The following is a 123,067-nucleotide window of genomic DNA, read 5'->3' on the forward strand; positions in this document are numbered from 1 at the left end:
TTGGTATTTATTGCCCCTAATAAAATCTCAACTCTCGATGAAGCCCAGCAAAGAGTAAATTTGTGTTTCTGTAAACTTTAGAAATTCAGTTCAGTTAAGATACAGTGGCGTATCCTAGGGGGGGGGGGGGTTAAGGGGGATATATACCCCCCAGAAGGAATATCCATTATATGTAACAACCTTATATATCACAATCTTATTATGAGTAAGCAAAATTCTTTGGAAAACTTCTTCAAAAGAAGGAAAATTTGTTATATTTGTTTAGTTATATATTACTAAATAAGATAATTACTGTAAATATTGTGAATACAGAAATGACAATGAACCACTGTCATGGACGTATATCGAATATGGATAATAGAAAAAAATATATGATTATCTCTGAGTGTATGATTTCACAGAGAAAATCATAAATAGTGCATATTGAGATTTCTAGAATGAAAAATTCGAGAAGCTTTTGAGTTCTCATTTTATGCGCCTTTGGAGACCACAAAAGTGGGTATAGGAATATAAGACATGTGATTTATTAGGTTATTGTTGTCGGTTTGTTTATTTGGATGAAAATTTCTGATATTCTACTGAAATTCAAAATGATTATTTGACATTTGACACGTAAAAAAATTAGTGAAGGCAATAAGAAAAGAGTAACAGAATAGAAAAAAAAGATTGTATTTTGTTCTGTCTATCGGAACACTTGGGGTTTTTACAGATATATTCAGCTCATCTAAGTTCAATATTTAATAATTTTTTCAAATCGGATAAACTCGCTCGGCCATGTATAAGTATTGATCTTTTAATTTTTTTTGTAGTGATAAATTGAAATGAAATTTCAAACAAATTGCAATTGTTCGTATGGTTGGTTGTCATGGAAATGTATATGTCCATAATAATTGTAGTTTGAAATTTTTTTTTCCCATTAATCATTTCTGATGATGCCTAAGCATGAAAGTACTTACTTTGCTGCGTAGGCAGGAAAAGTAATACTTTACTGATTAATATGTGTCTGCAAAATTGAAATTTGTTGTCAATCGGACAAAAAATATTTTATAAGTGTATTTAAATTTCAAGAACTTTTTTTGGTAAGCGAGGGAAAGCCCTACGCGTTGAAGCATAAGTTCAAGATTCTGGCTCGCGAACTTGCATTCCTCTTGGAATTCTCCCATCTATTATCTCCGGGAGAATATTCGAGTTCAAGATGTCAGAGAATACAGACGTCGTGATTAACGAGTTGAATAAACTTCGTAAAAATGATTTGATTGATTTGTTGGTCAGTGCTACTTTGCCGGACCATGTTACAAATGATGCGTTGTTGTCTTTTCGTAAAAAATTCAGCGAAAAAAGTAATCATAGTGATCTCATTTGTTTGGGTTCGGAGGGAATCCGTGATGTAAATATTGAAAATGGAAAAAACTCTACAGAGAAAGTTGAATTCTTCCTTTTTCGCTATAAATAAAATAAAAAATTTGTTTCCACTGACGTTTATTCTAGATGTATATTACTCTCTAAGTTATCCTCACATAGCATATAATATTTTGACATGGGGAAGCTCATCAGATTTAAACAGAGTTCTAATATGTCAGAAGAGAATAATAAGGATGATCTTCAATATACATCCTCGATCCTCCTGTCGACCATATTTCATTGAGAATAAAATCATGACAGTGACTTGTATATACATATTCAAATGCTTACTTCATATGAAGAAAAATTTTAATTCTGCTACAAAATTATCTGATTTTCATTGTTATTCCACAAGGAACACAAATGTTTTAACTCTACCTAGTCATAGAACCTCCCGGTTTGAACGTTCAACGTCTTATCAGAGCATAAAGCTCTTTAATCATTTACCAGACTCTTTCAAGAATGAAAATCAAATAAAATTCAAAATTTTAATGAAAAAATTATTGTTGAATAAATGTTATTACTCGACTGCTGATTATCTTAGCGATGGATCGTTGGAATTGTGGTCTTGTAAAGTTGAGTGATATATACCTTTGTTTTAGTCAATTGTTATATACCTATGTATTAGAAATTGTATTAATTATGACCTGTCCTATACTGTAACAGTCACAAAGGATCAATAAACTTTATTATTATTATTATTATTAAAAAAATACAATTTTCATAGAATTCTCTCAATTTTCTTAATCAAGAATTGCCTATTTTCAGGGTTAAATTTAAGTGGTAAATATTGTAGATAGAGTTTCGGGAATAGGGAGTTTTTCAAAAGAAATTTTTTTTTTTGAGAATTTTTTGTCAGATTTCAGAAATATTAATAATTTTCCATATTTCGGCAAAAATCCAGATACCTTTTTTTCATCTTAATTTCTTTATGACTTTTGAAATTTTCTTTATGATACTAAGCGCTCAAAATGTACTTCTCCAGACATCATTACGAATAAAATCAGCTAGCATATATATTTTAGGAACAGTATCGTTTCTAATTCTAACAATGATTTCATAACAAGTTTTCTACCTTTCCCTATTCTTCAGTGCAATATTGTCATAAACTAGTAATGTACACAATTTTAGCCAATCAGAGAAACCCTACCCTCGTAAATCATAAAAGTGTCATTCATCTCGAGCCATAAAATACAGTCCAAGATTCTATTGGCATTCATGTTGCAAAAAGGCGTAAACCTTTGGGAGGCGTTCCAAAAAGCATAATTCCATATGAAAAACATCTACAATTAGAGCAAATCAAGCAATTTTAAAAAAATTTTTGCACCAATTCAAAACACATAATATCACTGAACATTTGTGGATGAGTTACTTGAAATGAGAAGTCTCTCTGAAGCTGAATAGTCATTTAAAGAAAGTGTTCAATTTCAAAGTTCGATTTGCGGAATACTATCGATTTTTTTTTGGAAATCGAGACGGGATCTTCAAGTTCACTATATCACGTCATTGTTCACTCAAAAAATGAAATGAATCCGACCTGTACTTTGGAATTGGAATGCACTGAAATTAGCACTGAAATAGCAGTGGTATGAACAAGGTATTGAACACCCTTAAAGAATCTACATCTATATCTAGTTCCAAATATCTTAATTTTTGTTTTTGCAAAATTTAGATTAAGTTTTTTAAATTACAACCATTCATTCAAAATACACAATTCTTCATTCATAGTTCGGACAACTTCTTCTTTATTTTCACTAGATATGGATTATTGAATTATTTATTATTGAAGAGATGTGTTTGTATCTCTGGAGCTATTAGAACGTGCCCAACTAGGGTAGGGAAGTAAATATCTCTTCACACACACTCTTCATCTTGTGATAGACAGATTAGCCCATGAGGCCATTCTAATCGGTATCGACTACCGGTAGTGTAAGCATTTTTAGAATTAGAGAACCTAAAGTAAAGTAAAGTAGAAAAGAATATTGGAAAAGGGAGTCCAGCTCCACAACCCCAGTTCTTGAAAAGAATAACATCAAATGGTATCCAGATGGTTCCGAAACCACGACGGAAACTGGCACCAAATGCTAACTATAGTCAGGCCACTTTTCAAGTGTATTTCAGGCAAAGGCAAAGATACGTGCAATCAATGATGTGTGAAATGAACTAAGTAAGAAACTAATTTAAATATTAAGCAATCCAAAGTATTGATCTCACACATCATCCATTCTTATGAAACAGAAGAAGTGCCGAAGGAAACTTAATATGCAAATATAAAAAGGTCTGTTTAGTCTAGGATCCTGGTTACTCCGGAATTCAAGGAAATCAAAAGACCAACACACTTGCCAGGAAAGGATCACGAACTCGTTTTTTTGGTCCAGAACCTTTTTGTGGTTTAGGTAAGTGTACCTACAAGAAAGAGTTTTAGGAGAAGGAGAATAATGAAAGAGAAACAATCTGGCGAAATCTTCCAAGGTTGGATCCTTCCAAAATGTATCTACTTAATACTGAGAGATCTAAGGAATATCGGAATCTCATCAAGATTCTACTGCACCTCCTCATTGGATTACTTATTACAGGGCATCACCCCTCAGAAAGCACCTCATGAGAATAATGGCGGGTTTCATAAAACATCAATCGTGGTGATTTGCTCAATCAAATCATTTATGTGTTAAATTAAATAATAATAATGAATAAAAGTGACTTGTGAAAATCAGGAAGTAACCACCTTGAAGTCATCCCAGATACTCGAGTTCTGATGTGACTTGTAAAAATCAGGAAGTAACATCCTTGAAGTCATCCCAGATACTCGAGTTCTGATCTGGAATAAGGCGCACTGTAGACTATGAAGTTTAATGGTGAGAACAGCTCTCTCTGATGAGGGGCATAATAGACCATAAAGTCTAAGGTCGCAGTGGAATGAAACCCTGAATCTTATCTTATCTAATTGTGGATTATTCAGATGTAACTGTTGAACTTATTTTTATTCAATAGTATTACATACAGATTTATTTATTTTCACTACAGCAATCTGTTCAAAAAATTCAATTTGGTTCTAAATGTTTTCAATTAAGTCATCAAACTCTCAAAGTGGGAAGTTTATCATTTTATTGTAGAAAATGTGGAAATTCACAGCAATATATAGCAAAGGAAACTGAAATGTAAACAACACATCTGCACACCGAAAATTAACGACATATTTGAGTTTTCAGAGCCTTTATTCACTACATTTTAAAATTTAACCAAAATTTCTGAATCTCGCAATTGATATAATATGTAAAGATTAAACTGGTGACCATTGAAGGCAACTGGCTTCTTGTATTTGGAGGATATTTTCGGAACACCCCTTGATTTCCGCATTGTTTCCTATAGATACCAGTACTTGTAGTTAATAGATATCTTAGTATTATCTAACTGTATTTATAGTCCTATATCGTCTATGAGAATAAGAATTTTTCGTACATAAGTTTATAAATAAAGTTATTTAGAGAAATATGGATTCTCGAAAGTTGTTGTAGCTTCTTTATATAACGGATTCTGCCCTCGATGCCATTGAGAAGCTGTCTGTTCTCGCATGAATTTAGCATATTCTCTTCTGTCATGTAGAATAGTGGCTATCTTCCATATCAACAACGTTAAAATTCCTATCATGATTACAAAACCAGCAACGGCTATCATCCACACTAAAAAAAAAATAAAGAGTATTCAATAATTTGAAATATATAAATATAGTGATATTAAATGGTCAGTTGAATATAAAATATCAATAATCATCGATTTCTACAAGTATTTATAAAAATACATCAATCCTTCTTGTCAGGTTTGACCATTTTCATAAATATGCAGAAAATTATTTGAAAATACGATTCCTAGAATTAATAATTAATTTTTTTTTAAGTTGACATAAAAAATGCTCTTTCTCAAGCGAAATATACTTAACAAGGTAACATTAAAGTTTGCAGATGAAACCAAAACTACTTAATTTATATCCCGATTTGACACAATTATGCGAAAGTAACAGTTGTGCAGTAGGGAAGCAGCTCATAGTAGGTAATTCCCTGCCAATCCCATCAATACACACAGCAAAATCTTCCTGGCCGTCAATCCTAGCTTGACCACCGTTTCCGCTGGCTCACCTCATTTCGAGCACGACCGTTTTTGCTTGACGTTGTCGTAAGTGATCCACTTTTCATCACCAGTCACCAATCGCTTCAAAATTGGGTCGATTTTGTAGCGATTCAGCAGCAATTTCCGGATGGAAATTAGATTCATGAGGTTTTTTGGTGTTAACTCGTCTGGAACCCATACATCGAGCTACTTCTTGAAGACAGCCTTATTCAAATAGTTCCAAATGGTGTTTTCGCTCAATCTTTAACTCTTGAATTTGAAAATGTCCATGATTTTATCGACATTTTCGACAATTGGCCTTCCAGTGCGTGGTACGTCTTAGACATCGAAATTACCGGAACAGAATCGACCAAACCAGAATTGCGCGTGATTGGCTGTTGCATTACCAGGACCATTAATACTTTTTACATTTTTCGCCTTCATCGAAAAAGAACTGTAAAATATAGCATATATATTCTCTTTACTAGTGTCCATATTTCACGCCCGCTCAAACTAAACTGAGTTAACAAATCACAAAACGGTCAAAAAAGTTTTTATAGCACAAATCTCATTTTTCTAACGCAATCTAGGGTAACCCGATCGGACTTATAGAACGCGTGATGCAGATAACTAAAGCTATCTATTGAAAAAATAATGAATTTTTTCTACTACACCTAATTTTTCTTCAATTTTTGAAAAAATAAAATTTCATACGACTATGTGAAAAACATCTGGCTCACCTAAGATATTTGGTGGACAATTCCTGTGTTTTTGCACAGTGACATGCAATACTTGTGAATCGTCGTACATATACTTGAAAGTGATCTCGCACTTTTCCTGATCAAGTTCTCTGCAAATCTTCTCTTTCTTTCCGTTTTTCTCGACAGTTTGACTCGTGCTTGTTATTATATGGCCAGCGCATTCATCTATGCATCTTGCGTTGTCTTGAATTCCTAACCCGAAGATCTTGCACTCGACGCAAGTCTTCAACTTGCTGCACCTATAATAATAATAGTGAATGAAAGAAACAATAGTTTTATTCAATTCTTTCTACAACATAAATATGTATAATCCCTCCAAAGGCGATTATCTTTGTTGAAGTGAAATAATAAATAAGATCACTAGCGCAGCTAGGGGAGCTTTGGTGCTGCAGCAAAACCCTCCTCCTCCCCCAAATACCAATAATTCAGAGAAAGTCAATGGAAAGTACATTATATCATTCATCTTCGAGGGTTCTTCACTTTCGAAGTTGAGCCATTTCGAGTAATATACCCGGTGTTATTATCACATTGAACAATTTAATCAAGATATGAATATTATTTTCATCTATTTATGTAATCATTTCTGTATGTATGTTATCTGGTCTTAGTGAATTATTCATTAACACAATAATTCGATACATTATATATAAACAAGCTAGATTCCAACTCTGCAATTAGCTGTAGCCAAGCGTGCAAGAAATAGTGTGTTTGAGCCTGACATCTGTCAGATATCAGCTGAGAAATAGGCCAGAAAAGGCATAATGTAATACAGGCTCAATGCAAATTAATAATCACGAGATACCTCTGTCCTTCATACTTACTCATTATTGCAGTCCGGGCATACTTCACAAAAAGTACCAGAATAATCGTCAGAGCAGATGCACGCGCCACATTTGCAAGAGCCTTTTCCGGAGCATATATTTTTATCTCCACTTTTTATACAAAGTTCATCTTTTTTTTCGCATGCACAACTAGGACCTTCCCAACCAGCGTCGCAATCACAAATGGGCATACTCGAATTTGATAAACATATGCATTTGCCCTTTCCGTTACAAATCTCTCCCTTCTCCTTTAGGCAAGACGCTTCATCGCATTCACAGAACTTTCCACTAAAACAGATTACCATAAATATTAATTTATATTCATTGATTGTAATTAATATTCCTAAATGCATGTAATACTCTGTACCGAATGATGAGTTGTATGAGTATCAACGAAAGTCCGAAACTACAGTAGCAAAATATAAATCTTATACGGGTAGAATGTGAATATTAAAAAATTGGTTGATACTAAAACAAGAACTAATTCCAATAATTATTATTAACTAGTTCATGTGAAATATATGTTTCACTACCACCAAATTGAATTGTAATATGACAATGTAGTCGATTAAATGATCATTGAAACATAATACACTAGGGGGATAAATTAAGGGATCAAAATAAAATTTAAAATTTTTAGCGGTTTTTCAAATGGATATCAATTTGAAAATAGTATATTGTGCAACAAGTGGGGAATGTCCAACTTTTTTCGCGAGCGAGAAAAGGACTTTTTCCATATGTTGCACACTTTACTTTTCCTACAACTGCACAAATTTCAATAATTCAAGTAATGGACTTGATTCAAATCAAAATGGCCTTCGTTGACAGTATGTGCTAATTTATTGCGTTTCATTGGTCTACCAAGCGAGGTGTGGGCAAAGTGCCGTGAGAAAAAATATTTCCCACAGTATGAGCAATACATAGTTTTGAAATTGAGTAAGCTATGAAGAATACGCTACTTTTCATAGCACTTGTAGGAAAAAGCTTTTTGAAGCTTGAAGTTTATAGTTTAAAGGTCTTATGATGAAAAAATTTTTCAAGCAACGTGTACTGCTCAATCCTAATGAATACAGTATCTAAAATTTCTGCGAAATTTTTTCAGTTTTTATTTTTGGCCTACAGACTTGGAAATTTTTTTTTCAACTTAACCACCATATGAAAGAGATAACTTGTTCATTCAGCTTCAATATTCTTTTTTCAAAATTTCGATGCCAGCACTTCTCGCTGAAATATCGAACTTTAAATAGAAAAAGACCTTTTTGTCTTTAACCATCAATATCTCACCAATCAATGATTGCTCAGAAAATTCAAGGGATATTTTAAAATCTTGAATGAATTCTCTACAAGAAGTAGCTATTGGATTTTCGGAAAAAAATATGTTTTCGTTCTCTACATTAATTTGAAAAGTGGATAAAAAAGGTCTTTCGGTGGCTGTAAAACGCATACCGAACATTGATGTTTTTTCGATATTTTCAATTCAGCGCTTGATTATCCAAAAAGCTTCGAAAAACCCTCTTTTTATCAACTTTTCAAATTGATGTAGAGAACGAAAAAATTTTTTCCAAAAATATCATAGCTACTTCTTGTAGAGAATTCATTCAAGATTTCAAAACATCCCCTAAATTTTCTGTGCAATCATGGATTGGTGAGATATTGATGGTTAAAAACAAAAGGGTACTAAGAAATGTTCATGAATTCATTAAAAATCCAAACCCAGAATAATACAATATCCAAATAACTCATAATACCCAGTTCTAATTCACAATTAATACCTGTAGGGTCTTCCCAATTCCGGGTTGGTGTTACAGTCGCACATGCCACAGTTACACCGACCTCTTCCAGTACAAATCTTAGATTCAGGACCTTCACGGCAATCTTTCTCTTTGGTTTCTTCATCACTTGTTCCGGTACACTCACATTTTGATCCATAGTGACCTTCTTTGCACTTGCATAATCCACATGCCAAGTCCCCGTCACCTGCAGTTTTTTTTTACTATTCAACTATCTTATTCACTCATTTACCATATACAGTGTGTTTTTAGAAAGGGTGGACAACTAACTCAAAGAACCAATAAACATAGAAAGAGGTATACGTCAAGGTGACTCATTGAGTCCGCTACTCTTTAACATTGGTATGGATATGATCATAGGGAAAGAACAAGGCTATCAACGCCATGCTGATGATGCAGTCTTGGTGGCAGAAAATGAGGATGATCTGCAAAGGACCCTCTAAATGTTTAACATACTAGAAAAAACGATGAGATTATCAATATCAGTGTCTAAGACGAAGTGCATCACTATTTCAAGAACATCTCTAAGATATAAATTGGCAGTTGATGACTAGATGATACACCAGGAAATGAAATTCCGTTACTTGGGCATAAGAATTCAGAGCTTTGGACTTATAATGAAAGCAGCAAGAACAACATAATATATTGTTGAATATTGAACAGGCTGTTCTTGATGCTGTGAAAGCTTGCCGTCTCATTTCAGATTCTAAGTCGTCAAAGCTCAAAATCTATAACGGAATTTCATCTCCTATCTACTGCCAATTTACATCTTAGATATATTTTATCTGAGAATGGAAGCAAAAGTATCTATTTACAAGCGACAGAGATGAGAATAATTTGATGAATATCCGGAAGAACATTGTGAGACTGGGAAAGAATGAAGACATCAGACGGTCTTGCCAGATGCAGAATATTAACGAGTAGGTGCTGGTTAGAAAAATTGAATGAAATGGCGATATCACCCGAATGACAGAGGTCCGAATGGTGAAGGTAGCCAGAGACAGATCACCGTTAGGAAGGTTAAGCAAAGGAAGCTCTCAAAAGCGCTGGAACGACAGTTTAGCTGCATTGGACGAGTTATGATGAGGAATAGGTACTCAGCCTATTCGAAGATAGAAGAAGTTTAAATGATATCTAAAGATGTGTAATAATCTTATCAATTTCTTTCAGAGCTTGAATCGACAGATTTACAAGAAAGAATTTCAGACTCAGATATACCTTAAGAATAATAAACATAGATAAAGTGAGCATACCTATGCAGGGCAATTTTGGAGCCTGAAGCAAAGAATTTTTTGGCGCTCCCGCTGAAAAAGTATCAATAAATACCACCCACCCAACAAAAAGAAAACACCTGCCCCGATGATTATTCGCAATTTTTGATTTATCTAGGTTTTTTGCTAATCTTTTCTAAAGTCGTGTCCACAGGGTTTCATTTTTTGCCAGAGATTTTTACCTACAATAAATTTCTGGATTTTTTATTATATTACTTACTCAGTAATATCGGCGTCGACGCCGATGAACAATTCGTAAGTAATATATCTGATTCTCACATTCACAAGACACTGCGTACGATCAATGAATGATTACCTATCACACCACAAGATACAAAGGGCAGTAAGGCATGCAAAGCTTCGAAAACTAAATGGGAAATGGGATTGAAATCATATATTCCGCTGAAAGCATTTATCAGTAACTAGTTTCGAATGCAGAATCGTAGGAATTTTCCATATGTTGAATGTGTAAACAACTTCCACGTTATTCAAAGTGTGGTTTTTCGTCTTTGTGAAATACATTCCATCCCTCATACAATTAGGGTAAAAGGCAATGCTCCTTATATTGGTTGGGTTGCCATGTATTGTTTATTGAACAGGCGGCTTAGTAAAGACGGTTTGGAGATTTTTATTGAAGGGAATGTTGATAAAGACAGCAAAGCGGACAAACCTCATGTTGTTTTTAAGAATCAAGACTATATTTTTTCAGAAATATAAAAGGGCGGCCACAAACTGTGCTAAAGTAAGCGAATATTGTGCTAACAAAGACAGACGGAGCAGAACATATTTCAGAGAACAACCTGTGATACCATATTTGAGTCAATTCACCCTTCTTACTTTCCACGTGGATAAAATTTTTGTAATTAATCCAAAAAATCTTGAAATTAATAACAAGAAATATCTGAAACCATCAAAAGGTCTCGAAACAACCATGACAGATCCTATAGAAGCCAAAGTTCATTTTTAAGCAGGTATATACAAAAAAAATCGAATAATTCTTCTCATCACAAATTCATAAATCAAGGAAAATATCAAAGATATAGTATTCAAATAATCACATTTTCCCGAAAATCTTTCGAAGTAATAGATTTAACTGATAATAATTCAGCTGCATACATCGTCCAGATAACCATCTTAAGAAATCCGTATACTCGCCCTATCTATGTTTATTGATCTAAAGGTTTTGAGAACAAATAATTCTGAAATTTACCTCCACACTCAGGAGAATTCTTCTGGTAAGTTTTGTCAGTCTTTGATTCGCATTCACATCCACAAATGGTGTTAACTTCAAGTATCAAACTCTCATCGATGCCACTGGGTTTTATGGATATAGCAGTGGGTGTTGAAGTGTTATCTGCACAATTTAAAAGTGTTATGGAAGCAGTGAAATTCACCACTTCACCTAACTTCACTCCATCACACCCATTTCCTTTCTGTTTCTTACAATGAGGTATTATGTCCACTTTTATATTTCTGGAGTAATTTGTCTCTATATTAACTGATCCGACGATTTCCTAAAAAAATACTTTTCTTTTAATGTGGTCATCGTTTTTCGATTTCAGTCAACGCCCAACAATTATTTGTAAGTGTTTTTTATTTAATCTTCAAAGGAAAAGGAACGAAGAAGTAACATTTTCAGATCCGTCCAGTTGTTTTTTAGAGGACCTAACTTATTAGTTTAGGTCTTCCAACTTGGCGCATCAAAATCAATCAGAAGTACCAGTGATGTTGACAGTTTTTCCCGGCTTTAACAAAAAAAAGCTCATATTGCAGTAAAAGAAACATAAAGAAGAAATGCTTCACATAAAACTGAGGTCATTTTCTAAAAGTGTTATTATGATTCATTGGATCATTCATTGGAACATTTCGGAAGGAATACGTTTTAAACTTCTCTGAGCTGAACTATCAACTCACCTTATAATTATCAACAACCAATTTGACAACATTCTGTGATTTCTTGTCCAAAACGCCGAACTTTGAATTTACAATATTTTCAGATAGCATCTTATAAATCTTCTGCAACTTTCTTACAACCGCAAATATAATGTTCACATCGTTTTCCTTGGCAATATTGCTTAGATGAGAGATGGACGGATAGTCATTTTTCAATCCATCATATTTATTATTGACCATAAGACATTTGGCATCATTGGGTTCTAAAATACCCAGCAACCTACCATCTCCTGAAATAGGGAAATAGAAAAAGATGAGTCAAAATTGAAGTAGCTTGCAATTTGGGTTTATCACTACTTATAAATTATAAGCTGCCATTCACTCATTGAATAGTATTCAAATCCTAAATTCTTGAACAGAATGTCGAAATCACCATAACCCCAATATCTCGCGTTATATTATATCTTCCAATCAAAATCGATATAGCGATTTGGATTGGGTAATAAGTGGGTTTATACAAATTTCACGGCTAATTTGGCCCTTGAAGACCACTTAACTATATGTACTGAATTGGACTTCAAGAGTGAAATTGATACAACAATGAGCGAGATCTAAAAAGCTCACAACTTCACGTAAGTGTTGTAAATAATGCGAAGAAATAATTGCTTTTGGGTGGAACACTTCTAATTTTATTGAGGGTGTAGTCAATTTATTTAAACAAAGGCGTGACTTTGGTTATCGAAGGAAGTTGTCGTTGCCTGACTGTCAAAACAATCTTTCTACTGCTACAACTTTTGAAATTCTGTTTCGAACGTTTCCTCATATACTTGACGATTTATTATGATTTATTCACCTAAACTGAGGATCTTTAAAGCCCTGGGAAGTGAGCCCTCGGTTCTACAGACCGAGATAATGGCTGTTTATGTATGCGCCCAGGAGTGTCTCAAAATGAACCTCAAGGGGGCGCATGTCTACATCACCACGGACAGCCAAACCACGCTGAGATCCCTGGAATCGTGTTGTCAGGGGTCTCTACTGACTTGGAAGTGCCGTAACACCATAAAGCAACTGGCCGGAGGAAATAAGGTGATTCTACTATGGGTACCAGGGCACTGTGGGGTTGAAGGAAATGAAAAAGCTGATGAACTTGCAAAAAGTGCATCAAGGTTAACACCTGCTAGACCTGAGCCTTTCTGTGGAATAAGAAAAGGCCAATATAAAGCTGCGGTCCAGCTATGGGAGTTGAACAGCAGGACAATCCACTGGACTAACACTCCTAAACTTGTTCAGGCAAAGAAATTCGTGAAGATTTCACCTACCTACGCCAAAAAGCTCCTGAAGCTGTCGCGAGCCGAGCTTCGGGTGATGGTGGGACTGCTGACGGGGCACTGTCGGTACAAACATCATTTGTACCGTATGGGAAAATCAGCAGACGAGATTTGCAGGCTCTGTGGATCGGAAGCAGAAACAGCTGGATACCAGAGAGGTAACGGCCAAGGCCCCTAAGGAGGTTGTCAATTTTATTAACGTCATTGACGACCTCCCTGGTTTTCTATGAATGTGTAGGGTAGAGAACAAAAGATCTGCATGGTCGCAGTTCCCAGAAGGCTTACCGAACCAAAACGACCCCAGTTCAAATAATAATAATAATAATAATATGATTTATTCAAATTGATATGCAATCAATATTTCATATTAATGCTGATCAACATGAGTATAACAGATGAAAATTAAATCGAAAATAACACGACGGTTATTGAATTATCACTTTTTAATTCCATACCTAAATCAAAATTGATTCGCTACACAGTAGCTTCTTCAGATTTCACATTCTTAATTACTCAAAATCTGAAAAAGGGACCAGATGATAATGAAAACTAGTATCGACCAAAATAGAAAAGATGGTTGGGCAAAGGAGTCCACAATCCCAGCTCTCGAAGAGAATATCATCAAATGGTACATAGATGGTTCTAAAACCACGATGGGGACTGGCACTGGTGTATTCGGGGCTGGCACCAATGCTCATTATCGTTAGGCCGCTGGTCAAATGTTTTTCACAGAGAGAAAATTTCAATTGGAAGATTAGTGGAAATGAATCCATTAAGAAATGTGAAATAGCGATATACAATTTGTCTGATATACAGTGCCGAAGAAAATACAATGGAATGGGAAAATAACGAGGTCCTTTTAGTCAAGGTTACCGGTATTCGGCAATTGAAAGCAACACACTTTCAAAAAAGGAGCACAAGCTCCTTTCATTGGCCCAGAACCTTTTTGTGGTATAATAAATATAACTACGAAAAAGAGTTCAGGAGAAAGAAAAAACCCGAAAGAGAAACACTCTGGCGGAATCTTGCTGCGTTGGATAATTCCAAAAAGTATTTATGGAACTTTGATTTTGTGTGATCTAAGAAGTATCTGGATCTTAGCAATAATATGCCAAACCTTCTCACTGCATTGCTTACAGAACATGACCGCCTCAGGAATTACTTCATGAGAATGAGTCTAGCAGGAAACTACCAGTGCAGATTCTGTGGGAAAGGAGGAAAAAATTGAGGATCGCGTGGTGACGGAATGCTTCGTCACCCCTAGCTAATTCAAAAAATGCTGTGGACAAGAGACTTGTTGAAGTGAGGAAGAAACCTCCTTGAAGCCATCACAGATAGTAGAGTTCATTAGAACTCTGGAACTGGACGACGAGCTGTAGACTACGACAACTAATGGCAAGAACACCTCTGATGGAGCACAATAGATCATAAATTAGCGGTGCATTGAAACCCCCCTTCAATCTTGAATGTACAAGTTGAAGAGAATGAAATTAAATTGATTGAGCTTTCTAGGTAGGTACCACAAATGTTCAATACCTGCTATGTGGAAATTGGCATCAGAAGAGAAGATTAAAAGGTGTCTAGCCTTGGGTCTCCATCCAATGTCTTTTTTACATACAATAGCTTGCATTATTGCATCAAAACCTCCTTCTGGTGAATCCATATTACCAGACGAAATGGCCTCTTTAACTCCTTTAGAAAATGATTCAAAATGTTCAGTCAGTGGAAGATGGTTCTTGAATCCATAAGCGGGGACACATTTAACTATCCCACAAGGGTTCTTCAGTCTAAAATCAGAGCAATAATAATAAGTAATACTTACTGACAGTATCACTATCCAGTTTGGGGCGTAGATGGTCCCAGACAAAATTTGGCTCTTCCAGATGAAAAAAATGCGTTAAGTTATATCACGGATTAGGATTAAGAACTATCAGAAAAAAATTAACTCACAAATCTGGCTGCTGAGAAACAAAGGGACCTGATTGTTTATCTATGAAACTTCCAAATCCTATTTTGAAATCATTAGTGATATTGCTCATTGTTTCAAAGAGTTCTTTTCCTAAGGCAGCTAGTTTGTCCTTGTGTTCTCTCATTGAATATGAATTGTCAATTATATAATATAAGTCTACCGGATAATCCTTGGCTAGGGAAAACTGGAAAGTGATATTAACTGTCTTTTTCACCCTCATAGATAATTTTATCCTTTGAGGTTTTATCTGGACCACTCTGCTGGCAGTACTCGACAGTGGCAAGTTCTGGATTATATCGACTTTTGTCTTTGGGTCTATTCGATCCTTTTCTGGACATGTTATGTTTCTTGAGTCGCTCGAGATACAATGGTTCAATACTTTTTTCTTATTCTGTAATTGGGAATTATTTTTATAGTGAAAAAAATGAAATACAATGTTGTGTCGAATTTATTTAAATATTCATAAAATGAGGGAATCACTGACCTCTGAGCTCATCATTCATTCGTCAATTGCACCCTTGAAGGCCATATTCATACGTCATACCAGTTATGTGCTCTCCAAGGGTGCAATGAATGACGAATGCTCAAAAGTTTCTGACTTCTCGTCAGTTCTGTCCGCTGGACGGACAGAACCACATTTGAGAACGGCTTCGTCGTCAGTGAATCGAGCATTATAATTTGAGACCTTTCCTGGCACAATTTTTCAAAAATACAGACACTGTGATGGAATTATAGAACGTCATTTTGAGAGAACGAGATCTCCAAAAGATTTGAGAATTTTCTAGAGGGCGAGCTCTTCTGTTTTTGTTTTGTACATTAGGGTGCAATTAGTGCATGAGTGGATGAGCGCTCAAAAGCTGTATTCATTTTCGACATTCTGCTTGAATGATCTATGGTTCTGACAATGCTTTTATTACGGAATTCTGCACGAAGCTTGATACTACTATTCTCTTTATACCCGCAAAATTTTGAATCGGACCTAGAGTCACTGAAATAGTGAAATATAATATTTTTTTTCGATATTCTGCTTGACTTTTCTATTGCTGTAACTCTTTTCTAATATTCTAAATATTCACTCACTTCATATCGGATCTGTTGTCACTGAAATTTTTTTTCGATGTTATGCTTGAATTTGCTACGGTTCGGATGAAGCTTTCTACACGAAAGTTTTCAAGAAGCTTGAAATAGCTATTCTGTATACAGGGTGTTTCATTGGGAAACGGAAATACTTCACAGGTGCATAGGTGGCACCAAGGCGGTTCTGGAGATACCCCATTTATTGGGTCTTACTGTCTTCGTAGCCGAGATGCAGGGTGTTTTATGAATTTTGCCCGTTTCTTTCTGAGATCATATCAAACTAACCACCCTGTATATTTTCTTCATATTTGGCAAATATGTTCCTAATTGAGAGCCCAAACGCTTCATGCAATAACCGCCTTGAAAACCCAGGTCCGGGTTAACAAAAAATTATGAATCGTTTGAATCCTCGAAACAACACCCTGTACATCGGAATTTTGACAATCTGTTTTAATATTAAAACAGATTTTTAAAATTCCGACTACACAGGCTATTCTCAATGAAAGCTTACTTATTTTTTTTGTTCACTTCTGTGAATAACAAAAACCAAAGTAACTGGAAGCTGCGTTTGAACTGTTATGTTCACGAGGAATCAAGCTACAATTCAAAATAATAATTATTAAACTCAGTTAAAGGTTTCAAGAGAAAATTATTTCTCTATTTCAGTGTTGTAATGAGTTCATTACAGTTCTAAAAGTAGTGCTGTAATGAACGCATTAGAGCATCGTTTTCAGTTATATTTTTCGTTTTGTGGTTGTCTATGCTGACTTTCAATCCTATCAAATTTCAACAAACGTCAGTAATAGTCAATATAATATAATTTGGATATAGTGAAATGATTTGCAACATTATTTGCAATTTCTACCAATTCTGGTGATGTTAAATCGATTTCGTCAGACATAATTAACGAATTTAATGCGTAATTGTAAATTATTTCAAAATTCGAAACGTATGATTCATATTCAAATTCCGTCATCTGTCAATTTTTGTAACAGTCACACCAACTGCCAAGATACAATAAAAAAATCACAATATTTCACAAACCTTGACTGAAATAGAGAAAATATCGTCTAATACTCGTTGCAGAAAGCAATTCCAACACTCAAGCGTTCAAAAACTCGCTCCTTCGTCGCTCGTTTTCGAATTTCTCATTCGTGTTGGAATAGAAGCCCATTCTGCAACTTGTTTTAGAATATACTATTAAAAACTTCGTTTAATTTTGCCATTTTCCTTAATTTTGCCGGTGTGTTTATTTGGTGACCAAGGATGTAATTGACACATAATTGAACAAGCGTTCAAAAATTCCTAACACCAAGTCAGAGTTTACCTCTTTTTTTATACAGAGTGGCCACTGTTTCAATGGGATTGTATTGGTAACTTTTCAACCATAAGAGTTAGAAGGTCGGTCAAATGGAGAAAAAGTTGCATGCATAGAAGCATTATCAAGCAGTTCAAACAAATCGAGATTATCAGGGCCGGTTATTGAGATATCATAAAAAAAGTAAATTCTGTCATTTTGATTTTTCTTTATTTCCCACTTTATTCCGAATATTATCAAAAAATGTTAAAGGAATTTTTTAGTCGACAATAAATTGTTCTCAATTTGACGTAATCAGATTTCGTATCCAACGTTTCGTGCTCTCTGGGCCACCCTCAACCTCATTTTTTTCAATACGGACCTGTATATTTTATAACACTTTTCGAAATAACTTTTAACGCTGAATTCAACGATATATCATACAATGTCATTCAAAGTTGATTTTCAGGTGATTTTGACCCTTATCCAAATTGTCTTTGGGTGGGATCTGTAGTGAATGCAATTTATCAAAAACTGCTGTTAATAAAATAGTCAAGAGACACGAATACAATGATTTTAGATTTGAATACCAAGCCTTGCAAAACTTATATCGTAATGATATCAAAATAAAGTTCGATTCTGGAACAAATGACAAATCCAACAATAGTGATTTTTCGCGAGAAGATTGAGAATGTATTGGAAGGTATTCAAGAAGACGAAATAAGCAAATGTATAAGAAGTATGGGTTCCAGAACCCTTAAGTGCATTTTACAAAATGGTGGACATTTCGAACACTTACTTCATTCATTTTCATTTACTTTCGAATAATCATTCGATTTTTCTTTCATTAAATGATAATTCGTTCAATTATTATGAATTGAAATATGTAAATAATTATTACTTGTTTCTTGATTTGATTCTGATATGTTTCATTTAGTTCAAGATGAGTAAGAGTATTTTCTCATCGAAATGTATTGCTTGTTGTTAATTAAACTAAAGGTACCGAAATGTAATATAGATCCGACTAAAAGAAATTTGGATAAGGGTCAAAATCACCTGAAAATCAACTTTGAATGACATTGTACGATATATCGTTGAATTCAGCATTGAAAGTTATTTCGAAAAGTGTCATAAAATATACAGGTCCGTATTGAAAAAAATGAGATTGAGTGTGGCCCAGAGAGCACGAAACGTTGGATACGAAATCTGATTAAGTCAAATTGAGAACAATTTACTGTCGAATAAAAAATTCCTGTAACATTTTTTGATAATATTTGAAATAAAGTGGGAAAAAAAGAAAAATCAAAATGACAGAATTTACTTTTCTTATGATATCTCAATAACCGGCCCTGATAATCTCGATTTGTTTGAACTGCTTGATAATGCTTCTATGCATGCAACTTTTTCTCCGTTTGACCGACCTTCTAACTCTTATGGTTTAAAAGTTACCAATACAATCCCATTGAAAAAGTGACCACCCTGTATAACTAATAGTATCAAAATAACGCTCACCAGTTGTGGTTGTATACACCAATAGCATCCAGACTGCTGTAAACAAGAACCACAATCATATTTGGAATCGCACACGGAAATATCTTGTGAAAATACTCCTATTGATGAAACTAACACAGCAAAAACTATTATTCGATGGACATCAATGACGAATGACATATTTTCAGAAGACATTTACCCAATTTCGCGTATCAGAGAGTTGTGATATAATTAGAGGAAGTCGAGGTTGATTCACTCAAATCATATTTAAGAAACTGCGGTCAATATTTCCTAGTTGGGAAATTCAGGAAAGAATTCTAACAGATTAGTCGCGTTAATTTCATTCTTCCATTAAAAGTTGTATTTTTATTCGTGAATTTCGGCACGACTATTAGAGTTTTACTTCACAAAAATGATCAATGTAGATTTTCATGTTGATAGTGAAATAACGATTATATTTTAACATTCATGTATGTTTATTACATTGTAAAGAGAAAGATATGCAATTAACGATAAAAAAAGGGCTAATGGTAGCCAGAAATCCGGTTGTAACACCGTATGTTTTTCATGAAATTTTCCATGAACAATTCGCACATTTCCGGCTGTACGTCCTCGATAATCAGGATTTTTGAGGGTGCAGCTGAAACTGCCTTCTTCAACTCCATCGTTAATTATAACCAGTGCCGTATCTAGGGCGTGGCAAAGGTGGCACTTGCCACGGACGCAAGACCCATAGGGGCGCCCAAAAATATCAAAAGAAAAAAATATTGGAGCTCCAGGTGAAATAATTCGAAAGATCACAATGTACTAGTTTTCATTTTTTTGCTAAGGATTAATTCTAAAAATTTAAGTAAAATGAAACAAAAATGTGGAAGAATCATTGAAATATCTCTAGAAATGAAAAAGTTATGGGACTTTGAATTTGCGCTTGGAAGAATAATTTCATAGTACGTGTAAGTGTCGTGACGTCACACACTAGACGACTGGTATTCGCAGAGTACTTACGAATTCATTGGTGTACAATCACTTGTGCCGTTCGTGTCGTGTTTTGTTCGTTACACGATGGCTGAAATAACTTACTATATACATACATATAAATTACTTTTTTCTCTTTTTACTTTTTACTCCTCACATAAATATGTTTTGCCATTGATAGACTTCAACAACCAGTACTCAACTACAAACTGTTTATGAAACGTTTTTTAAATAAATCATCATTATAAGTTGAACCATGATGAAGCAAACTCAAAAGTAGATACTTACTTGAAAGGTTTAACTCCTTTTATTTCTGCACTGACATAAGATGGATTTGAAGAAAAAAACTCCATCACTGCGAATATATCTATTTTAGGCAAATTGTCACTTTGTCCTTTCACGAAGCCTTCTTCTATTATGGTGACATAAAAACAAAACTCGAGTTAAAACTACACTGTACAACTACAAACGGCGCCAGAGCCTTGGCGCGGCTAAGTATTTAAACGTAAGTTATGGTGTAGCGATCACAGGTAAGAGCCGTGACGTCACAGACCAAAGACGTTCCGCGCTAAAATACGTAAATTTAAATAATATATTTCTCAGTCATTTATTGATGGATTTTCAAAATTTTTTCACTGATTTATCAGTTTTGCTCTATATTTTAATTCTATCGTGTCAAATATAGTATTATCAACATCACTAAACTAGTCCATTCGGATTTCATGTTATACCTATATACGCCTCGCAACGAGCGATGCCGAGAAATCTGGAAACATTTAAAATATTGCTAGCCTTCCATAGAATTTGCGTACTAAGCCCAAAATGATCTCAAGATCAACATAACTTTGATATGCCCCGGTGCACACATCCGACATTTGCAGTTGCGACATCGTTGCGGTGTCGTACGCTAGTGTGCATGCTCCCATTTGATTCTTTGTACCACAGCCCGTATGATGGCAGTTACGATGTCGCAACGGCACGGCGGGTAGTGTGCATGCTCCCATTTGATTCTTTGTACCACAGCCCGCAAGTACGACACAGCAACGGTGTCGTAACTACAAAAGTCGGATGTGTGCACCGGGCCTATAAGGGAAGAAATAATATAAGGCCCGGTGCACACATCCGACTTTTGCAGTTACGACACCGTTGCTGTGTCGTACTTGCGGCCTGTGGTACAAAGAATCAAATGGGAGCATGCACAATACCCGCCGTGCCGTTGCGACGTCGTAACTGCCAGCATACGGTCGTTTTTTGGTAGCATGTCCCTCTAGGCCGCAACTGTGCCGCAGTCGTACATGCGATCTCTCAGTACTCTATTCCAAATTGGCCTGCGCACACATACGACGTTTGTCGTGAGTTCGCACAATGGCCGAGAGGGAATTGGATATTGAGCTCTTCTTTGAAGTGAATTGATCCGGCTCCGCAACCATGACGGTGTCGTATGTAGTGTGCATTGAATAGGTACCTACGACACCGCAACGGGTGTCGTAACTGCAAAAGTCGGATGTGTGCACCGGGCCTTAATGTGGCTATGTCCAAGCGTGGCGTAATCTAGTCATAAATATATCTCTGTTGAACGTCGGCATGTTCAAAGGTGCCGCATTCAGATCATAAATATTACGGTCGAGCTTCGGCATGTGTTATTACCCCTATTTTCACGAGTTTTTTGCGCTTCATCAAACTTTTTCGTCGATAAACGGTACCATCTATTTTTGAGTGAAGTGTGGATGCTTCTTTTTCTTTGATACAATTTTATAAGGATCGGTCTTTTAGATCTTCAGGAGTTATCTCTTTATATGTATATTATGTACCTATATGAATATCAATGGTTTCAATAAAAATAAGTAAATATACAGGATTAGGTGCGAAAAAATTAGGGGGAGATTCGTTCTCAAATAATAGGGTTGGTCTTCCATATAAACTTTTTTTGAGCTCCCTTCCGCTCAGTAACGGCGCCCGAAAAGGAGTTTTTAATTTGTGAAAAGTTAATAATTGTTTTTTTTTGTTACATTCATTTTATATTTGTACCAGTTCTCAATAAAAATATCGTTTTGACTTCATTTTTCCCTTGAAAACCAACAAATTCACAAAAATAAAGTTAAGGTGACATTTCATGTGAGCGAGAAGGCATTCAAAAAAATTGTTGGTGGTGTTCCTCTATGATTCCTCTTGATGAAATTTGTCACCGAATGAAAGTCGACAACCTTGCCAAAAAAGTGCCACATGACCCACTTTCCATATTCAAAAAATTCAGAGGGTTGGTAGGGATAGCACAGGATGCAACACAAATATTTCAAAAATACATAAATATTTGTTAAAAGTGAAACAAAAATTGACCTGTTTCAGGATTTTGTTGCCAAATATTTTTCTTCTGAGAAAATGAATTTGTTCCATAATTTTGACGCGTACTGTATATCACAAATTCAGAAAACAAACTTCAAGCGCTCCAAACGACGTGAAATAACGGATGACACTAGGAGAGCAATAGTTGCCAAACCTTGGATTTCAGCAGGTAGATATAGAAAAAAATTAATATTTTGCATACTATAAATTTGAAAATTAGGAAAAATATCGGATTCCAAATATTCAAATTTGCATATTTATCTTATGATTTTTGAGAATGGCCCATGCCGAAACATGTCAAACCTAGATGAATAAAATAAGGCTCCACATTTCAGAAGATTTTTTCTCCTTGGTTCAATTTGGTTTTAAGTGCACTAAGTTTTCAATAAAATTGAATCATCAAACTCTCAAAATGAGAAGTATATTATTTTATTGTAGAAAATGTCGAAATTCACAGCAATATATAGCAAATGAAACTAAAATGTACTCACACGTATTTTAATTCAATTGTATTTTCAAGAATTCGTGGGCTAATATCGGAAGTTCAATTCATAGTTAGCTTCCACCACTTGGACTTCTATATTCTACCCGGATAGTACTATATTGTATCAAAACTGCAGATATTTTCACGGATTCGTTTGTCTGTGAGATGCTATCATCAATTTCGAGACATTCTGAGGAAAATGTCTTGGCACCCCATTGTCAGATTATCGAGATTTGTGAGAAACAAATCACATATTATATGTGAATGACATCAATAGTGATCACAATTGTTATCCCTGAGGATATATGATTATGATTTTCCCATTTTCCCCCATTACTACAGCTCGCGGTGCCTGGTTATGAACATTTTGGCTAACATATTTGATATTATTGGACATCAGATATATGAGGATTCAGTTATTATGGTCTCTCTTGAAAAAATTTCCTAATATGCCGTTTCTCGGTCATGTGAATTATTCTGGCGTTATCTTGTGGCATGAAAAGATGTATGGAAGATCTTGGATTTTGTATCTCATTTCATAGCCAATGTGGAGCAGTGTATAAAAAATTATCGATGGCGATGCCTGATATAACCAAGGAAAATCATTTCTCAGTCGGGTTCTGGCCGCAGAATATCCAAATTCTATCCCAACCAGAAATGAGAGCTCCCTGATTGATGAGCAAAAACCCCGAAAATTACAAAAAATCCATTTTCAAAGCACCATATCTCGAAAACTGTCCATTTTTGAGCTTTGTGGCTATGGACACTTCTGATCAGTTTATCAAGAACTACAACATATCAAAAATTCTGCCAAATTCACGGAAAGCCATTTCCCATAAGAAACGTGCGGGTCCTTTGAGTACCTACCTATATCGTTGTTGAAAGTCTAATTTATAGATATGTCAATAATAGGACAATATTTTTATTTTATCGACTAACTTATTTCACAATACGATAATTCGTTATGGGTTTTTTTGTGTTCAATTTCATTCACAAGATTTCAAAATTTTGAATTTTCGGAATTTCGAAATTCATATAATATGTGTTTTCTTAGACTGACAAAGAAAGTTCAGTAGGTATTATCTGAGATGACTAGAAATACTGGTATGTTGCGCCCACTTACTCCAAATAAAACTGGCGACCATTGAAGGCAATCACATGATTTCCATATTGTTTCCGAATGCTCACATCAAACTCAGCTCTCCATGGAAATATCAACATTTCGACTCTACTCAAAGAAATGTTAGTTTTTCGGTGTCGTTTTCATGAAAATGTGGTAATTCTATTAAATATCGCCATCTATAATAATTATAATAATAAGCCTTCATTTCCAACAGGTAATGGTACCCAATTACAGGAAATCAAAAACAACAATCAATATAAAATCAATACTAATTTATAGAAAAAAATCAATGCTATATCATGAACGTAATCCAATAAAACCATTAAAATTAAGAGTTAAACAGCCCATATACACCCCAACATTTCCCCAAATTCTATGGAAGAAAAGAGAAGTTCCAGGAATTCTGTGGTCAATTTTAATCATTCAAAATACTTTCAGACATCTTAGTGTTATCTAACTGTTATAATAACAGTTAGATAACACTAAGATGTCTGAAAGTATTTTGAATGATATATGTGTCTGAAATACTTTCAGACATCTTAGTGTTATCTAACTGTTATAATAACAGTTAGATAACACTAAGATGTCTGAAAGTATTTTGAATGATTAAAATTGACCACAGAATTCCTGGAACTTCTCTTTTCTTCCATAGAATTTGGGGAAATGTTGGGGTGTATATGGGCTGTTTAACTCTTAATTTTAATGGTTTTATTGGATTACGTTCATGATATAGCATTGATTTTTTTCTATAAATTAGTATTGATTTTATATTGATTGTTGTTTTTGATTTCCTGTAATTGGGTACCATTACCTGTTGGAAATGAAGGCTTATTATTATAATTATTATAGATGGCGATATTTAATAGAATTACCACATTTTCATGAAAACGACACCGAAAAACTAACATTTCTTTGAGTAGAGCCGAAATGTTGATATTTCCATGGACAGCTGAGTTTGATGTGAGCATTCGGAAACAATATGGAAATCATGTGATTGCCTTCAATGGTCGCCAGTTTTATTTGGAGTAAGTGGGCGCAACATACCAGTATTTCTAGTCATCTCAGATAATACCTACTGAACTTTCTTTGTCAGTCTAAGAAAACACATATTATATCAATTTCGAAATTCCGAAAATTTAAAATTTTGAAATCTAGTGAATGAAATTGAACACAAAAAAAACCCATAACGAATTATCGTATTGTGAAATAAGTTAGTCGATAAAATAAAAATATTGTCCTATTATTGACATATCTATAAATTAGACTTTCAAAAACGATATAGGTAGGTACTCAAAGGACCCGCACGTTTCTTATGGGAAATGGCTTTCCGTGAATTTGGCAGAATTTTTGATATGTTGTAGTTCTTGATAAACTGATCAGAAGTGTCCATAGCCACAAAGCTCAAAAATGGACAGTTCTCGAGATATGGTGCTTTGAAAATGGATTTTTTGCAATTTTCGGGGTTTTTGCTCATCAATCAGGGAGCTCTCATTTCTGGTTGGGATAGAATTTGGATATTCTGCGGCCAGAACCCGACTGAGAAATGATTTTCCTTGGTTATATTAGGCATCGCCATCGATAATTTTTTATACACTGCTCCACATTGGCTATGAAATGAGATACAAAATCCAAGATCTTCCATACATCTTTTCATGCCACAAGATAACGCCAGAATAATTCACATGACCGAGAAACGACATATTGTGAGATTTTTTCAAGAGAGACCATAATAACTGAATCCTCATATATCTGATGTCCAATAATATCAAATATGTTAGCCAAAATGTTCATAACCAGGCACCGCGAGCTGTAGTAATGGGGGAAAATGGGAAAATCATAATCATATATCCTCAGGGATAACAATTGTGATCACTATTGATGTCATTCACATATAATATGTGATTTGTTTCTCACAAATCTCGATGATCTGACAATGGGGTGCCAAGACATTTTCCTCAGAATGTCTCGAAATTGATGATAGCATCTCACAGACAAACGAATCCGTGAAAATATCTGCAGTTTTGATACAATATAGTACTATCCGGGTAGAATATAGAAGTCCAAGTGGTGGAAGCTAACTATGAATGGAACTTCCGATATTAGCCCACGAATTCTTGAAAATACAATTGAATTAAAATACGTGTGAGTACATTTTAGTTTTATTTGCTATATATTGCTGTGAATTTCGACATTTTCTACAATAAAATAATATACTTCTCATTTTGAGAGTTTGATGATTCAATTTTATTGAAAACTTAGTGCACTTAAAACCAAATTGAACCAAGGAGAAAAACTCTTCTGAAATGTGGAGCCTTATTTTATTCATCTAGGCTTGATATGTTTCGGCATTCGCCATTCTCAAAAACCATAAGATAAATATGCAAATTTGAATATTTGGAATCCGATATTTTTCCTAATTTTCAAATTTATAGTATGCAAAATATTAATTTTTTTCTATATCTACCTGCTGAAATCCAAGGTTTGGCAACTATTGCTCTCCTAGTGTCATCCGTTATTTCACGTCGTTTGGAGCGCTTGAAGTTTGTTTTCTGAATTTGTGATATACAGTACGCGTCAAAATTATGGAACAAATTCATTTTCTCAGAAGAAAAATATTTGGCAACAAAATCCTGAGACAGGTCAATTTTTGTTTCACTTTTAACAAATATTTATGTATTTTTGAAATATTTGTGTTGCATCCTGTGCTATCCCTACCAACCCTCTGAATTTTTTGAATAGGGCAAGTGGGTCATTTGTTTGTTTATAAACTGATGTACGAAAAATTCTTATTCTAATGAATGATATAGAACTATAGTTCTATATAATTCATTAGAATAAGAATTTTTCGTACATCAGTTTATAAATAAAGTTATTGAGAGAAATATGGATTCTCGAAAGTTGTTGTAGCTTCCTTATATAAAGGATTCTGCCCTCGAGCCCATTTAGAAGCTTTCTGTTCTCGCATGAATTTAGCATATTCTCTTCTGTCATGTAGAGTAGTGGCTATTTTCCATATCAACAACGTTATAATTCCTATAACGATTACAAACGTAGCAACGGCTATCACCCAAACTAGAAAAAATAACAAGTATTCAATAATATAAAATATATAAACATATAAATATAGTGATATAAAATGGTCAATTGAATATAAAAACTTCAATAATCATCAATTTCCACAAGTTTACATAAAAAAATTTTTCTTGTCAGGTTGTAACCATTATCAACTAAATATGGAGAAAATACATTCCGTTAAGAAATCAATACGATTCCTAAAATTAATAATTTATTTCTTTATTTCAGTATCGTAATGAGTTCATTACAGTACTAAAAACAAAATTGGAAAAATAAAATTTCATATGACTAGGTGAAAATCATCTTGCTCACCTAAGGTATTTGGTGGACAATTCCTGTGTTTTTGCAAAGTGACATTCAATACTTGTGAATCGTCGTACATATACTTGAAAGTGAACTCGCACTTTTCTTGGTCAAGCATTCTGCAAATCTTCTCTTTCTTTCCCTTCATCTCAACAGTATGACTCGTGCTTGTTATTATATGGCCAGCGCATTCATCTATGCATCTTGCGTTATCCTGAATTCCTAACCCGAAAATCTTGCACTCGACGCAAGTCTTCAACTTGCTACACCTATGATATCCATAGTTAATGATAGAAACAATAGTTTCATTCGAATCTTTAACCAACATAAATATCTACGGGTATAATCCGTGAAATTATAAACCAGTTCACTAGCGCAGGTAGGGAGGGGGGGTGTGGTTTTGGTGCTGCAGCAGAGAAATAGACCAGTATAGAGATGAGCGATACCGTGATTCCTAGATCACGTTGTGAAACGTGAACGTTACTTTATGATATCAGTGGAATTAAAGCGTGACTTGATCACTGTTTAGGTTGCTTGTTATTAATATTTGTATTAATCACCCAAACCTTAGTTCGTATATCTTTGCAACTCGAATTGGTCGCTCTTATCATTCGAAGCAATAATAATGAAAAATTATTATGAAAACATCTATTTTTCTTACATTTTCAACTCTTTTCCTTATTTCAGATCTCGTTAGTAACGTAACAGAAGGATATCGATTTTTCAAATGTTTCCTCAAATTTGAAGAGGTGGTTTTGAAAGATAATTTCAACTTGCATAAATTACAAGTAGCATAATTTACATCAACTTTTGTGAAGAAAGCCCAATGATTGCTGGTCTTTCGCCTGTTGTTATTCTTTCGCCTATTATTATTATGTCCCTGACGTGTTTTCGTTAATTTTTTATAGAGAGTACTATTTATTGCTTCGGTCGGCAACTTCAATATAGAAAGAATTTCTTTGGGGTTGTTTATCAAAGATAAGCATAAAATTAGAATTTTATTGCCACCACCAATTATGCAGTAATTCAGTAGTTATTATTTGTTTGTAGCAAGTATTTATTGTTTAACTAGTCCTACAAAAATACTTCCTTAAGCAGGCGAAGTTGCCTACGATGCTGGGATTGTCATAAAAATATGCAATTAAGTTAGTCGAAAAAGGTTCCGAAGCAATGAAAACATCAGGCTGCCTTCATAATTCACGATTGCAACGGACGATGATATGCCCTGAAAAGATCTGTGAAATGTTCAAACTGTGATCCCGTCACGCTCTGTATTCGTTTTTCGGAACCGTGACTACCTGTGACATTCTGATATCAGTGTTTAAATCACAGTTCGTGAAATATCGCTCTTCTCTAGACCAGTAGAGGCTTCATGTAATACGGGGTTAATAAAAAGTATTCACGAGATACCACTATAAAAATCTTTGTACTTACTCACTAATGCAGTCATGGCATACTTCACAGAAAGTACCAGAATAATCTTCAGAGCATATGCACGCGCCACATTTGCAAGTGCCTTTTCCGGAGCATATCTTTTTATCTCCACTTTTTATACAAAGTTCATCTTTTTTTTCGCATGCACAACTAGGGCCTTCCCAACCAGCGTCACAATCACAAAGAGGCATACTCGAAGTTGATAAACACATGCATTTGCCCTTTCCATTACAAATCTCTCCCTTCTCCTTTAGGCAAGACGCTTCATCGCATTCACAGAACTTTCCACTAAAAACAGTTCACCATAAATATTAATGACTATTCATCCAATCATATTAATTTATATGATAGAAATCACTTAGCAACGAACCAATATTCTTGAATATCAAAATATCGTCAAAATATTCGAGTTTTTGCTGAGTGTGCTTTAGGTGAATATTTCTTGAAGTTTTGAATCATCGAAAACATTCGAGATGCTTATCAAAGGGATTTTATTATGTCAAATTCCAGTTAGTATTTAAACATTTAAAATTGAATTAACATTTTTTCGGGAAATAGTCCTTCATATACCCCTCGTGCTTGACAAATTATCGAATATTTTCTCTCCTGCATTTCGTGCAGTCGGGAAAATATTCGAGTACATATTTGGCAAGCACTCAGGATATCACTATTGAATATTCATTGCTAGAAATCAATATTCATAAGTGTATAAAATACTCTGTACTTCTGTACCAAATGTTGAGTTGTCTGAAGATCAACGAAAGTTCGAAACTAGCAGTAACAAAATGTAAATCTTATAGAATGTGAATATTAAAAAATTGATTGATAGTAAAACAAGAACAAACAAAATCAATTGTATTGTAATATGACTATATGTTCTATGTATTAAATGATCATTCAAAAATATATTCGTTACTTTGTTTTTTTCACTATACATCACTAGGCATGAATAGTAATGAATATTCATGGATAGTAAGAAATATTCATTAATAGTAATGAATATTCATGAATAGGAACAAATTTTCATGATTAGTAATGAATATTCATGAAAAATGTTTATTCATGAATAGTAAGGAATGTTCATGAATTCAACAATCCAAACCCTGAATAATACAATATCCAAATAACTCATCAATAATACCCAGCCCTAATTCACAAATAATACCTGTAGGGTTTTCCCAATTCCGGGTTGGTTTCACAGTAGCACAAGCCACAGATACACCGACCTCGTCCAGTACAAATATTTGATTCAGGCCCTTCACGACAATCTTTCTCTTTGGTTTTTTCATCACTTGTTCCGGTACACTCACATTTTGATCCATAGTGACCTTCTTTGCACTTGCATAATCCACATGCCAAGTCCCCGTTACCTGAAGTTGTTTTTTACTATCATATTTATCTTATCTATTCATTCACCATATACAGAGTGTTTTTAGCAAGAGAGGACATAGAACCCAAAGACTCATTAAACGTAGAAAGAGGTACTCATCAAGATGACTCTTTGAGTTCACTGCCCTTCAACACTATTATGGATAGGAAAAAAGGTTATCAAAAGAGAGGTTAAGATTTGCAGTCTTGGTGTCAGAAAATAAGGATGATCGACAAAGGCTTCTCCACATATTTAACTTTGTCGCAAAAACGCTAGGATTATCAATATCAATGTCTAAGTGCATGGCTACATCAAAAGCACCTCTAAAATATAAATTGGCAGCTGATGACAAGACACTAGGAGATGAAATTCCGTGACTTGATAGGTATAGAAATTTCGAGCTTTGGTGAATTAGCATTCCGAAGTGAGAGGGCAAGCTATCAAAGCACCAAAGCAAATTTCCACTATTCTTTTCGGTTTTTAACTATTCACGTCTGCTTTCCGAGCTAAATCACATTCAATTCTTCACCACCATCAAAGAAGCGAAGACATCAGACAGGCTTGCAAGATGCATAATACTTATCTATTTAATGATGGATATTCCACTTATGATCTTATCAATTTCTATCATAGCTTGAATCGACCGATCAAAAGGGCGAATTTGTAACTCAGAAATACCTTCTGTCATTTTCAGTAAGCGAAAATTGTGATAACAAAGGACCCCGCACGTTTAGTATGGGAAATGGCTTTCCGTGAATTTGGCTGAATTTTTGATATGTTGTAGTTTCTTGATGAACTAATCAAAAGTGTCTATAGCCACAAAGCTCAAAAATGGACAGTTTTCGAGATATGGTGCTTTGAAAATGGATTTTTTGTAATTTTCGGGGTTTTTGCACATCAATCAGGGAGCTCTCATTTCTGGTTGGGATAGAATTTGGATATTCTGCGGCCAGAACCCGACTGAGAAATGATTTTCCTTGGTTATATTAGGCATCGCCATCGATAATTTTTTAGACACTGCTCCACATTGGCTATGAAATGAGATACAAAATCCAAGATCTTCCATACATCTTTTCATGCCACAAGATAACGCCAGAATGATTCACATGACCGAGAAACGACATATTGTGAGATTTTTTCAAGAGAGACCATAATAACTGAATCCTCATATATCTGATGTCCAATAATATCAAATATGTTAGCCAAAATGTTCATAACCAGGCACCGCGAGCTGTAGTAATGGGGGAAAATGGGAAAATCATAATCATATATCCTCAGGGGTAACAATTGTGATCACTATTGATGTCATTTACTTATGATATGTGATTTGTTTCTCACAAATCTCGATAATCTGACAATGGGGTGCCAAGACATTTTCCTCAGAATGTCTCGAAATTGATGATAGGATCTCACAGACAAACGATTCCGTGAAAATGTCTGCAGTTTTGATACAATATAGTACTATCCGGGTAGAATATAGAAGTCCAAGTGTTGGAAGCTAACTATGAATGGAACTTCCGAAATTAACCCACGGTGCCTGGTTATGAACATTTTGGCTAACATATTTGATATTATTGGACATCAGATATATGAGGATTCAGTTATTATGGTCTCTCTTAAAAAAATCTCACAATATGTCGTTTCTCGGTCATGTGAATCATTCTGGCGTCATCTTGTGGCATGAAAAGTTGTATGGAAGATCTTGGATTTTGTATCTCATTTCATAGCCAATGTGGAGCAGTGTATAAAAAATTATCGATGGCGGTGCCTAATATAACCAAGAAAGATCATTTCTCAGTCGGGTTCTGGCCGCCGAACATCCAAATTCCAACCCAACCAGAAATGAGAGCTCCCCGATTGATGAGCAAAAACCCCGAAAATTGCAAAAAATCCATTTTCAGAGCTCCATATCTCGAAAACTGTCCATTTTTGAGCTTTGTGGCTATAGACACTTTTGATTAGTTCATCAAGAAACTACAACATATCAAAAATTCAGCCAAATTCACGGAAAGCCATTTCCCATACTAAACGTGCGGGGTCCTTTGTCAGATGAAACGGATCACATTTCAGAGACCTACCTATTTTACCATATTAGACTCAATTCATCCTTCTTACTTTCCACGTGGATAAAGTTTTCGTAAAAACAGAAACAACTGTCAAAACAACCGTGACAGATCGCGGGGAAGACAGAAATAGATGGCAAAGCTCATTTTTAAGCAGGTAGATACAGGAAAAAGCGAATATTCTTCTTGTCACCAATTTTTGAATCAAGGAAAATATCAAAGATATAGTATTCAAATTATCATATTCAACCGGAAATCTTTCAAATGAACATATTTAAGTGATAATAATATAGATGCATACAACCTCCAGATCTTGTGGACACTTTAAAATTATATATACTCCCCCTATTTATCTTTATTGCTATAAGGATCTTGAGATCAAATGATTTTAAAATTTACCTCCACACTTAGGAGAATTCTTCTGGTAAGTTTTGTCAGTCTCTGATTCACATTTACATCCACAATTCACTTCAAGTATCAGACTCTCATCGATGCCACTGGGTTTTATGGATATGGCAGTGGTTGTTGAATATTTATCTGGGCAATTTAAAAGTGTTATGGAAGCAGTGAAATTCACCACTTCGCCTAACTTCAGTCCTTCACACCCAATTCCTTTCTGTTTCTTACAATGAGGTATTATGTCCACTTTTATATTCCTGGAGTAGTTTGTCTCTATATTAACTGATCCGACGATTTCCTAGAAAATGATTTTTTTTGTAATTAAATCTCAACAGTTATATGTACCTGTTTTTTTTTGATCCTCAAAGAAAAAGCAACGAAGAAGTAAAATTTTCAGATTCGTTCATTTGTATTTTTGAGGACATAACTTATTAGTTTCGATCTTCCAACTTAGTACATAAAAATCGATCAAAAGAGCGATGTTGGCATTTTTTTTCAATTAACTAGATATTGTGTGTTCAAAATTCTTGCCAAAAAAAAAGTGAATTAAAAGTTTATGAAAAAAAAACTGTTGGATTTTGAACCTTGATCACGAACCACAAATGAGTTTCTTTTCAGAAACTCAACAATTATCACCTGATTTTTGGAACCGATCGACGACTTTTTCTTTCCATAACTCTAATTATCATTCAACCAAGAATGGTGCAGTAAATAGCTAATCAAAGTGAACCCAGAAAAGAGCGCTGCTCTTCTCTTGTCAGGGAGATTGGTCGAACCGTTTTACCACGCCCAAATGTATGGACGTAACATCCCCTAGGAATCCTAAGTAAAATACTTGGGAGTCATCCTGGATAAGAAACTCTCATGCGACCAGCTCTTTGACTCAGCCGTCCAAAAGGGTAAAATGGTGCTTGTCAAATTTATTATTATTATTATTACATAGCTGATAAGTCTTGTCCTTGTTGTTAATTTGGAGGAATAGTTTCTTGACTTCAGGACTGTGGGGTACATTATAGGTACACCTCGAGGTACACACATATTTGAAAACATGGGCGCCCGCAGGGGGGGGCCATGGCCCCCCCTGAGACTTTGGATGCCTCATTTGTCCGCACAACACCCTCAATATTACTTTCTCAATCCAAAGGGCAAGGAAAAAAGGAAAGTAATAGATTCACAACTATTTTCCGGTTTTCAATGGAATTACATACTATACATATAATCCATAATCGGCAGAGGTATTTTTTGAATTAAAAACTTTTTTAGGCGCGTTGATCACTTCTTGGGTGAAGAAAAATCATGGAACCGAAAGCACTCCATGCGTGTCAATTTGTTTATAAATTCATCTTATACACTGCGTCCGTAACCGTTAAGTATGGAACAAAATTCATTTTCAGCTAAACAGACCATTTTAAGAAATAATCCTGAAACATGTCGATTTTTTATTTTAATTTACCGTATTTTAAAATAATAATCTAATATACAGGGTGAATTACTTTCGAGTAATGACGTCAGCGTCATTTTTTTTTAATGGAATACCCCCATTTTGACTCAATTTTCCGATTACTCTGGCTGAGCAGATTCCAAAAATGTATCACATGTTGATTCCAATTGGTACAGGGTGGACAAAAATACAATAGTTTTGTGTGTGCTCATAAAGTGACGCGTAACATTCTTTATTAGTTAAATTAACAATATTATCAAAAATACGGCAATTGGTTTGAATATAACACCCTGTAGTTTGTTACATTTTCAGATTGATAAAAATGTATAAAAATAAGAAATAATTTCTTTCATATTCTGTCTGCTAGACCAAAAGTACCAAACATGTTTGGAAACAGCTCATTTTTATTAATCTAAAAATGTAACAAACTACAGGGTGTTACATTCAAACCAATTAGCGCTAGACAATAAGTATTTTTGATAATATTGTTAATTTAACTAATAAAGAATATTATGCGTCATTTTATGAGCACACACGAAACTATTGTATTTTTGTCCACCCTGTACCACTTTTAGTGATCTTTTGAAATTCAGAGTAGACGCTGGTGATAAATATAAATACAGAAATAGAAAGAAACCGAATACTGATGTCGCCTACGACAATCATGGATGCCTTATTGTTTTTCAATTATTTTCATTTTGCCCCCCCTGAGAAAAATTTCTGCGGGCGCCCATGTTTGTAAAAGTGTGTATAATGTACCCCACACTCCTGAAGCCAAGAGAATATTGCCCCAGTTATTATTATCAATTGTCTTCGCTGCTCTCTCGTCACAGCAACATTCAGAACAAGTTGTACTTAATTTTCACAGGATTTTAGGAAAGTGGGTTATCCAAAACTAAATCCAACTAATGCCAACGTTCCGCGGATATATTTCCACTTCTTCAGGGCTACAAGAGAGAAATTTACGAGGATTAAATAATGTACAATAATTTCTTCAGTTAACATTAAATTATCAATTTCTTAAACTGCTTCGAAACAAATTCTAAACACACATATACAATAAAATATGATAAAAATATATTGATCTAAATACATATTAAAATTCATAGATTCGTTTTTTTTTTATTTATCTTATTATCGAATTGACTAAAATACTACCAATTAACTCGTAAAACCCTACCAAAGTTGAAACTTATGTTTTCCACATAAAAGATCTTAATATGAGCTTGTTGAGCAAATTGAAACAGAAATAAACGTCAATTAGAAGAATTGTAGAGAATCGATCATTCTCTACAATACAAAATATCACCATCAATGAGAGTGTCAAACTGATGTGTTATTCTTAAACCTGTTCAACTACAGGTCGAGTCTGCAATATGTTGTTAGAATGTAGGAATCCTGATTCACGGTGTTCACGGTGTTAAATATCTGTTTTTGAAAAGATTCGAAATGTTGTTGTATATTAAGCTCAAATTTTGTGTGTCCGTTCGGCAATTAACATTTTCGAACGGACACACAAAATTTATGAGTTAATTGGTAGTGTTTTAATCAATTCCATATTAAGTTAAATAAAAAAAAAATCGAATCTATGAATTTTAATATGTATTTAGATCAATATATTTTGTGTGTTCAGATTTTGTTTCGAAGCAGTTTAAGAAATTGATAATTTAATGTTAACTGAAGAAATGATTGTACATTATTTAATCCTCGTAAATTTCTCTCTTGTAGCCCTGAAGAAGTGGAAATATATCCGCGAAACGTTGGCATTAGTTGGATTTAGTTTTGGATGACCCACTCTCCTAAAATTCTGTGAGAATCAAGTATAATATGACCTCACAAGGAAATGAATCTTCAGACCATATTCAGAACAAGCTTATCTTCTACAAAACAATTGTTCTTCCCACTGTAACTTTTGCTGAAACTTGTTGGGCTTTCGCGCCTTCCGCAACGAAGTTCAACATGTCACAAATCTTTCAGAATAAATTTCTCAGGACTGCCTTCAACGAGCCCTTATATTCGAGCCAACCATCATTGAAGAAATTTTTATATGAAATCACTATCAAAACTCTTGGGCAAGCGATATAACACAGCCACCAATTAGTAACAGATCCCTAGACTACGATGAATCTTTCATCAGATAAAAGCGTCCAAAACGTGTACTCCAAATCGAATCTTTCGTCAGTAAGGCCCAGTTTCACCAAATGCTTTAATCTTGACTTGTCTCCTAAGTGAGGCCTTAGATCACGATTAATGTAATGTAGCGTTTCACCACACTCCAAAGCGCCATTTAATCGACCAATCGCGATTTAGCACTAATCGGCCATTTTTGGAGGATTATAACCTTTCAAGTTCAGATTAATAATTATTTATCAGTATGGAATTCTTGTCTATGTAATTATTTTTCCGGAAATTTCTAATTTTTGGGTCAATTTATCAAAATATGACTATATGTATAAGCTCAATATTTATCATTTAAAATACACTTAAACTTTGTTTTTGTGTTTTATGAAATCTATTGCAAAGAATAATTTATTGATATGTTTGATTGAAATATTATTTAAGAAGCAGTTAAACTTGTTAATAAAAATAAATAAGTTTATAAAATTACTTATATGGTTTTTTTTCCAGAATGTGTGGTTTTGTAAATGGGATAATTTCTTTTTAACTTCTGCAAGTTTCCGACATTTCGAAGCACATCACTCGACATTTTCGGCTAAAATTAAGTTTGTTTTTTGTTTACAAGATGACAAATGATTTGAAATGTTATGAGTTATGAATGAATGACACCTGACACCTAGCGCCAATGGTGGTCATCACTGCTAATACGATACAGAACACAATATAACTTTTTGTTCACAACGTTGCCAAATGATTTGACTATTTAATAGCAATTTGGTTAATCGCGATCATCTTCGGACGGGTTGATGCATGGTGAAACAGAAAACACTGTTAAGCCTGCTTTAGTAACAAGCGGAGTTCAATCAATCTGGGATCAAGTGCTGTTTGGTGAAACTGGGCCTAAGCTATTTTTCTACGTAATCGCCATTTACTTCGATGAGCTTCCTCATTCGTACGACAAACTTTTGTATCCCCTCCTCGAACCACGATCCCGCCGCCACGCGGAAGAACGAAATGACCGCTTCATGAACTTCTTCATCGTTCGCAAATTTCATTCCTCCTAGATGTTTTTCAAGAGCAGGAGACATGTGGAAGTCACTAGAGGCAACGTCGGGGGTGTAAGGAGGGTGGTCCAACACATCCCAACCAAATTCCGTAATGAGTGACGTTGTTTAGTTGGCCACATGAGGACGCGCGTTGTCGTGATGAAGTCGTACTCCTTTTGTCAGGATCCCTCTACGTTTATTTTGGATTGCTCTTCGAAGTTTCTTCAAGGTCTCACAGTACCGATCAGCGTTTATTGTTGTTCCATGAGGCATGAAATCGATCAGCAATAAACCCTTTCTGTCCCAAAAGACGGTGGCCATAACCTTGCCTGCCGATTTTTCTTGCTTAAATTTTTTGACTTTCGACGAATGCGTGTGTCTCCATTGCTTCGACTGCTCCTTCGTCTCCGGTGTGTAATAATGAGCCCATGTTTCATCTCCTGTGACGATTGAATCAAGAAATTCTTCCCCTTCTTCTTCAAAACTGGCGAGAAAGTCTTGGGCACATTGGACACGTTTGACTTTGTGCTTCGGGGAAAGCATTTTCGGGACCCACAATTTTCGGTATTGCAGGTTATTCATCAAAATTGAATGAATATAGTCTCTACTGCACACATCTTGGAGTTTCTCGGCCAACTCATTGAGAGTCAACCTTCGATCTTTCAGCACAAGCGCCTCAACTTTCCGCACTGTTTCGTCCTAGTGTGATGGCCTGCCGCTGCGCTCCTCGTCGTGAACGTTTAGTCGGCCAGCAGAAAATTCTCTACACCATTTTCGAACGTTTTTCACGTCCATACATTTCTCACCTTACACTTCTTCCAATTGACGATGAATTTCTATAGGTGGAGTTTTTTTTAGTGCAAAAACTTAATGACTGAACGTAACTCGCACCTGGCGGGAGCGACAACCGGCACTTCCATTGCAAATGGCTGCTACGTCAAGACTGAGCGTCCTAATGAGCTCCAGCAGGTGTCGATTGGTGGAGGGGGGCCTAACGTATACAACAGTGTTGCCGGATTTCATCTAGCGCTACTTGCGGTGATACAATAGCCTTGGAGACCTTACTTTAAATACACGCCTCGTATATTGATGGGCTTCTTCTTCATTCAAAAAGAATCCTTTCATCCCTAAGTAATTAACTCTAACACTGTTCGACTTTTCATAAAGTAGTGCGTCCATGTGGATTAACACAAAAAAAGGCTCCTGATTCAGTCAAAGAAAACATGGAGAAGAAATGCTCCACCTAAAACTGAGGTCGTTTTCTAAATGTGTTTTGACTTATTTGATCATTAATAATTGCGGAATGCGCTCTAAAATTATGTGAGCTGAACTATCAACTCACCTTATAGTTATCAACAACCAATTGGACAACATTCTGTGATTTGTTTTTCAAAACGCCGAACTTCGAATTTACAATATTTTCAGATAGCAACTTATAAATCTTCTGCACCTTTTCTACAACCGCAAATATAATGTTCACATCGTTTTCCTTGGCAATTTTGCTGAGATGAGAGATAGACGGATAGTCATTTTTCAATCCATCGTATTGATTATTGACCATATGACATTTGGCATCATTGGGTTCTAAAATACCCAGCAACCTACCATCTCCTGAAATAGAAAAAGATGAGTCAAAATTGAAGTAGCTTACAATTTGGGTTTATCACTACTTATAAATAATAAGCTTTCATTTACTTATCGAATATTATTCAAATCCTCAACTCTTGGACAGAATGACGAAATTACCATGGCCCCAATATCTCGCGTTATATTATATCTTCCAATCAAACTTGATATAACGATTAGAATTGGGTTATAAGTGGGTCTATACAAATTTCACGGCAAATGTTGCTCTTGAATCAGTACCGTATCTAGAGCGTTGCAAAGGTCGCACTAGCCACAGGTGCAAGGTCTGCAAGGGCGCCCAAAAATATCGAAAGAAAAAAATATTAGAGCACCAGGCGAAATAATTCGAAATATCACAACTCGGTTTTCATGTATACATACTAGGGCTGGGACTTTTTGGCCTTTTTGTATTCGAATATTCATTCTTAAATTCATTCGATTATTCGAATAATTCATTCAAACAAACATTCATGCTTGATTATTCATGAGTAGTCATGAATATTCAACGAGTATTCATTGATTATTCAGTGATTATTCAATGAATATTCAATGATTAATCAATGATTACTCAATGAATATTCAGTGATTAAACTCATGTTTCAATGAACCAATAAAATACGAGCGTATACATAAAAATTGTTGGCAATGTCATGCGACCCCTTTTCAATCACGCCACTGAATGAATTATCGTATTATTTCTGCGCCATCTATAGCTCATGATTCAGTGCCATCTATTATCGAGTTACTTCTCCAAATCCAACTACAGTAGCGACCCCTGGTGACTATTTTCTTGCCGTCAAACGGCGGTTGGCTAACTATCCTTTCCTTATACTATGATATTGCCACAGGCGCAATAGAACCTAGATACAGCTCTGCCTTGTATACCACTTATATAAACTAAATTTAACAGAGCCGTATCTAGGGCATGGCAAAGGTGGCACTTGCCACAGGTGCAAGGTCTGCAAGGGCGCCCAAAAATATAAAAAGAAAAAAATATTGGAGCACCAGGCGGAATAATTCGAAAGATCACAACTCGATTTTCATGTATTATATACGCCTCGCAACGAGCGATGCCGAGGAATTTGGAAACATTCAATATATTGGAAGCCTTTCCTAGAATTTGCGTACTTAGCCTAAAATAATTAACAGATCAACAAAACTTCAATTTAGGTAAGAAATAATATAAATATGGCTAGATGCCGTAGTCGCGCCCCTAAGCAGGGGGAAGCTCAAAAATAAGTTTAGATGAATAAGAGCCACCCTATTTTTTGACAAGAAACTCCTGAATTCTTGATTTTTTCGCTACTGTTCATATACGCCGTTTATGAAATTGTGTGTTATTTCGAAACTTTAACGAAAATATATCACTTAAATTATGAATGATGAAAAAAAATCTTCGAAAATGGTGGGCGCTGTCTAATATATTTCCATAGGCGCAATAGTACCTAGATAAGGCTCTGAAATTTGACTCCAAGAGCGCAATTGATGCAACAATGATCGAGTGCTCAAAAGATTATGACTTCACGTGAGTGCTGTGAGTAAATTCGAAAAAAATAATTGCTTTTGGTTGAAACACTTCTAATCTTATTGAGTGTAAAGTTCATTTATTTAGGCGAAGGCATGACTTCAGTTATTGAAGGAAGTTTTCGTTGCCGAACAGTCAAAACAATCTGTCTACCACTACAAATTTTGAAATTCTGTTCCGAACGTTTTTTTTAATAGATTAATTTTTCAAATTGTTTAGGAATCAATATTTTATATAAATGCTGATAAATATGTGCATTGCAGATGAAAATGAAATGACAGCTATTTAATTTTCACTTTTGAATTCTATAAATGACAATTGTTTCTTCTTCAGATTTTACATTCTTAATAACTCAAAATCTGAAAAAAATGATAATATAATAAAGAAAACTAGCATCGAGAAAACCTTCACTACGATACTAAGTAGAAAATATGATTGAGAAAGGGAGTACACAATCCCAGCTCTCAAGAAGAATACCAACATCATCAATGGTACATAGATGGTTCTAAATCCATGATATCAGCACGTTCTTTCACTAATAGCGGCCTCATCATAGGTATATGAGAGCATTCGTTGAGCCTCAGCCGCAGATTTATTCATATTAAATCAGAAAACTAAAACCTCCCACAAACGACGAGAATTTGGCTCGTAAGCTGACATGTTCAATCGAGAATATCTTAATGATGCAAACACAAATCGACGTATATTTGAATGGCCTTTTGTTTACAAATACTTAAGCTTATTGTATGACATCTACGATCTATTAATTTCGACTACCACTTACCGCTTCAGCTATCTATTGCAAAACGGCGGAAGCAAAGTTGTACAGCAATAGTATTTCTAATTTTCCAAAAAGTCTTATTTATACAGGGTGTTTCCTAAACATGCGGCAAAAATTCAGGGGGTTGTTCCTTGGACTATTTTAAGCATGTTTTGTCCTTGGATGATTTTTGAAAAACCTCTTTGTTTCGAAGATACAGGGCGAACAACATTTTTCATATTTTTAAAATTAATAATAGTTTAAATAAAAATGCGGACATACGGAGATCGCTGGATTGGAAGAGGTGGACCTCATTTATGGCCTGCTCGTTCCCCGGACTTAAACCCCTTAGATTATTTCCTATGGGGCCATCTAAAATCATTAGTTTATACCACTCCAGTAGAAAATGTGGAAGACTTGCGAAATCGGATCATTGCTGGGTGTAACTTAATAAGAAATGATCCTGGTGTTTTTGAAAGGGTTCGGCAGTCAATGAGGAGAAGATTGGATGCTTGTATGCTGGCTAGAGGTGGTCATTTTCAACAGTTTTTGTAGGTTGAGTTGAATTTTCATGTAATTTTTCATAATAAAATGTTATTATCTGAAATGTTGTTTCCCCTATATCTTCGAAACAAATAGGTTTTTCAAAAATCATCAAAGGACAAAATATTCTTAGAATAGTCCAAGGAACAACCCCCCGAATTTTTGCCGCATGTTTAGGAAACACCCTGTATAATACATATATTATGACTTCTCCAATACATGACTTGAGGGATTAATATATTATTTATATTATTATTATTATTCAATATTCTTGGGTACTGGCTCAGCTTTTAATTACATGTACCACAAATATTTAATACCTGCTATGTGGAAATCGGCATCAGAAGAGAAGATTAAAAGGTGTCTAGCCTTGGGTCTCCATCCAATCTCTTTCTTACATACAATAGCTTGCATGATTGCATCTAAACCTCCTTCTGGTGAATCCACATTACCAGACGAATTGGCCCCTTCAACTCCTTTAGAAAATGATTCAAAACGTTCAGTCAGTGAAAGATGATTCTTAAATCCATAAGCGGGGACACATTCAGCCGTAGCCCCACAAGGGTTCTTCAGTCTAAAATCAGAGCAATAATAATAAGTAATACTTATTATACTAACAGTATCACTATCCAGTTTGGGGCGTAGATGGTCCCAGACAAAATTTGGCTCTTCCAGATGAAAAAAACGCGTTAAGTTATATCACGGATTAGGATTAAGAACTATCAGAAAAAAATTAACTCACAAATTTGGCTCCTGAGAAACAAAGGGACCTGATTGTTTATCTATGAAACTTCCAAAGCCTATTTTGAAATCATTTGTGATATTGCTCATTGTTTCAAAGAGTTCTTTCCCTAAAGAAGCTAGTGTGTCCTTGTGTTTTATCATTGTATATGAATTGTCCATTATATAATATAAGTCGACAGCATAATCCTTGGCTAGGGAAAACTGGAAAGTGATATTGACTGTCTTTTTCACCCTCATGGATAATTTTATCCTTTGAGGTTTTATCTGGACCACTCTGCTGGCAGTACTCGACAGTGGCAAGTTCTGGATTTTATCGACTTTTGTCTTTGGGTCTATTCGATCCTTTTCTGGACATGTTATGTTTCTTGAGTTGGTCGGGATACAATGGTTCAATCCTTTATTTTCATTCTGGAATTGGGAATTATTTTTATAGTGAATAAATTCATGAAATACAATGTTGTGTCAAGGTTATTTAAACATTTATAAATTGAGGAAAGTACGGACGTGGTTCAAGAGCTTTTGAGTTTTGGTCATACGTCAATTGCACCTTTGAAGACCATATTCATACTTTATACCAGTTATGTGGTCTCCAAGGTTGCAATGGGGATGAATGACGAATGCTCCAAAGTTTCTGACTTCACGTTAATTCTGTTCGCCGGACGGACAGAATCACATTTGAGGATTGTTTCGTCATCTGTGAATCGAACATTATCGTTCGAGACCATTACCGGCAAAAAATTTGAAAATTGCAGACATTGTTGAGCTTTCAGATTCAGGATGACTCCGAACTAATAGCTCTATATCTGTCATTTTTTACCTGATGTTTTTTTTCATTCACTTATTCGTTTTTTCAAATCTAGATATTTGTCGATTATCTAGCATATGCTTACTAATTTTTTAGTGATACCACCACGGTTAAGTTCGTTAATGGGAAAAATGCGACTATGGGTAAATATTTGCGTTTGATATTTTGTTTACCTGTTGATTGCTGAAGATGTAGATGAAGATGTAAATTTGCATTTGGATAAAAAATGACAATTTCAAGCTTCGTGTAGAATTTCATATAGATCGCATAACTATAACCATAAAAATATAAGAAATTACCTATACCCAATATTTCCGTGAACACAAAATCGACTCCTTTCAACCTCCATGGAGGTTGATAGGAAATAACAATTTTAATCTCATCATATCACCAAAACCATATAAATTTCAAGAAGAATATTGGAAAAAAAATGCACAATATTTCAGTGATTACATGATCCGATTGGGTTGATATTTTGCATGTATACAGGGTGAGACTTTGACCTGTACATACAGGGTGTCCCGCAAAGACCACGTCAAACCGAGGGAGAATGTAGATCAAAGGATACCCCACCTGCTATGACAAAATTCCCATAATAAATTCTTACCGTTTTCGAAATATTTTTTTTTTGAAAAATAATGAATTTTTGCCCCTTTCAATAGTTTTGTCCTTACGGTTGGTACAATTTTACATCTTTTTGGTTAATTTTTTCAGTTAAATATTGCTGAAAAATGAATTTAACGTTTACACTAAAAATATCCTCCGAAAATTTTAAAGGGGGGCTAACTCTGGCAACATGAAATCGGGCTTTATCTTGCTGAAATATTGGATTTTCGAGCCAGTTATGGTAAGAGAGAACATATGGCATGGCTCCGCTATTTCTTGAAGATAACGAAGCGCTGTCATATTACCTCGAATAAAGACTGAAGGTACTTGCATATACAATAGCACCCCATACTACAACGCCTACTGTCCGGTGTACATGACGCTTAACATCAACAAACTGAGGTTCACGTCTTTCTCCCCGACGTCATCTAAGCCTTCTTCGGTCACCATGTGCACCCAAGGAGAATCGAGATTCATCAGGAAAGACGATCTGATGCCATTCCAATGTTCACGTTCTCTGCATGGGCGCCCGCAGGGGGGGGCCAGGGGGGGCCATGGCCCCCCCTGAGACTTTGGATGCCTCATTTGTCCGCACAACACCCTCAATATTACTTTCTCAATCCAAAGGGCAAGGAAAAAAGGAAAGTAATAGATTCACAACTATTTTCCGGTTTTCAATGGAATTACATACTATACATATAATCCATAATCGGCAGAGGTATTTTTTGAATTAAAAACTTTCTTAGGCGCGTTGTGCACTTCTTGGGTGAAGAAAAATCATGGAACCGAAAGCACTCCATGCGTGTCAATTTGTTTATAAATTCATCTTATACACTGCGTCCGTAACCGTTAAGTATGGAACAAAATTCATTTTCAGCTAAACAGACCATTTTAAGAAATAATCCTGAAACATGTCGATTTTTTATTTTAATTTACCGTATTTTAAAATAATAATCTAATATACAGGGTGAATTACTTTCGAGTAATGACGTCAGCGTCATTTTTTTTTAATGGAATACCCCCATTTTGACTCAATTTTCCGATTACTCTGGCTGAGCAGATTCCAAAAATGTATCACATGTTGATTCCAATTGGTACAGGGTGGACAAAAATACAATAGTTTTGTGTGTGCTCATAAAGTGACGCGTAACATTCTTTATTAGTTAAATTAACAATATTATCAAAAATACGGCAATTGGTTTGAATATAACACCCTGTAGTTTGTTACATTTTCAGATTGATAAAAATGTATAAAAATAAGAAATAATTTCTTTCATATTCTGTCTGCTAGACCAAAAGTACCAAACATGTTTGGAAACAGCTCATTTTCATTAATCTAAAAATGTAACAAACTACAGGGTGTTACATTCAAACCAATTAGCGTAGACAATAAGTATTTTTGATAATATTGTTAATTTAACTAATAAAGAATATTATGCGTCATTTTATGAGCACACACGAAACTATTGTATTTTTGTCCACCATGTACCACTTTTAGTGATCTTTTGAAATTCAGAGTAGACGCTGGTGATAAATATAAATACAGAAATAGAAAGAAACCGAATACTGATGTCGCCTACGACAATCATGGATGCCTTATTGTTTTTCAATTATTTTCATTTTGCCCCCCCTGAGAAAAATTTCTGCGGGCGCCCATGGTTCTCTGCACCACTGTAATCGGTGCCGGCGATGCTAATCCGTCAGAGTTAACACAAGATGGGGTCGTTAATGCTGCAGTCCAAAAGACCTTAGGCCCGGTGCACACATCCGACTTTTGTAGTTACGACACCGTTGCTGTGTCGTACTTGCGGCCTGTGGTACAAAGAATCAAATGGGAGCATGCACAATACCCGCCGTGCCGTTGCGACGTCGTAACTGCCATCATGCGGTCGTTTTTTGGTAGCATGAAAACTAATATTTAGTACTCCTTTCTGCTTCTTTTCTTTTTGTTTTAGGATCCAATTGGAAATTATACAGTCGTCAACCGAAAAGAGAGGATAAAGGAAATTTTGTTTTGGTTGAAGAGGAAGTCCTTCAATATAAATTATGTCAGCTTATTCTGTAAACGTTTACACAAACCAGTCACTACACCGATACGGGGAGACAGAGTTTTTGCTGAGGTTTTTATCTGTTCTCTTGTATCATACGTTGAAATGTATGATGCCCCGTTACATTTCCTCTGCTAATACTGAGATTCATCGACACATATGCTTGATTGTTTGAAATTAATATTTTGTATTTGCTCTTTCTCAAAAGAATATATATATATATATATATGTCCCTCTAGGCCGCAACTGGGCCGCAGTCGTAAATACGATCTCTCAGTACTCTTTTCTATATTGACCTGTGCACACATACGACTTTTGTCGTGAGTTCGCACAATGGTAGAGAGGGAATTGGATATCGAGTTCTTCATTGAAGAAACTGAAATGAGATGATGTCATCAGAAAAATTTATTGGGTAGTAGTATGTTGTTCTCATCAATTCTTCGAACAACAGGATTTTCAACAATTCATCTCTATTTCTCATGATCGGTGAGTCCGCTGGTAGCCTATATATTTTCTTCCGAACGATTTTATCATTGTCTATAGTTATTGCGAAAGTAATAAAGTGTCTCATTCAAACTCTTATTGATAAAAATTTAAATTCAATTTTTGAAACAGCTAGAGATTTCAAGATCATATGAGTGACAGTTTCGTAGAAATCATGAAAAACTGAAAAAGTTTTAAATTTTTATGATCCAACAAATACTATAATCAAATAAGTCCAGAAAGTATTACATTCACGAAGCTGAATGGGAAACTAGTGAGCATTGAATTGATCCGGCACCGCAACCACGCCGGTGTAGTATGTAGTGTGCATTGAATAGGTACGACACCGCAACGGGTGTCGTAACTGCAAAAGTCGGATGTGTGCACCGGGCCTTATCCGGCGGTAAAGCGTTCGAACAGATACAGGATGGCTTTGTTCTCCTAACCACTCATCAGCCAAATCACTGATGGCCATAAGTCTTACACGTCGAGCTTGGACTTCATTTGTTCCCCTTCGACGTCCGGTGCCTACTCTTCTTCGATTTCGGGCATTATCAAATCTCGCTTGACAACATCTCATAACAGTAATTGGATTTCTGTTCGTACGGTTAGCTATTTCTAGAAATGACAGCCCCACCTCCCGTAAACCAATAATTCGACCTCTTTCAAATTAACTTAGCGATAAATTCCGCGTACACCTGTCCTAGACATTTTAACAACAACTAAACATCGAATTTGGATCTCCTCGAACAGCTTGTTTGTTGTAAAATTTAAAAAACTTGCAGAAAACGACTACAATATTTAAGTACCTCCGTTGAGATTTTGTCCGGTATGTATATTCAGTCACCAAGCGAGCATTGGATTAGTTTAGTGATGTTGATAATACTATATTTGACACGATAGAATTAAAATATAGAGCAAAACTGACAAATCAGTGAAAAAATTTTCAAAATCCATCAATAAATGACTGAGAAATATATTATTTAAATTTACGTATTTTAGCGCGGAACGTCTTTGGTCTGTGACGTCACGGCTCTTACCTGTGATCGCTACACCATAAATTACGTTTAAATACTTAGCCGCGCCAAGGCTCTCGCGCCGTTTGTAGTTATACAGTGTAGTTTTAACTCGAGTTTTGTTTTTATGTCACCATAATGGAAGAAGGCTTCTTGAAAGGACAAAGTGACAATTTGCCTAAAATAGATATATTCGCAGTGATGGAGTTCTTTTCTTCAAATCCATCTTATGTCAGTGCGAAATAAAAGGAGTTAAACTTTTCAAGTACCTATCTACTTTTGAGTTTGCTTCATCATGGTTCAACTTATATCGATGATTTATTTAAGAAACGTTTCATAAACAGTGTGTAGTTGAGTACTGGTTGTTGAAGTCTATCAATGGCAAAACATATTTATGTGAGGAGTAAAAAGTAAAAAGAGAAAAAAGTAATTTATATGTATGTATATAGTAAATTATTTCAGCCATCGTGTAACGAACAAAACACGACACGAACGGCACAAGTGATTGTACACCAATGAATTCGTAAGCACTCTGCGAATACCAGTCGTCTAGTGTGTGACGTCACGACACTTACACGTACTATGAAATTATTCTTCCAAGCGCAACTTCAAAGTCCCATAACTTTTTCATTTCTTGAGATATTTCAATGATTCTTCCACATTTTTGTTTCATTTTACTTATTATTAAACAAGCGTTCAAAAATTCATAATTTAAGTCAGAGCTTCCCTTTTTTTTGTATGATAATATCAAAATAACGCTCACCGGTTGTGGTTGTATACACCAATAGCATCCAGACTGCTGTAAACAAGAACCACAATCATATTTGGAATCGCACACGGAAATTTCTTGTGAAAATACTCCTATTGATGAAACTAACACAGCAAAAAATATTATTCGATGGAAATCAGTGAAGAATGACATATTTTCAGAAGACATTCAACCGATTTCACGTATCAGACAGTAGTGATATAATAAAAGGAAGACGAGGTTGATTTTCTCAATTATTACTCAAATCATATTTGAGAAATTGCGGTCAATATTTCCTTGTTGAGAAATTCAGGAAAGAAATCCAACAGCATAATTGCGTTATGTTTTTTTTTTAGTTTTTTTCTTGAATTGCGGCACGACTATTAGGCCCGGTGTACACATAAAAATTTTCAAATTGCGGGGCCGCACTTGCGGTCCAAAGAATCAGATGGGAGAATGTACACTTGGGATGTTACGAAAAGAACCGAACAGGTTCTTCGCAACAGGTTAGCTCAACCTGTTCCAGGTACCTGTTCTTTTTAAATAACCGAACCTGTTCTTTTCGAACGATTCAGTGCTTCTGCGTAATGATCAATTGAATCTTCTCTCGGAATGAATCTTCTCTCGGAAGTCGGAGCTGCTATCGTTCTTCAAAAGACCAGGTTCTTTTCTTGCTGCTCAATACTCCTGTTCTTCAAAAGAACAGGTTGTTGGTTGTTCCGTAAAAAGCGAAGCTACTCCTGTTCTTTCAAAGAACAGACTGTACCGCAAAGAGCAGTTACTAAACTGAATCTGCCTGTTGTCAGATATGATGAAGAAAACTAAATGAATCGTTTTGTCAAGGTGTTATCGAATTTTTTTCGTCTGATCCGTAGGAACGAAATTCAGAATGAGAAATTAGAAAATATATTCTTAGTTCGAAAAGTAGATGATGATTTTTGTATTCCATTTTGAATGTTTTAATGGGAATCATGGAATTGAAAATTGGTAGTTAATTGAGAATTTTTTCGAATATAAACAATTTCCAAATATAGGTATTGTTTGTGTGTTCGTTTTCTGTTGAAATTTCAATTGATTATTTTTCGTTAATCTCAATATTTTCTTCAGAATTCTTGAAATTCATGATTTTAGGATAATCATTGGGATTCATGAAAAAAATGATAATTAGAGAATTTGATTGGAGTAAATATTTCAATAAAGATAAAATTAAATTATGTTATTCTGAATAGCGGCTTCGGAAGAAATATGCACTGATAAAATCAGATAAATAATTTGAATATATCGGATATAAAAAAATCAGAAAAAAAACTATGTAGTTTATTCACACGATCATAGGCGTACTCAAGGGGTTATTGATTAAAATAAATGAAAAAATTGTAAGTAAGATTGGATCTGCTCTAGGAAGTCGGAGCTGCTATCGTTCTTCAAAAGAACAGGTTCTTTTCTTGCCTGTTTCATAAAGAGCAGATGAGCTGTTCACTGCTCTTGTTCTTTAAAAGAACAGGTTGTTGGTTGTTACGTAAAAAGCTAAGCTGCTCCAGTTCTTCCAAAGACCAGGCTGTTCCAAATCGAGCAGTTACTGAACTGAACCTGCCGGTTGTCACTTGTCAGATATAATCAGATTATTCAAATAAATATTCAATGAATATTGAAAAAAAATATATTAATATTGAAATCATTCATTCATGATTCCCAGCCCTAATTTACAACCATAGATTACCCTCCACCATACATCTATAAAAAGCAATGACCCCGATGGGGTTTGAACCCACTACTATTGGCAACCTGGTCGACTTTCATAAAAAAACAATTTACCAAAAGAACCGAACAGTTCTGAACTTTTCTTTAATTTAACCTGTTTTTTAACAACTCTAATCTCTAATGTACACTACCCGCTGTCCCGTTGCGGCGTCCCATCTGCCATCTAATGCCCGCCACTCACGAGGCGTTTTCTCGAGACTTTGGGAGCCAGGCAACCAAGAGATTCCTGTCGGGCAGTCAAGTTCATTCTCTGATTTATGGTGGATTTATGCACCATACTTAAGAACTATGAACTAAGAACTAAACCTAAGAAATAAGAATTCAGTGGCGTTTATGCACTCTCTTGTTAGTTCTTAGTTAAGGCATGCGCACGTGCTCGAACTCCTCTCTATTTGTTCAATACTTTGATGTTTGACATTGATATTCATTGTGGAAAAATTAAATTTAATTTTTTCAAATACACCTAATACTTTTCATCGATAAACACGAATAAAGAACATAAAATGATAGAAACTGGTACTCGTTAATATTGAAATTCTATGCGGCGCACGCACACTTCTATATTTTACCTGAGCCCTTAGTTCTTAGTCAACAGTTGGCCTGCTACCTGCTAGTGTTAGTTCTTAGGAAACGTGCATAAATGCCCTCATTGATTTGTTAGCGTTCAATTCTTAGTTCTAAGTTCTTAGGTTTAGTCTTAGTTCTTAGGACTGGTGCATAAATCCACCATTACAGTCATGCGGACGTGTCCTGAGCTGCCCGACTGTAAAATGATTCGAACGCTCGAACATGGGTGCCTCGTGAGTGGCCGCCTTACCAGGCCAATTGAAAAGTCCCGGTCTACCATAGTAAAACACATATTTTTGGCAAAATTCGATTTTATTTATTATTCAACATAGATGCCTTCGAGAGCGATAAACCGATTATAGCGACCTTACAACTTTTCGATACCATTTTTGTAGTATGATTTGTCTTTCGCTTCAAAACAGGTCTCAGTCTCGGCGATCACTTCTTCATTGGTGCTAAATTTCTTTCCAGCGAGCATTCTTTTGAGGTCTGAAAACAGGAAAAAGTCGCTTGGGGCCTTATTCTGGCGAATACGGTGGATGCAGAAGCAACCCGAAGCCCAATTTATGCAATTTTGCCATTGTTTTCATTGATTTGTGACACGGCGCATTGTCTTGACGAAACAGCTCCTATTTTTTTCTTCGAATTGGGGCGTTTTTTAACGATTTCATACTTTAAACGATCGAATGGTCTGTTGATGGTCTAGCTCTTTTGGAGGTAATCAATGAATATTATACCTTGCGCATCCCAGAATACTGATGCCATAACTTTGTCAGCTGATTGTTGTGTTTTTCCTCGCTTTGGATTCGGTTCATCGTGTGCAGTCCACTCAGCTGACTGTCGATTGGTCATCGGAGTGAAATGATGGAGCCATGTTTCATCCATTGTCACTTATCGAGGCAAAAATAACATGTAACAATAATGTTGCTCAAGGGCAGATTTAGCTCTTTTTCATGGGGGAGGGGGAGGGTAGTAACGATTCAAAACCAATAATTTGCAAAATTTGGGAAATTACCAATTTGAGATTATTGCATGAAATTTTTTATGTGCACCACGTTGAGTAACTTTTTTCAGGGTTTCGATATTCATGGGGGGGGGATAATTACCCCCAATAATCCCCCCCGTAAATCCGCCCTTGATGTTGCTTTTGCTCGATTGTGAGCTCGCGCGGCACCCATTTTGCACACAGCATTCCCATGTACAAATATTCGTGAATGATATGATGTACACGTTCAGATGATATCTTCACAATGTCTGCTATCTCGATCAAATTCACTTTACTGTCATTTAAAATTATTTTGTGAACTTTTTTGATTTTTTCGTCGGTGACAGCCTCTTTTGAGCGTCCACTGCGTTCACCGTCTTCGGTGCTACTTTCATCACGTTTAAACTTAGCATACCAATCAATGATGGTTGATTTTTCTGGTGCAGACTCCGGAAACTCTTCATCAATCCAAGATTGTGCTTCAACTGTTTTTTTCCCTTCAAAAAGTTCAAAAAGCAATATTTTATCAGCACACGAAAAATTTTTTTATTTCCCGATTAAATATGCAAATTTGAATATTTGGGATCCGATATTTTTCCTAATTGTCGAATTTATGGTACGCAGAATATTTATTTTTTGTATCTACCTGCTGAAAGACAAGTATAGGAACTATATCCTATACTGTGGTATTACCTACTAAGGGCGAAACACTGTCCTATAGAATAAACTATATGTTCTATAGTTCAGTGCGGTGAATTCTTGTTGGTCTATGGCATAGAGATAAATAAAATAATAAATATTGATATTAGGCCTATGGTCTGAGGTTGTGTCATAGACATAAGACAAAGTTTCATTTCTCTATGGGTTTTATATTCTGTGGTAAACTTCATTTCAATTCACAAAGAGGTTAATTTGTTTATGTGGCATTTAATTTCCAGTTATAGTGGATTTATTCCTTACATTCCGTTAAATGATATGTTTGTATATTTGAAGGAGCTATCAATTTGTAAAGGAACAAATACTATACCGAATATGATTCGATAATAAATCCTTACAAAATAAATGATATTGAAGGTTTCTTTCTATTCACATTGATAAATATTCACAGACATGCAGTTTATAAAAATTCTGATATTCATCTTGTTTATTTTTTCGTACACATCCAGTTGTTTCGGTTTTTTAGATAGTGTTGTATTATTAGGATCATGGGCATATCAAAAATTATCTAACAATTACTGCAGTAAAAAGGATATACCTAGTGATTTTAAAGGTGAGTCTTCAATTAGATTCAATGAGTTTTTCATTTTTTTTTGTATTTTAGCACTTCGTAGTCTAATTAAAGGTAAAATCTTTGGACAACCATTAATTGAAAGCACAGTCGTTAATGCTTTGAGGTCACACTGGGATGAAAGGAGTGAACCTGAAAAAGCATTAACTATAAGTTTCCATGGAGGTCCAGGTGTTGGAAAAAATTATGTTGCAAAATTCATAGAACAAGCTTTATATTCCCAGGGTATACGAAGTCCCAACGTTCATAATTTTAATGCTCGATTAGATTTTCCTAAAATCAGTGAAGTTGACCAATATAAGGTGAATAAACTGTACTTTAATCTACTCTGAACTAATGGAATAATGTGATGAAAAAGAATATCTTATTGCATTATGATGGAATATTTTGATAACTATGCCCTGTTGATTTCTTTTGTAGAAAAATCTAGAAAATTGGATAAGTGGAAATGTTTCTAGATGTCCTAAGCAACTATTTTTATTTGATGAGGTTAACCAGATGCCTCCAGGAATTCTTGATGCTCTGAAGCCTTTCATTGATCATTTTGATGATGTCAAAGGCATAAGCTATAAGCGGGCAATTTTCCTTTTCCTCTCAAATACCGGTTCTGAAATTATAAATGAAAACTCTTATTATTTGTGGAGTAAAGGTATCAAAAGAAATGAAATCAAGTTACATTTCTTTGAAAAATTAATTTCACAAGGTTCCTTCAATGAAAAGGGTAAGTTTAAATTTGCTTAAAAGAAAAAAAAATTATGGAATATTAGAAGTTTCCAGTTTTTAGCAGTAATTTTTTAGGTATTTATATAGAATAATATCAAATTGAGCTAACCCTGATAGTACAAAAATTTGGGATGTACCATAGATACTTAACTGAGATTCAGGATTGAAGTAAGTCATTCATTGTGTTTTGCCTTATAAACATTCTGCAATCTTGTGGTGTTATCTACTACTACTATCCCTTGGATATTGTGTACAGTACTCATGAAATTTGCTGCTTTAGTTATTTTGTATATTATTTTCTGGCTAATGCTTTATAGAATGTTTTCTCATTTTTTCCTTTATATATATTTTTTTTCAACCAAGTGATATAATAATAATAGACTAAAATACCTTGGAAATACCTTCATAGAATAAAAAATCTGGAAACTTCTAATGTCAAATGGTTAAGTCTTTCATTAAATAGTTTCCATTTTTTTTTAAATGCAAATTGCTGAATGAACCATTCTACTAATTTCAATAATTAAAATAATAGATTTCATTACTGTTACCCCAATTCTTGCTAGGCATTGTTAAGTTATTGCCCTAAAGTATAAAAAACATATTTTCCTGAAGTTTAGCTTTTTTCAATAAGTTTCTATCATGTACAGCAAGATTAAATTATTATTATTATTATTATATCCTTAATCAATTCATTTAATGAATCAGTAGAAACCCATGTCTTTACATTCCATAATTTCATTAAAAAAACCCACAAGGGCGATGAAGAAAGAGAAAACAAAAAATATATTCTTGAAATTTTTGTCTTTATGTATGTTCGTCTGTCTGTACATGATAATCTCCTAAACTAATGCTTGATTAACTTCATTCTGGTTTTTTTAGTTAGATCAACAAAAATTTATAGCAATATATAAATATATGTAAATGCACTGGTTCTCAACCAGTTAACAAAAACATCGATTTTAAGCACCACTTTTTCACATATACTTATCAAATTTTAATGGTGTTGGTGTTCATCGATTCTTTGGGCAGTTTCAAATGATTTGTCATATAATTTTAAACGTTCTTTTCGCATTTAACCTTTGAAATGTGAAAACATATAGAAAATCTGACAAACCTTTGGTTCACGACCACGCCGCAGAGTTCTCGACCATTTTTGTGTTAGTTTTCGACCATTAATAATAGTGGCCGCTCGTCTCCACTTAAAAATTTTATACAAAACTTTAGAGCAAGATGAGTGATAAGTACTTACTTTCGTACCGTACCATCGACATCACTACCTATCAATCAGATGGGTTTCAGATGAGGTAATTGAGTAATAAACACTCAAAAAGTAAAAAAAAATTATTTTGCGGAAGTTTCCAATTTCTATAAATATTTCAAAATATGAACCAATATTAAACCACATTCTTTGGTTATTTTGCTCTTAATATCTATTTAGAAACTAATGAGTAAATAAAATATAAAACACCGACCACCTCGAACGCGAATAAATAAAAGAAGAAATAAGTATGTTTCAACGTTAATTCGGTGGTCGCAAACTAACATTGAGAAAGTAGATATATACAGTAAAACCTCGATTATCCGTTCTCCTATTATCCGTTTTACTCTGTAATCCGTGCTCGTCGACATTTTCACTCATCCGTTTCCACGAGCAGACATCCACTCGATTATCCGGGATTCAATTTATTACGCATGCGCCATAGTAATAATTTGGTATTATTCGAAAATGTTTTAGTCGATGATGTTGAGGAATGGCTAAATTCGGATTTAAATGAACCCGGTTATCAGATACTGGATGATTCAGAAATCGCATCAAAATTTTCCCAACCTAACCACTGTATGGATACAGACGATTAAAGTGTTGAAGAATTTTCCACGCAGGAAATAGTTATTCATAATACAAGTGCAGAAGGCATCGATATTGTTCCACGAGTTCAAAATTCAAAAACGAGCCACGAAGTGGCGAGTTTTTGAATGGACGAGTGGTAGAACGAGCCTTCTGTACGAGTATTATACATTATTTTCTCTAATTCATTGCATTTTTATTGGAATTAATGAAATATTTCCATAAATATCTTTTAGTGATTTTTGCATTGAAAAATGTCGGTTGGGTGAACTGATTTCTTTAAGGCAAATTGATGAATCGATAGATAAAGCCGTGGCGGAAAGTTCGGAGTACCAACATATAATAATAAAATATAACCATGAAAACTGTGCGTTTCAGATATATTCCCGCACGATTTTCTTCTACAAGATGTGGAAGAATAAACGGAATAATCACAGAATTAGAGAAACATTGTTTCTGCCGAAGACGCGTTGAGATTTGCAAATGGTCTGATGTACTATTTAGAGCAGGAAAATGATACGGATTATATTGATGTCCTCCACTTGAGGAAAATTCGGGCTCACATTTGTCTCAAGATGAATAATAAAAAAAGACAGACAAAAATTACATACTTTTTCAACTAAAATATATACATTCGATGTATTATTATAGGTACCAATGCAATGATTTGTTTTTCATTTGTATATTTTTATATGATATTATGATTCTATTGATTTTGTTGCTTAATAAATAATTGTACCCCATACATTTCTCTAATTTTCATAGTTGTGCGTATTTTGAGGAATTTCGATTGTCCGTGTTTTTCGATTATCCGGGAACCGTTTCCCCTCCATTAGGCCGGATGATCGAGGTTCTACTGTAAATGAATCAGGATATCGAAAAAAAACGAAAATGATCCATCAGAAATATATCGGTTGACACATACTATTATTGAAGTAACATATTGGTCCTCGACCACTTTGGTCGAGAAATAAAAGATACAAATTTTTCAATACCAGTTCGCGACCGCCGAATATTAAACAAAAAATATATATTTATTTGCTTCTTCGTTGAAATACACTTCAAAGTATGTTTTATAGTTCACATGGAACAAAATATACACACATAATTCATTTACAATAAGAAATACTTACTCTTTTCTGGTCATATATCACAAAGCACTCTTCTAAGACAGGACGAGAAAGAACCCTTTTCTATGATAGACGATTATGAACTCATTTTTAGCGCGAAAACTTTGATACCCTACTATGAAACCTATCTTGGAAGGGTAGCAATGGTCGAGAACACGTACAGCGGAAATATTTTGCACTACATGATATATTTTCATTATTATTTTATCTCAAATCACAGAATGGTCGAGAGCCAGTGCTGGTCGGCTAACCAGTGCATTTACCCCATTTAGGCATTGTTTCCCTTTAAAAGTTTCCAATTAGGCCCATCCTGCACATTACTGAAAATATAAACTTTTTATAGTTAGGTTTTATGGTATAAGGGCTGATTAAACCTTTTTATTTCAGGTGGATTCCAATACTCTGCAACAATCAAGAGTAATTTAATTGATCACTATATTCCCTTTCTACCATTAATGAAATCTCATGTTCGAATGTGCATAGAAGAGGAATTTAGAAAAAACTTTATACCTAATCCTACTGAAGAACAGATACAGTAAGACTCAATAATATTCATCAATTCATCATTGTGTTCAGTAGAGCAAACATTGATTTTATAATTTTAGGGCTGTATTGGACTTCATAGATTGGGGACCTGAGGCAGATAATGGTGTATTTGCTAAGACGGGATGCAAAAGAATAAGTCAGAAAGTTAGACTATTAGCTGTTGACGACGAAGAATATTAGTAGTTCTCAATGAATATAATGAAAAGTAACCAATGTAAAAAATTATCTTTTTCCATATAATTTTTAAGGTCTTCTGAACTAGAAGCCCTTGCAGCCATAATTTTATATTTAACTATAAGTGATCAGTATAGAAGATTACATCGGCTATTTTTGATGTATTAATTTGAGATATACAACGTTATACATTATATTTTTCCACCATACACTTTTGTACTTATTTCCAAAGAAAAGTAATTTTAATGAACAGTCCAAGCTTAACATTGTGGTTCATTATCTTTTTTATCTCAGAAAATCTCGATTCCTGAACAAAAACTATAGAATTTTGGTACCCTACTCAGGTTAGATTATTTTTTAATCGAAATTTAAATATTCTATAACTTTGATCATACCATTAAGACTCCTACAAACCAACGTGGCAAATGCGAATATTTGTAACGGATTTGAGTCTGGATCCTAATTTTTTATTTAATAATTTATTATCGATTTACAGTTTGATAATCGGCACTAACGATTGATAATTACAAGATTTAGATGCGGTACGAATATTCGTATTGACCGCGTTTGTTTGTGGGAGCCGTAATACTTATACTTTATAGTTGATGCATATATCTGAATATTTAAAATTTGTTGAATTTTCAAGCTAGAAACTTAATGTAGCACTTCAGCAAATTATTGTTATATTTCATCTTTCAAAAGAAACATGTAATTCTCAAAGAGCAAGGTATTTTCAAACATAGATCATCCTACTAACCAGATTAACATTTAGTGATGCACCCTGATTAATCTCTGTAGTTGATATTCTCAAACAAATAAAAACCTATTGTTAATCATAAAAACAAAAAAAAAACCACATTCAATAAAGCAAAATCAATGCGTTTTTTAAGAAACTTTATTAATGTCCTTATAAACTAATTCTCCTTAGACACCATATGTCTCATTAAGTTATTCAAAAATTTGTCTATTTTTCTTACATCCTGGGCAATTTCAGTCTTGAATTGTAAACACTAAAAATATAAGTATTAGGATTGAATAAACAGAACATCAGAGCTATTACTTACGACTACATTATCGGTCATTTTCAAAATTAGATGATTCTTGGAATGAACATATTTCATGGTATATCTAACTTTGGAAGGTTCTTGCATATACAATTTTTCTGCAGCTTTTTCGAACTCTTCCCAAGATTTTAAAAATGTCATTTTGAATACTCAGACCTATAATCATCAGATAAAATACTGCATTAACTAATTGATCGATTCTTCTCAATTTTCTTGGTGATAAAAACAGAAAAAGAGGTTATAAAATTATAACCAGTCCACAGACTTGACAACTCGACATTATTACAGTTTTCTTCTGTAAAAAAATAATGGAAGTATGTTCAATGTCCACGCATAGATGACGCTGTCAATCATGTAGTATTCATAGACCTATAATAACATGGACTAACCCTCACGTGGCTTCTACTCTGCGCTCTGCGGACTATCGAAGAGAGAGAGGTGTTGTGAAGGAAAGAAGTAGAAAGGCAGAAAACGCGAATTTACTAAGGGAATAGCGCGTTTTTAATTTTTTTTTGGAGAAATATTGAGTTTTTCGCATTAGTTGATTATTGACATAGCTAAATGGCTATGGGAATAAAGCGTTCTTAATTTTTTCAATGAGAAATATTGAGTTATTCGGATGGAATTAGAATTGAAAGAGCTTGATATGGCTATTGGAATATGTCGTTTTTAATTTTTTTTTGGAGAAATATTGAGTTTTTCGCATGAGTTGATTATTGAAATAGCTAAATGAAACACATTTAAGAATTGTTTGGTACAGATTTTCATGTTATCTAAAATTTCTTTCAGAAAAAGGTGAATTTTATTGAGTGCTACCTAAAAGAAAATATTTTTTAATTTCTATTCCAGAGTTTTTAGATAGTTCAGTATATCAATAATATTATAGACAATTAAATTTATATTCGATATAATATAGCTACAAGTGTAACTGAGCTTTAGGAAATTCAAAATTTGTGATAAGTAAAAACACAACAGAAAATTTATGAAATTTTTAAAATTTTATATATTTTATCTTCTGAAAAAATAGCCCAAATATTTTTGGAAATAGAATGAGGAAATTGAATAGTGAGTGTTATTGGGAATGAAAGTGCCATATTTTTCCTATCAAAGGACAAATTCAGCCTTACGTTCCAAAAGTATACATCTTCTTCTACTCTAACGGTTTAAAAAAGTACTGCAAATTTTATACATGGGTTTATTATATTACCTTTTATCATCAAATATGCAAGCACATATGAAAAAAAAAACATATAATAAATATCAATATAAAAAAAATTGTGATTAACATCCGGCGAAGAGATTCGAATCAGGGCTTCGAAACTGGAATAACATGGTCAAAAATTCATAACTCCGTATCTATGAAGGGCAGGAATTTGCTGTATAGTATTCATTATTATTATAGTAACACATGTTCTCAATATCAAAATTGTTTGACTCCTTCCTTCAAAACTTTGGTTCCATATAGAGATTGACATAATAGTCCTCTGTTTTGAAGTGATTACTACATATTACGGTTGAGGCAGAAGGTTTTTTGTCTTAACTCCATATTTCCATCACCCATTCAATTCAATTTCTCGGAAACCTGTGAATATATTCAATAAAATAAACGATAAATCCCTTCTTGTTTTCTTACCTATGAAATGTCACGTCCAACCCTTTTTTGGATATAACAACACAATTATAAGCTACACACGAAGCAGAGATACTTAAATAAGCACCAGAACACCAACAAACACTCAGTAAATTGTTTAAAAATTAGTAATCACCACAAGAAAACACATACAATCAGTTCAGAAAACCAATGTTATGCCTTTAAACTTTCATCCTTGTCACAATACACCGATATCAATGGTCTCTCTCTAACGCTCAGTCCATGTTATTATAAGTCTATGGTAGTATTACAGTGACTATATATTATATGTATATACAGTCACTGTATGTAGTATCATAGTATAAGGAATGAAATTTAGAAAATTTAGATTACAATTGTTTTTTTGAAGTAGGAGGATTAAGACCTAATAACATAACAAATCCTTTTTAAACAGATAATTTAATTTAATTTTGGATGTTGATAAGAAAAATAACAATTTCAAGATCCGTGCGAAATTTCATGCTGATCACATCGTTAAAATCATGGAAAATTCGAGAGGAATATTGGAAAAAACACCTAATATTTCTGTAATAATTGATCCAATCAGTGTTGAGATTTCGCGTGTATATAGAATAACCAAATAAATCTTTCTCGCAAAATTTCGTTTGGATAGTGTCGTCTGAAGTCTGAACCATAAGAAAATCAATCAACAGGGCCCCCGCAAGGGACATCAACGCCCGCGTGCGGAACATATTTTGGCGCTCCTTAAAGGGGGGAGGTGGAGAAAAGCACTGCTGGATAATCGGAAAAATTTTTTTAAAGTTTTATTGAGAATTCAGTGTAGAATGGTTGAAAATCTATCAGCAACCTTCATTGCCTCAAGAACTTTATGGTGTTAGTTGTAACATAATACATTCCAAATGTCATTCAAAATTCAAGCTGTATTCTTCTATAAATTATTCATAAAGGCATAAACATTTAATTAGGATCAATCCAGAAATTGAATGGATGTTTTTCTAGATTTGGCTGCTGAAAATTCTTTTATATTATCAATCAATCAATTTTATCGAGTATCTCTTGCTCTATATCTAAGATTGCCAATCCAGAAAATCTTGCTCATGACATGGTAGCCTTCAAATAGTTTTTAATTATTTTTAATTTAGTGAATGATCTCTCACCAGAAGCAACAGACACAGGTAAAGTGAGAAGGATTCTTGAGGCAATACTAAGATTCGGTAGAGAAGAAGTTATTATTTTCAAAAATATATTGTAGAATTTTAAGAGGATTTTCGCTTCAGATAATGAAAAATTCTTAGGGCTTTTATCTCGTTGAATAAATCATTTTCTTTCACGTCAGCCTCTTTTTTTCCTGATAAGTTAGCTTTTGTTGAAGAGCATGACAGCATTTAAATAGATATTTGTCATTTAATTCAAGAATAATAAAAAAATAAAACAAAAAACGTTATCGTAATCACATATCATATCAAACCTACTAATTAAGGAACTTAGTGTTTGATCAATTATTTTCAAAAAGAAATTTATTTTAAAAGCGATTTTTGGATCTTGAGGTGCCTCATCCGTCTGTTCATAATCGAACAATTTTGGTTTATACTTTCGTCTTACAGTATATCATGGAGGAAAACCTTGATCTATCTCAAGAGCAGCCGCTAGTTTTCCAGCTTCCGCAAGTTTTTCCTCGAGAACATTATCATCCCTATAATTTTTGAAATGATCAACTTAATTCTTCAAATAGTTCACACTTTAATGTCAATCGCTACACTTTGCATCATTTTGCTAACAATATTAATCTGGAGTGAAACATCATAAGAAATTATTATACTTCAAATAAATTTAAAAGAATGAATATTTAATAAAAGAGAACTTGCTTCATGTCTATTTTCTATGTTAAAAGTATCATTTTCTGCTATTTCTAAAAGGCTATCACATATTTGAATAAAATGAAACTTTAGCATCAATTCTACTTGACCATCTAGTATCACTCAGGGGTTTTAGATGTAACTGAGGATCATGCTTTTTTATAACATAACAATCTTTTTGTGGATGAAGAGAAATATATATAAAGTTCTTGTACAATATCAAAAGAGTCCAGTGTTTCATTTGAAACCTTAGTAGCATCATTTTCAGTTAAATTCAAGCTGTGTGCAGCACATGGCGCAATAAATGACCTAGGATTAGCATCGAGTATGCGTTTTTGTAAACCAATATCTGGCTATTTCGTACCTATTGCGACGTTCGGAAACTTGTATAAATTGCAAGAAAGAAGTATTATTTCTTTTGTTTTATTACGGTTTATTTGTTTTCGTTATCATGTAAAATGGTTGTACCGTTGAAATAAATAAATAAATGAAATTTGAAAGAATCTTTTTCGAAAATCTTTGGTCCATCGGTTCTACATGCGGTCTATAAGAGATTTTGGCGCCCGTTTAAGGCGGCCACTCACGATGCGCCCAGCTTCGAGCGTTTCGATAATTTTACAGTCGGGCAGTTCAGGACACAACCGCATGACTGTAAATCAGAGAATGAACTGCCCGACTGGAATCTCTTGAACGCCTGCTACCAAACGCTCGAAAAAACGCTTCGTGAGTGGCGGGCATTAGAGTGGCGCCCGCGTGCGGTGCATGCGTTGCACGAAATATCACACGAACAAGATTCGACAAGAATGGACAAATGAACGCCTATTGTACTATTGTAGGCATTCTGCTTAGTGCAGCGTCTTTGCGAGTACCACACTGCTTATTATGAATGTGCCAGATATGAACCGCTCTATGCAGTTACGAAAAGATACAGCTGAATTGAAAAAAAAGTTAATTTTTGGAATGGTAATTTTCAGCTCTAACGAAATATGAAGGAATGAACGGGGTGTCCCATTCAAAAAAATTTTTTCATTGCGATATTTTATGAAATATCAGTTTGCAGAAAATACAATTAACGTAATTGAATTCTACGTGAAAAGTTGCTCTGGTTTTTATACAGAAATGAAAAATTGTCAACAGCAAAAAAGTTACCTTGTAACTATGTAACGGCGATAGCTATTGAGTTGCGGTTTTCACCTGTATACCTATTATCATCGAGGAAGTTTTGCACGAGCAATTTTTCACGAATTGTCACAGATGGCTCTGTATTCGAGTTTGAATTTTCCGTCTGAACGACCTTAACGTACCCCTTCCATTAATCATTCACATGAAATTCTGACGTTTTCTACTGAACTGTTTGTGTTCAGTACATGTACTGTCATTTGAAAATGGCGAAATTATTTGTTTTGTTTCAAAATACGTCCCATTACGTAATCAAAAAAGTAAAAATCTCAAGTCAAGCCGTCTATCTTTATGCGCAGAACGTTTTCCATTGTTTCAACGAATAGTTTTACAATTTACGACTTAATTTTCATTTAAATGATCAATGAAACGGATACATAAAGGTCGTTCAGACGGAAAATACAAATTCGATTACAGAGTCATCTGTGACGTTTGGTGAAATTTATTAATTAATTATTTATTATTATTATTAGGTATCAAAATTTGGATTATACCTTAATAAAGATGAAAATTACTTATAAAAAATACTAATATTCAAAATGGGATTGAATTTATTTCTTGTATTGGATATGTTTGTCTTGGCGGTGGACGATGAACAAAAAAAAATTTTTTTCGATGGGTTAATTTCAAAATATTATGTCCACTATTCTCAAAATATTCCAAATATTAGTAAATGTTACTCAATTATATTTTATATTCATAAATTATACCATGAAGTCATCTAATTTTTTTCGAAAAAAATCGAAAAAACACTGCTAAATGCTAAGTAATAATTTAACAAAAATCATGGGTGCTCGTGGCAACAAAAATCCGAGTCGAAGACGAGGATTTTTGCACCTGCACGAATGCTTTTTGTTAAAGAAATATTACTCTGCTTTGTATTTTTTCCGATTTTTTTCACAAGAAAAATTAAATTCTCGATTGGTATTTGACAAGACTATTTCATGAGAACATAATAACTTGTTTTCAAAGATTATTGTAATCTTTCATGACAATATAGCTAAGTTTTGCCACTGGTTAACTCGAAAAAACTGCTAAAGGGTGCTGTCATACAGTTTTCCCATTTTTGAATCGAAATTGAGCGTTTGTGATAGGTGGAATTTAAGACGAGAGAAAAAGTCACATAAAATTAAAAAAAAATTTGATTTTTGAATAATAAATGAACACTGTAATTCCTAAATGAAGATTTTTTTTTATTTCAGTTCATATAGTGAACTAAGCTTAGAATTTGTGGTAAGAGTCTTTGAAATCCAAGCATCTCATATACAGCTACTTTGGAGATTCGAGATACAAGGTGTTAAAGTTTAATTTTCTCTCATAGCACTTTCCAAGATATTCAACTTAAATTTGGCTTAGATATTCCCGAGGAAATTTCAAATTAAAATTTTTCATCACGCGATATTCTAATTCCGAATGCCAATCTATAGGGTGATAATTTTTCTGGAACAATACCCGCTTCTCTCCTCCAAACGTTATTTTTCGATGGACCACTGGTAGTTGTTTACAAACATGTAAAAAGTACCTTTGATTCAGTACTAAACTTTTCGGTTTCTTGAAGTTTTGTCGAATCTGCTACCGATTCTCAAGAAATTCTCAGGAAAATTAGAATTATCTATTATGAAGATTCAGTTAGTACAATTATGATGAATGAATTTATTATAAGTTTTGGTACTTATTTACCAAATCTGTAGCGAAGAAAAATAAAGATTCGATAAACTGATAGGTACAATCAGCACAAAAAGTAGGCCTACACGAAAACCCTTGTTAACAAAGTGTTGGCGGGCCCATGTTTATAAAATTTTTATTTCTTAAAATTATCCAGAAATCCCTTCATCGTCTCTTAATAAAATCATCTTTTCATCCCGACAAACAATGACGGAACAACGTAATATTTCAAGTAGGCTAACACCTATGCTATCATAGTTATTGAATATTCCTTTTTTTTCCTTTTTGCTGTGGGTATATTTCATTTTCATTATTATCCTTGCATTCAAATTTATTCAGAATTATCTGAAAAATCTTGATCAGTGGGGCCCCAGATTTGTCTTCGCTTCGGACCCCCATCAGTTGTCAAACAAAGCGTTTGGGAAGCCATGTTTATAAGATTTTTTTTTCTTAAAATTATCCAATTCAGGAACACCCCGTATTCAAATCAGAAATCCCTTCATCGTCTCTGAATAAAACCTTCTTTTCATTCCGACAAACAATTGAGGAACAACGTAATATTTCGTGAATCAAGTAGGCCGACACCTATCATAATTTTTGAATATTTATTTTTTTTCACTTTTTACTGTACGTATATTTCATTTTCATTATTATCTTTGCATTCGAATTCATTCTGAATTATCTGAAAAATATTGATCAGGGGGGCCCCAGATTCGTCTTTGATTTGGGCCCCCAGTTTTCAAACAAAGCGTTTACAAATTCCCGTTTATAAGATTTTGTTTTTCTTGAAATTATCCAATTCAGAAACATCCCGTATTTCAAACAGGAATCCCTTCATCGTCTCTAAAGAAAATCATCTTTTCATCTCGACAAACAATAACGGAACAACGTAATATTTCGTAAATCAAGTAGGCCGACACCTATGCTATCGTTTTCGGAATCATCCGCCAAAAGTAACAGGTTGGTCGGAGAAGTGCCATAATCTCTGCCCGAAAAAAAGGACGGACCGGCCGCATTGATAGAAAACGGCACGCATCTTCCTCGCCCTTGTCGGCCCGAAAATTATAATGGCATGAAATACCTAACAATGGTCGTTTCGTCGAATGAATGGCAAGGAAACCGAGGAGAGAACAGAGACACGTTGTCTGGCCAAGCAGGCTTGGCGACAGCCTGTCTGGCGGGTCTCGGGCGGTGTTGCCAAACCGCCGCATTCCATTCTCGAAAAATCGTCTCCGAGCTTCAATTTTCCACTGGAACGGCTTGAAATCAAAAGAAAAACGTCGAATTTCATTCGTTTCGATGAATTTCAAGCTAATCTTGTAAGATTTGGGGAAAATTGTAATGTTTTATTTGACAGCGACAATCCGGCAACGTCGCCGGCAAACTCGTTTCAAACGGATGTCGGGGCCTCTCGCGTTGCCGAACTAGCTACGACATTCGCTCCAGTGTCTCCGACAGAGTTGGAAGCAACGCTTCTCAGGTGACAGTGAGTGAAGCATACGTCGGAGTGTCGTTGATAGGTACGTCGAATATGTTCCAAGCCCCTTTGATGGTGAACGTGAGAATAGAGTTTAGTCAGTGGGAGTGGGGAATTCTCTGAATTGTGACGAGAATGTTGTTACATAGATGAAGCGCAGTGTGTTATCCAGTTCGTTTTAAATGTTTTCGTAAGTTATCCAGTGGAAAAGTGCTAGTAAAATCGTTGAAAACAATGGCCCACGGACTGACAACCGTGTTGAAACGGAACCAGGCCTCGGTTACGTGCAAAACAGAGGGCAAAAGCGGGGCTGGATCTCGGAGGATCTTCGCCCCACATTTCAAGTTACAAGTGTTGGATTCATACAGAAACGATGCCGATTGTAAAGGTAATCAACGGGCAACCGCAAGAAAATACGGAATCCACAGGAGGCAAATACAAAAGTGGCTGCAGGCTGAAAATAACCTGAGAAATACGGTGTGCAAGACGAAAAGTGAGTGCGGAAACATTACGGACACTCGTAATATCAATAATAATAATCACGAAGTGAAAAGGTACGGGATCGAGATGGCCTTGAGGATCGGTAGACTGCAGGACGCCTCGAGTTCCCAGCAGCTCGGAGATGGCGTCAAGCTTATTCCGGCGCCAAGTCAACTCGAGGTCAAAGCGACCTCCGTCCCTGCCCCGGCCCCCCTCGATTTCACAACGCATTCTCGCGCTGCTTGCTGTGCCAGCCCGATCGTCGCCACAGAGGTGACCGCCGTCTCCCCGCACCTCACCGATTCGCCCATGGACTTGTCGCTGAAGAAGATCGCCTCGGGCTCGCCAAGCCCCGGTGCACCTGTGCCTTACCCCCCTTCGCCGATCGCGACGCCACTGGGTCTCGCAGCTCAACCTCACCCAGATGTGTGGGACCTTTCGTTAAAGCGTAAGCTCGACGTTACGTGCTTGTCACCCGCTGAATCGCCAAAGCCCGTCAAGCTGTTCAAGCCTTATCTGGACGATTTCAACAAAGACACCACGTCTTCTTCGTCTTCGTTCTCCTCGTCCTCGTCCTCCACCTCAAGTTGTGAGGAGTGCCTGCCCCCTTGTTGCTCGCAAGCTATAACGCCTCCAACATTCCCTTCTGACTACTATTTCTACAACCACAACAATAATGTCTGCGATATCAAAGCTGAATATACCATTCACGAATTACAGCCCAAATCTTCCCTTAGTTGCTGCTATCCATACCCTTACAACGTACCAGAATACGATCGACCATACTATTGCCAAAATTATGACGATTCCTATTCACCAACCTTAGCTCCCTTGAAACAGAGACAAAGCTACAGCTTGGACTTCAAATTAAGTGCAATAGATTGTTATTACGAAGACTCCACATGTCGAGGAAATCAGAGAGCAGTTGCCAACAAGTATAACATCCATAGGAGACAGGTCCAGAAATGGTTGAAGCAAGAGGATGAATTACGACAAAGAAATCAAATCGTTAAACATACCCAGCTCGTTAGGTGAGATCAAGTTGATCGGTTTGTTTTTTGTTTAAGCCACAGAGTCTAAAACTTATATATAGTTATATATATTGTATATTAACAAATCCCAGTGAAATATTTTATCTAGTTTGTATATTCTTTATCTATAAAAAAAATAAGATTTATCTATATAACATGTTTCTTTGACATGAGCAATAAGAAAGACGTATTACATATCCATTCGAAGCCTTTATTGTGTAGATGCCTTACTTTTGTCTGTAAATAATGTATAATCCTAATATTTGGGTGCTAGAGAAAGACTTTACACCTTATATTCTTATATATCTGAACGAGTGCCTTCTAGAATTATAGAAAACAGTGCCAAATGAAATGATCTATAAATAGTTCTGATTCAATAAGCCATTACTAATCAATATATTAAAGACGAGGTCAATATTCGTTGAACCCGTTTACATGAACTCTCAATATTCAACTGTGACATTAAAAATTATATTACGTTGTACAGATTTTGTCAAGTTATATTGACAAATATGTCTTGACTATAGAATGGAAATTGATGGTGCTATACGATCGTATGTTGGATCTATAAATCCATGGAAATGAGATTGTAGGTGTCAAATTTTATACATAGAATATATTTTAATTTATCTGTTTTTGTAATTTCATTTCTCGTATGGATTTTTTTTTAGAAATATCAGTTTCTTTTCAGTAGGCAGCTTTCCAGAAAATTTTTTTTTTTCATTGTTCACAATCAGTATTAGATATTGATATTAGTATCGTATTCGTTGAATATTGATGTTCAAACGAGGCCATTAGTGAATTAATTATTATATATATTCAATGTAGTCTGATAAGGTTTATCGTTTTGAATCAATTCAACTAGTCTTCCATTGCGTTACTTAGCATGGGCAGTTATTTAACTGTATTAACATTTTAATTATAATATTTACTTGATGATGCAATACATTTGAAAACATATTTTCATTCAATGAAATGATTTGTAACATAACTTTTCAAACTACTCTATGTGATATTCGAAAATTCTGTCGATAATATTTGTCCAATATATGAAATTTTTGATTATACAAATGTACATACTTTTGAATTATCAAATGAAATTTGTACCTAATGTTAAAATGATTAAGCTCAAAATTTTTGCTCAAAAATGGCCTCGGACAAGAAATTACCATATCAGACCGGTTTGTTAATTTGTATGTTAAGGGGTCTGTTGTACATTCAAGAAGATAACGATATTTTGTATGAAATGTGTATATATTCAGAGATAAATGTTTTATTTGAAATATTTTAGGATTTTTCGATTCGAAATACCAATGTTTAAGGTATGGTCAGTTGAAAAGTCTGCAGAGTATAAATTATATTAATAAATTTTTTTACTTATTCTTTTGTTTTTGTTATTCCCTATATATATATATTCATTTTGACTAAATTGATCATGGAAGTGGGAGTATCCACTACACATTATAATCATTATTAATAAAAAAAAAAACTGAAAGTTCAAGGGGTCTTTAAAATATTGAAGCAATAATATGAAAATATTGAAAGAAGAATCAATAATTATACCAGTTTCTCAAGACATTAAAAATACATTCATTTTTATCATTTGTGCGGGGGTCAAAAAATATCTTCAAAGTTCTAGTAGTTTTCGATCTATTTTGAAGAATGTAAACTAGAGGATATTATATTCTGAAAAAATTTGCCAAAGCGCAGAATTAGCCATATAATTTCAGAGAACCCCAATGAAGCTATTTTATTGGTTCGAACGATATTATTCTGAACGAATTTAAACTTTTGTGGAGTTTCTTCATTGACAGTTTTTTTCAACAAACAATATTATATTCAATATTTTGAAAACAATTCACCAAATCTTGATGACATTCTTGTCTAGGTATTTTATAAAGTGTTCGACAAAAATTGAAGCCAAAATCTTTTGAGCACTCATCATTCATGCGCCCTTGGAGACCGTAAGAACTGTATGTAGGATTATAGAGAGTATTACGATTTCATCGTTTTCGATTATTCAATATACATGTTGGTTTCTGTCTATACGATTCTACTGAAATTCCGCATAAATTTTTGAAGGGTTATAGGTAAGTATCGCATATTAAAAAACTAAGTCCAATCTATTGTTACTGGAATGAAGGCAATTTTTTTTACTCGCAGAATTTTTATTCATTCAGATCTGTTACTACTGATTTTTTAAAATTCTTGTGAGAATGCTATCAACTCCAAATTATGCAGAAAGAAATTGTAATAATATTATATACAAGCAAAATCTCAATTCGACAGTAGTATTAATTGTGGTATATTGGAATATATTGGTATTTTTTTTCCGACATTCTTCTTGAATATTCCATGGTTCTAATGATGATAACAGCTTGAATTTGTTATCTTCAACGAGTGCTAAAAAGCTCCTGACGTTAAGTCAGTGATTTTCGTGAATTTTCAATTTGAAAACGGAAATCTATACATAAATCGTAACTATCAAAGAGGAACAAGATATGAATCCTATCAAAGTTTTCAAAGAACTTTAACACTTCATCTTAAATTGTGTTGCATAATCTCGTTCTATAGTTAGGTCCCATAAGGGGGCACGATAGACCATAAGGTCGCAGTGCAATGAAACACCTACAATTTATAGGACCAATAATTCTGTAGCACATTGTATAATATACAGGGTGAATCTGAATTACAACGAAAAACTATAAAGGGTGATTCTGTGAAGAGAATCAAGGAGGGTAATTTGTATAAAATTTTTTGAAAAACCTTCCCTCGGAAAACTTATACCCCTCCGAAAATAATCAAAAAAAATTGTTTTCCTCTTTTATTTTTCATGTTTATTGGGCTGAAAACACGAAATTTGGCAAATATTATTTGTCAATAAAACTACACATTTCGGAATTCTTTCAACCCTGAAGTACCTATGCTTAGAAGAGGTTGAAATTGTCAACCCTAAAATATTTTTAGTTACATCTTTTTTAGATGAATTGTTGAAAATTTTTTTCGTTAATCTTTGGAGGGGTGTAACTTTTCCGGGGGGAGGTTTTTCAAAAAATTCAAAAATTAATTTTCATCACAGAATCACCCCTTACATTTTTTCGGTGTTATTCAGATACACCCTGTATATCTATATGGAAAGTAGAAATGCATATATTTTTCAATTTATGTGGAGTATATCGATGCAATAAATTATCTGAAACTCAAGTATAGATATTCCATGTGAAGAAAAAATGTAGTTTTTTCTGATTTGTACAAACACGCTAAAATGAACCTTTGTTCCAAGCGTGTTATCCTTGCTTCGAAACATATTCAGTGCATGTTCAAGGTTATAGTACAATTCCGAAATAATTTTTTAAATTGTATTACGTCATTCCCTGATAATTTTTTTTCGGCTTCTCTATCATTAAAATGAATTATCAGCGCTCGAGTGCAAAGCTATGTAAAGGTAGCTATAACTGATCTGGATGGATATTTGAATACAGAAATATTGTTATCTATACATTTTGCATTCGTGCAATGACGTTGAGATAAGTCGGTATATTCACAAGTTTTTTGTTCTTTTCTGATGCAAACTGTTATCGAAGGTGATGGGTCTCTCCTATTTTGGGGCCTCTCGAGTCTTATCATTCTTATCAGAAATGAACCACTGGGTAGTTCACCTATTCGCTAAATGCTGAGAATTTATTTTAGTTATTGGGAATTGGGACAGCTATTAGCTCATACTTTCTTCAATTGAAGTAACAGGAATTGATTGGAAGCCCTAGAAATTGTCGAATTTATTAATTTTTGTTAATAGGATGGCAAAACTTTTTTTTTACTTACATGGAGTTTGTGTGTAATTTACTATCCTATGTACATCATAAAATGAAACCCAAATGATATAGGTAATGTCTAGAGATGCATTCAAGTCAAACTAGTTTGATTTTACTCACAAACTTGACTTAATTTGAAAATAAAAATTTTGATGTAAGAAAGTTTTTTTCTTAACTTTTTTCATGTAGCTCATGCAGCTCGCAATACGTACCAGAACAAATTGAGACTGATTTTGAAGACCCCCGCCTCCAAAAACTATGAGAAAAAAATCTGTAGACGAGGCAAAATCAATCAAAAAGAAAAAGAAATGACCAGATTTTTTGATGTTGATGTTGCGACTGGCGATTCCAAAACAATAAAAATTGTAAAGTGCAGCAATTAATGTGAAAATAAAGAACAACGGTATGAAATTCCAATAGTGGAACTAGTTTTTTCTTACCAAATTTTATGAAGAGCTACAAAAAATTGTAAAAAGTAGAATTTTCGCAGAAAGCAAGACCTTCTGGATCAACATAAAACGTTGGATCCAAAATTGACAAAATAGTTTTTGGACGGCAGCTCCTTTATTCTTAAAGTTAAAAATAAGCGTTTTGTTTCATTTTATTTGTAATTTTCATAAGCAGTGGGCTTTAGTGCCAGATTTCTTGTTTACAGCTTTCACTCAATTTGTAAGAAGTACTGATGTTAGAACTTTACTTTTCCCGAAGAGTTTTCAGGTAACAACTTGGAGTTGATTGAAAATAAGTTTAACATAATATATTTTCTTTTTGTTTTAAATTAATGTAGGTATATTAATCTAATTAAGTAGTTAAGGCTAATTGAGTGGATAATGTTTGTCTTTTTGTTTTATATATTCGGCAACCGAATAAAGGTATATATATATAATGTAGGTATTTGTAGTACTTTCTTCCTATATTTAACATAAATATTTCACCCATTCAAGGTATATCTACTAAATGAATTATTTTTTAAACTCTTTCAAACTAGTTTGACAAACAGTTTGAATTTTCAAACCTGTATCCATTCTCCAGTTTGATTTGACTTGACACAGTTGTCAGAAATATTGACTTAATTTCAAGTCAAACTTAAGTCAATATCATACATTCAAGTCAAACTTGTGCGACTATAGGAATGTCAAAGAATAATAAACAGTGTTACATTTCAAATTGTTATTTTTAATTCCTATTGAAAAATCTTAAGTTTTTTAATCGATTTTTGGATGAATCAATATTCATATCATATTTCAAAACGTAAATTGAGTTAATTTTTTTTCATTGATCGATTCCAAAGGTTTATCATTGAGGACTTAGTTGTTTATTTGGGAGGGTAGTGATTATTATTAATAAATCAGAAACAATTCAATGATGGAACAACATATTATTCGATTGAACAACAATCTGGATTGAACCTTGATTTTGCAAAGGTTTGATCTGTAATCTTATCATGAGAAAGGGAAATAGATAAGTCGTTGTATATTCAATGAGCAATGAATCTTCATTCAGATATATTCATATAGAGATAAAATACAAAAACGGAGGAAAGGTCTCGCCCACAACATTATGATATTTGAAATGTTGGGACAGGAAATGAAAGATCATTTAGCTTCTAGGCCGAAGTTACAAGAACTTTGTAAAATATGAGGAGGTGTTTTGTGCTCGTTGTGTGCTTGGCGTTTCTTGGTTTTTCAAGTTCCTACAGGAAAAAATACGAAGATAAGGAGAAATGTCCAAAAGTAAAAGCCATTAGGAATTTCGTACTGGAAGATGTGAGTGAAATATACAATGTTCAATAAAATAGCGATAGCTAGAGAGATGCATTCAAGTCGAACTAGTATGATTTTACTCACAAACTTGTTGCAATAGCTACAAATGTGTTTACGTCGGCGTCGGTTGAATTTTTTTTGTTCACTTGGTTTTGGAATTGCTTCTGGAAAGTGTCATTACGATATTCGTTGTTTTTTTAATGTATTCTTGTTGGTATTGTTATGACGTAATAATATGCATAAGTTTTAAGATGGATATTAGTTTTGTTTTGAAATTATGCTTTAATATCATAAAAAGTATGTATCGGACAAAATGAAAACTATGCTGATGGACAAAACGATACATGTCAAGAAAATATATTTTTGGAAATAATATGAAATTTTGTTGATTGATTTTCACGTGGAACTAATGAGCTCATTTTCATATTGTTTTGAACTCATTTTGCACGTATAATTAGTGATATAACGTGAAATTCTGGTATGTATCTTGCGAAAAATACGATATCCTTTCCTAATGAAATTCTTTCACCACTTCCTCAGTGACAAGCCATAAGAATGCCAAAAGCGCGTAAATGTACGTTAATGCCTTATTTTGACAAAACCAAGGCAAAATCTGCTGCGACCATTCCACCCAAGAAGAAGAAGCAAGAATTTACTGAAACATTATAATAATAATAATAATGATAAAGAAACCCTGTGGTAAAAAAACAAGGCCTTTGAAAAATAAAAAAGTCGCTGACGATGAAGAATTCGACACTGAACCGTTTCAAATTAACAATAAAAATGGAGATGTCGATGACTGCCCCTGCATTTATTGCAATGACGTTTTTTTTCGTTTCATACCTGGTGAGCAGTGGCTCGTTGCATGCAGTGGTTTCACTGGGCTTATACATCGTATGCTACTGTCTCGAGAACCAAAACCTTCATATTTTCGAACTCTGCATTCAAATATTATGTTTGTCATTATGTCTATTACTAGTATGTTATTTTGTCCTTACTATACGGACAAAATGGATTTTGTTAGAAGTCAAAATAATTTCTTATATCTTTTATTTTCATTTTTCAGTATTTATAATACTTAAAAACAATTAACCAAAGTTAGTATTTAGCACCAAGATGGAAGTATTATTGTAATAACTAAAAATATATGATTGAAAAACAAAACAGTATGTCATTTTGTACGCATTTCGCCTAGTTCATATTTTATATATTATGCGTTGTGCTTGAACACGAAATGTCTGAACCTGAACTTTTTTCATGTAGCTCATTCAGCTCGGAATACGTACTAGAGCAAGATGATTCACCCCTGAAATTTCGAAATGCGAATTATCTAGAAATATAGAACAACGCTATAAAATTCCAATAGTGGAACTAGTTATTTCACAACATTTGATGAAGAGCCACGAAAAATTTTATGAAGAAGAATTTCCGCTTGAAATTTACTCTCAATCTTCTCGATCATCCATCTATTCTAACGGCGTTAGATCCGGACTTCCCGCTGGCCAAGAAATTAATCCAAAATTATATTCAAATTTGGTCAACGTAGAAAAAAATTGACGAAAAATGAAGTAAGGGCGTAAGGTCAGAAATCTTTTTAGAACAACAAATATCTCGTGAATTGTTGATTTTTGAATATCATTAAACATGGCTCAAACGACAGCAAATGAGCATCACTATGTTAATATACGTCTAATTTGGAAACATCCTGTATATCAAGTTGATATTTTTCTGAGGATTCGGGTCTTTACCGGAAATTCAGTATAAATAAAATAAAACATAGTCATTTCTACAAATATTTTATTGTCTACGACAATTGTTCCGTCAACGCTATGGCTTTGTTGAGCAACTTTTTTGATAGTCAAAAATTGACAGACTTTTGAAATTTGACTATTGAATTTATTCTCAGAATGGGAACACCTGTATAAGAAGTATTAAGAGAAGAATGGTCATTTCATGTTCTCCTATGTATGGCATCTTTACGTAGTAGGAATATGATTCACCCTGTATATTGCTTTATATTCTTGTTGTATAAGTAAACTGTTTCAATCGGGAATTCCTGAATATTTAAGGATTTAGGTCGACAACGAATTTTTGTTCAATTCGGCAAATAACTATTTAAGTTTTTCATTGATTTTTTTGTCATGAGATATAATCAGAAGACTGTTTCAAGTTCAAACTCAATTTTTCAAAAAGGGTTTTTCATATAAAATATCCAAGGTATACAACAACTTGCCAAATTTCCTGAAGAGCACATCCATTCATCGCTTCAAAGCAGATTATGTAAGATTTTTTCACCCTGTTTAGATATCCGTATATTTATAAACATATATACTTATTTATTTTTGTTTGTTTTATTTCAATTATAAGATATAGATTATTCCCATTACACGTCATTTTACTTTATTTTTGATTATCAGGGTTGTACTGGACTGTTGAAATTTCATTTTATGCACCTCCCCATGAAATGTTTATAATGAAAGATTATTACAGGGATTATTTTCGTTGGATATATTTTTCCCAATTTGGTATTGTAGACTAGTTATTTTACTGTTTTTTTTTGTTTGGTCGGAATTGAAAACCGGTGAGAGTTTTGTTTCAAAACTCTCTTCGATATTCTCACCAATTTCCAACAGCTGTTTATATATAATGTATTTTTTGTATGATTATTGTTATGAAAAGTATTGTTGGAAATAAAGTATATTATTATTATTATGAATGTCAATGTTTTTTCGAATATTTTCTTTTAAAACAATATTTTTATTTCATAGTTATTGGGAAGATGGTACGTGATAGAATATTATGCTAGTTCCGAAGAAGCTTTATCGTATCGATGCATGAGAGCAGAGTTCACGACATCTTCTCTCCAAGATGTAACCATGAATTTCACCTACAGCTTCACAGACGATCCTCTCAATGAAATCCTGATCGGAAACATCACTTGGACAATTCCGAACCCAGAAAGGTCATCTCATTGGGTTCATTCCGAGGATACATGTAAGACAATTTGAACTTTGTTAAACTTACAATTAAGATGAAACTTTTGAAGCCATTCATTTCCTATAATTGAAATTGGAGATATGTTCCCATAATGCTTTTTTGTTGATATTTCATTACCTTTCACTTGACAAAGTTGTCGGTTAACTAATAGATCACTCTATTTTGAGAAATAGACAAAAATATTTTTTTCTAGAAGTGCTTGTCATCGGTTTTTTCGTTCAATATGGTTTTTCGAAATATTCAATTTTTGTTATATTATATTCAGTACCTATTCCCTATTAACTCATATAACGGTAAATATTTTCAATTTCAGTAATAGTTGTATTATCTACACAGGCTTACAACTTTGCTTCCGCCGTTTTTTCCGAAATTCGAGGTTTTATTGTCCATCGCTGGCCACTACTTTCTCCCTTCATTCGGGCAGCGTACGAATCCCGCGTTGAAAAAAACTGGTCATCTTTTGAAGTGATCCACGAATCGAATTTTTTTACTTCTTCATAAGATCGGAAGTGCTGATCAGCCAGGCCGTGTGCCATTGATCGGAACAAGTGATAGTCCGAGAGAGCAACGTCTGGAGGATACGGCGGGTGGGGTAGGACTTCCTATTTTTACGTTTCCAAATATGTCTTGATCGCAACATGGGGTCGAGCATTATCATGCTGTAAAATCACTTTATCATGTCTCTCGTTATATTGCGGCCGTTTGTCTTCCATTGCTCCGCTCAAATGCAGTAATTTATTTCGATAACGATCGTCTGTAATTGTTTCAGTCGGTTCTAACAACTTATGATACACTACGCCGAGCTGGTCCCACCAAATACTGAGAATGGCCTTGGAACCGTGAATATTCTGTTTGGCCGTCAACGTGAAAGGTTGGCCGAGATATCTCCATGATTTTCTGCGCTTGGGATTATCGTAATGAACCCATTTTTCGTACCCAGTCATAATGCGATTCAGAAATCATTTCCGTCTTTGCCTTGCAAGCTGCTGTTTACAAGCAAACAAACGCCGTTCAACATCTCTCGGCTTCAACTCGTATGGCACCCAATTTCCTTGTTTCTGAATCATTTCTATGACTTTCAGGCGTTTTGAAATGGCTTGTTGCGTCACTTGCAGTGATCCTGCCAATTCTTGTTGTGTTTGACACGAGTCTTAATCAAGTAATGCCTCCAATTCTGCATCTTCGAAAACCTTCCCTCTTTCATCGTCATGCTGATCTTCGACGTCAAAATCACCGTTCTTGAAGAGTTGAAATCACTTTCGGCACGTTCTTTCACTAATAGCGTCCTCAGCATAGGTATTTGAGGTCATTCGACGAGCCTCAGCCGCAGATTTTTTCATATTAAAGCAGAAAATTAAAACCTCCCGCAAATGACGAGAATTTGGGTCGTAACCTGACATGTTTAATGAAGAATAACTTTATGATGCAGACACAAATGAACAATATTTCGAAGGCGTTATGTTTACAAATACATAAGCTTATTATATGACATCTGCGATCTATTTATTTCGACTACCACTTACCGCTACAGTCATATATTCCAAAACGGCAGAAACAAAGTTGTACACCTAATGGATTTTCTAGTTATTTCCCAATTTGTAGAAGACAAGAACATAAGAATGTAGGTAATATTCCCCTAATAAGTTATTAATTCCAATTAAATGAGGGGATAGTCGGATGAGTACCTAAGGATGTGCTCATCCGACAACCCTCTCATTTGATTCTAATGTCTATTAACATCTAGAGCCTAAATTTGCTACTAAATCAAAAAAATTTCCTTGTCGAAAATTTTTTCATTCGCAAAAATCCAAAAGATTGGTCAAGAGCGACTATTCACTATTATCTATTTTCAACAGAATATAATTTTATGTATTGTATTCTTCTCAAGAATTCTATTTTTTTTTTTGTTATTACTTTTTGTTTTTTTTTATAGAGGTTGAGTAGAAGTAGCTATGCTTAACTTCGCCTCTTATATGTGAAGGGTGTTTTTTAGAGCTATAGAACTTTAAATTGCAATAAAACAACGATGGATTATTCGATTGACACGAATTTCATTTATCTGCAAGATAATCTTGTGGCGTTATATTTTAAATATGATTTCTGGCATATGACCGCCACGGCTGTCTCGGATGTAGTCCAATCTGGACGTCCAATTTTCGATGACTTTTTCCAACATTTGTGGCCGTATATCGGCAATAACACGGCGAATGTTGTCTTCCAAATGGTCAAGGGTTTGTGGCTTATCCGCATAGACCAATGACTTTACATAGCCCCACAGAAAGTAGTCTAGCGGTGTTAAATCACAAGATCTTGGATGCCAATTCACAGGTCCAAAACGTGAAATTAGGCGGTCACCAAACGTGTTTTTCAATAAATCGATTGTGGCACGAGCTGTGTTACATGTTGCGCCGTATTGTTGAAACCACAGCTCCTGGACATCATGGTTGTTCAATTCAGGAATGAAAAAGATAGTAATCATGGCTCTATACCGATCACCATTGACTGTAACGTTCTGGCCATCATCGTTTTTGAAGAAGTACGGACCAATGATTCCACCAGCCCATAAAGCGCACCAAACAGTCAGTTTTTCTGGATGTAACGGTGTTTCGACATACACTTGAGGATTAGCTTCACTCCAAATGCGGCAGTTTTATTTGTTGACGTAGCCATTCAACCAGAAGTGCGCTTCAACGCTAAATAAAATAAAATGGACGTAGTGCGCGATACGTATTCCGCACAGAACCATTATTTTCGAAATGAAATTGCACTATTTGCAAGCGTTGTTCAGGCGAGAGTCTATTCATGATGAATTGCCAAACCAAACTGAGAATAAATCACTTGACAACTGTTAAATCGGTTGCCATCTTGAACAGTAATGCCAACTTAAAATTATATACCTCGAAAAAAACACCCTATATTTTTCTTTTCTTCAATAAAGGCAATTTATTATTAATATTATATTATCTGTTCATGAAATATTCCAGATGAAGGTGTCTACAACACTTACGTGCTAGATTCTGACTACAAATCATGGGCTCTTCTATTACATTGCGCGGAGAAAACCAATGTAACCAGATACCTCTCCAGCTTCATAATGAGCAGGAAACCGACACTTGGGGACAACGAAAAGGCATATCTGCGCGACAAATTACCTCGATATGACATCGACCTAACCTATTTGTTCGACATGGCCCAAAATGATTGCAACTCAACACCAGCTGCAGATTTGATTCCTCCACCTGTTCTCATGAATAGAAAAGAGCCATCTTCTAGAAGACATCCCATGAAACATGTTCACGGTTAAGGCAGAGGCGATCTAAGGGCGCACATGTTGCTTAACTTAAACTAATTTTGGAATAATTTGAGTTCTTGAGTACGCATATGTAAAATCTTTAAGACTCAAATGAGTAAAATTTTTTAAAAGATATTCTATATACATACACCTCGAATAAAATGTGTGGTGAGGTCATGTGACTTGAGGGTGTCGTAGAAATGTATTCTTCCGAAATTAATTTATATTCCTCAGAACTGATTTTAAAAAATCAGTATTAAGTAGGTACCCCCACTTCTCGTTGTATCGTGTTAGATCGTTTCTCAATATCTCATTATTCTATAAACTTGTTTAATATTTTTTTAATGTATTATAGCCATGATGATGTTTGAGAAATATATTTTATTAAAACCATTTCGTTCTTTATTTTGATCGAGAAATTCTTAATATTTGAGTGGCCTCAAACGACGATGGAACCATGATCCAAGAAAAAACTCAAAAATTCAAATTTCTAAGTTCAAAGTTTTAAAAGAGGTATTTCAAAATTACATAAGAAACATGAAAATGAAATAAGATGTATTTAGATGTAAACAACTTTATGCTTCATGATAACTTTCATGTTGATCGTGTAACCAGATCCAGAGAAATATCTAGAAAAATTTGGAAAAAAGACCCGATATTTTAGTGAAAATGAATCCGATGAAGTTCAACTTTATCAGAACCATGTATTTATTGAACTATATAAAATTCAAGCAGAAAATCTGAAAATAAAACCTAATATTTCAATTTATATACGATTTAAAGATTTATGTCATATTTCTATGACAACAAATCAGACTAGGTTGAATTGAAATTTAGTATGTATGTGTAAAATAATCACAAATCACACGAATGTTCATGCCTAATTTCGAGAAAATAATAACAACTTCTTCTCTCTAAAATAACCGACAACTATGACGTAACAAATCATATCATATATTATAGCTGGTGCTCATGGATCCACACAGGCGCGGATCCAGGCCCCACTTTTGGGGGGGGGGGAACTTTAAGATACTCAAAAGCCAAAAGATACTGGAATTTTGGAGAATGAGAAATTGAGTAGCTCCCAATGAAAACACCATTGGCAAAAATATTTGAGAACTGCATTCATAGAAAAATAGTAATTATTTGAGCCTTAGTATGTCAAATTCTAGGAGGGCCGGCAAAATTTAAGAGGTGCCCGGGCCATTTGGGGGGGGGAAAGTTTCCCCAGTACCCCCTCCCCTGGATCCGCGCCTGGATCCACAGCGATGACATAACTGATTGTTTTCATATTATTAAATTTGGTTTTGTATCCTTCTGGTTTTATTATTTCAACAATAAAACGGTTTTTTCAAAATGCAAAGGGAAACAAATAAAAAAACATAAAAACTACATATATTGAAAAAATACAAATCGATGAATAAATAATTGAAATAAATGTGGAAATTCAGGAGAGTATCTTGTATTTTATTGTCGGATAAGTCTTCAATCTTAGAAGTTCCAATTCTGTTTGTAAGAGCAGTATGTTCTGATGATTCTCTTGTATTTTCCTTATCATTCTGCTTCTTTTTGCCAACGATTGCAACCTAAAAAACATCATTCACATAAATTTCTTCAATATATACAAAAAAAATTATTCATATCAAAACAAAATATATTTAGATAAAACTAGAAACCTATTCAATGCCCTAAAATGTTGATAAGTAATAAAGCGAAATGAGTAATTGGAATCATAGGCTGAAATGGTTTACGAAATTTAATTTTCGAATGTTTTCCAGAAATTATTAGGTGCACAACTTTGCTTCCGCCGTTTTGCAATAGATGACTGTAGCGGTAAGTGGTGATCGAAATAAATAGATCCTTTATATACGTCATACAATAAGCTATTCGTGAACATAACGCCGTCGAAATATTAGTCGATTTGTGTCTGCATCATAAAGTTATTCTCGATTAAACATGTCAGCTTACGAGCCAAATTCTCGTCATTTGCGGGAGGTTTTAATTTTCTGCTTCAATATGAAGAAATCTGCGGCTGAGATTCATCGAATGTTAACAAATTCCAAAAACGTGCCGAGAGTAGTTTCAACGCTTCAAAAACGGTAATTTTAACGTAGAAGACCAGCGTGAAAGAGAGAATGTTTTCGAAGATGCAGAATTGGAGGCATTACTTGAACAAGACTCGTGTCAAACGCAACAAGAATTGGCAGGATCATTGGGAGTGACGCAACAATCCATTTCAAAATGCCTGAAAGTCATGGAAATGATTCAAAAACAAGGAGTTTGGGTGCCGGCGTTTGTTTGCTAGTGAACACCTGCTTGCAAGGCAAAGACAGAAGGGATTTCTGCATCGCAATGTGACTTTGGACGAATAATGGGTTCATAACGATATTCCCAAGCTCAGAAAATAATGGGGTTATCCCGACCATGCTTCTACGTCGACGGCCAAACCGAATAATCACGGTCCCAAGGTCATGCTCAGTATTTGGTGGGACCAGCTCGGCGTATTGTATTATGAGTTGGTAAAACCGACTGAAACAATCACAGGCGATCGATATCAAACGCAATTAATGCGTTTGAGCCGAGCATTGGAAGACAAACGGCCCCAATACAACGAGAGACATGATAAAGTGATTTTACAGCATGACAATGCTCGACCACGTGTTGCGAAAGTGGTCACTACATATTGGAAACGTTGAAATGGGAAGTCCTACCCCACTCGCCATATTCTCCAGACGTTGCTCCCATCGTCCCTCGGACTTGTTTCAATCAATGGCTCACAGCCTGGCTGACAAGAACCTCCGGTCTTATGAAGAAGTAAAAAATTGGATCAATTCGTGGATCGTTTCAAAAGATGACCAGTTTGCCCAACGCGGAATTCGCACGCTTCCCTAAAGGTTGGAGAAAGTAGTGGCCAGTGGTGGACAATTCTTTGAATCATAAATGTATAACCCGTTTTTTACAATAAATCCTGGAATTTCGGAAAAAACGGCGGAGGTAGAGTTGTACGCCTTATATTTAAAATTTCAAACAAAGGTACCTATTGTAAATTTTACCTAATCTTCTATTAATTCCTTTCGATCGAAATATACTCCAAATTCAAAGAATATTCTATAAAAATCAAATTGTGAAATGAAAAAAAAAAATTAATCTCTTTTGGATTTGAATTTTTTGGTCGCGAGTTCGGTAGGACAACGCCTATGCTCTGGACGAGAAATCTGTAGGATTCGAAGCATTCCCAGATACTGGAGTTCATAAGAACTCCTGAACTGCAAGGCGAACTATAGAAGATGCCGTGATTTATGATTTTCTACTCACCTCTCTTCTATTTGCTTCTTGTCCTCCACATCCAGTTCCCAATCTTTGTCCAACTTGCATTCGCAGACGTCCACGTTGATGTCGCTTATTTGCAAGTCCAACTTCTTGCTATCTTCTTTCAGAATGTTGATCTGCTTCTTCAGTTTCACCACTCCCATCTTCTTCTCCTTCAGTATTATTTCGTAGGAATTCTTCAACAGTTCCAGTCCCACTTCGAATGGTAGGGCCTTCTCTTTGCCTTTGAGGTAAACTTGCATCTCCTTTGTCACCTGAAAAAAAAATTCAAGTCGCACAATAACGCAAATTGAATAATATCAATTCTTTTGTTATTTTGGGTAGAGCATCCACCAAAATAAAAAGTTTTATAAATACTTGAATAAATTATTGAATTATAAATTTGAATATTTATGTTTGAAATAAATAATCATCTAACTATATGAAATGTAAAATTTGAATAATAAAATAAACTAATTTCATTAAATCAGAAACTCATTCAGGCACATCAAGATGTCTTAATATTTTCTATATATAATTTTCATTTGGAAACATATCTTTTCTGTGAAATTTGCTAGTGACAGAATTGGTGAACGATGTGGAAGAACTATCACAGTACTATAAGGAGTTGTGGTGGCTCTGTGAAATGTGGTACACTGTCAATCTATATTACGGTTTAAAAGTCAGATAATATAATAATTAGAGAAACAGTAATGCTCAATAGTGGTGAATACATAATACATTCAACTTACAGTTTAACATCTCAGTATAAAAGTATTGATATTTGCATTACTGCAATCTTGATTTTAATCTTGTTGAATTGAAATTGACGTTGTCGAATCACCGTATCATTATATTATAAGCGCATTCACCATTTTTGTTGATGAAAATATATATATATGTTCATGATAATTATGTCAATTTGAATACTGCCAATAATTTTTTTTCGATCTCATATATTTATATACCATCTTGTTAAGAGTAGACTGACTGTGTGAATATTTGCAAATTAGTGTTTTGCCTTCACTTGAGCTCAAGCGACGTGTTACTGGTTTTGTTGAGACATTTTCAATTTCCGCTGTTAGATTAGATTTAATAAAGGAGGTTCTGTTTCACTGCCACCTAATGGTCTGTTGTGGCCCTATCAGAGCTATTCTCTCCAAAACGTGATCTACAGCTCGCCTTCCAGTTCCAGAGTTCTAATGAACTCCAAATATCTGGGATGGGTTCAAGGAGGCCAATTCCTCACTTCTATAAGTTTCGTGTCCAAGGCAGGTTTTGCGTTGGCTAGCGATGGAATTCACCAGATGATCCGGAGTTTCTTCCTCCTCCCCACAGAATCTGCACTCGTCATTTTCTGTTAGACTCATTCTCATGAGGTGACAATGCCCTGTGAGGAATCCAGTGAGGAGGTGTAGCATATTTTTACTAAGATCCATATACTTCTTGGATCTCGTAGAGTCAAAGTTTCGAAGAAACTTTTTGGAGTTATCCAAACCAGGAAGATTCCGCCAGAGTACTATTCTTTCGGTTTCTCCCTTCTCTTGAAGCTCTTTCTTGTAGGTACATTTGTTTACGCCACAGAAAGGTTCCGGGCCGATGAAAGGATTTTGTGCTCCTTTTCTGGCAAGTGTGTTGGCCTTTTTTCCCCCTCTAATGTTGGCCTCTTTTTCCCCTCTAATTATTATTATTATTTTTGCATATTTCATTGAGTTTTCTTCGGCACTCCAATACCATCTTAGAATCATTGCTTTGATTGCAGCCTGCTTATCAGAATGTATCGCTATATCACATTTCTGATAGTTTCTTGCCAAGTTGATTTCAACACATCTTTCTGTTGCAAGTATCTCTGCCTGAAAGACGCTTAGACAATGTCTTTCGCAGTTACCGATAGCTGTAACATTATATAATTTTACTGTCAATAATATTGCCTGTTGGTACTAACGTATTGCTCCGGTGTGCGACTGCACTTATCTTAATGAACGTGCATTTTGTAATTTACTAGCAATTCTTTTGGTGAATTCAAAAACTTGTTACCTGATTTATTTTATGAGACCTTGAGTCTTCGAGAAAACTTCTTTCTTATTATCCGTTGATATGATTCTTAGGAATTCGACCTCAAAGATAATTCAAAATCCATTTGAAGGATTTCGCTAATGAGCTGGAAGTAGACCTCAATGTAACCCTAAAGATTTCTCTTCTTTTCAAAGTCATTTCCGGATTAGATTTCTGAATTTGATTGGGAATCTTTCATCAATGCTTGCTGTTTTAATTAAACTGTTTTCTGTAGTTACGGACACTTGAGCGAAAGCATATTGCTCTGTATTTCAGAACAAGAGCGCAAAAATAATTCTGCATTTTTTCTTACCTTCAAGTGATTGATATCGTTCAACTCCTCTTGAAGATCTTCTATGTGCATTCTCAGTTTCCTGTGAGTCCATTCCATCTTCATGATCTCCCTATGGAAAGTCATGGTGTGACGCATTGAGTTAAGTTTGATCCTTCCGTTTTCCTGTAAAAAACTCTAAAGTTTAAAGCCATTTATATATTGGGGTTGCTCATCCCAATACTCATTATTCAATTAGCGGTATGTTATTTCATCTGAAAATCTCATTAGAAAGAAAATCGGTCTCCTATAACTCAAATAAGGTTCTTCAAAAGAAAAGACTCATCCACAGGGAAATATCTGCTTTGGCTGTTTTATGTGAGCTACCCTATCAAAACTATTACAAAACAAAAATATTAATGATGTTTTTATCGATCAAACAAGCTCCCGTGTAATAAAGGGTGTTTTTTTAGAGCTGTAGAACTTTAAATTGCAATAAAACAACGATGTATTATTCGATTGACATGAATTTTATTTATCCGCAAGATAATCTTGTGGCATTACATTTCAAATATGATTTCTGGCATATGACCGCCACGGCTGGCTCGGATGTAGTCCAATCTGGACGTCCAATTTTCGATGACTTTTTCCAACATTTGTGGCCGTATATCGGCAATAACACGGCGAATGTTGTCTTCCAAATGGTCAAGGGTTTGTGGCTTATCCGCATAGACCAATGACTCTACATAGCCCCATAGAAGTGGTCTAGCGGTGCTAAATCACAAGATCTTGGAGGCCAATTCACAGGTCCAAAACGTGAAATTAGGCGGTCACCAAACGTGTCTTTCAATAAATCGATTGTGGCACGAGCTGTGTGACATGTTGGGCCGTTTTGTTGGAACCACAGCTCCTGGACATCATGGTTGTTCAATTCAGGAATGAAAAAGTTAGTAATCATGGCTCTATACCGATCACCATCGATTGTAACGTTCTGGCCATCATCGTTTTTGAAGAAGTACGGACCAATGATTCCACCAGCCCATAAAGCGCACCAAACAGTCAGTTTTTCTGGATGTAACGGTGTTTCGACATACACTTGAAGATTAGCTTTACTCCAAATGCGGCAGTTTTGTTTGTTGACGTAGCCATTCAACCAGAAGTGCGCTTCATCGCTAAACAAAATAAAATGGACGTAGTGCGCGATACGTATTCCGCACAGAACCATTATTTTCGAAATAATTGCACTCTTTGCAAGCGTTGTACAGGCGTGAGTCTATTCATGATGAATTGCCAAACCAAACTGAAAAAAAATCACTTGACAGCTGTTGAATTGGTTGCTATCTCGAACAGCAATGCCAACTTAAAGTTATATACCTCGAAAAAAAACATCCGATATATCCATATAATTCGAAAAATACTGTTAAATTTTTGGAGGTGGATAGAGTGGTTGGTCTAAGCTTCGAGGAAACCGCTTACATTTCAAAAGGACCCTGAATTTGAATTTTTCTTGCGTCAATATCAATACCTACAAGAATCAGAGCGTTAATGTCCTCCACTTCTTTACGTGATATCAGAATGGCATCTTGAAAGTCGCTGATATTTCCGTGCATAGGAACCTCGACGTACCCCTGCTTTAGAACAATCTGCATCTGCACGTTTCTCATTCGTTGTAGACGATCTGTTCGCACCTGCGCCAAATCTGCCATAGATCTAACGTTGACGTCTTTCTTCTGATACAGCCTCTTCTGGAGTATTGCTACGGTTGCTTCCGCTTCTGCCAGAGACACGGTAGCGCTTTTAAGCTGAAATCGGTTTAATAAACAGTCAGAATAAACATTATACAGGATGCTACATGCTTCAGAAGACAATTGGGATAACCTAAATCAGTGTAGGAAATTGTCCTATGCCTATTTGTGTAAGAGATACAAGGTGTTTTATACATTATATCGAAAACTTTCAACCGGTGTACTCATGATATCAAAGGTTCCCATGAAAATTTCAAGGATTAAAACCAGGACATGACCAATACTCAGTTCTAGTTGACCCTCAGTAGCGCAGGTGCATAGGCCAAGACTGATAAAAATATATACTTTTATGTTTATATAGTTTTATGTAGATGTAACATCAAAAATATAAAAGAAGTGAATATGTTATGAGCAGGGTATTTCACGTAAGTAAAATACCACCAGGTCTTTCAGATTGTCAACATCCGTCCCACTATAAACAACTTTACCAGAAATCTTCCACCAATACCAGCTATTAGGATGTTGAATATTTCAGGGTTTTGGAAGACCTCCAACTTTCGATCTCAAAGAATACAGTGATGTTGTCACGCCAACTTAGAGCGTAAAGGAAAATAATAACCATTAGTGAAAGAATGGAAGGAATATAGAAGTAGAGAAGTGTTATAGTATATCCAAAGTCACTTGAACTAGTCCATAAATACGCTTGGCCATAGATGTTCCTTTGAAGTGGATACCGCGATCCGTTAAATAACGGGGTTTATTTGAAAGTATTGTTAGTCAGTAAATTCACTGGCCCCGAAGGAATTTTTGGAAACTTGGACAACCCTTGTATGATCGAAATATTCAGCTTCCTCCAAGTGACTTTTGATATACTATACCACTAGCAATCTTCTGGAAATGAAAATAAACATTCCGCCTAGATCCACCAAATACATTGAGAAGAACTATTAGATATTTCTAGTTCTTTTCCAGCAATGGCCATCTTTTCGAAATTATTTATTCCTGCTAAAGCTATCTCGACACTTATGGCATATGCATCTTCTTCTGACTGCATTATACGAATATCCTTAGCTTCCATTTCAGTCATCGAGAGAATGATTATTCTGATTAAGTTCATCTTGTTGGAGTTATTTGAAAGGAATTAAGCTCGTAAAATTGTGTGGATGGAAGTACCACGAATAATTTGTTGGATTCAATACGAAGAGCTCATGATTTTTGACTGACCTTGATCTCGTGCTCTATCCTTAATCTCCTATGCTTGCAAATCACTGCATATGCCTCTTCATCTACAGTCGGTGGCACTCCGACGTAGTTGTCCAGATGATCAAGAGCGTTGAGGTATTCGATGCACTCATCTAAGAGGGTTGGTGGTCTTACTTTAGTTATGACTGCTCTGGCCAAGGCTTGGAGCGTTGTATGTGAATTTAGGTTTTTATAATTCACCTTTGGTCGTCGCCTGAAATGAAGATGGGTTTGAACGTGTTTTCTAGTATCCAATTTTGAAAAGCCTCTACTACGAGAGCCAATAAATGAGATAAAATAAATTCGTATTATTTGCTAATCAAAATAATAGCAGAGATCAATTCCTTATAAAGTCATTATCCAAGAGAATTAAGAAACTGTGAGCTTTCAGCCCTTCTATTTGTTACAACACACTGCGGTAGGCATCTATTTCTAAGGAGTATATTGTTACTTGAATCTAGAATGCTGTAGACTGATAATGGTGGTGATTTACTCTCCATTTGGTGGTGTTTAGGTTTATTACCTCGATTTTTTGTTGATTCAGTTAGAATGCAATTAAGGGTTAGGTTTAAGGTTAGATAATATGAATGATTGGTGCTCTCTCAGCTCAGTTAGCTTGCTTTTATATTTTGGTTTTTATATTCATTCTCGGGTTCTTTATTCTTCGAGAGAATTAATGTCTTCTAACATAACATATCTATACCTCAATTAAAGCAATTTCAGTCATTCTGGTTATGATATGACTATAGTCGCAATGTAACCTACAAATACACTCCGAAAGCAGATCAATTTTATTCTTTGCACTACTTAAAAGTGTCCTCAGCTTTTGCGTTGGTTTACAAGTTGCTACTATGCCTTTCAAGAAGTTCTTAGTCACCAGAAGTACGAAGAATAAGCAAGCTTTTCTTTTTGGTTATTATTTTTACAGCTCTGTCTGCGACCAATCTACTGCTGAAGATGTCTACCACAATTGCAGGTGAATATAAGGCCAACTCTGTTGAACAATCTAACCAGAAATCTTACAGCATTATAAAGTTGTCATTAGTAAATAACAATTTACTTAAGAAAACCCATATATAGAACACACAAGAGGTGAAGCACTTTTCAGAGGTAAGTGCCGTATTCAAAACTCACACATTGACACTGGACATCGATTCTCCTACGACTGTGTAAGAACTCTCAGAAGCTAGTAGCTTGTACAAATTATGTGATGAACATATATGGATATATTAAAGAAAGAATTTCCTGAAATTAATGAAAACTTGAACTTAAAAAAACTCACTTCAATAGTTTAACAGACGCTTCTTGAATGACTTGGTTAAACTCGGCCATATCCTTTTTTAGATTCTTGTCCAAAAATTTCTCTCTGTTCTGGACAGCATCTATCTGGTTGCGACAATCCATGACAGAATCTTGAAGCGAATTGATGAGGTGCTCCACACTGTGGATCAGTTCTTCGTTTCCAACCATTGTTTTTCTAGAAAAATATACAATTTTATGACCATTTAAAAGAAGATACTTCCTATATTCGGGAAAATTTCCCTATCTGAATGCAGAACATCACTCATAATCATTCATCATAACCATTTATCATAATTCTTTATCAAAATTATTAATTATAATTACTATTTATAATTATTAATGGAAATCCTTAATGTACTCGTATGTAATCTAAATATCAATTCAAATTAAATTTTTTTAAAATCTCAACTATACCTTTCGGTGTTTGGGGAAATCATTAATCATAATCATTTATCCTAAGAATCAACCATAATCATTGATCATGAATCATAATAATTAATCATAATCAATAATCATAATCATCAATCATAATCATTGATCATAATCATTGATCACAATCATAATCATAATCATTGATCATAATCATTATTCATTATCATTGATCATAATCATTATTCATGATTAACTGAATATTTGCGTTGGACACACGTAATGACTGAAAAATAAAATTGCAGACAAAATTAGAATGAAGAGCCTGCAAATGATTCCCTCAATTTTCTTGTTTCTCAAGACTGGACGTACTTCAGTTCAAGCTCCTTGTCTGCGTATGCCAGCAGGTCCAGCAGCTTCATTCTTTCCTTGCAAAGGATGAGCACCTCTTGTATTATAGCCTCGTCCACCTTTATCCTCAAATGCAGAAGGTCGTTGACCCTGCTGTCGAACTTTTTAACCGATTCCCTGATTTGAGATACGATCCTCGTGTACTCCTGGTCCAAGATGTTTTTGTAACGTTCACGCTCGCTGTTCAGAAACTTGACTTTTTCCTCGTAGTCCTTCACGGCCCTTAAGTCGTCTTCGTTGAATTCTTCGGGTTCTTTTTCTAACTGAAAGAGGAAGAAATGTGTTCAGAATGTTCAGATCCATCTCCTATTGTTGTTTAATGCCTTGTCGAACTAGTTTGAGTTAGCCATGAAATACACAAAATGCAGGGCCGTCGCTAGCCAAACTGCCGCCCTAGGCAGAGACTCATTTTGCCGCCCTAGACAGAGACCCATTTTGTCGCCCTAACAGAAGCTAACTCTGCAGAATGCTAAAAATTAATATTGGATAATCGAGGTCCAGTTTCTACGGTTCTATTTTTCATGGATTGAAATTTTAATTCAATAGATGATTTAGGATAAGAGGAATGTAATAAACAATAAACGTGCTCAACTGAATTCTAATGAATAAATGATAAAATATATGAATTCAGGTTCAAGTTTCAGATCCTTCGTTTTTTTTTCTTTGATATGATGAATATTTATTCACGATGCAAAGATGTTTAAAATTAGTAAATTTGATAAAAAAAAATCATCAGTGAAATTCGTTCAAATAAAAAAAAATTATTCAATTCGTTCTTCCAGTAAATGCAGATAATGGCGCCCTCCATTATTTGCCGCTGCTCCTCTAGAGTGGTCCCTACAGTTTCAGGTTCCTAGCTCAGTTTCGATTTAAGAAAAAGCTTTAAAATTTTTGTTTGTTTAAGATTATCGAGTAAAACAATCGGATGATGCGCCCAACACTAGTTACTTTGATAAAAAAATGAAGAATATTATAAAATAATGGAATGTCGTATTAAATAATAAAACTTCTTATATTTCTTGAGAAGTATCAGTTGGAATTTAAGAAATGAAATCGTTTGCTTATATTTTGCATTCCATTCTGTGGAATCAACATTCTGATTAGGGAATTGAAAAGAAAATAATCCAGAACCCCAAGTGGCCATAAAATTCGGCAACGTAAAGAGAACGCTGACAAGCCTGATGAGTGCATGTGTTTTTTTAGCGTCTATAACTCTTAAACAGCACTATGAGGAGATCACGCCACTTCTGGATATTTATCAGTATAATGTATAATGCGGACCTTTTATGGTTTTTGATGTTATTTAAATTTGTCGGTATTCATTCCTGTTGTTGCTGACTGAATTAAATCTCATTTGGTACTTTGAATTTCTACACATGTGATTTTTGTTGATCAAGCTTAAAATGCCGCCCTTGAATTTTTCCGCCCTAGGCGACCGCCTACCCTGCCTACCCCCTAGCGACGGCCCTGTCAAAATGAATTTACATAGATTCATTGATAGGTTATTCCAAATGTTGAAAATCTTAAAGAAACCTTTATCATTGAATACTTTCATATTAAATCTCATCAAAATCGAACGAGTAGAACGCAAGATATCTAGGTCCCAGAAATTTAATGTTTGTATATAAACAATGTGTATCTAAGGCTTAAACATAACACGAAGAGTCAACCCAACCTAACCTAACCCGAATTGCATTCGGTCACAGTTCCCGGAGGGCTAGCAGAGCCGAAACGACCCCGGTTCAGTAATAATAATAACCCCAATTGCAGCTTGAACAATATCCTACATACCTACCATACATTTGGGCAAAGGAACATCCTTTTTCAGTTCATCCTCCCACCTAACCTCCAACACTCCATTCATCATAGCCATCAGGGCTCTCTCCTTGAAGTCGTCAGCCAACAGCAAGAGTCGTATTCTTTCTGCTTCAGCTGCTTTTGCATCCAGGATGGCTTGCTCACTCGGAGATATGTAAGGGGATATTGGAACCTACGTCCGAAAAAAAATTATAGCATAGGTCGATCTCAATTAAACTATTATAGACTTATGGTGACTCTTTGCTAGCCCGAGAGATAGCGCGTGTTCTGCTCATCTTATCATTCAAAGTCATCATGCTAGGCTACGAATATGAAGGTTTATATGGCAGAGAACGCAGTGTTTCCGGGATGAAACACCACAATCACTATTGTTATTATCATTATAGAAGTCAAACAAGGTTTAGGCAATAGATTAGGGTCCCAATATGCATCGGAGGAGTGATGAATCATCACCTGAGAGTCCTGGATGGTGACCATCATGTCGATATTCTCATATGCTGTCCACAATGGGTCCGCAATCTTGATGAAGATCTGATCCGTCGAAAAATAGTTGATCTCGTCGACTATGTAACGCAACCTCTGATTTTTCTCTTTGATTTGTAACATTTCTCTAGTCTTCGTCTGCATTAAGTTCTCGAATTCCTTATTGAAGTATTCCCTCAGACGTACGATGTCACTCTGGAAATAAAACAGTTTATTAGGCCCATTGCTGTTAACAGTTGAGATCATTGTTATTTTCTAAGGATACAAATGAAGAAAATATCGAGTAGGTATCTTAAGAAGAATTCTAAATACAATTTGAATGTATTTCTTCTACTGCTTCCCCTTAAATAAATTGTTTGTTAAAGTACCTACCGATATCATGATAGCTTAGGACTTCATACATGGTCAACAAAGTATCATAAAAATTTCGCAATAAGAATTAATTTTTCATTTCTTACGTAAGTGATTGCCGATTGTAACTGAAGTTGATAGAACGTCTGCGTTTCCAATTGATCATATTTGTAGGGTGAAATTTCGATGAAGTTGTGAGCGGTAGATCCAGCCATGGCTATGATCGTTTCTTTATCTATAACAATGGATTCTGACTCTTCCTCCAAATCCTCAATCTGCTTTTTTTTGACCACTGGCACTTGGGGAGGTTGACTCAACAAATTATTTCGATCACTAGAATAAACAAGAAAGTTTGGTATATGAAAATGTGTCAAACACAACATTATATCGCTAATTCTTGATTGCTGGTGTGTATCTACGTTCAAATCGAATTTGAATAGTTGACCTACTATATTATTTTTCTACATTCATGCAAAAAGCAAAACTTTATTGAACTATATTTAGTGGAAAAAGAAGTTCTTTATTGCACTAGTGCAATAAAGTTTTTATTGCACTTATCTGTCATTCTACTACGAAATATTCATATTGAAAATTGCACCAATTGTTCATTCACTTTCAACATTGAGGGTAAAAATAAAGTTTGAGTTAAATTGTTCGTAAAGTATTAGTTCCTGTTTCAATGCAAATCGATATTAATAATAAAGTATTCAAGTTGCGTTTTTCATTTTCCTACACCTAGTGCCGCACCTCAATAAATCATTTTTTGCTTTTTGCATGAACGTAGAAAAAATGTTGTATGCAACTCGTGCAAAAATTGTTTATTGCACTCGACGTGTTGTCCAACTCGGCCTAACGGCCTCGTCGGACAATTTCACGTCGAGTGCAATAAACATTCACTTTTTGCACTTGTTGCATAAATTACTATTACCTACACTTCATCAGCGAATCTTCTTAGTGACGAAGTTTTGAGAAAAATAAGGTCCAAAAAGGACATTATTATGATCTTGATGCCAAGTTGGAATAAAGACTGGAAAATAGAAGGGACTACCCAAACTTTCGAAAGAAATATCTATAATATCTGGGCAAGACATCAAGAACTCCCCATAGTTAGGCTCTTATTTAAGAGTCGTTTAGGCAGAAATACAATCGAAAGATGCGTCGAAATGAATGATAGTCAAGCTGCTATTTAAGATGCATCTTATTGCTATTAAAGGATTCAGCTGACCTGTCATCGATTTGAAGTTGACATTGGATAATTTATGGATAATTTGAGAATAATGAGGTCTTTTAAATTTGGGTTCCTGGTAACTGGGAATCAACTCAGAATACGAGGAGAACAACACACTTGCCAGAAAACGAGCAAGAATGCCTTTTACTGGCCCGAAACCTTTCTGTTGTATAGAAAAATGAACTTATGTCAAGAGAAGGAGGATTCTTTCAGGGATTGATCACTTCGTAAAGTTCCTTTGGAACATTAATATTGTTCCCAGGGGTATTTGGATATCAGAGTAAGAACATACTACACACCTTACTGGCTTCCTTATAGGGACTGCAGCCTTAGGAAGCCCCTCATGAGAAAAGGGTTCAAATGAAACTGGAGATTGCACATTCTATGGTGAGGAAGAAGTAACAGCTAATCATTTGGTTACAGAATACCTAGCCATTGCAAACAAACATCAAAAATTTATTTTAGGAGTGAGGATGCAAACTTCCTGAAGCCATGCCAGGGCGAGCTGTAGGCAGTAGTGGTAGAGGTGGTAGAGGTCGCAATGTAAGGTAACCCCTCAATAGTAATCTATGCTATATTGCCCTTATACCTATGTGGTGAGTCATACGAAAAATGTTTTGACATAAATATATTCTTTTCTACTCACGCCTCAACCATGGGTTTCCATGGTGCAAACTGGTCGTTCTCGTTCACGAACCTCTCCAGTTTGAGCTGCTCCAACACCCAATTGAGCTCTTCCATCTTTCTACCGTCTGGTGGCAGCAACGAGTAGCTCTCCACGTTGATCGCTGTGCTCAACCCCACGATCTTCCTCTTCTGCACCGCCATCGTGTTGTAGAACAGCTTCTTTATTCTGTCGCACACGCTGTATATCGCTGCTACGTACTTCTTGATGTACTGCTCGGTATCTTTGCATTCTACCCTGTTCTTCTCTTTGATCTCGTCAAAATACTTGGTGTCCAGGTTGAACTCCACCAGGTCCAGCCTCTCGTTCTCTGGTCCTTCTAGGTTTTGGTTGAGCAGAGCCTTTAGGGCCACTTTGATCTCGTTGAACTCGGCGTAGATAGATGCCTTCTCCTCCTCGTGTATCTTTCTTTCCCGGTCAATCCTCCTCATCTTGTCCACTTCTAGCCAGGTGTAGTCCCTCATTGTGGCTGCAACATAGCGTAAAATATTTCCAAAACCTACCTTTCAGTATGTGCTTATTGTAGTTCTTCAAATATCGACCATGACATTTTTGAGAGCTCGTTGCTCAAACATAATGGCCGTTCGAAATGTTGTTCTCTAGATAATTCCGATTGAAATGAAAATTTCCATTTAGCTGATCAAATACTCACGTCCTGGATCAAAACCTATGGTTTTCCTCTGGAACAAGATGGAGTATCTGTTGGAATTCAGCAATTTGATGAGATTTTCTTGCATTTCATAATCAGGCTCATTGTCAACAAGATTCGTACATGCAACAATATTGTCGTTTCCCAAACTCACAATGTATTTTCCCAAGGGATCTATATAAGCCTTCTTAACTCCACCCTTTCTCCTGAAAATGATCGCTTACAGTTTTACACTCTATAATCAGAATTACATTCGGTCAAAAGAGTACCAGGGATTGATTACATATTTGAAAAGTTGGATAATCATCTGTTAATTGTTTTGATGTGACTGTTCATCTTAAAATGGTTCTGCGATTTCGACAATGGACGGATTTATCGAACGAAAAGAGCGAATATGACTGAGATATGGTGAAACGTGTAAGAATTGAATTTAGCAAAGGTGAATGTAAACTATAAGTGGATGTTTGACAGCAATAATCGCACAAATCAAATGTATCATTTGAAACGATTGCTTAGGAATGAAGCATGTTGCCACTCGTCCATTACCGAAAATGCTGAAATCATTTAACAATTCAGTTTATTAGTCTGAAATGTTTGAAATGAATTTTTTGAAATTGTTTATTACATATTTTACAAATATGCCTCTGGGAATTGGAAGATTACTTGTCTTCCAGTCAACTTCTTATAGATGGAGGAGAAAGTATCAACTTTGTGTTCTATGTTGGTTTGTTTATTCTTATCTAAATGAACTTTAATAAGCTGAGAACCATCCATTTTCAGGAGTTGAGGTATTAAATAAGTAAAAATTGTCTTCGAGAGTCTTCGAGAACTTTTATCTGGTTCTCGAGAACATATACCGAGAATCGAATACTAATTCTCGAGACGAGCCACGAGCCACATTACTATAATTAATTCAGTTATGTTATTTCATTTATCAGTTCCCATTACTTTCTTGTTATAGCAGTAGTGTCTTACCTGTGATGAGGTAAGGCATGTCCTATAACCCGATCCATGTCAGCAGTTCTTGCAATGATGAAGCCGTCGTATGACCAGGTCACAGCGTGATATTTGTCAATATAAAAGCCATTGCGCCACACTTGGTGTCCTGTTTCGAAAGTATTGAGTACTCGTATCATGTTGTCCTGTAATTCAACATTGAATTACAAAATAGTTCTTGACGAAAAGTGCTTACGATGTGTTGATGAGAAATGATGAAAGATGAATTTATAATTTCCATCAAAAACCCTATGCACTAGTCTTTACGATCTTTAGGGATGTGAGCTGTATTTCTGTCCCATTGAAATTTCTGGTTGAAGCCTATTTTATTATGATTATTTCACTGAATCTGGGTCGTTACGGCTCTGTTAGCCTGCCGGGAATTGTGACCAAGTTGATCTTTTTTTTCTCAACCCTACCTATCCATACAAACCCAGAGGGGGGGTTAACGATGCTGTTAACGAAACCGAGAATCTTTAGGAGCCATGGCTATTACTTCGTGAATATCCAGAACTGACTTTTCCATGTGAGTAGTTCTTAGGTCAGTCAGCTCCGGACATTTGCACACTCTGTGTTCGGATATTTCTACCTCCTTTCCACAGAGTCTGCAGATCCCATCTGCTGACTTACCCATGCGGTACAGAAGATATTTGCACCGATGGCTCAACCAAGTTACAAGCATATTATACTTGAATTTTTTTATACATCATTATTCATTATGACCTTACGTCTTTCAGATATCAGTCTGAAATCCATGGAAAGATGCTTACAAGAATCTGTGCTATCCGTTCATTTACAAATTTATCTGAATCATTTCCGAATGCTTCATACATGGTGTTCCAGAGTAGGTTTAACAGACTGATGGTATACAAAGTACTAATGAAAATAGGGACAAATTTCCTAAAAACATGATTCTGAGTCTTTTTACTTCCGAAACAGAGAGTGTTACAGCTGGAAAAAATAACTCAGACGTGAAGATAGTTTGATGAGACTCAAAGCAGCCACACTGCTCCCAGAAAGTTGACCTTTGATACATATTGAATGTTTCAAAAACATTCTCAGTGGGTGGATAGAAAGGTTATTGGATATTAACGATGTCCGCACTGTCATTGTCGGAAATTTTTGACGGAATTGAAATTTTTCAGAATATTCTCTATAATCGGTACTGGTTTGTGAATTGGTTTTATGTTATTCCTTTTGAAACGGTTAGCCAATTGACTAGTTTAGTAATGTTGATAATACTACATTTGACACGATAGAATTAAAATATAGAGCAAAACTGATAAATCAGTGAAAAAATTTTGAAAATCCATCAATAAATGACTGAGAAATAGATTATTCAAATTTACGTATTTTAGCGCGGAACGTCTTTGGTCTGTGACGTCACGGCACTTGCCTGTGATCGCTACACCATAAATTACGTTTAAATACTTAGCCGCGCCAAGGCTCTCGCGCCATTTGTAGTTGTACAGTGTAGTTTTAACTCGAGTTTTGTTTTTATGTCACCATAATGGAAGAAGGCTTCGTGAAAGGACAAAGTGACAATTTGCCTAAAATAGATATATTCGCAGTGATGGAGTTTTTTTCTTCAAATCCATTTTATGTCAGTGCTGAAATAAAAGGAGTTAAACTTTTCAAGTAAGTATCTACTTTTGAGTTTGCTTCATCATGGTTCAATTTATAACGATGATTTATTTAAAAAACGTTTCATAAACAGTTTGTAGTTGAGTACTGGTTGTTGAAGTCTATCAATGGCAAAACATATTTATGTGAGGAGTAAAAAGTAAAAAGAGAAAAAAGTAATTTATATGTATGTATATAGTAAGTTATTTCAGCCATCGTGTAACGAACAAAACACGACACGAACGGCACAAGTGATTGTACTCCAATGAATTCGTAAGCACTCTGCGAATACCAGTCGTCTAGTGTGTGACGTCATGCCACTTACACGTACTATGAAATTATTCTTCCAAGCGCAACTTCAAAGTCCCATGACTTTTTCATTTCTAGAGATATTTCAATGATTCTTCTACATTTCTGTTTCATTTTACTTAAATTTTTGAAATTAATCCTTAACGAAAAAAAGGAAAACTAGTCCATTATGTTGAATAATCTAGCCAAAAACTTTCGATATAATGTAAAGAAATTAGCCTCACCCCTCGTCTAGTCTCCACCTCCTCTATGTCCTTGGAATCGAACGGCATCACGTAGAACACCCGATCCCTGTTGATCTTGGCCGTGCTCAAGATCCTCGAGTAGGTCCTATCGGTATCAGCGAACCGATACTCCTTCACGTTGACCTGGTGGTTGTCCATAATGCAGTACCGTATCACCTTGTTGCCCTTGATGAACTCGTTCGAGGTGACCGGCACTACGAACAGCCTGTAGCAGTTGGTCGACGGCACCAGCATGTAGTCGGCCACCTGGCAGTTGGTGGACACCGTCGCCTTCACCTGGATGTGACCGCCGGGTATGCCTTCCAGGACGAAGAACTCCCCGACGGCCACGTCAGCGGCCACCAGCACTCGCCCGAACTCGCTGAAGTAGACGTTCGATATCTGGTTGGTGGTCAGGTTGAAGTGGGCCATGGTTACCGGTTTGGAGGGGTCGTAGATGGAGAGGAGCTCGAGGATGCCGTTGATGTAGCCGATGCCGATGTAGGGGAACTCAGGGTTACCTGCGATGGTGAGGGCTGTTCCCATCAGGTCGTATCTGCTAACCTGGAAGACAATTGGGTGGCAATTATAAAAAGAACTCTGAGTTTATAGGTCTTTCCGTTTAAAAGGTTTAGATAGCGATGATTGCAGTGACAATGAAAGCCAAATGGGACCAAATGGTAATGATGATAATTCACCCATATATTCTACCAAGTACTTCGAAACAAAAGACAACCACAAAAGACATTCAGTGGATATTATTATATTATTATTTGGACCGGGGTCGTTGTGGATCGGTAAGCCTTCCGGGAACTGCGACCATGTAGATCTTTCGTTCTCTACCCTACCCATTCACGGAAATTCAAGGAGGTCGTCAATGACGTTAATAAAACTGACAACCTCCTTTGGGGCCTCGGCCGTTTCCTCATGCGTATCCAGGACCGGCTTCCCCATATGAATGATTCTTAGGGCAGCCAGCTCTGGACACTTGCACATTATGTGTTCAGCTGTTTCTGCTTCTGATCCACAGAGCCTGCAAATCTCATCTGCTGACTCTCCCATAAGGTAAGATGCCACTGGAATCTGTCGTAAACAATACTCACGACACCGTGATTTCTAGATCACGTTGTGAAACTTGAACGTTCCTTTATGATATCAGTGAAATTAAAGCGTGACGTGATCACTGTTTAGGTATCGGGGCAAGAAACCCTAACCGAATCCGATACCTAAACAGTGATCACGTCACGCTTTAATTTCACTGATATCATAAAAGAGCTAAGCACGGACCGTGCTTGTTATTATTATTTGTATGAGTCACCCAAACCTTAGTTCTTTTGTCTTTCTGTTAATTCTTTAGAGGTAACAGATTTGTGGAATATGGACATGAATAATTTTGGACATCGAAAAATAAATAATACCTACACATACAATAATTCACATGTGAGTATATATTGATAATATTAAGTGGCTGATACTGCATCGAATGAAATAAGAGTAAAACAGAAAAAGTAACAATCAGAAATGTACAAAAATATCGTAAAACCAGTTATTGAATAATTAAATATCTTAAATATATTTGATATTTTCTATTAATTTCTGAGATAATCAAAGAATTGTGAAATCACTAAATGAAAAGGTATGATTTTAAGGACATCGAATAATAAATAATAAGCCATATGCATATATTCAGACGTTTATTTATTTATTTAATAATAATGATGAGTAATCAACCTCCAAACTAAATACACTCATTTTATAATTGTATATATCAAAATAGTTAAGGGGCTAATACTGTAACAAAAAAATAAGAGAAAAATTCAAAATCTTACAACAAAAAACTCAGAAATGGGTAGTTAAAACAATCCCTAAATAATCGAATTTCCTAACTTTATTTGACAAATTTTTCGAGAGAAAAATACAATTGTTTCTATTCATTCTCCACCAACGACATATTACAATTAAGGAAGAGAATCATTTGAGTTTTTTTATTAGTTAGTCTGCTTTGACGTTCTGTTAATATTTGTCCGGCTTTCGAAAACAATTGTTCGCACGGAACTGATGTTGCTAGAGTGATCCATCAGTAAGTGCCGACAAAGGTTCCGAAGCAATAAAAACAGCAGGCTGGCTTCGTAATTTATGATTGCAACGGACGTTGATATGCCCTGAAAATATCTGTGAAATGTTCAAACAGTGATCCCGTCACGCTCTGTATTCGTTTTTCGGAACCGTGACTACCTGTGACAGTCTGATATCAGTGATTAAATCACAGCTCGTGAAATATCGCTCATCTCTTATACTCACCACGTTTCCGGTGGCAATTTCGACCACACTAACCATATTCCCTTGGGACAAGAGGCATATATACTGCCCGACCGGATAGACCATGCAGATGTTGTGAAACTCTGTCTCGTTGGTCTTGATGAAATCGTACTTCTTATTCTCCGGGTCTATCTTCACCAGATATGCTCTATCCGTTAATCCCAAAAGGACGTCGCTTCTGTTAGACTTCAGTCTGGTGATTGCTTCTGGGGGATTGAGGCTGTTGTAAAGGTTCCAGGTGTTTACGCTCCTTTTGTAGAACTAAGGATAAATAGGGATTATATTATGAATTAGATTTGATAGGGACTTGAATGAAAGTGCAAGATAGAAAAGTTCAATGAACTTGATTTTCTGTGGCAAATAATTATTATATTCATTGAGTTATGAATTAGACATGTTTACTAAAATGTACGTAGGTTTAAAGAAATATCAGGATTTTTCTTACCCTAATTACATTATTAGGACCCGCTATGGCAAAATCTCCTTTCCACATCGTAAAAGAGGGCATGAGTGGTCCTGATTTGTTGTGAGTTATTACTTTTTCTAGGAGATACTCAGAATTTACCTGAAATGAAAAATATTCACATCTACATCAGTCCTATGAAAATTTTTCAAGTTTTCAGGTCAACGTACAAACGAAGAGTTGCATTATTGTAATTCTTCATATATTTATTTACATCTCATTCGCAAATGCCTCATCAAGTTCAAGAGAAGAGATTCAATAAAAGAGATCAAACAAACATCTTACAATTTCTTGAATCAAATATTCAACGGAATTATTTGGGAATCATGGTTTCAGTACGATGGTATCTTTGCATGAAATTCGATTATTTTTCCTCTACTATCTGCAGAACTTAACATGTAATAACTTTGTATGAGGTTACCTACAGTGAGATTCTTAAACCTTTTCCAAGATATAAAAGCCTAACAGCAACCAACATATAAGATTAAATTACAGGACCTCGCAAAAACTTCGAGCTGACCATCTATTATGCCCCCTCTAGTATTAAGACAGCAAAGTTTCAATAACCTTACTAACTTCCAAGGTACTACATCCATCAATTGTTTCGGTTTAGAGAACCATGCTGCTGCCTTTTCGTATGGACAGCTTCATAATCGCAGAAGAAGAGCTTCTTGAGAGAAGCGACTGGTATTGTTTAGATCCTTTCACATGTTGCGCAGATGATAATTCTCAAGACAATGTCCCGTCCTATCAATTTCCACAGATCTAGTTTACTGGGTGAAAGGATTTTTTGATCCAGCTCGTCGATTGGTACAGGAATATCTTGACATGCATTTGTCAACTAATCATTGGCCATCCCATTTCTTAATGGCCATCCAGAGATGACTAGGTGGAAAACCAAAGAAAAGCTCTGGTCCAGGTTGCCGACCTCAAAGTGACCAGGCACTTAAAGTGGATATGTTGAACTGGTTGTCGTCTGAGAGTGCGTTGAGTGATATTTTCCAGTCCTATGCGAGTTTTGACAGAACTCAAAGCAAGCAACGGATACGCATTGAAGTTGTCGGCACCATTACTTCATAGAATTGTGCCGAACTTGAGAAACTACAGCAGAGAAGTGAGAATAAAAACATCGTTTGAAAAATGAATAGAACTATCGAGTTAATATCGTAGTTTTACCTTCAAGAATAATGTTCCGTTTCTTCTCAATTCACTTACAAAATAATAGATTCTGTATTATAATTTTCCTCTTACCAGATATGCGGATCCATCGTTGTCCAAAACGTAAAGCATTCCTTCCAGGGTCCAGTAAGTCAGCACCAAGGGAGCTGGTTTTTCTTGAGGTATCTTGACCTTGTGATGGGTCATTATGCATTTTTTACCGCACATAAGAATGTCCCATATGTGTAGCTTCGTTGTCTTCATCCCCAGCTGTGAAACTCTCACCGGATTGACGGTATTACATCTGAAAATATCTGAGCTTTTCAATTAAAACCAAAAACTCATCGATCAAGCTACTAATTTAAAGAAAGTGATAAACTTCTAGTACAAATATGATGAAATTCTGAAAAAACACTAACTCTACCTAATTTCAATCAAATCAGTTCGAGATTTAAAAGGAATATTTGAGAAATAACGAAACGGAACAACTTCACACAAATGTTCATAGGAACTTTCTCTAAAACGACCTAGCGAATCACCTTGTGAAGTTACGTACTGTAGTTAGAAAACACCCTGTGTTGACTGAAAAAATAGCTTATAGCCTGAAAGAAGCTGTAACAATTCTCACCTTATCAACTGTTTTTGTCGGTGTATGTGGCTTCTGCTACTGCCTAATTTTTCACCTCTTCTCCAGTTCCACACTGTCATGTTGAAATAGGGCAGACTTCCCAGAGAAACCAAAACTGAAGTCTCCGAGAACCCCATTGCGATATAACCCTCCTTTGAACCCCCTAGAAAGCAAATTTAGAAAAAAAGTTTCAATATTGAAAAAACGAATAAACATCATATATGTAAAGGGTGTTTTTTTAGGGCTATAGAACTTTAAATTGCAATGAAACAACGATGGTTATTCGATTGACATGAATTTTATTTATCCGCAAGATAATCTTGTGGCATTACATTTTAAATATGATTTCTGGCATATGACCGCCACGGCTAGCTCGGATGTAGTCCAATATGGACGTCCAATTTTCGATGACTTTTTCCAACATTTGTGGCCGTATATCAGCAATAACACGGCGAATGTTGTCTTCCAAATGGTCAAGGGTTTGTGGCTTATCCGCATAGACCAATGACTTTACATAGCCCCACAGAAAGTAGTCTAGCGGTGTTAAATCACAAGATCTTGGAGGCCAATTCACAGGTCCAAAACGTAAAATTAGACGGTAACCAAACGTGTCTTTCAATAAATCGATTGTGGCACGAGCTGTGTGACATGTTGCGCCGTCTTGTTGTAACCACAGCTCCTTGACATCATGGTTGTTCAATTCAGGAATGAAAAAGTTAGTAATCATGGCTCTATACAGATCACCATTGACTGTAACGTTCTGGCCATCATCGTTTTTGAAGAAGTACGGACCAATGATTCCACCAAACAGTAAGTTTTTCTGGATGTAACGGTGTTTCGACATACACTTGAGGATTAGCTTCACTCCAAATGCGGCAGTTTTGTTTGTTGACGTAGCCATTCAACTAGAAGTGCGCTTCATCGCTAAACAAAATTCGCTTATGAAAATCGGGAACAACGGCAATCACATTTTGGGCCCATTCGACGAATCTACGCCTTACTTAATGATCGTTCGGCTTCAATTCTTGCACGAGTTGGATTTTGTTAGCACGCAAACCAAGATCCTTCCGCAAAATCTTCCATAAAGTGGATGGACACAGACCCAATTCCTGTGCTCGATGGCGGATAGACTCATTCGGGTTCTATGCTACGCTCTACACAGGGCCCCCGCAACCGCGCGTGCAACGCGTGCACCGCACGCGGGCGCCACTCTAAAGGGGCGCCAAAACCACTTATAGATCGAATGAAGAACCGAAAGAACTGAGGTTTTTGAAAAAGATTCTTTCAAATTTTTAAACAATTTTTTTTTCCAACTTCTTTCTTGCAATTTATGCAAGTTTCCGAACGTCCAAATCGGTATGAAATAGCCTTTAGCTAGAGGAATTACTGAAACTCACTTTCTTCACCATCTGTAGGAAAAATACTACAAGTTACGGAGAATTTCTGAAACTACCAAAATCTGCCTGCGCTATAACAGCGAGAGGCGGGTAATCCAAATAATGTATATTTTATTTCGCCAAGTTTAAGAGTCAAGAATTCAAATACTTTAATACCTAATTAAACATTGAAAAAATTTGTATTTCGTGTATAATTGTGTTTTGTTTAACCGTTTTTTGTTGTGATCGAATTAAATTTTATGAAATGGTAAGTACCTTTCCAAGGTTTTTCTGAAATACTTTTTGAATATGATAATGGGAACTTTCTTAAAACTGTCTGAGATGATTTCGTCTTTTGATCCTGTGATGAGAGAGCACATTAGTCGAGTGCAAAACTCACAAACAAATGACCCATTATTTAGGCTACCAGATACAAAAAGAAATCAAATTTAGATATTAAAATCAGGGAGGTCAAGAGTCTGATAATGAGGCAAATATGCGCGAATATAATAATAATAATAATAAAACAAACATATTGGTTTACAAAAACGCATACTCGATGCTAATCCTAGGGCATTTTTTGCGCCATGTGCTGCACACAGCTTAAATTCAACTGAAAATGATGCTGCTAAGGTTTCAAATGAAACATTGGACTTTTTTAATATGGTACAAGAACTTTATATATTTTTCTCTTCATCCACAAAAAGATTGGAATGTTTTAAAAAAGCATGATCCTCAGTTACATCTAAAACCCCTAAGTGATACTAAATGGTCAAGTAGAATTGATGTTAAAGTTTCATTTTATTCAAATATGTGATAGCCTTTTAGAAATAGCAGAAAATGATACTTTCAACATGGAAACTAGACATAAAGCAAGTTCTCTTTTATTAAATATTCAATCTTTTGAATTGATTTGATATTCAATCTTTCAAATTTATTTGTAGATAGTATAATAATTTGGTATGATGCTTCATTCCAGATTAATATTTCAAGCAAAATGATGCAAAGTGTAGCAATTGACATTAGAGTGTGCCAAAACTATTTGAAGAAGTTGATAATTTCAAAAATTATATAGATGATAATGTTTTCGAGGAAAAACTTGCTGCAGCTGGAAAACTAGTGGCTGCTCGTGAGAAAGAGCAATGTTTATGCGTTTATGAATAATTTATAGAAGAATAAATCTTGAGTTTTGAAACATCTATAGTTTCATAACAAAATCAGAACATAATGCGCTTTTAGGCGAATGCTAAAATGAAATAATGAAAAATTTAAAAAAGTATTATGTAACAACTGACAGCATAAGGTTCTTAAGGCAATGATAGTTGCTGATAGATTTTTAACCATTCTACACTAAATTCTCAACAAAACCTAAAAAAAAATTTGCTGATTACCCAGCAGCGCTTTTCTCCACCTCCCCCCTTTAAGGGGCGCCAAAATATGTTCGGCACGCGGGCGTTGATGACCCTTGCGGGGGCCCTGGCTCTACAGCAGCAATAGCTTCTTCTGTACGCACCGTACGGCGTCTCTGGGGATGCGAGTTATCAATAAGAGTAAACGTGGTGCGAAAACGTTCCATGGTTAATCGAATCAATTGCTCTGATGGACGATTTTGTCGACGACAAAATGGACGTAGTGCGCGATACGTATTCCGCACAGAACCATTATTTTTGAAATGAAATTTCACTATTTGCAAGCGTTGTTCAGGCGTGAGTCTATTCATGATGAATTGCCAAACCAAACTGAGAATAAATCACTTGACAGCTGTTAAATCGGTCGCCATCTTGAACAGTAATGCCAACTTAAAGTTATATACCCCGAAAAAAACACCCTATATATATACGGTGTTTCATAAACATTGCGAAAAAATTTTGGATATTGTTCCCCGAGTTATTTGGGGTAGGAAAGGTCTCATTTAAGTTGATTAACAGAATGAAGATTATTATAATCATATGCGGAAATGCTTCGTTTCCAAGATACAGGGCGTTGAGTGTATTCCAAATAAATAACAAATTCCCGATATTTTCAGAACGGCTTGAGATATTTGTACGAGATTTGGTAAATTGAAAATTTGCTAAATTTGGAAAATGTTGAAAACTGAAGAATTTATGAATGTCTTTTGAATTTTCATATTCAACACTCTGTACCTCTGCAACGAACGACATTTGGGAGAAGAGATATTAGGAAAGTTCTATTTATTTTTCAAGGGGAATTTTCAGTTTCACTCAGTATAATAGCACGCCACTAACCTTTACTTACCTTCTAAGATTGATATGATCTCAAACTTGGGATAGCTCATCACGAATATGCTAGGGTTTCCACAATTTTCGGCAAAACAGAAGAAATTCAGTGTTCTATGTCCTACATAATATCTTATGCCATCACCACAACGTGCGTTGTTAGCTTTGTAAAAGGAATTTTCTTGGGTAACCATATTGATGAAGTACAGATGGCAGCCAGCTCCATAGAAAACCACTTCTTTTCCAAGAAACTGCATGGTTGAAAGTCTCCCCATAAGACACCATCTGAAAATATTTTTTGAGTTGAAGGAAGCAACAAAAATGGAAATATTTTCATTTGGTTTACATATTATGTAACATTATTGAGTTTTGTGAACAGATTTTCCAATACAAGCAGTTTTTCCCTAAAAAAAAGAGGAAATATTAAAAACTTACTCTGTCGGATTTGAACTTCCATCGTCCATTCTGAATAACCATATATTTGTGTTCAATAAATGCCAAGATTGTCAATCTGGGTTGCTAGGTCTACAATACTTTATATCGATCAAATAAGAAAGGAATTATGATACGATGCTATGACTGTATTCATAGATTTCAGAATGTACACATTTTTTCTGATTTTTAGGTATAAGTGAATTTTCGAATGTTGCGTAAGAATTCCAAATCTCTCCAAATTTCGAACGGAGTGAATGAAAAATACTTGCGTATACTGTGATTCCGAGCTATATCGAAGGTAAACATATAATAATCATGATCACTTTTAGATTGAAAGAAGGCAAATACAATAACTTTGGTTCGTGTCTGCCTTGCCATATTTCTGTCGGTCTGTGTGTTCAACCATCTCTCTAACAGCTTCATCTGATGTTGATGAAAATTGGTTTCAATTCAGATAGGATAGGATTTTATGCTCTTGTTCATCTATTAAAAATAACTATTCAAGAAAAACAGACTAATGGTGGTTTTCATAAAACATTTATCGTGGTGATTTGCTCGATGAAATCATTTCTGGGTTCAATTTCAGTTCATTTTTGGCACTTTCATAGATTTAAAACTCCAATCAATGAGTTTATCGGTAAATCAAAGTTTTATGAAACCCATTGAAAATCTAGGTAACAAAGAAAATGATTTAATTCTTCATCCTCTTGTAGGCTTGTACCTACCAATACTGCCATTTAAATTTGAAACATTTCCTATCAGAACTATAGAAAATTCAAGAAGAGTAATGGAAAAAAAAATTCCAAATTTTCCTAACAACAAATCCGATCGGAATAAGATTTTGCCTGTTAACTAAGCATAACAATGTTGAGCTCCATCTCCATGGAAATTTCGTGTCATCAAAACCATGGAAAATTCAAACACATAATATTGAAAAGAATCTAAAATTTCATTGATAGCAGATCTCACTGAGTTGGGATTTTGTAAGTGAATAAATAGTTATTTATGTACCAAGGAAGAAGATGTTCTTGCACAAATCCTATTTCCGATTTGCAAATCCTATGGCATCTAGCCCGAGGGTCGGTAAATAACTAGAGAGTATCAGCATCTCTTAATACATTTGGTATATACAAACTTTTATGTGATACCTCTCAATTACTACATCCACAAATTTGAAAATTCAATTTTATCATATTGAACGTATCATTTCTATGAGACGTACTACAGTGGCTATGAAAAAACTGTCAATCTTAAACTATAAATATTGAAGAAATGAAAAATTGTATAATTCCCGAAAAAAGCAAAAAAGGTAATAGAAAGAATAGCAAAATTTCATAACGTGGATGGCTGAAAACTGTGTGGAGTTTATGGAAAGAAACTGGGCATACTTTACTGATCTCCTATCATATCCTACCTGTTCTCCATAGTCCAAATATTCTTTGGTAAAGAAGATTGTCCTGGTAGGTAAGAATATTGAGATCGATAGGTAATAACAATAACCAAGTTGATCAAATATTTAAAACAAGGAGCGAAAGACCATCAGATTGCTAAAATCTAATGTATCTAGTGTATGCGAAATATCTCACTGCTGTCACTGTCTGCATCGAACATATCAGCAGCTTCTGGCAAAAATTGTGGTGGTTCGAAGAGTACCTAGTTACGTCTTTTGCTGAAGGATATACAGACTAACCTTCTGAGTCTGGTTTTCTTTTTGCAGAAAGTTCATAACTGGACAATGAAATATGAATCCATTTTTGTTGTAGAAAATCAAACATTCACGGGATCCTATCTGAAAATATATTAATTCGATGGAAAAATGTGGGTATTTTGTTCATAATTCGTTGTAATTATAATTTTCATTGGTATCAGGAAATCAAATCAAAATAACAAACTGGTATGATATATAAAATAACATTTTTTCATGTTGTCTCCAAAAGGGCTTCCACTATTAACTCCAATTAAGTAAATGAAAGAAATATACCATAATTGCAATCTCACTCTACAGTGACAAACGTTTCTAATATCAAAACCAAATTAGAATATGGAAATTACCCATCGTCAAACTTGAACTTTTTGTCCTACAAGGAAACCAAAATAGATATTGAGTTTTATCGAATTAAACTCGATAAAAATATCTATCGAACGTATTACGACATGCATTTCAAATTAAAAAAAAATGACCTTATCTACCTACGTATTCGTGTCATGCTCTATATATCGTAGATACATGCAAGAAATGAATAAAACAGAACACCCGGTATCGATTTTGGATTGATAGAGATTAGAACCCCTTCGAGCTTTGAGATTATGGGAATAATTTGTTAACCAAATTGAACATCGAAGGGATATAAAAGACTTCGGAACTTTGAAGAAGTCAAGCGTTGTTGAATATTCGTTGAAATGAAGTCGTTGGTATTGTTTTTCATTATTGCAGGCAGTTTTTATGGTAAATATCTTCACTTTTGTTGAACTTGAATCAATGATAATAGGTACTTGAGTTAAGTAATACTTTACACAATAAATCCTGGACCTAACCGGTAAAAACACATTTTTTTTCAAAAATTCAAAATTATTCCTCAACATAGTTATCTTCAAGAGATAAATGTACTCCAATCATACCTACTTCTGCCTTAGTGCCAATTTTTTTTTTCTAGATCGTTGTTGTCGTTGGAGCTGAGTCTAAATAATAATTATTAAGCCAGTGCTTTGTTTGCACATTATTTTTTCTCAACAAGGAATAATGTCTCGACACCATCAAAACAAGTTTTATATTTTCTATGTTTTTACTAGCAATAAAATTATTTATTAACTATTTGAGGACTCATTCCAAGTTCGTCTTCAGACACAAAATACGTTTTTATCCATTTTTCAAACAACAACAAATGTAGCGTTACTAAACCGTCAATATCTCGATACAGACTTAACTGTATGTTTCAAAATTTTGACACACATCCTTTGAAACTTGGTAGTAATGAAAGAAGTGGTACTTATGTTTTAATTTTAGTGGTTGTTCAATCTAGAAATTGAAATAAGTAGAACTTTCATTGTAATACTTTTTTGAAGTTATTACACATTACACGTGTTGTGAGGCAGAAAATACTAGAAAACCTGAATTGGATTGGTTTCAGTGCACTAAGTAATACTTCATAACATCTATTTCTAGGAGGTTTCTGCTCAGATAGAGTTGTCGGCGGTTCAGATGCCCCTGAAGGTGCTTTTCCATATCAGGTAGCGTTGCAGATAAGAAATTCTCTATTTTGTGGCGGTTCTATCATCGACAACTCATGGATATTGACTGCAGCTCACTGCTTGGATGGGTAAGTATTAAAAAAATTGTTTTTGGAAGTATGGCCATCTCAGTGGTCCCTGCCATATACACCTTCATAACGGAGTGTGGAGATTTTGCCGTAGAACGGTTGGGTTTATATTCCAAGCAGTGCTATTCTGCCGAGTATTTCGCACCATCTTTACGTGCTAACAAACATTGCTCACAATACAATAATATTCACAGGCAATCAGCTGAAAAAATCAAAGTGGTCGCAGGGACAACAACACTGAAGAACGGTACAGGACAAGAATTTGAAGTGGAAAGTTTGAAGATTCATGAAAACTACAACTCGAAGAATGTCACAAATGATATAGGTCTGATAAAACTGAAGAAAGCCATCGAGTTCAACGATAAAATGAAGAACGTTCCATTGGCAGCTAAAGAAACAAAAGGTGGAAGAAGATTGATTTTGACAGGATGGGGTAAAACTAGGGTGAGAATTCAAGAATATATTAATTATTTTATTTATTAAGTTAATGAACAAGATTATTTGACCTAAATCGGGTCATTCTAACTATGGTAATTGAAGCCTTATTTTTCATGCAAAAATAATGGATTTCTTTTTACTACACTTTATAATTGGTCAGGAGTTCCTGATGACGTAGACAACAATTCCGCGCTAAGACGTTGAAGATTCCGCCATTTTTAAACCGTTTGAAATGTCAATGATTATTCAATTGATTATGCTTCTTCGGTTCTTTATATTTAATATAATAATTAGAAGAATAATCAACTCTCAAACATATTTTCTTTGTTTTCAGTATCCAGGTCAAACAACGACGAAACTTCAGAAAATAGATCTTTTGTCTGTGAGCGATTCTGACTGTGCAACTGTTTATTCTGGTAGAGTTGATAAGAGGAATATCTGTACTTTCGGTATACCTGGAAGGGGAGCATGTCAGGTAAGTAATTACTAATTATGACATTAATAAATTCGTATTTGTCCTTGTCAAACAAGAAATTTCTTTCTTTGCAGGGAGATTCTGGCGGACCCTTGGTGCTAGATGGAACTCAAGTAGGTGTAGTATCATGGGGTGTAGCTTGTGCTAGAGGACTGCCTGATGTGTTCACTGACGTCTACAATTTCAGGGACTGGATTGAACAAAATATAAAATCTTGAAATATTATGTGGAATTGGGAAAATAGGTTATAAATTGCAAATAAATTATTCTTGCCAGTATTTCGTTTCATTCTGAACTATACATCCTGGTCATTGTCGTTTCAACAAAATTACTTGCAACAAAAGCTAAATGCTCCCATTTTTTATACACAGATAAATGTTGTGTAACTAATAAATTAATACCTATACATTGACGCATTCGAAAATTCTTCATGTCACGATCTGGATTTTGGAAAATCAATAGGGAAACCAGGAAAAATGTATTAATTATTATTAATGTGGTTTCAACTGCCCAAAAATTTTGGAAATCTCTACGGAAAGAAAAAATATAGCCTGTGTTTCCTCCTAAACCGGAGGTACAAACAAAAATGAGAGATGATGCCTTGGATAATTTTAAGAATGAAAAGTCCTATAAACATGGGCCCGAAAACGCTTTTCGAGATATAGGGTGTTTCTTGTAGTCCTATTTTTTGTGATGATTATATTAGATTATCGAATCTTCATTAATCTTTGCTACATATCGGGAAAATAAGCACCAAAACTAATAATTTGAAATTTGATTTGAATTTTCCCGAGGACATCGAGAGGATTGTTTGAAATTTTTTCTTGTAAACGGTAGGAGATTCGACAAAACTACAAGAAACCAAACAGTTTAGTAATAGCGTAAAGTTTTTTTCTACATTTTTTACAACAATGGTGGTCCATCAGAAAAATTCTGGAGGAAAAAAGCGGGCACTGCTCCAAAAGATATATCACCCTGTAGATTTGCAATCGAAATTGCCATATCACGAGATATATATATGAATCGGGTTCAAAACGTCTTTCGACGTTGTCCGATGCCTAATTTCCACGTCAGACGATCACTGCATTGATCTTCAGTAAGGTTTCTCTCACTCATCGCTCTTGCGTTGTTCTTGATATTACTATTTCACATCAACACAATTTTAACTTAGTCAGATTTGTTGTTACTGAAAGAATTTCGATATTCTGGTAGAAATTTTCCATGGTTCTGGCAATGGAATCAACACGAAATTTTGCGTGAAGCTTGTAAATGTTATTTTATAGACTATATGGCAAGGCCGTAGATATGGAGGGGACACTGGGGGTAATTATCCCTCCAAGACTTAAAAAAAAAAAATTCAGAATTCTTGCCAAGACAAAGAACGAAAATTTTTCCATAAAAATTAATTTATTTTTAACTTACTTCTTTTTGTTATCTTGGAAAAGCTTTTTTTTTTAATACAGTCCTTTCAAGCAAAAGTTTATATGGAATACTTAAACAGTAGGAAAAACAGGAGAAAAGAAAAAACTTCCATTATTTAAAATGAACAAATATATTTGATAGAGATTTAGTTAACACGGATAAATAAAATACTATGTATGAAATCATAATATATCATACCCTTATATAAAAATTGTTTTCCTTATATGCTTAATCAAGTAGCAACTACCAATTTACTTTGTTGAACCTTCTGAGTCATATTGATCTTATCCCCCAAACTGAGAGCCATTCCCTGGAGATAAAACAAAAATCAGTATTTTTTAAATTATAAAAAAAAAATTATATAACATATCCTTCTTGTATTGGAAATATTTTATAGGGTATAAAAATATTTAGAACTTAGAATGAACATTTGTGAAAAATGGCATAATATTGAAAATTATAAAAAATAGGGTGAAATTCAAGAGACATTGGAAAAAATCTCATTTTTCTCACCTGGCTTTTAGCTCTGATACGAATGTGTCCAGTTACTGGGGCATCTGGCTTATTGAAAGGTTTTTCGATGCTTAAATTGGCCAAAGCATCTTCTCCGAAAATCGACTTTGCGTACATGTTGGCTGCCATGAATCCGCATTGTCCTGACAGTGCCTTTTCAGGTGTGAGACATTTCATGTTAGTACTCTTCACTAAGTGCTTCAAATAATCAGCAAGATCTGTGAGTGTAGTGTTGACAGAAACCTTAAATAGGAAGAAAAACGTCAATAAACTTGTTGACAACGTCTTGTCTAGAACCTAACCTTATTCTCCCACTCAAACTCCGCCCACATTTGCCTGAATTCAGTGTCACTGCAGGTAGCTGGAACGATATAATCCATAATATCAATATGAATATCATTCAGGACCACAACGTTTCTATCTGAAGCGGCTCCTGTGATATCGTAAACAATATTTCCAAATATAATTCCATTCTCTGTTGATGCTACTTTAACGTTAGCCTTGATATTACAAAAATCTTTAGGTGCCAAAACAACGGGCTGGGGCTTTTCAACAAGCTTCAAATCGCCTAATGTAGCCAGTTCTAGAGTACAATTTTGGAGTGTATCATTGGTTTGATTCACGATTAAAACGTCAAGAACAATATCATACTGGTTAACATGAACATATGCCTCTGCATAGACCGGATCTGAGAAACCAGTTAATTGGGTTACTTTATTCAGCTTGCTGACAGAAGATGCTGCATCGGATCCTCCAATCTAGAAATTATGAACAATTACATAGTTATGGTGTCTTATAAAAAAAATGAGAAAAGAAACCATTGAAACGCCTTTATTCAAATTTTTATTTCTGTAATTAATTCATGAAATTTCGCATGCAGCTTTACAATATACATAATTCTGTCTTCTTAGTTAACCTATCTTGCAATTGACTTATGAATTTCAGTATGATTGGATGGCTATTTTCCGAATTATTGAGAAAACAAAATTTAGTGACTAGAACCCAATCGTTAGATAAAAATTCTAAAATTATCGACAATTGGGCAAAACGATAGCTTGCTGTTTCTCTGGAACAAGAGCCCAAAAACTGATAATATCTTACCCTTCCACCAGCCAATGCCTGAGACAAAGACGTTTCAAACATATTCTCTCCCAATTCATTGGATTTATCAGTCTGGAGTTGCAAGAAATTTATGGCATCATCGGCCTGTATAACTTTGCCGATTTTCTCTTTTGCTTTCTGATTAGAAGCATCTTCTTTCTCCTTTGCTAGAAGCATCTCGTTCAAGGAGAATCGACACAATTCTGAGAAAATGTTGAGAATAGAAGGAGAGCGATCAGAGAGTGCTCTGAGACAGAAGAGGATATGGTCTCTGTCATCATTAGTGATGGCTTTAGCAGGTAGACCTGAAAAAATCGAAGCATTATTAACTGGACTATGCCCTTTTTAATGCCTATTTTTTAGTCTGACTGGCTGTGGCGTAGTAAAAACGAAATGTGCATGCCTCCATAATTATTTTAAACAAAACATCAAGAGGAAATGTATTTACAAAATAGTTTAATAAAAGGTTCAAATTGTCATTTGATATATGATATTGCTTACCTGACTTTCCCAGGTGGATAATACCAGCCATACAGAGCATGGCTTCTGCATCAAAATGATTTTTCTGTTTGGGGCTCAAATTAGGTAGATTACCGTATCTCAAAGCCAACTTTGTGATGGTAGAAGCTATAGCCGCTCCTATGAAGAAATCGCCATCCATGAGATACTGTCTAAGTGGAGGTCTTTTTTCTTTTTTCGGTTTTCTGGAATGATACGGAAAAAAGTAAATGGCAACTCTTTTTAATGTCGCAGTGTTTTTTTTTTAATTCTTGTACAATTTTGTATCATGAATTACCTAGCAGACATCTGTCAACTTACTGTGCAGTACTGAAGATAGATTGAGTAGCATAAGTTCCATCAGATGTAACCAATGTAGTTTGTTGCGTTTGCTGAGCATTATTACTAACTTGAGCTTCTTCTTCACCAGATATCAGTTTTTGTTCCAGATCAACCAAAGCACCTTCTCCCAGGTTAGTTACAATTTGTTTCATTACCACTTCTATATCTGTAGAAGTTGATGCATATTCACCAAGAATCCAGAGGGCAGCACGATGAACTTTCACACTCTTTATGTCACTGAAAGCCTCCAATAATTTCTGAAACATATTCCATTTTCAGTGAAACAAACAACATCTTTCATTATTACAAACCTCGATAATGAGCGGTTGTAAGTTTCCAAACTTCTGAATAACTTCTCTGATAAAAATCATGACGTCTGTTGCTGCTAGTTCATTTGTATCTGACAAAAATTCAACCAAAACTGGTACGACAGAAACTGCTACATCCGGAAACTTAATGCAACACTGATGTAAAGTACGAACCAGCAATTGTCTGTACTTTCCAGTATCTTCGTGCTCTACATCATGTGTTTTAGATACCTCTTTCTTCAATACCAAAACCATTTCTTCAATATTCCTGGACGAAACTAAGTCCATTGCCAAAGCAAGTGTTTTCTTACGAACCTGAGGTAATAAATGAATAGAAGATGAAATGAAAGAATAAATAGAATAAGAAATTCATAATCAAATCATTATAGTTATTAATAAATGGTAGGACATCGTCTGTCGAATCAATCCAAAATTGATGAAGATTTGAGCTGGGATGTATTCAACTTACCTCAAGATCAGGACTGGCAAGAACTCTCAGTATGTCCATAACCGAATCTTGAAGAACTTTTTCATGAGTTGGGTGTTCCCTCAAAGCAATAAGCCTATCTAAGACAATAAGTTTAACATTGTTATCACTTTCTTTTATGATAAGTTCAATATAGCAACTTGCAGCAGCTTTAATAGCAGTAGGTGCAGTAGATAAGGTGACCAATGTTCCTAAAAAATAATTGATATGATCTTTCAAATATCAAATTAACACCAAGAACATGATTATATACCTGCTGCTTCATATCTTACTGCGGGACTGCTGGAGTTCAATAAATTGTAAATGCACCTTATAAATCTAGACCTCTCTGCAGGATTATTATGACACACTTTGTAAATCAACTCAACAATAACTAGTTGTAAAATATCTCCAAATGAAGTAACTTGATCCAAGCAAGAAGCTAAATATGATAGGGCCCTTTCCTGATCGGCATGAAGAAGCATCAAAAATGCATTTCTCTTACACGACATATCTTGCTCACCATCCAAATAATTTGATATGAGTTCTGGTGCATCAGGGATCAAGGCTTCAAAGTTTCGATAAATTGTGAAAATGGCTAGAACTGCATTTCTACGTACATATGAATGCCTATGTTCTAAGCAGGATCTGATTGATGGCATCAAAGGTTCTAAGAGTTCAGGTTCTTTGAGTTTACATAAAAAACGTAAGGTTGATCCACGCAAGAACTCATTTGGATGCTGCAGATCTTTTCTGAATAGAAAATAATGTCAGATATATTGTAGGATGAGTGAATATAGGAGTTTCGATTGAAAATCAAAAATCTTACCGGTATGCGTCACAAACAAGAATCATTTCTTGTAAAAGTTTTCCATCAGGAGTTGTTTTGGGGACGATTTCCCAGAATATTAAGAGTAATTTTTTTGCAGTATGATCTTGAAGAGGAAGAACATAACGAATTATAATCATTAAGAGACCTGGAGGTAAACGTTCCCCAGCCAAAATCATGTGAATCGTTTTCTTTAGAGCTTCAATCTTAACTTTCACATCTCCTTTTTCTGAAATAATGAGATTTGTAGAGATTGTTCATTTGGGCAACATAAAAGACAGCATACCTAAATCATGTTTTAGCTGTAATTCACTGTAGGGCTCTGAATCTATAGGTACGTTTATGAGAGTATAACAGGGTTGCTCTACAGCAGCCATTCTGTAGGTTCTTTCAGAATATTCACCTAAACAAGAGAAATAGATTTTTCAATTCTGATAATGAGAATACATCTCAAAAGAATCGGCATAATATTACCTTTATTATTTCAGTAATTTATCTAATTTGGCGGAGCCTACCAATACATGTAATTTCTATAAGAAAACTCCAAATACGTGTCAGATAGTGTCATATCCTAACCTCACTATTCTTAAATGTCAGATTGTCGGAGTCCGCTTGGATGAGAATACAAATCCATGGGCGTAGAAAGGAAGTCCATTGTATTGTTTTATTTCCGATTTTCTATCTTATTCAGTTAATGTTTGACACACTTTGATCACACTGACGAAAACTTAGAAATTAATTTTAAAAAATCCCAGAAACATCAATCCATATTTTGATGGAAAATTGTATAATATCTTCCTACCTATAAGTACCTATTATAAAGGAATCAATAAAATGACATATTTACAAACATGACACATTGTTTTCTGTTACCCAGATAACAATTTGTAGGATGTTCTTCTGAATCCAATAGCCTTAACTACCCCTGACTGTATCAAAAGTTTTTCTAAAATCTACAAATACAAACAAGGATTGAGTATTTTCATCTACCAACTATACGAACTGACAAATTCAGTAAGTACCTACTGATTTTGTCAGCTTATACCTAGGGTTATAGCATTAAAAAAAGAAAAAAAGAAAGAAAAGTTTATTCAGAAGTAGGTAACAACAATTACAAACTCTTATAAATTTTAAAATAAAACAAAATTTTATGAGCATATATTGAGGGAGAAAAATCGACCTAAGCTACATAATGAAATGTATCTTGTGTGCCAATTTTTTCTTCCCAAAAAATTTACCTTTGAATTCATAGGCTTTGATATGAGGGCAACAGCCCGGCGGCAGGAACGGGTCGGAGGAAAAGTCCAGAATGAAACCATATAAAATGATTTTTTTTTCTAGAAAAGTTCATTAAAAAAACTCTGGTGCGCTAATAAAAATTGTTTCAGTTTGATCTTAAAACTTCTAGGATTTTGATAACTGTTTTTAAGCTCTGTAGGCAGCTTATTGAAGAGAATTGGACCATAATATGATATGAATCTTTGGGTGACGTTTGTAGGTTTGAACGGAACGCTGAAAGTTTTTTCCCTTGTTGATCTTGTATTATATTTTCTCAGTGTCATATCAACCGGATGACTAATTTTATTAAAATATGCAATAGCTGAGTGAACATAAAGATTTCTGATATTCAGCACATTGAGGTCACTATACAAAACTTCTGAAGATAATCTATATGGTCTTTTAAACAATATCTTCAAAGATGCGTTCTGGGTTATTGATAGCTTTTTCAAGGTGCTATTATATGCACATCCCCATATTACAATGCAATATGTCAAATTCGACTCAATCAGTGCATGGTACAATGTCTTCAGCAACTTATAGTCTAAAACTTCACGGAGTTGATAAAATTTATAGAATATATTTCTAATTTTTTTATTTAAGAAAGCAACATGTTCCTCCCATTTTAGGTGATTATCCAACATTACCCCAAGATACTTTATTTTGTCAACTTTTTTTATCCTGATGCAACTACATATATTTTTATCTACACAGTTTTTATTGTGGACTCTGATTTCACTTATAATCGGCTGATCTACTGACGTGGCACTAAATGTCATAAAAAAAGTTTTTTTATAGTTGAGGCTCAACAAGCTATTGCTCAGCCAACAATATACATCTTTGAGACCCTGTTCAGCCTTGTCATAGACTTGCGGCCACGAGTCACCCGCAAACAACAACACTGTGTCATCAGCATACGAGACAGTGACGGCTCGTGCCCTCGAGATGTGGGTCGGCCACACATCGGAAACAAATTTATTTGAGAAAATGAATTCCGTAATACCATTCAGCGTATTTGAATTGCCGAAGATAGCATTGTCCGAGTACAAAATTTGTAATTCACGTTTGAGTTTATCCTTATCGAAAAAGTTTCTGTAATTATCGATCAAAGATTTGAAAAGTATTTCCGGAAAATTACGAACGTATATATCAAATTTATTAAAATTCATTAGTTCCAAAAAATGAAGTGATGAAATGTCTTTAAACCTTATTTCAATTTGAGTTATAATTAAATCCAGAATTTCACAAAAAAGCCGTTTCATTGAGGAATTATCCGTGAGCTGAATTTCGGAATCTATTTTACGTTTTCGACGTCTAGCACTCGGTGGCATTACTTCTGGGAGTTTTTCCACTTCTGAATATAAGCGAATGAAATACTCATCTTCTGTGCGAAATTTTTTCAGAGTCGATAATAAAGAAGTGATTCTGGCGTTGCAATAAGTTATATCTGATAACTTATGCTGGATTATAGAAAAAACGGGATCTGTGTATGTAAAAATCAAATTAAAAGAGTGGAGAATGAACAAAAATTCGAAATCATTCAACATTTTCTTCAGACCGGTAGCTTCACGTATTGTAATATCATCCCATTCATCTAAATTGTCGTTGATATGATCAAATACTTCAATTAATTCTTCTCTCTTATCGAATATTGTTTTTACAGCGCGAGATTTGAAATTCCAACAAGTTTCCGAGCTAGAGGGTAATCTTTTTTTGCAAATTTCGTCTAGAATATTAGTGCGTTTACTTGATTTAGTGAAAAACGTTGCTGCTTGACGCTCTGCAATAGGATAACCGGCCAGCCGACCCTGTGTATTGGGAAGCGACCTAACATCGAGTTGTTGTGCCGTTCTACTGAGTGGTCGTATTCTGGGCGTATGTCGTAGTATCTTTTCCTTTACGTAGCGCTCTCGGTAGCGCTGGTTCCGCCATCGGGTCTTGGCCGACCTAACGTGATGAGATGCTTTCAGTGACATTCCAGGAGTTGTAATTGTATAATTGTAACATTTGTGTTACATTTCAGACCTAATGTTACGGTGTTACGTACAATTCTGGAATAACTTGTTTGGGGTGATGTTACGAAAAGTAACCATTTACGATTGTGGTTTGTTACAATTTATGAAAGGGAATAACAACGCTGGATGCTTTGGAAATCGAATATTAGGTGGGTCCGAAAGAAAATATTGGCCGGTATAAGTTATATTTTCCTGTTCTGAGTGGAAATATTCATTACCGAGGGAATTTGGATATCGAAATCGATAACCCCGATTGAGTTTGAATGAATTGAATATCTAGAATTATTTTCTATTTCCCGATAATTTTTGGGTCGGCCCGGCCGACCCTGCCGACCCTGACGAGCCGTCACTGATACGAGACAACACTACAGTCCTTCAGTATACCTCCCATAGCGTTGATATATACTAAAAAGAGCAACGGCCCTAAAACAGTACCTTGCGGTACTCCGCATTTAATAAATTAGGTATCCTATTTTTCTGAAATCCGAACTTAAGAATAGTCTCAAAAATCATTGCCAAATTTCTTATTACCGATCTGGGATGGTTATTTTTCCATTCACTTTTTTCATTTCCACTTTTCAATATTGGTGTTATGATGTGGTATTAAATGAGGTATGAAATACTTCAGAATTAATGAACCTGTTTATTAGATAAGTCAAGGGTATCATAGTTCTTTCCCTATAATTTTGATTCTTTCCGCTCTGAAAATGTCAACACAGTATAGGAACCATATATAGTGTAGTTCCTATACTGTGCTGTGATGTCAACTCCTAGGGGATTTTTTTCGAGATTTTCTATAGCTGATCATGCTCAATAGCTCAAATATGATAAATCACATCTCATGTTCAACTCATATTGACGTCTGGAAATGTATAGCTTCTTAGCGAATATTTAAAATGCGTCCTCACTATGGCATTCAGTGTTCCCTGCTTTACACACCTCCATCTTCATAGCTGGCAGGGCCGCCGCCAGGACCGGCATACCGGACATTTTGCCGGGGCGCCAAATTCTAGGGGCCCAAAATAATAAATAAACAAGACATACTTTTTGAAAAAAAATTTTTTTCTTAGTTAAATTACCACTCTTTGTGGTAACAATAAATCGAATAGGCGCTCTCAACTTGTTATAAAAATACAAAACAATAGCAGATAACTGGACGGGAAATATAGAGAAATATTCCTCAATTATATTTAAAATGACAAGTTCTAGTCGGCATTACGCTCCCTGCGCTCCCATATTTACACATATGTTTTACGATTATAAAGCTTGTCGGCTTGTTGATCTAAAAAAAAAAATGTAAACAACTACAGGGTGTAATGTAACAAACTACAGGGTGTTACATTCAAACCAATTGCCGCTAGACAATAAGTATTTTTGATAATATTGTTAATTAAACTAATAAAGAATGTTACGCATTACTTTATGAGCACACACAAAACTATTGTATTTTTGTCCACCCAGTACCAATTGGAATCAACATGTGATTCATTTTTGGAATCAGTTCAGCTAGAGTAATCGGAAAATTGAGACAAAATAGGGGTGTTCCATTTAAAAAAAATGACGGTGACGTCATTACTCGAGGATAATTCACCCTATATATTAGATTATTATTTTAAAACACGGTAAATAAAAATAAAAATCGACGTGTTTCAGGGTTATTTCTTAAAATGGTCTGTTTAGCTAAAAATGAATTTGTTCCATACTTTTCGGATACAGTGTGTATGTGAGCCAAAATACGTCTAGGAATTGAATCACTTAAGACTAACCTTCTTACCCAATGGTTATAGCTTGAATCAGATCGAACAAGCAATAAGACGTCAACCATACGAAATAATTTTCAATGTGAAAGCATATACATTCTTTCCGTACCATCAATGACTGAAAATATAGGAAAACTAAGACATAACACAGAACCAGTTTTTAAACCAACAAAAAAACTGGAACAAGTCTTGAGAAGGGTTAGAAATAAAATTGATCCGCTTCTGAAGCAAGTGTCTGCAGGATACCTTGTAATTATGAAAAATTTCACATTGGCAAAAAAAGAAGCATTCTAACCAGGAGCATGAATTAAAACAAACGGAAAAGTCCGCAATCTCCTCAAACTATTTTCGAGGAGATCAATCATTCCAGATATTAAGAGCTACTACCCGTGAAAGAATATGGAACTAAAAGAAATATACACACATTCGAATAACATAAAGAGGAGAAAAAAAAACAACAATAGAAAACAGCGCCTGGTTAGCCACAATAGATCTTACAAAAACGATATACAGGTTTGGTAAATGCGTTGAGAAATATAGGATATACAACGTTACTCCAGAGATCACTCATTATCCAGTGGAACAATGCAACAATCAAAACATCTGCGTGATACGATATCGAAAATGTTCTCTTTCATTGTCGAAGTGGGGATGGTCACAGTTGCGTCCTGCGCTGCGCTTTGAATATTAGTCGATCTCCAACCGTGGGTTGGGTTCCGACAATTATTTGATTATTTCATTGTATACGAGGAGTAATTTATTTGCGACAATGAATGACACAAATAAACTGCTCCACATGACCACATGAGTTAGGGATATTGACTTAAATTACAAAAATAATAGTTTAAATTAGATTTATGTGATGAGAATTCATATTAATATGATTTCAAGTTGCAGGAAATAAGATTAATTTCAGCCTGTAGATCTGCAGCGTGCACAGGGTTTCTAAGAAAAATCGAGTAAAATAACGAAATTTTATTCTCAGAGAATTCAAGCATTTTAAGACTATCAATACAATGTATGGCCTCCATGGGCATCAATAACAGCTTGACATCTTCTTTGCATACTACACACGAGGTTGTTGAACATTT

The 123,067-nt window shown here is 35.0% G+C and overlaps 9 protein-coding genes across 9 annotated transcripts; 4 read left to right on the plus strand and 5 right to left on the minus strand.

Annotated features, from left to right (window-relative positions):
- Positions 1-4,486: 4,486 nt before the first annotated feature.
- LOC123671260 (integrin beta-PS-like) lies at positions 4,487-19,590 on the minus strand. Its single transcript, XM_045605008.1, has 9 exons — positions 19,225-19,590; positions 15,320-15,729; positions 14,906-15,156; positions 12,063-12,331; positions 11,359-11,662; positions 8,860-9,064; positions 7,088-7,375; positions 6,246-6,505; positions 4,487-5,081 (listed from the first exon to the last, which is right to left on the minus strand). The coding sequence occupies exons 1-9, from the start codon at positions 19,396-19,398 to the stop codon at positions 4,879-4,881; spliced, it is 2,364 nt and encodes a 787-aa protein (XP_045460964.1). The 5' UTR covers positions 19,399-19,590; the 3' UTR covers positions 4,487-4,878.
- Positions 19,591-26,746: 7,156 nt separating this feature from the next.
- On the minus strand, positions 26,747-48,501 carry LOC123671261 (integrin beta-PS-like). The gene is made up of 9 exons (XM_045605009.1): positions 48,296-48,501; positions 42,573-42,982; positions 42,151-42,404; positions 38,719-38,987; positions 32,772-33,069; positions 30,106-30,310; positions 28,941-29,228; positions 27,516-27,775; positions 26,747-27,200 (listed from the first exon to the last, which is right to left on the minus strand). Exons 1-9 carry the CDS (start codon positions 48,467-48,469, stop codon positions 26,998-27,000), a joined length of 2,361 nt encoding a protein of 786 aa, XP_045460965.1. The 5' UTR covers positions 48,470-48,501; the 3' UTR covers positions 26,747-26,997.
- A 3,974-nt stretch (positions 48,502-52,475) lies between these two features.
- Positions 52,476-57,509, plus strand: LOC123671262 (torsin-1A). Its single transcript, XM_045605010.1, has 5 exons — positions 52,476-52,863; positions 52,915-53,183; positions 53,302-53,602; positions 56,968-57,115; positions 57,186-57,509. The coding sequence occupies exons 1-5, from the start codon at positions 52,704-52,706 to the stop codon at positions 57,304-57,306; spliced, it is 999 nt and encodes a 332-aa protein (XP_045460966.1). The 5' UTR covers positions 52,476-52,703; the 3' UTR covers positions 57,307-57,509.
- A 668-nt stretch (positions 57,510-58,177) lies between these two features.
- LOC123671263 (signal recognition particle 9 kDa protein) lies at positions 58,178-58,612 on the minus strand. The gene is made up of 2 exons (XM_045605011.1): positions 58,365-58,612; positions 58,178-58,310 (listed from the first exon to the last, which is right to left on the minus strand). Exons 1-2 carry the CDS (start codon positions 58,503-58,505, stop codon positions 58,215-58,217), a joined length of 237 nt encoding a protein of 78 aa, XP_045460967.1. The 5' UTR covers positions 58,506-58,612; the 3' UTR covers positions 58,178-58,214.
- A 7,601-nt stretch (positions 58,613-66,213) lies between these two features.
- On the plus strand, positions 66,214-69,044 carry LOC123671264. Its single transcript, XM_045605012.1, has one exon. It carries the CDS (start codon positions 66,388-66,390, stop codon positions 67,666-67,668), a length of 1,281 nt encoding a protein of 426 aa, XP_045460968.1. The 5' UTR covers positions 66,214-66,387; the 3' UTR covers positions 67,669-69,044.
- Positions 69,045-72,993: 3,949 nt separating this feature from the next.
- LOC123671265 lies at positions 72,994-79,921 on the plus strand. Its single transcript, XM_045605013.1, has 3 exons — positions 72,994-73,242; positions 76,008-76,233; positions 79,221-79,921. The coding sequence occupies exons 1-3, from the start codon at positions 73,114-73,116 to the stop codon at positions 79,538-79,540; spliced, it is 675 nt and encodes a 224-aa protein (XP_045460969.1). The 5' UTR covers positions 72,994-73,113; the 3' UTR covers positions 79,541-79,921.
- Positions 79,922-80,906: 985 nt separating this feature from the next.
- Positions 80,907-107,301, minus strand: LOC123671266 (cilia- and flagella-associated protein 43). Its single transcript, XM_045605014.1, has 20 exons — positions 107,215-107,301; positions 106,799-107,064; positions 103,167-103,329; positions 102,632-102,842; positions 101,363-101,482; positions 100,900-101,178; positions 98,599-99,162; positions 96,422-96,588; positions 95,450-95,652; positions 94,759-95,266; positions 92,992-93,217; positions 92,504-92,728; positions 92,028-92,222; positions 90,194-90,495; positions 89,433-89,627; positions 88,133-88,364; positions 86,693-86,965; positions 85,206-85,349; positions 82,844-83,112; positions 80,907-81,114 (listed from the first exon to the last, which is right to left on the minus strand). The coding sequence occupies exons 1-20, from the start codon at positions 107,241-107,243 to the stop codon at positions 80,976-80,978; spliced, it is 4,710 nt and encodes a 1,569-aa protein (XP_045460970.1). The 5' UTR covers positions 107,244-107,301; the 3' UTR covers positions 80,907-80,975.
- A 1,983-nt stretch (positions 107,302-109,284) lies between these two features.
- LOC123671268 (chymotrypsin-2-like) lies at positions 109,285-111,719 on the plus strand. Its single transcript, XM_045605015.1, has 5 exons — positions 109,285-109,660; positions 110,378-110,531; positions 110,726-110,975; positions 111,304-111,444; positions 111,519-111,719. The coding sequence occupies exons 1-5, from the start codon at positions 109,615-109,617 to the stop codon at positions 111,660-111,662; spliced, it is 735 nt and encodes a 244-aa protein (XP_045460971.1). The 5' UTR covers positions 109,285-109,614; the 3' UTR covers positions 111,663-111,719.
- Positions 111,720-113,085: 1,366 nt separating this feature from the next.
- Positions 113,086-117,547, minus strand: LOC123671269 (coatomer subunit beta). The gene is made up of 12 exons (XM_045605016.1): positions 117,398-117,547; positions 117,210-117,326; positions 116,924-117,152; positions 116,369-116,847; positions 116,098-116,306; positions 115,632-115,943; positions 115,300-115,577; positions 114,982-115,184; positions 114,481-114,785; positions 113,682-114,137; positions 113,380-113,622; positions 113,086-113,176 (listed from the first exon to the last, which is right to left on the minus strand). Exons 2-12 carry the CDS (start codon positions 117,298-117,300, stop codon positions 113,099-113,101), a joined length of 2,883 nt encoding a protein of 960 aa, XP_045460972.1. The 5' UTR covers positions 117,301-117,326; positions 117,398-117,547; the 3' UTR covers positions 113,086-113,098.
- Between the last annotated feature and the right edge of the window lie 5,520 nt (positions 117,548-123,067).

The sequence above is a fragment of the Harmonia axyridis genome, chromosome 1 (genome assembly GCF_914767665.1).
Source record: "Harmonia axyridis chromosome 1, icHarAxyr1.1, whole genome shotgun sequence".
Classification (NCBI taxonomy): domain Eukaryota; kingdom Metazoa; phylum Arthropoda; class Insecta; order Coleoptera; family Coccinellidae; genus Harmonia; species Harmonia axyridis.

Excerpts from the sequence above, each read along its gene's own strand:
- LOC123671260 (XM_045605008.1), bottom strand. The coding sequence starts at position 19,398 with ATGTCTTCTGAAAATATGTCATTCGTCATTGATGTCCATCGAATAATA. Across the intron at positions 12,332-14,905 it reads TGCCAATTTCCACATAGCAG|GAGATGGTAGGTTGCTGGGT; the intron begins GTATTGAACATT and ends TCCCTATTTCAG. Across the intron at positions 11,663-12,062 it reads TGGTTGTTGATAATTATAAG|GAAATCGTCGGATCAGTTAA; the intron begins GTGAGTTGATAG and ends GTATTTTTTTAG.
- LOC123671261 (XM_045605009.1), bottom strand. The coding sequence starts at position 48,469 with ATGTCTTCTGAAAATATGTCATTCTTCACTGATTTCCATCGAATAATA. Across the intron at positions 27,776-28,940 it reads TGCCATGACTGCATTAGTGA|GTGTAGCAAGTTGAAGACTT; the intron begins GTAAGTACAAAG and ends TGGATATCATAG. Across the intron at positions 27,201-27,515 it reads TTGTCCACCAAATACCTTAG|TTTGGGTGATAGCCGTTGCT; the intron begins GTGAGCAAGATG and ends TATTTTTTCTAG.
- LOC123671262 (XM_045605010.1), top strand. The coding sequence starts at position 52,704 with ATGCAGTTTATAAAAATTCTGATATTCATCTTGTTTATTTTTTCGTAC. Across the intron at positions 53,603-56,967 it reads AGGTTCCTTCAATGAAAAGG|GTGGATTCCAATACTCTGCA; the intron begins GTAAGTTTAAAT and ends TTTTTATTTCAG. Across the intron at positions 57,116-57,185 it reads CCTACTGAAGAACAGATACA|GGCTGTATTGGACTTCATAG; the intron begins GTAAGACTCAAT and ends TTATAATTTTAG.
- LOC123671263 (XM_045605011.1), bottom strand. The coding sequence starts at position 58,505 with ATGACATTTTTAAAATCTTGGGAAGAGTTCGAAAAAGCTGCAGAAAAA. Across the intron at positions 58,311-58,364 it reads AAATGACCGATAATGTAGTC|TGTTTACAATTCAAGACTGA; the intron begins GTAAGTAATAGC and ends TTATATTTTTAG.
- LOC123671264 (XM_045605012.1), top strand. The coding sequence starts at position 66,388 with ATGGCCCACGGACTGACAACCGTGTTGAAACGGAACCAGGCCTCGGTT.
- LOC123671265 (XM_045605013.1), top strand. The coding sequence starts at position 73,114 with ATGAGGAGGTGTTTTGTGCTCGTTGTGTGCTTGGCGTTTCTTGGTTTT. Across the intron at positions 73,243-76,007 it reads GGAATTTCGTACTGGAAGAT|TTATTGGGAAGATGGTACGT; the intron begins GTGAGTGAAATA and ends TTTATTTCATAG. Across the intron at positions 76,234-79,220 it reads GGTTCATTCCGAGGATACAT|ATGAAGGTGTCTACAACACT; the intron begins GTAAGACAATTT and ends GAAATATTCCAG.
- LOC123671266 (XM_045605014.1), bottom strand. The coding sequence starts at position 107,243 with ATGGACGATGGAAGTTCAAATCCGACAGA. Across the intron at positions 99,163-100,899 it reads AAATTGCCACCGGAAACGTG|GTTAGCAGATACGACCTGAT; the intron begins GTGAGTATAAGA and ends ATTGTCTTCCAG. Across the intron at positions 93,218-94,758 it reads TGGAAACCCATGGTTGAGGC|TGATCGAAATAATTTGTTGA; the intron begins GTGAGTAGAAAA and ends TGTTTATTCTAG.
- LOC123671268 (XM_045605015.1), top strand. The coding sequence starts at position 109,615 with ATGAAGTCGTTGGTATTGTTTTTCATTATTGCAGGCAGTTTTTATG. Across the intron at positions 110,532-110,725 it reads GCAGCTCACTGCTTGGATGG|GCAATCAGCTGAAAAAATCA; the intron begins GTAAGTATTAAA and ends TAATATTCACAG. Across the intron at positions 110,976-111,303 it reads CAGGATGGGGTAAAACTAGG|TATCCAGGTCAAACAACGAC; the intron begins GTGAGAATTCAA and ends CTTTGTTTTCAG.
- LOC123671269 (XM_045605016.1), bottom strand. The coding sequence starts at position 117,300 with ATGGCTGCTGTAGAGCAACCCTGTTATACTCTCATAAACGTACCTATA. Across the intron at positions 115,578-115,631 it reads TACAACCGCTCATTATCGAG|AAATTATTGGAGGCTTTCAG; the intron begins GTTTGTAATAAT and ends AATATGTTTCAG. Across the intron at positions 114,786-114,981 it reads TATCCACCTGGGAAAGTCAG|GTCTACCTGCTAAAGCCATC; the intron begins GTAAGCAATATC and ends CGATTTTTTCAG.